The 127,125-nt window shown below is 44.8% G+C and overlaps 1 protein-coding gene, 1 non-coding gene and 3 pseudogenes across 2 annotated transcripts; 4 read left to right on the plus strand and 1 right to left on the minus strand.

The window, feature by feature from the left end:
* The first annotated feature begins 2,432 nt into the window (after nt 1-2,432).
* On the plus strand, nt 2,433-64,581 carry GPD1L (glycerol-3-phosphate dehydrogenase 1 like). Its single transcript, XM_008983957.5, has 8 exons — nt 2,433-2,680; nt 22,582-22,759; nt 32,564-32,704; nt 34,203-34,341; nt 42,236-42,348; nt 54,840-55,073; nt 55,505-55,611; nt 61,373-64,581. The coding sequence occupies exons 1-8, from the start codon at nt 2,634-2,636 to the stop codon at nt 61,467-61,469; spliced, it is 1,056 nt and encodes a 351-aa protein (XP_008982205.3). The 5' UTR covers nt 2,433-2,633; the 3' UTR covers nt 61,470-64,581.
* Nucleotides 46,622-47,090, minus strand: LOC128930036 (large ribosomal subunit protein eL29 pseudogene; annotated as a pseudogene).
* Nucleotides 61,580-90,510, plus strand: LOC118148824 (small ribosomal subunit protein uS2B-like; annotated as a pseudogene).
* LOC118149068 (small nucleolar RNA U13) lies at nt 67,597-67,699 on the plus strand. Its single transcript, XR_004736233.1, has one exon. It is a non-coding gene; the product is annotated as a small nucleolar RNA U13 (small nucleolar RNA).
* LOC118148990 (5S ribosomal RNA) lies at nt 73,538-73,656 on the plus strand (annotated as a pseudogene).
* Nucleotides 90,511-127,125: the final 36,615 nt, after the last annotated feature.

The following is a 127,125-nucleotide window of genomic DNA, read 5'->3' on the forward strand; positions in this document are numbered from 1 at the left end:
TCTGTGTCACCATGGTCGGCTAATTTTTAAATTATTTTTGTAGAGATGGGGTCTCCCTACACTGCCCAGGCTGAGAACTGACATTATTTTCTGCTGACCCCAAATTTTTAGACAAAGCTTTGTCTAAAGCACCTTAACCAGTTGTAACTCAGAAAATCTGATTTACCTATGACCTGTGGGCCTCCCCCCACTTTGAGATGTCCTGCTTTTTTAGGTCAAACCAATGTGTAGATCCATGTATTGATTTATGACTTTGCCCGTAACCTCTGTCCCACCTACCTTTATTTTATGTTTTATTTTTGAGACAGGGTCTCTCTCTTTCGTTCAGGCTGGAGTGCAGTGGCACAATTACAGTTCACTGCAACCTCGACCTCTTAGGCTCAAGTAATCCTCTTGTCTCAGCCCATCCCTGATTAGCTGGGACAACCAGCTAATTAAAGTTTTTTGTAGAGACAGGGTCTGTGTTATCCATGTTGGTCTTGAACTCCTGAGCTCAAGCAATCTTCCTGCTCCGGCCTCTCAAAGTGTTGAGATTACAGGTGTGAGCTACCACGCCTGGTCCCCAACTACCTTTAAAAACCCTTACTTGTCAGCCAGCAAGGATGAGCTACCTGATTCTCCTTGCTTGGTACCCTACAGGTAAACACTCTTCTTTCTCCCTCTGCAAACTTTGGTGTGGGTGTTTGGCCTTACCGTTCCAGGTGAAAGGACCCTGGTTCAGTTAGATAACATAAATATTTGTACTGTATGTATACTACCCAAGTACATGACTTCACTATTCAATTTGACAAATGCATTCTGTTACACAAATACAGATTAATAAAGCTGAACGAGTCCATCTTTCCCATTATCCCTGCATGAATCTTTGCATTAGTGCAAATAATTGAGAACAAACCATTGGTGGAGAGATGGAAAGACTGCTTGGCTCACCTACTCCCTTTAAGTATTTCCTTAACTAAATATCATAAGTAACACAAATACATCTTTCATACAATGTAGAGAACAAAGCAAAAATAACAGTTAATTCTCTGAGCATCAAACTAATAGGCCTAAGTATTTTTGTAGCGACTAGAGTATTTGTTTCTTTAGCCAGAATCCACTGATATTTTAGTGGTTTGGTTTCAGTCATGGCTTCCTTTTGCAATCACCTCTTGAACTTTAAAAAACTCTGCTCCAGCCTGGGCAACAGAGCGAGACTGTCTCAAAAAATATAAATAAATAAATATTCTGATGCCTGCATGCCACACTGGGACATTCTGATGTAACTGGTCTGCAATGGAGCCTGGGCATGGGGATTTTTTAAAGCCCTGGTGACTCTAATATGCAGCAGAGTTTGAGAATCCCTTGGTCCTACTCTGACAGTGTCTAGCACAGTGCCTGGCGGAGACCGATGCTCAGAATGAACAAACTGAGGTTCTATTTGTCGAGAAGGAGGAGAGCAGTGTGTCAATCACAAATGCAAACAAACCATAAGCGTCAGTCAGGCCCTGGACAAAGACAGTGGTCAGGCAATTCCTGCCAAGTAAGTGTGTGAGGGTGACACCCACTTAGTGCAAGTTGTTGCTGCTTACCTTTTTTTCCTTTATTTTTATGTATTTATTTTTTTTGAGACAGGCTCTCACTGTCTCTCATTCTGGAGTGCAGTGGCCCTGTCATGGCTCACTGCAGCCTCGACCTCCTGGCACAAGCAACTCTCCTGCCTCAGCCTCCTGAGTAGCTAGGACTACAGGTGTGTGCCACCATGCTTGGCTAATTTTTAAACTTTTTGTGCAGGAGTGCGGGGTGGGGTGGGAGGTGAGGGTGTGGGGGTGAGGAATTTCATTATGTTGCCCAGGCTGGTCTCAAACTCCTGGGCTCAAGCGATCTTCATGCCTTGGTCTCCAAAAGTGCTGGGAATACAGGCGTGAGCCACTGCACCTGGCCAAGTTTCTATCCTGACTAACTAGAAAAGGTGTCATCCTTGAAATGCAGGTACTGTTCAGCCAAATTCCAAAGCCCTCTGAAGGTCCAAGTTCATTAAGTTCAGAGGTGGCAGGCTGAGTCTTGTTTGCGCAAATGAGGCAGAGGATGACAAGGCAGGGTGGGCACTTCGAGCTTTGGCCCAAGTCTGGTCGGCTTGAGAGTCAACCTAGGAGCCTATCTCTGCTCCAAATGGCAGTGTGGCAGCTCTTCCCGCGTAGGGAACAAGCGTGTAGGGGGCACCACGGTGAGCTGGCCGGGTCTGCTCCACCGGTGAGGATAGAGTGCAGCCTCCACCGGGAACCAGGGGCGCGAGTCGCTGCTCAGTGGCCCTGGCCTGCACGTGGCGCGGCGGGAGCAGCTGTCTAGGGGCGCGCAGCGCCAGGGGGTGAGGACTACATGTCCCGACGTGCCTCGGGCAGGGTGGGGCGGCGCCGGAGCCGGGCGGGGAGGCCGGCCAGGGCCAGGCGTGCGCAGTGGTTCTTGGGAGTGGCGGAGCGGGTCCTGCCCGGCTGTCAGCTGTGGCCCCCGGCGCCGGGCGGGGGTGGCCGCGACCATTGGCGGAGAGGCGCACGGGGCGGGGCCGGCCCCAGCCGCTGCGGGCAAGGCTGAGCAGGCGGAGGTGGGCAGCCGGCCAGGGAAGCACGGTCCGGGCGGCTGCATTCGGCCTGGCCATGGCAGCGGCGCCCCTGAAAGTGTGCATCGTGGGCTCGGGGAACTGGTGAGCAGCGGTGGGTTGGAGGCGGGGGCTCCGCCTCCAGGAAGCGCCTCTCCCGGGCGGTGAGGGCTGCGCGCTCCATGCCGCGGCGTGGGCACCCGGCTCTGCGCGCAGGGAGGCGGGGTGGGCGACCTCGCTGCGGGGCTGGACACCGCGCGCCCGAGGAGGCCGCACCGGGGACTCGCTTGGGAGGCGCAGGGCCCGCGTGCGCGCGCGGGACAGCGCGGAGAGAGGGCAGCCTGCGCACGCGGGCACCTGTCTGCGCCCTCGTTACTGAGCGCACCGAAGCCACCTGCTCGCCACGCCCGGGTGTTTTGCACGATATCCTGAGGGCGCACTCCGTTCTCCGTGGTGGATCTCCTGGGTCAAGGAATTGGAAGAGGCTCGAGCATTCTTACTGCAGTTTCGGTGTTGAGGAAACCGAGGCGGAGGGGGCTAAAGGGCTCTTGCTGCCCAAGTCACGGGCGGGGCAGGCTCTGCCCTTCAAGGTGCCCGTCTCGCCCCCGCTTCTGATAGGTCCACTATCTTAGGCGTGTCGTATCAGGAAGAAAATCCAAGTTTCAACAGGCCGCTCCCCCTGAGGCGCTGAGAATTCTTCCTTGCTGAGATGTTTGCGAAGGGTTGCGTCTCCTTGGGGCCTTATTTGACCTGAACATTTTGTAAAGCACTTTAGAAATGTCAGTTCTTCTAGTACCCTTAATCAAATGTACGTCGTGGGTGAATATAGACCTGGGGGTGTGAAGGGGAAAGGAAGCAAAGTGTAGCATGTGGTGTTTCCAAGCCTGTTTTCATTGCTGTACACTCTTTTCGCCACATTGGAGGGACTGGTGGACAATAATTAAGAGTGACAATGCCCTTTCAGTGCTCCTGGTCACCGGTTTTTCTGTGGTGTGACAGGCATCGGAAGTGCTGCAGCAGTTGGTCCTAGGTAGTTGGTCTTAGTTTCTCTCTTTCACGACTTGGCCCAGAAGGTACTTATTGGAAGAAACCTTACCTGGTTCTTCACTTTCCCATCCCAGCAAGGCCAGTAGCCTCTGTCCCCCTCTTTTGCTGGCCTGTATCATGGCATTATAAGGATTTATTTGATTATCTGTTTCCAGCATTTGAGAATGGCATCTACCCTAGTGCCTGGCATATGCCAAGTCAATACTAAGACTCAGTTGCCCAGGCTGGAGAGCAGTGGCGTGATCTTGGCTCACTGTAACCTCCACCTTCCTGAACCAAGAGATTCTTGTGCCTCATCCACCTGAGTAGCTGGGATTACAGGTGTGAGACACTGCACCCCGCCTGAAAACTGATTTTTAAAACCATAATCATATTTGATTGAATAACACATTCACATTGACAACCAAGGCCAGGTACAGTGGCTTATGCCTGTAATCCCAGAACTCTGGGAGGCAGAGGTGGGCCTAGGAGTTTAAGACCAGCATGGGCAACATGGCAAAACCCCGCCTCTACAAAAAATAAAAAATTAGTTGGGCATGGTGGTACATGCCTGTGGTCCCAGCTACTTGGGGGGCTAAGGCAGGAGAATCACCTAAGCCTGGGAGGCAGAGGTTGCAGTGAGCCAAAATCGGATCCACCATTGCCCTCTAGTCTATGAGAAGGGAATGAAACCCTGTCTCAAAAGAACAAAACAAAATTTAAAAATTAAAAAAAAGCAGCAACAGGCCAGGCACAATGGCTCATGCCTGTAATCCCAGCACTTTAGGAGTCTGAGGTGGGCAGATCACAAGGTCAAGAGATCAAGACCATCCTGGTCAACATGACAAAACCCTGTCTCTACTAAAAATACAAAAATTAGCTGGGCATGATGGTACCCGCCTGTAGTCTCAACTACGCAGGAGGCTGAGGGAGGAGAATCACTTGAACCCTGGAGGCAGAGGTTTCAGGGAGCTGAGGTTGTGCCACTGTACTCCAGCCTGGCAACAGAGCAAGACTCCATCTCAAAAAAACAAAACAACCCAAAGAGTGCCAAAGACAGTGAAACATCTCCCGTCCACATTTATTCCCCCTGAATACCTCCTGGAGGAAAACCGGTGTTACTAATTTCCTCTGTCTTTCTGGAGGAAGTCCATGCAAGTGAATGCTTACATATATTCCTTTCCTCTTCTACCCTGCAAATACTAGGGCATTGCTTACTTTTCTGTGAGCTGCATTTTTCAGTCAACAACAATGTTCTACACAACATTTAATGGAGTTGGTACCTTGCTGCTGCTTAGCTTTGCCAGTTTTAATCTCAAGGTCACTTGAGTGCAATACCAGCTTCCCTATTGGCCATGCCATTCGAAAGGCACCCATTTAGCACATGATTTTTTAACATTAGTTTTCTATTCTGTGGCATTCCACAGATAACAACCCCTCTTCCTAATTTACAAGGTGCAGGACAAGTAGCGCAGCTCTGCCATGCTGGATCTGCAGCAAGAATAGTGAAGTGAACCTCCTGCCCCCTCTGCTGGGATTTGGCTGCCTGCCCTTGGCTTCTTCATTCTAATGTACTTGACTGTTTCCTTGGCCCACTCCAGCCCAGGGAAATGGAGAAGAACTTGGCCAGTGACACTGAAGCAGAGCAATTGAGAAATGGTTTTGGCTGGCTTCCTGGCTTCATTAATTATGGGATCAGACGGGAACAGTTATTGGCTTCTCTGCCACTGCCTTGGGTACAGAGATACTCCAGTCCTAGAGAGAGGATCACGACCTCTCCAGAGGGATTCAGGAACTCAGGAACTGAAAATAACATGGAGAAGCCGCAGAGGGGTGTTCAGCTCTGGTCGGTAGATGTTTGAGTATTGCCCGGTGTAGATACTGTGGTCTAACCAGGGATGTAGGCACAGCTGGACACGGTCCCTGCCCTTGAACAACTTACCTTCAGGAACACGATCAGTAAGGGGTGGAAAGTAAGACCAAAGGAAATGCCAAGTGGAATGGAGTAACTGCTCTGTTGCATTTTAAATTGTGTTTCTTTTCTTTTTTTTTTTTTTTTTTTGAGACAGAGGCTTACTCTTGTTGCCCAGGCTGGAGTGCAATGGCGCCATCTCGGCTCACTGCAACCTCCACCTCCTCCTGGGTTCAAGCGATTCTCCTGCCTCAGTCTCCTGAGTAGCTGGGATTACAGGCGCCTTGCCACCACACCAGGCTAATCTTCTTTGTATTTTAGTAGAGACAGAGTTTCACCACGTTGGCCAGGCTCGTCTCAAACTCCTGACCTCAGGTGAGCCACCCACCTCGGCCTCCCAAAGTGCTGGGACTGCATGCGTGAGCTACCACCCCGGCCTTAAATTTTGTTTTTTAAAGTGTGGTCCAAAGACTACCCATGTCAGAATTAACACTGAAACTAGACTTACTTAATCACATCTCCTGAGAATGAGACTTTTATTTTTTTCTGAAGGAACTTTAGCCTTTTGCCAATTTTAATATGGATCACCAAGAGGTAAACCTACCCTTTCAGATCTGGTTCTTACTTCAGGAATGTCAAGTTGCTTAAGCAATATTTATACTTGGAACTTTAAGGCAGTTTAGCCTGCTTGTATAAATAATAGTATTTGTCACATATAAGCTTATAGCTAAAAGGTAGCCAGAACTGTCACATGGAGAGCCTCTCCCAAGTCAACCGTCATCAGTTACAATACAGTTACCAGAATATTAAATCTAGCTGGCTTGCCAGGGAGCTTCAGCCGGAAGAACCTGGGCAGGAAAGTAAACGTGTTGTATAACATGCCCTCGTCCTGTCCTTTGGTGAACCTCATTTTTCTCTATACAGATCAGAGAGAGGGGGCCAGAGGAGGGGCCCTCATGCATCCAGCTGAGCCTTGCTGCGCTGCCCATTGCCTGGGGTGCAGGGAGGGACTTCCTAACCTGCATGACTTTTCCTGGCCTTGTGACTTTGACTTGGAAAAACAATAAAAGCTTTTTAGATTCCTTCAAAGATGAAACAGAGTTTCTTTTCTTTCTTTTCTTTTTGTTGTTGTTGTTGTTGAGATAAGAGTCAGCTCTGTCACCCAGGCTGGATTGCAATGTGCCATTTTAGCTCAGTGCAACCTCCATATCCTGGGTTTAAGTGATTCTCATGCCTCACCCTCCTGAGTAGCTGGGATTACAGGTGGGCACCACCACTCCTGGGTAATGTTTGTATTTTTAGTAGAGACAGGGTTTTGCCATGTTGGGCAGGCTGGTCTTGAACTCCTGGCATCAAGTGATCTGCCTGCCTCGGCCTCCCAAAGTGCTGGGATTACAGGCATATGTTGAGAAATGTTACGTTTGTGAATATATATGTTGAGAAATGTTAATTTTATGAATATTGATGAATACTGAGTGTATGATAGACTACATTGTTTGCTAGGAAGAATGATGGCAAGACAAACCTAGCTGACTGCCTCCCCCAAGTAGAAAACTACTTGGGGTTTTCCAAAGTGGCAGGACAATGTATAAATATCATACACCAGATAAAACAATTCTTTGAGATAGCTGACCCTGCCCCCATAGCTCCCTCGTGGAGAATACCTTTTGGCTTGTTTGTATTACTAGTGGTAAGCGGACAGTAGCTGCCTACTTGGTATGTTTTTGTGTTATGAGAAAATACAGAACACCTGTTTGTTAATCACCTGTTCAGAGAGAATAAATATGTGGATCAGAATCTGCTCAGGACCTTCAGCCTGGAATGCTGTCAGCCCTGAGGCTATCAGTTCGGAAGGCTGCTGGCCCTCTGGCTAGACCCACTTTGCTGTTTTATCTGGGTGTCCGCTTCTCATCTTCTTCAGCGCCGCCTGGGCGGGGGTCTCTCTGGCAGAGCTGGTACTCGGTAGGCTTGAGCCACCGTGCCTGGCCCAAAGTTTCTTTCTTTTAACCAACACTTTGGGTAGATCACCCAGACAGTTGAAAATACAGTTCTAGCGTTAAAACTTCAGGACTGTATTGACAGACAAACCTCTGCGATGGGAAGCATACATCTAGAAACACATCCTAAATTTCCTTTGGAGGCGGGGTAGTACAGTGGTATAAGAAAGAGCTTGGGAATCTGACTGCCTAGGTTTCTGCCTGGGTCCCCTACTTGGCAGCTCTGAGGCCTTGGGAAAAGTGCTTCTCTCTAAGAATCATATATTGGTACCTGCTGTCTGGGATCATGGTAAGGATTAAGTGAAATGTTCTGGGACAGTGCATGGTGACTGGCACGCAATAAATGACAGTTGCTGTTATTAGTTTCATCATCGTTGATCAGAGCTGTCATTAAGTCACAAAATGGACTGGATTGGGGTTTGACCAAGGGGTAGAGAGGCAGAAGATGGGAGAGAAGGCAGGAGAAGAGCAGAGTGGCTGATAGGCAGCTGGAGGAGTGTCCTTGGGAGTTGTCTGTCTCTTCCCCTTGTTTTCTTTTTTTTTTGAGACGGAGTTTCGCTCTTGTTACCCAGGCTGGAGTGCAATGGTGCGATCTTGGCTCACCGCAACCTCCGCCTCCTGGGCTCAGGTAATTCTCCTGCCTCAGCCTCCTGAGTAGCTGGGATTACAGGCACGCGCCACCATGCCCAGCTAATTTTTTTTGTATTTTTAGTAGAGACGGGGTTTCACCATGTTGACCAGGATGGTCTCGATCTCTTGACCTCATGATCCACCCGCCTCAGCCTCCCAAAGTGCTGGGATTACAGGTGTGAGCCACCGCGCCCGGCCTCTTCCCCTTGTTTTCACATCACCCCACAGCCTGACGTTTGCTCTGAGACTGAAGGTCAGGGAGAGCTTTGGCCCACTTTGCAATGATGACCGAAGCTGGACCTGTGACTCTGTCTTTTTTTGTTGTTGTTGTTCTGCTGGAACCGGCTGGGTGCAGGATCCTGGATGTTCGTCTGCCCTGGGCTCCCTTTTGTCTGTGCTACTCAGTTTCTGTTGTGATGCTCACCACACAGAGAGCTCAGAGGCAATTTGAGTGACTAAAAGTTAGCTCCTTTATAGTCAGAAATAATCCTTCCCTGAGGACAGGTGCTCTGTCACACTTCTGCCTTGGAAGTTGGAGTGCGAGTTGATAGGATGGACTGGAGGTGAACTGGGAAGAGAGTCAGAGTTCCCTCATGGACTAAGATGAGAAAGTTTGTACAGTTTTTTTAAAAGTAATATTTAATCACCTGCTTCCTTCATCTCCCCTACCTGCTCGGTATACAAATCATGAGCGTGGCCGGGTGCAGTGGCTCATGCCTGTAATCTCAACACTTTGGGAGGCTGAGGTGGAAGAATCATTTGAGCCCCTTAGTTTGAGTGAAGCCTGAGAAACAGAGCAAGACCCTGTCTCTAAATGTTAAAAACGTAGAAATTTAATAAAATATAAATAAAATAAAAATCATGGCCAGGCACAGCGGCTCATACCTGTAATCCCAACACTTTGGGAGGCTGAGGCAGGTAGATTTCTTGAACCTAGGAGCCTGAGACCAGCCTAGACAACATAGTGAGACCCTATTTCTACAAAATATACAGAAATTAGCTGGGCATGAAGGCATGCACCTGTAGTCCCACCCACTTGGGACGCTAAGGCAGGAGAATCCTTTGAGCCCAGGAGGCAAAGGTTGCAGTGAGCCAAGACGGTGCCTTTGCACTCCAGCCTGGGAACAAGAGTGAGAGTCCAACTCAAAACAAATAAATGAAACATAATTTAAAATGTAACAGAGCAGTTGCTCCATTCCACTTGGCATTTCTTCAAAAAATAGTAATAATATAATAATGACTACTATTCTAGGATGAGTTGAGCGCTCTTGGTTTCTTAACTTAACCTTTCATTTCTTAACCCTCACCTCTTCCATCATTCTTCCATTCCACATCCTCTCTCCCTTAGGAGGGATAAGTACAATAATGGATCATTTTCTGTGTGTCAGGTACATGTGTTATTTATTTAAACAGTATAACAGGCCTGTGGGGTACTACTGTCATCCCTATGTTAGATGATGTGACTAAGATTTGGAGAAAACTTGCTTAGATCAACAGTTAATAAGGTGGACTAGAAACCCAGATCCTTTTAACCCCAAAGAGTATGTTTCTGTAAATTCTTACCATTTTCAGTGTGAAACATACTTTACATGAGGACAAACACCATTTTCAAAAAATGTTGAATATTCTCCCAACAGAAGTCCAATTTTATATTCCCCTTCTGAGAAATAAAAGAAACAAGGCCTTAAAAATCATCTTACTCAGTTTCCCATCAAAGTAGTCATCCCTTCTCCTGTAGATATGACAGATGATTATAGTTTACTATTTTCAAGGCAATTGATCTTAAAATTAATTAGCAGATTGTTAGAAAAATCTTACCTTTTTTTCTTCTTTGTATATGAAGAAAAATCTTAGAAAAATCTAAGCTGAAGATCTCTCACCTCCAACTTTTACCTATTAATCCAAGAGCAGCACCTGGGTGCACCTACTCAGAATCTAAGCCATGTCCTTTTGGTTAGAAAAGTTACATGTCTCCTAAATCTTGTCTCTGGCAGGCCAAGTAGCATCCCCAAGTCTCCCAGTGGTTGCAGGTGGACAGTGGTTTCTGGGGTCCTCACCATCTGTGTCACCCTTCTCATTTTCCTTTCCTCCTCCCCAGCTTGGTGATGTTAGGAACTAAGCTCATTGTGCCGGAAGTGAACTGGGCTCCCGTGAGGCTATACTGGTGACGCTTTGTAGTTATTCTGCTTTCAGGTTCAGTCTCTTCCGCAGTTGGAGGAGAACTGAATCAGTCATCTCTCGCTGCCTAACAGTCTACTCGCAAGCTTACTGGCTTCAGACAGCGATCATTTATTAGCTCATGATTCTGGGGTTCAGCAACTTGGGCTGACTAACCTAGGCAGATTTTCCGCTCATCAAGCCTGGGCTAACTCATATGGCTGTGGTTGGCTGCTGGGTCGGTTGGACACTCACACCCCACCTTTTTGTTGTTGTTGGCTTTTGAAGGTCTCACTCTGTCGCCCATGCTGGAGTGCAGTGGTGTGATCACAACTCATTGTAGCCTCAGCCTCCCAGGCTCAAGCAATCCTTCCACCTTAGCTTTCCAAGGAGCTGGGACTAGAGGTGCACACCACCATGCCTGGCTAATTTTCCAATTTCTTCATAGAGGTGGGGTCTTGCTATGTTGCCCAGGCTAATTTTGAATACCTGGGCTCGAGTGGTCCTCCTGCCTTGGCCTCCCAAAGTACTACGATTACAGGCATGGGTCACTGCGGCCAGCCTGGCTGGGACTCTCTGCCCTAGAGGACCTCCTTCACGTCTGGCAGTGGGCAGGCTTCAGCCAGCACGGCAGGAGTGACCAGCCCACATGTGTCTCATCCTTCAGCAGGCTAGCTCAGACTTCTCCATGTGGTGGTTGGGTTGTAACAAGAGTAAGAGAAGGCAAGCCTTCATGAGCTTAATAGGCACTCTTCGAGCTGTAGCACAGATGAGGCCAGATGCTTTTCTAGTCCATGTGTTCAGGAGATTCAATTTCCTAAATCTGTGGCTTTAAATTTTTTGACTTGCAACTAGCCGACATACAGTTTTATATTATGATGGAGGATGCTTCATATTCAAGCAGAGACAAATATTTCACAGTAGCAAATGTTGCTGTGGGTGATTAACTGTGATCTCTTCTCCTTGTAATTATTCTGTACCTGCATAATCTTCAGTTTGAGAAACACTGTTCTAGATAGTAAAACAGGCTCTCCTTATCATCACAGTCAGAGTGGTTCTGCGGATGTACATGTATATCCTAAGAAAACGATATCCTCAGCATTTGAATTTTCTCTACCTGGTTTTTCCAGTGCTGAAGAAAGGAAGTGGTTTTCATGGGTCATAGGCAATCAAGAACCAAAGGATTTGTGTTTCTCCAGTCCTGGAGGAGACCTCTAACCTGATAACCCTAACACTGGCTATCTGGACAGAAATAGTCCCAAGATGAAATCAGTAATTCATGTAGCTACCTCCCCTTGTTGGAAATGGCTTCAAGCATCTAAACCCCTTTTGTGTAGGTTGAACTTTTTTTTTTTTTTTTTTTTTGAGATGGAGTCTGTCACCCAGGCTGGAGTGCAGTGACGCTATCTCAGATCATTGCAACCTCCACCTCCCAGGTTCATGTGATTCTCCTGCCTGAGCCTACCAAGTAGCTGGGACTACAGGTGTGTGCCACCACACCTGGGTAATTTTTTATATTTTTAGTAGAGATGGAATTTCACCATGTTAGCCAGAATGATCTTGACCTCCTGACCTTGTGATCTGCCCACCTCGGCCTCCCAAAGTGCTGGGATTACAGGCATGAGCCACTGCGCGGCTGAACTTTTATAACTTGGGTTTCTTGAGTGGATCCACCTAGTGATGGGAAGTGCCTTTTAGAGACTCTGCTCCATGGTTCTCTGCTGTGTGGGTTGTCTGCTGCGATTCTACATGTGCAAATACTTTGACAACTGTAAAATGTTATATAAATGTTAGAAATGATTATGGATAAATTTTCATTATCACATATAACTAAGTGATCGTGCATTCACATTTGCCTTGGACTGTGGTTTATACTTGTCCCAGTCTAATTTCAGAGCATTCTCAAAAGGATCTTATTTTAAACAATAAATCTTATGGTAACCTGCTAAACTGAACTCTGTTTAAGTAACATGATTCTGATCCTTACCAGGACCAGCAATGAGGGCGGATAGATTTCATCTCAAGCGCTGACTCTAGTTGATTGATGGTGGCTGCCTAGAGTTCTGTGTTAAGAAAGGTTCTGGGGAGGAGAGTAGCTTTGGCAGGAAAGGGTGCTGTGACCTATGATAGCAAGCTGGGGTAGGGATTGGGGCGGGGACTGACAGCATCGAGCTTGGACTGATTTACTGCTACCAATTTTACTGCTACTCAGATTTAAATTGACCACAACTTGGACTAGTTACTTCTACCAAGGTAGAACCCATCCGTGAGGCCTTGCCTGGCACAGCCAGCTCACGCTCGGCTTTGGCCCACAGCTGCACAAATGTTACATTCAGTAGTAAGGACTCTCCCTGTTGACCCCTGAAGCACTTTATGTGTCACCTCTGTTAATCCTTACAGTACAAAGTACTGTATGGTCATCATCCTTACTCTATAATGAGTCTGAGCCTACAGAAGTTGTGTAATATGTTCTAAGTTACACAGATACTATGCAGTGGAGTGGTTGAAGTTCTCTGCCTTCCTGCCCACTTGAAATGTGGCTACTGGGACTAAATTTAAATGTTAACTAATTAAAATGTAAACACTATGTGTAGCTACGTATGCAGCGGGGCTCTCCATCCTTATTTTCTCCTTGCTTTTTCATTTAACTGTGTCTTGAAGCCCTCTCCATATCTATACTTAATAATGTCTTCGTTATTTTTTATACCTGTATAATATTCCTGGGTATAGATAGGCTTTTGTTTAATCAGTTGCCCCTTGATGGATATTCTAAGAGTTCTGCAGCGAATAGCCTTACACTCAGCCATCTGCATATATGTTGGGAGAAGCCACAACTATTAACAATACAGGAGAAATAGTTTAGTCATGATTTCTTGCTTCATATTTCACTTTGTAATAAGCAAAGAAGATGGAGAGTGACATTCCAGCTGTAGAGGGCCTAGAAATATGAGCAGAAAGGCGGTTTGTTTGTTGTGGATTACCTAGCATGTCTAGTGTAGGGCTCAGGTTTGAAAGCTGAGATTTTGCGTCATTGAGACTCTGGTGGATGTTTGCAGGTGGTTTGCAGTGGTTCTCCTTACCCAGGAATGAGGGCAGGAGTGTATAGTCTTCAGTTACTGTGTCAACAGAGACCACATGCCAGTGGCTGTCAGAATGTGCACTACCCGGTTCTTTCCATTATCCATAGATGGGGCTGCAGAATGCGTTTATCTAAAAAGTTTGGACTAGGATGTAGAATATGCTTGTTTGAAGCACCATGGATGACAGTTTGGTTCTCTGCCATCCTTGCTTAAGAGCGGTGGTCTTTAAAGGCAATTTGAGACTGTGACTGAGGCGTTCTCCAGGACCCTGTGGGTGTTCTCCTGAGTGCCCAGGTAGGTTCTCCTGCTACCTGTGCCTTTGATTCTGATCTGAATTAATCACTGGCTCTTCCTCCATTCCCTCAGATGAACATTGTTCCCAGGGTATGTGGGGTTTGATAGCACAGCTGGCCCGGTGGTGGATAGCCATTTTACAACAGCTGATAGAGGTGTGTTCTGTCCCAAACTGCTCATAGTTGGCTGCTCTGAAAACATATTGAAATAAGTATCGACGAAAATGAGACTTCAGGGGCATCTGTGGATTTCAGTTACCTCCATAGTTTCTATTTTCTGCTTGGCTAACAGGCCTTGGGACTTGCTGAAACTTGTCTGCCTTGGATTTGGGGTCTGTTAAAATCTCTAAATGGGAATGATTTATTATCAGAATAAAAAAATAAAGTAATACAGGTCTGTTTGGGAAAATTTGGAAGATAGGCAAGTATGAAGAACACAATAATATTTGCTTGTAACCTTACCAACAAGAAAGTGATGTATTCATGCAAGAGATGTTTCTTGTGCATCTACTATATCAATACGTCAATTTCAACATGCACGTGACTCTCTTGGGGATTGTGTTACAGAGCAGATTCTGATTCAGCAGGTCTGGGGTGGGGCCTGAGGTTTGGCATTTCCAACTAGTTCCCGGGGATGTTTTCACTGCTGGTCCACAAAGTACACTTTTAATAGGATCTGACCACAGGCTGGGTCTTATGCTAGTTCTTGTGTGTTTTCTTGCAATCATTTTTAAATGTATTTGGGTTTTTTTAAATTGTGAGAAAACACACATAACATAAAATTTACCATCTTAACCATTTTTTAAGCATACAGTGTAGTAGGGTTAAGAATATTCACCTTGTTTGTATTGAAAACAGTGAAAATGTTGACAAGAATTTGATCTCCAGAATTCATCTTGCAAACCTGAAACTCTATATTCATTAAGCAACAGTTCCTCAATCCACTCTTTCCCCAGCCCCTGGAAATCACACTTTCTGCTTTCTGTCTCTATGAATTTGACTACTCTAGGTACTTCATATAAGTAGAATTCTACATTATTTATCCTTCTGTGTCTGGCTTATTTCAATTAGCATAGTGTCCTCAAGCTTCATCCATGTTGTAACGTGTTAGAATTTCTTTTTTAAGGCTGGATAATATCCCTTTGTATGTGTAGACCGCATTTTGCTTGTTCATTCATCAGCTGATACGGTTGCTTCTACCTTTTGACAATTGTGAACAGTGCCGCTGTGAACATGGGTGTACAAATACTTCTTTGAGACTCTGCTTTCAATTATTGGGGTATTTACCCAGAAACAGAATTGCTTGATCATATGTTACCTCTATTTTTAATTTTTTGAGGAACTGCATTTGGTTTTCCACAGTGGCTGCAGTATTTTACAATTCTACCAACAGTGTAACATGGGTCCCGATTTCTCTGCATCCTGTCAACACTTATTATTTTCTGTGTTTTTGATAGTAGCCATCTAAGTGGATCTGAGGTGGCATTATTTATTAATTGCACACTTGCAATCATATGATATGTACAATTTTGCAACCTATTTTTTGTTAAATGTGACATTCTATCATAAGTGTTTTCCTGTGCAGTCTGAATTTTGATAGAAAGCCTTTTCAGTCTCCTTCCCCTTTTAAGTGAAGTTGTTCATATTGATCTTTTTTCCTCTGTGGCTTCTTTCTTTGATTTTAAGTTTAGAAAGCTTCCCTACGTAGAGATCAAATAAACATTCACTAAGTTGAATCTATTTTTAAAATACTTCATTTTTTACATTTGCATCTAATACTCTGGCATTTGATTGTTCTTTAAAAGCCTTTTGACTACAAAGAATTACATAAAATGTTAACAGTGGTTCTCCCTGGGTGGCGAGATTATTCATAATTATTTTTTCATGTATTGCTTTTATGAGTGAAAAAGTACATGTTGTTTAAACCACGAAGGACTACGCTCTTGCCCATAGAACGAGCCCGGGGCAGCTCTGGAAGAGATGGGGGCATGGAATGTGGAGAATCTAGCTGACGGCGGATTCTTCCTGGACCTCAGCTTCCTCATGGTAACAAGAAGGATGGACTGTAGGGTCCTTTCTGGCCTCAAAGACATTCTGTCAGGTTTAGGTCCAACTTGATAGTGTCGACCTAAAATAATCAAAAAGGTCAGAATCTAGTTTAAAGAGTTTGATTAAGTGCAAAGGTTAAAAGTGAGCCTGCCCAGAAAGCATAGATTCCAAAAACAGAAGTCAGTATTCCCAAGTGTAGAAATTTGAGATTGTTCAGACAGACAAAGTTGAGGGAAGTTTAACAGGATTTCAGGATGCTTCTCCGTAAGGCTTCATGCGTGGTTACAGTGATCTGATTAGGCAAGGTGGTCTTTTGGAATGGTGGGGGAGGTATATTTAACATTCCACACTGCAGATGTAACTGACCGTCATTGGGTCTCGGACTGAGCTCTCTGGTCTGAGTTAGGTACAGACACTAAAGGAGGCCGTTAATCTACAACAAAGATCAGTGATTAGAAATGGCATTTACAATGAGGAAGTCGAGAACAGTGGGGAAGAGAGTGAAGCATAATTGCAAGCATGCAAGTTAGACGTGATCCAGTCTCCAAGGCCTAACTTCCTCCTTGGCATAATAAATTTAGGGGTCCTGAAATTTTTATTTTTATTTAAAAACAGGTGGCCATTCCTTGGCTGAAGTAGTACATTCCCAGCCTAATTAAATACTACACCATTTTAGAAAGCAGCGAGAAGGCTGTGGACAGAGTGAATGCCAAAGGGTTAGGTGGGGTGGTGGTGGGGGGGTGAGGGCATTGCCTGGTTGGGGCGGTAGAGCAGAAGGCTTTCAAGGGATAATATGGGTAAGGTATTTGAAATAGTGCCCGACACCTGGTAGGCACCAAATCAGTGCTGTTTTTGCCCACCCTGTCCCTTCCTTGCCTCTTGACCCCATCATGCCACCTTCTCCACCTTCCCTCCCTTCTCTCTCTCTCCTCCCTTAGTCTCCCTGATCCTCTCCACTTCTCTTGCACTGTCTCCTCTTCTCTCCTTCCCTTAACCTCTCTCCTCTCCCTCCTTTTCCCTCCTACCTGGAAGTGTTGGTTCTAGATAAAATCTGTGCCTTTTGTTGATCATAGCTTGCCACCTGCTGTGACTGAGCTTTGCCCCAGGGGCCTTCCTGCTGCCTGGAAGGTACCCAGTCTCCTCCCCAGGTAAGGCCCACTAAGCCTCGGAGCTCCGCCCTGGCTATGCTTTCTCCCAGCGTTCCCTAACATCATCGCTAGGTGTCGCTGTGTTGCCTGTTTGACCACTTTGGTCGCTTGGTACAGACATATTTTGTGTACTTGTTGAAACAATATCAATCTCCGTTTACCAGTCTCCAAGCTCCATGAGGATGGGGACTTGTCTGGTTTTCTTCCCTTGTATCCCCTGCACCCAGCATGGTGTCTGAAATTAATGGGTGCTCAATAAATATGTTCAATAAAAAGATTCTAACCTACACCAGGGCAAATATAAATTAGCAAGAAGTGCAGGCTTTGGGGACACTCTGATTTAGGTTTGAACTGCTGACTGTAGATGGAAGCATGACTTAGGTAATTCATTTATGCTCTTTGGGCCTTAATTTCATCATCTGTAAAATGGGAATAATGTGCACCTCTCTTGTGAGCTGTAATAAGGATTAAATGAGATCTTCTATCAAATACCCATCTACTCAATTTCCTTCTAAATTTCATTTGCATGGCATTACAGGACTTGTGAATTAGTGTATATTTCAAGGCCTAAGACTTAAGATAATTCATGATTTCATGGGTAATGGAATTTTATACATCTACATAAAGACCTAGCACTGGCCATCAGTAGACCCGAATCCTGCAAGTTCTGCCTTAGCTAGTTATTGACATTTGCTCCAGGGGCCTTCTTTCTGCCTGGAAGGCTCTCCAACCTCCACCCCAGGTAAGACCCACCCGGGGACCATACCTGGTTGTAGGATGCAAGGTGAACATGACTGAGTCTCATGCGCGTTAATCTGCAAGGCGAAGAGTTTGAGTAGGGTTAAATGCATCACGCAGGCGGCACCCTTACGGCTTTGGCTCTATCTGCTGCATGGCTGTAGTATTATTTGTTTGCTATTCTTTCTTCAAAAGCTTATTTATTTATGTTTTGGAGACGGGGTTGTGCGCCATCACCCGGGCTGAAATGCAGTGGCATGATCATGGCTCGGTGCAGTCTTGACCTCCTGAGCTCAACCGATCCTCTTGCTTCAGCCTCCTGAGTAACTAGGACTACAGGTACAGCCACCGTGCCCAGCTAATTTTTTATTTTTTGTAGAGACAGGATCTCACTATGTTCCACAAGCTGGTCTCAAACTCTTGGGCTCCAGAAATGCTCCCTTCTCAGCTTCCCAGTGTGCTGAGATTACAGGTGGAAACCACTCTGTCCAGCCTGAATGTTTTACCCTAAAAGACAACTTCATATCACTATAGTAAATATCACAAGTAGAAGGTAACAACAACAAAACCCAGTAGAACGAAAACAAGACAGTGTTATAAAATTCTTGCCAGATGTTACTACCTGCCAAGGCTCAGAGTCTGAGGCCTCTTCACAGTTTGTGTAGAAGGGAAATTAGCGCATGCCGGAGAGATGGTAGCCACTTAATGGCACTGCAGTGAGACATTCTGCACTAGCTCAGGACCATGAGGGTTGAAGAGGGCATGAGTGATTCAGTGTCGTTTGCTTTCGTGTGTATCCCTGGTACCCACTTCTCACTTCGGGAAGCACTGGATTTGATCATAGACCTGGAAGGAACTTCACCTGCCATCATTTTGTAGATGGATGAGCTGAGCCAGGTGTGGAGGTGACTGCTCATGCCCTTGACCCAGCCATGTGGAGGCCTGTGCCCTCGATTCTCAACACAGGAGTTGAAAGACAGGCAGATAGATATGCAGGAGGTGAAAAATAGGTAAGTACGTAGGTAGATAGACATAGATATGTGGGAGAAAGAAAGAGAGAGAGAGACAGACAGACAGACAGAGGCCTGTGCCTGACTATGCTTGTGTAGCGTCACGGAAACCAGCCGAGACAGGGAGAGTGCCAGCAGCGTGGCCGCAGGACCCCAGCCATGACCTGTTCACATGCAAACCACCTTTGTGTACTGTAGTCAGTACTTTTATTTTAAGCTCAGTTCTAATATATCTGTGCATGTTTTTGGACTGGCCTTCTGCTGGCCAGTCACATTTCTTCAGAACAGAGTATGTCACTTATAAGTAGACTCTGGTCCCTTCAAAACCCTCCGGCTCCTCCGGAACACTTTTCTTGCTCTGTTTGATCCACAAGCAAAATGAGGCTGCACCTTCACATTGGTCAGAAGAGGTAACACTTGGGACAAATGCGTCTAGAAGCACAAAGGGGTTTGGGGTGCAGGTTATACTTTTTGAGTTTTCATAAACTACACAGATATAAGTGGACAACAGAGAAAATGTTGAGTTCAACCTGGAGATTGGGCCAGGCGCAGTGACTCATGCCTGCAATCCTAGCACTTTGGGAGGCTCAGGTGGGAGGATCGCTTGAGCCCAGGAGTTCAAGACTAGCCCAGGAGTTCAAGACAAGGCAACATAGATTTTGTCTCTACAAATTTTTCTTTTAATTACCTGGGCGTGGTGGCACACACCTGTAGTTCAGCTGCTCAAGAGGCCAAGGAAGGACAATTCCCTTGAGTCTGGGTGGTCAAGGCTACAGTGAGTGGTGATTGTACCAGTGCACTTCAGTCTGGGGGACAGAGCAGGACCCTGTCTCAAACAAACAGAGAGAGTATACTAAAGGGGTTAAAACAAAATGAAATACAGTGTTTTAAGTCCTGGTCCTCCTCCTCTTGACTCCCTGCCACCCTTAACCAAACAAAAATTATTGTATAAATTATATATAGAGAACAAAACTAGGCCTTAAGGTGTTAGAATTGTTTTGTTCCTCTCCATCTGTGGACTTAATTCCACAGTCCTTCCTTCAACACTGAACATCTACTCCAGCCCCCAGTCCCGCCCACCGCATTGCCAATCCCTTGGCCAAGCAGCTTGGCCAAGAATTAATTGGAGTTACCTCTAGTTGTGTCAAAGATGCTGTATTTATGCATCTATCAGCAGCCCACTCTCCCCGAGACTCAGCTGCTTAAAATAACAAGCATTTATGATTGCATATGAGTCTGTGGGTCAGTTGGGTGGTTCTTGGCCTGGTCGGGCTCACTCATGTGTCTGCAGTTAGCTGAATACTGGATGAAAAGCACTGTTGCGTCTGCTCTTCCCAGCCCTGATTTGCGAAGCCTGCTGTGCTTCTCAGCGGGGTTTGGTCTTCCTGAGCACCTTCCCTGTGTCTTCTCCCTGCACCCTGGGTGGGGCTGTCTGTCACGATTCTCTCAATGGAAGGTTGAGGCTGGGAGACTTGTCATGGATCATATGGATTGCAGGTGAGTCCTTTGTGTTGCAGTGCACTGCAGTGTACCCTTCTAACCACAGCTGCTTCGGCTTTCCTCCACCTCTTACCACACACAGCGTCGGGAATGCCTTCTAGCTGTTCATCTCTCTGAGTGGGTGGTAAGCTTTTGAGAGCAAAGAACACATTGCCTTTCCCCTGCTTTATCACCAGCATTATGAACAGTAGGTGTTCAGTAAATATTTGATGACTGAGATAAATGAGTGAATGGAATGTATTGATGAAACCAGGAATGAGGCAGAATGAGGTCTTGACCCCTCAAGAGTAAAATAACTGGAATTTCCCTTATTAATTTTTATCCTGTCACTTTAAGCCCTATTGAATCCAAAAGGATGTACGGACATGGTCTGGAGGGCCTAGTTCTTAACAGTCCCAATGTTTGCCTAAATTTTCCTAACGCTAGCCAGGTGTGGTGGCACGTGCCTGCAGTCCCAGCTACTCAGGAGGATGAGGTGGAAGAAGCACCTGAGCCCGGGGTAGGGGGTCGCGGCTGCAGTGAGTTGTGATTGTGCCACTGCTCTCCAGCCTGGGTGACAGAGTGAGATCCTATATTTATTTATTTATGTATGTATAAATAAATATACATGTATATACATATATATTTATTTATTTAATATATATGCATGTATATTTATTTATTTATATTCCCAATTCATTGCAGCAGATACTACAGGTTTGCCTGTGGTTGCAAATGTTTGACTTCCCCAAAAGGCAGCTGTAAATTGGAAAGCAAGTGTATTCCAGTAATCATGGGGAGGGATTCCTGGTTCTGGTTTATTTTTCCACTTGGTTTACCAGACTTAGATTCCTGATGTCTCACAGCCCACCGTCAGTTGATGCTCAGTCCCCCAGAACCACACTTGTTCTCTGTGACCTTGAGAAAGTTACTTGATGCCAGGGAACACTGTGAACCACAGCCTGTATCTCCCTGTGAGTACGTGAGCAGCTGTTTCCAAGATTAGAATAGAGGTGGTAGGGATGGTGGGAGATTCCTGGCCTCCTTTCTACAAAGTGTCAGTAGGAGAATTGGATTAATGGGTATTTATCTCATAACCTGTCCTGCTGGCATAGAATAAGAATTGTACAGGTACAGCTGCATAGCCTTGATATCTACAGCTATTCTTTTGTGAGGGAGGAGGGTATTGGAATTCTAATCATTGCGCAGAGCAGTGGCTCTCAGCCCCAGCTGCACATCAAGTCACCAGGGAGCTTTAAAATGTACAGATGCCTGTTCCCATCACAGAAGTGTCAGTTTCATTGGCCTGGGGTGTGGTCTGGGACTCAGGATTTTTAAATCTCCCAGGTAACTCGTTTGCAGCCAAAGTTGAGCACATTTATTTAGTTTATCCATTCTCTCTCAGGAAAAGGACGATAAGAATCTGTTAGAATTATTTGAATTTTGTGGTTGTTAGAGCATATAGGTCTATGTGCTGAATAGCAGATTCACCAGGGGATGAAGATAAATGTCTCCAACATGTTCTGCTTCAGCTTGGCTGCCCCACCTTTCGTTATCACCCGCTACTCTGTCTCATCAAACTGTCTTGAGAATAATTGTGAGAAAAAGTAGCAAATGCGCTAACACTTGAATTTGCAAGATGCTCTTTACTGCATTCTCTCATTTGCTCCTCACACCAGGAAGTCATCTAAGAAACAAGCTTTATCTCAGTTGAAAGTCCAGAGGGGGAAGCTGACAGGCTCAGCTAAGATCAAGTGCCCACCCTGGCTCCATCAACGGCTCCTGTGAGATGGACATAGGTGCCTGGTCTGACCTCCTCTGCTGCAGCGACCACAGGCAGACCCTCACTTCTGTCGGGAGGACTGATATTAACAAGTCAGGGTTATTCTCGTCCCTTGTAGGAAAGCCTATGGGAGACTGAGCCGTCACTAGAGCGTGTTTGCTGAATAGAGATGCAGAGAAAAGGAGCTTGGGGGCCAGAGGCCAGCTTGGTTGCAGGGAGGCGGGAGTGCAAACTATTCAGCAGCTGGGCCCTGTGCTCTCCCTTTGCTCCTCTCCTGGCATCCACTCAGGTTCTTGTCTTTCCTTTGTGATTCTACCTTGCACCTGTTGCAGTTCATCAAGACACAGTTTATTTTACCATAGCTGCATCTCAATGTCCTTTGAAGACTTTCTAGGGTCCTTTTCATGCTTTCGGGTAGATTTCTCTTCTGCCTATGATGCTGTCGATAGGTTGATTCTTGCAAGTTTCCAGGGGTAGTGCTTTTTGACCTTACACCAAATTCTGGCACTTCCCTAGTCACAGGCAGTGGTATTCCAAGTGAAAACAACTGTTTGAAATGGCTTGGGGCTGATACACATCACATCAGGAGTAAGCTCAGTGTTTGAATCAGAATCAAAACACAAGTCTTCTGAATTTTAATTACATGCTTTTTGTCTTCTGCCCAAGTGACTGGACTTTTTTCTTTTCCACGGTTTCTTTTGTAGGGGTTCAGCTGTTGCAAAAATAATTGGTAATAATGTCAAGAAACTTCAGAAGTTTGCCTCCACAGTCAAGATGTGGGTCTTTGAAGAAACAGTTAACGGCAGAAAACTGACAGACATCATAAATAATGACCACGAAAATGTAAAATATCTTCCTGGACATAAGCTGCCAGAAAATGTGGTAAGACTTTGGGGTGAAATGTACATTGGTTCATTCTGCAGGTTATGCTTGGCTGAGCAGCAGCTGGGACTTGGACCCGGGAAAGCTGCTTCCCTTTCCCCAGTTCCTTTCCACTACCAGTTGGCTGGTTGGGTTTGGTTTTCCTGACTCCGAAAATGGTTTTCCTGTTAATTTGCTAAGGATGCCTTAACAAAGTGCCAGACTGGGTGCCTTAAACAAGAGAAATGTATCTTTTATAATTCTGGAGGTTTTGAGTGTAAGATCAAGGTGTCGATAGGGTTGATTTCTTCTGAGGCCTCTCTCCTTGGCTTGTAGATAGCATTTCTGTATTTTCATATGGTCTTCCCTGTGATCCTGTCTCTGTCATAATCCCCTCTTATAAAGAGCAGTGGTGTTGGATAAAGACCCACCCCAATGACATATTAAGTTAATTACCTGTTTAAAGACACCATTTCTAGATATAGTCACATTCTGAGGTACAGCCCATAACAGGCTTCCTCCTGGGCAAAGTGCCAGCCAGGTGTGGAGCTAACAAACTTGCCTTAGGGTGTTCATGCTCCCCAAGTAGCTCCTGATGTACCCTCTCCAAGTGCATGAGATCAGCTCGCCAGGACAGCTAATGCACTGGTCTGTCATTAAAATCAGGGTCAAGGCCTAAATTACAGAAGGAGATAGAAGAAAATGGGAAAAGGTAAGACTGACAGTTTAAATTCAAGCTTAGTAGGTCTGGGAGAGAAAAATACAGGTTATTGCCTGACCTCCTTCTATTGACTTGTGGGGGAAGAAAGAAATGGGCTTGGGGAGTGAAAAGGGTGTTCCCTGCTGCTTGTCTGAGTGGAATTTATGAACCTTTTCTGTTATCAGAGTCACCCCTTTGTGGCTTTCTATCATAATCTCTTTGAAAACCAGACAGTTGTGGCTGTCTGATTCCTATGGTTAACCCAGGAAGTTTACCTCCTTTTTTATTGAAATACCCTTTACTGCATATGTTCACTCACCAAACCTTATGAGCACGCACCATGCATGCAAAGCACAGCGTTGAGTGCTGGGGACAGAAAGAGGAATAAGACAGTGTTGCTTTCCTCAGGGAACTGAGCAGGGGAGACCGATCTCTAAATCAATAAATGTGGGGAAGTTTTAGTTACAGTATTTGTTAGCATCAAGCCCTGTGCTAAGCAATACATACAGTCTCATTTAATGTCTTCAATAACCCTCTTAGGTTGATACTACTGGTTTTCCTATTAGGATGATGATTTTGATTACATAGTGGAGGAAACCAAGACCCAGAGAGGCTAATGAACTTGTCCAGGGTCACACAGCTAAGGGTGATGTTTCAGATCGATTCCTGGTGGACTCATCCCTGAGCATGCTGAATCTGTTGCCTTCCAGACAAGGATGACTTTCTCCTCTGGACTAGAGTGAGCCAGCATTTCCCTACAGTTAGTCTTGGAGCAGTTGGTGGGGGCGGAAGAATGTTTAGAGTTGTGAGCTTAGAAGTTAAGTTGTACAAATATGCTGGAGAGAATAAAAGAGGCAGCTGTTTCCACCAAAATGGAAAGGCCTCTGGGGTCATCTCTAATCCGTTCTTGGGGCAGATCATTCTTTTGAGCTTTGCTTTTCTCATTTTTATCAGAATTGGTTGCCCTTTCCCTTGGGTAAACTACATGCCTCATTGTTAAATTCCTCCCACGATGCCTGGCGCCAGTCCCTTGTGTACCTGTCTGTCTGCCTCCACCTGCCCCCAGTGTGTGACCTTGCTTTCTGCTTCTTCATTCACCCCCAGTCCCTAACACAGTGCTTCTACAGTGAATACTGGAGGAATGTTGGGGGAAGTGAATCTGCTGAGTGGTTCTGTGAAGGTGGAGCCTGTGCTGTGAACAGGGAGAGTGGGAGGGAAGGAATCCATATAGAGGAGTCGAGGGAGCTTGGCCCCCACACGACTGACTCCACCACCCACCCCTGGTCACCAGGTGTGGACAGAGGCAGGAGAGAAGGGAGGAAAAATTCACTCCCAGAACCCTGCTGATGTCTATTAGAGCTCTTGAACTTATTTCTCGTGTTTAAGTGGAATTTTTGACCAATGTGTCCCCAGTCCCTCACCCTCCAGCCTCAGGTAACCACCTAAAAGGCCAGTTTTTAATTATTGTTTTTCTTTCCAGTTTAATCAGGAGAGGTTTGTTGCATTTCCATCAACACTAGCTCCCTGTTTATGCTGTCAGTTGATGTGCTGACTTCAAACTGAGCCTTTTCAGCGAGAGGCTCCCAAACTGCTGCCCACCTGACCCTTTCCCAGGTCCACTGTCATCACGTGGCCATTCCCACATAGGAGCCTTCTGTTACAGTGACTTCACCATGTCATTGCCTGCTCACTAAAAGCTGAGCCCATCTGAGTTTGCAGTTTCCCTTGAGATCTGAATAAAAAGAATGCTCATAATTTTCTGTAGTCTGGGTACAGTGGCTCACACCTGTAATCCCAGCTCTTTGGTAGGCTCAGGTGGGCGGCTCATTTGAGGTCGGGAGTTCAAGACCAGCCTGGCCAACATGGCAAAACCTTGTCTCTATTGAAAATACAAAAATTAGCCGGGCATGGTGGCACGCACCTGTAGTCCCAGCTATACTCGGGAGGCTAAGGTAGAATTGCTTAAACCCAGGAGACAGAGGTTGCAGTGAGCTAAGATTGCACCACTGCACTCCAGCCTGGGCAACAGCAAGACTCCATCTCAAAAAAAAAAATGCTCACTATTTTCTGTAATTGCAAAATTGATTGTTGATTCTGTTTTCTAGCTCTATTTCCGGAGTCTGTGTTTGGAGCTTATCGAGGTAGAGGGCTCTTTTACTTCCCTGTTCCAGCTTCAGCCAGCCTGGGGGTAACCAGGATTTAGATTTCAGCGCCCCCATGAAATACAGTTGCCATCGCCTCTCATCTTCTGCCTGCTTTTTAAAAAACTGCTTCACCGAGATACAATCCACAGACCATACAATTCAGTGGCTTTTTAAATATATTTACATAGCTGTGCAGCCATCACCATAGTAAATTTCAACACATTTTCATCACCTTGAAATCTTGTACTCTTTCTTAGTCACCTCCTGTTTTCCCCAATTGTCCTACAGCCCTGCATAACCACTAATCTACTTGCTATCTCTGTAATTTACCTATTCTCAATAGTTCATATAAATTGCATCTTAAGTTTTTGGTCTTCTGTGACTGGCTTCTTTCACTCCCTTTAATGTTGTCAGGCTTCATCCATGTTGGCACACATATTCGTTTCTTTTTATGGCTGGATACTATCCTGTTGTATAGATGTCCCACATTTTCTTTACCCATTCATCTGCGTGCGGTCATTGGAGTTGCTTCCACTCTTTGGGTATTATGAATAATACCTTTATGTACAATGCGAACCTTTATATACAACATTTTGTATGAACATATGTTCTCAGTTCTTTCGTGTGTATACCTATGAGTGGCTATACCTTTTTTTTTTGAGACGGAGTCTTGCCCTGTTGCCCAGGCTGAAATGCAATGGTGTGATCTCAGCTCACTGCAATCTCCACCTCCTGGGTTCCAGCGATTCTCCTGCCTCAGCCTCACGGGTAGCTGGGGCTACAGGTGCATGCCACCGGCTAATTTTGAATTTTTAGTAGAGATGGGGTTTCACCATGTTGGCCAGGCTGATCTTAAACTTGTGACCTCAGGTGATCCATCCACCTTGGCCTCCCAAAGGGATTATAGGTGTGAGCCACATTCCCAGCCCGATATAATTTTTGAGGAACTGCCAGACTGTTTTACAAAGTGGCTGTACCATTTTGCATTCCTATCAACAGTGTATAAAGGTTCCATTTTCTTCACCAGCACTTGCTGTTATCTGACTTTTTAATCCCAGTGGGAATCTAATTCATGATTTGCTTTTCAATTGCCTGATGGCTAACCAGTTGAGCATCTTGTGCTTATTGTCATTTGTATATCTTTGGAGAAATGTGTATTTAAATCCTTTGTCCATTTAAAAAATGGATTGTCTTTTTATTATTGAGTAATACAAATTCTTTATATAGTCTAGATTCAGGTCTCCTTTCTCCACAAGTGTTTTCTCATGTTCTGTGGGTTTTCTTTTTACTTGCTTTATGCTATCCTTTGAAGCACAGACGTTTTTAATGATGAAGTCCAGTGTTTACCTTTTGACTCTCCCACGAAGTCTTTGATTATAGTTTCTTGCATAGGTCTGTATTCACTAATGTCTCCTCAGCACCTGGAATAGTGCCTGGCATTATTTGTGGTCTGAATAAATGCCAAGGATAGTAGAAGTGGTGAGGAAGAACAAACCAGGGTGAAGAGTTTTGTTTCAGTGCTTTAGGTGGTATCACATGGGAAATAAGGTTAGGTCAAGACTTTTAAAAAATTAAGCATTTACATTTGGGTACTAGGGGTGAGGTAATATCTATTAATATTTGCTGAAAGCATTCTTAAAATTAAAATATTAGTTTAGTGGGAATCCTCAGTATTAACTCCTCCCTGGGTTTAACTCTTTGATTTCATTAGATGAGTAGTTTTCCCTGGTGATCTTCAAATTTTAGTATTCTTCAGATCGCTGGAAGAGCTTCCCAGGGATCTGTGGGCCCGCTCCTATAGTTTCTGATTCAGTAGGTTTCAGGTGAGGTCCCCGTATGTACATTTCTCACAAGTTCCCAGGTAGTGGGGATGCAGCTGGTTCAGGAGCCATGCTTTGGGAATCATGGGTGTACATAATAAATTGATATTATTGGTGGTGTACTGGGGAATCCAGGCGGTGGATAGCTGTTTTTCCAGAAGCAGCCTCACTTACCAACAGTGGCATGTTTACATAAGCATCATCAGATAGGGTCATGTTTCTGCACGTAGAGCCAAGTGAATTTCACCTAAGATCTTGGCTGAAAGTGAGATGAGAAGAACAGAGGGGGATTACAATATTTTTGAGTCTCTGCTACATCCCAGGTCCCACACTGCTATGTGTTTTACTCCTGGTGTTGTGTTGAATCTGAGTGCACATCCCCCAGAGAATGTAGGTGAGGTGCCACGGCGTCCGGTTAGCTGACTGGCAGTAGAGCTTGGCCATGATGCTTTGCACACCCACAGCACCTGGACCATTGTTAAACCACGCCATTCTCGTTAGGTACCAGAATTGTTTCAGCATGCAGAGTCATACAGACTTGAGGTAGAAATAACTGTAGTGGTCCTAAGAGATTAGATAAAAATGAGAACAGCCCTGGTACCTTTTATTTGGCTTATCCTTGTTTATCTGTCATTACTATGATGTTGGTATAAAATGGTGTGTGGCAAGATTCATGGATTTTAGGGGGAAAAGTCTTCATTTGAATGACAGGAAAATTGTTATAATACTATATTAAAAAGATATAAAAGTGTTACTTTAATTCTATAAATATACTTTTAAATATTTCTGTAAGCTCAAAAAGGCCTTGGAAGGAATGCACCAAAATATTAGTAGTGATTATTTCTGGTGCCGGGAGGAGCAGTTCTTATCTTCCTACTTAGATGTTTGTTCTTCAGATTTGATCCAGTGAGCCTATTTATAGTCATGAATGAATGGAGAAAGCATTTTAATCCTAGCTGATTTTAAAGAGCATAAAATAGCATCTTTGGAAGGTGAGGAGGTCAGTCGCTGTTGATGGGAGGGAGGTCTTTTTCTTGCCCACTCTGATGACTGCAGATAGCACGTTGCTAATAGGTAAAAGCTCATTAAGCACACACTGTCGACAGTGATAGTGGGACCCAGAAGGAATGGAAGAACCTTCAGGCTTGCCCACACGGATTTCACCCGCTTTGTTTCCAATGATTTTTATTTATTATTATGCTTTTATTAACTTGGACCGAGAGCACTGGGCTCCTGAAAGTCTGGGCATGAAACAAACCAGCCCTGATGCCTTCGTTCTGAGTTGTTTGTCCTACTTGCCTGTTGTTCAGAGTTGTGCTTCCCGCATATTTCAGGATCTGGGATGGTGGACACCCTCAGAAAGATTTTTGGCAGGAGGCTCACAAAATCAGTTGCCATTTCCAAAGCAGCGTCCTGATTATTTTCAGAGCAGAAAATCGGGTAGGGGCTTAGCAAAAGGTTTTATTCTAAAAGAAGAGATTCACATGATCTCATCAGCTGATGAGAACTTGTTCTGATACTATGTAAGAGGAGTCATTTTCCATGAATGGACCATGCACACCATAAAAATACAGCTCACATTGTACACATTGCTTCTGCGGGTTAAACCCTAAGTATTCCACCAAGGAGAATAAGCCCTAGTCACATTGTCCTAGAGACCATCACATTCCCTACCACCTGCAGCTTCCTTTTTTTTGAGATGGCTGGGGTGCAGTGGCATGATCTCAACTCACTGCCACCTCCCCCTCTTGGGTTCAAGTGGTTCTTATGCCTCAGCCTCCTAAGTAGCTGGAATTATAGGTGTGTACCATCATGCCTGGCTAATTTTTACATTTTTAGTAGAGATGAGATTTCGCCATGTTAGCCAGGCTGGTCTCAAACTCTTGGCCTCAAGCAATCACCCACCTCAGCCTCCCAAAGTGCTGGGATTATTACAGGCATGAGCATGGCACCTGGCCTGCGTCGGGAAGTTAATGGAATAGAATCAGAAAATGCTTTGTTGGAGGGGGTGGAGTCACCATGTTTGAGAGGAATAATGTAGCAGGTGGATTTCTGGTAATAAATCTTTGCCACTTGTGACTGCCCAGCCTAGATTACCAATCTGGAGAAGCCCTTCCAAAGAGGAAAATAGGCAAATAGGCCTTCCTTGCCTTTAGGTCTGCCACTAGCGAGGGAGAAGTGCTGAGCTTTGGGTTTTGATCTGCTGTAGGGGGAATGACTCTAGGTTGTCATTCAAATCAGCTTAAAGCTAAATGTTTTGGCTCAGGTAACTAAAAATCCAGGTAGGGCTAGCTTCAGGCGCAGCCTGAACCAGCAGCTTACACATTAAGAGGGCCTGTTTTTCCCTCTGTTCCTCTGCTTTGCCATCCACAAAGCTGGCTTCATCCACATGGGAGCCCCGTGGTGTAGATTCTCCCCTCACATTTGTAAGCATGGATGCGGTAGTTCCAGACCTCACAGCAGCATCCCACACTGTTCAGAGACCCGTGGCTGCTCCTGAAGGACAAGGAAGCATGTGTTTCCCAGAAGACATCTGCTGGTTTCTTTTTGGCTCCGACTATTTAATGTGCCTTTAGCCTGAACAAGTGAGGAACCGTCCCTGGAATGGGGTAGGGCCAATTCCACCCAAATGTCTTGGTTAAAATGGGGAAGTGGTAGCTTTTGAAGGGAAGTTTAGGGACACTTCCGCTAGAAAGAAGGGGAATGGAGGCTGGGCAAAAAAGGGTAGAACACCTCCGCACCTTCTGGAGGGATAAGGGAATGAAACTTCAGATTTTCTCGGTGGAATCCTCTGTGTGAGGGAGTAACTCTTAGCACAGGTATTAGTCAAGGTGACAGACCAAGATATTGCAAGAGACGTAATAATGTGACAGAGGACAAGAGACTTGTCTTCCTCTCACACAGAAGTACTCTAGTGCTTTGCTTTATGCTATTATTCTTGGTCCCGTGTTTGTTTGTTTGTTTCCTGCACCATCCCCTAGGCCTTGTGTCCCTCGCTGGGGTCAAGGCTGAGTTGCAAGGTTTTCAGCTCATGGAAAGGGGGAAGAGAAAGTGTGGAAGAGGCAACCCACTGTCTCGACGCCTCTGGGCTGTCAGTGGCACCTACTTCTCCGTCTCACCTCCAGTGATGAGAACTTGGTCCCTGGCCATTTGTAGCTGCAAGGACTGCTGGGAAACACAGTCCATGGCTAGATGACCAGTGACCAGCTTTCAAGTCTGTGATTACAGAGAAGTGGAGAAGGAACTTTGGCTGGGAGTTGGTAGTCTCCATCACAGCCCCCAAACCAAATTTCCTCAGAGGCTTTCCCGTTCTGAATGATGGTCCTATGACAGACATGGTTTCCTCAGAGAAGAATCTTCATCCAAGGCCTTTCATTTTGGGAACCAGCAATGCTTAATGGGGACTGTATCAGTAGGTAAGTTTAAGTACATATGATAGAAAACCTAAAATAACAGTGGTCTAAGCAAGGTCAGTGCCTGTCCATTTCTCCCTCAGGTAAAGAGGTTTGTGGTTGGTGCAGCATCACGGTGGCAGAGACTTGCTTGATTCCACTGTTCTGCCATCTCAGCAGGTGTTGTTGCTGTCCTCCTCCTGGTCCAAGGTGACTCTGAATTCCAGCCATGCCTTCACATTCCCACTGGCAAAAGGAGTGAGAAAGTCCTTCCAGGACATTTTCTAGAAGTCACAGGCAGGACTTCCATGTATGCTCCCTTGATCAGAACGTAGTCACATGGTACACCTAAGCCGCAAGGAGCGCTGGGAAATACAGCCGGCATTCAGGAGCCCACCTCGAAACTAGAGGTTCTAATGCCGAGGAAGAAGGCAGAGCAGATACTAGGTGCAGCGAGCAGCCTCTGCCAGAGACCGTGTGCCCTGGAGTCCTCATGGCCTGCCCTCACTTCTGCCATGTTAAACTAATCTTCACCCTTAAGGAAAGAAATCGTCATAACAGCTGACATGTGTTGAGTGTGTATCAAGTGCCAGGCAGTTTTCTGTATCATTTACTCCTCACGTCGGCACTCTCAAAGGAGAGATTAGTGTGGGATCATTTACTGAGGGGCCACGGGGTTGAGGGAACCAACAGGGGTTGGTGAAGTGCTCAGAGATTAGCAACAGCAGGAAGCCATTCCCACCCCTGAAAGGCTCAGGGAAAGAACATGTCACCAGCCTGAAGTGGGCTTAGCGACATGGCCTTAGAGAGAGGCTGCCTGGCAGCAGGAGCAGCTGTAGGATGAAGCCAAGCCGGAACTACTGTGAGCCTGGGCAGAAGAGGCCCGAGGAGACTGATAAGTACCCTCGACCTGTCTCTCCTCCCTTCTTTTCATCTCCTGACAGTGCCTCCCATTGGCTGAAGCCCACTGGAAGCCAGAGAACAAGGGAGCCTGGGAAACAGTTTAGAGAAAGCAGCCTCCTGGAAACAGAGTGGGGCAGAGAAGAGCAAAAAATGGATGGTGGGCTGGCGAGGTGGGAGAGCAACAGAGAGCAACCCACGCAGTGTTGTTAGGGATGCCTTTTGCAGGTAAGGCAGTCAGGGAGTGGAGAGGATAAATCACCTGCCCAGCTGAGACAGAGGCAGAACCCTCTGCTTCAGACCCCATAAGGAATAAGGAAGGCAAAGCAAACACACTTGCCTTCCTTGTCTATCTGTGCAATGCTCTGCACATAGTAGGCCTCTGGTAAATGGTCCGTGAGTGGAGCCGTGTGGACAGGCATTGTTTGAATGGCCCGTGAGTGGAGCCGTGTGGACAGACATTGTTTGAATGGTCCGTGAATGGAGCCGTGTGGACAGGCATTGTTTGAATGGTCCGTGAGTGGAGCCGCGTGGACAGGCATGGTTTGAATGGTCCGTGAGTGGAGCCGCGTGGACAGGCATTGTTTGAATGGTCCGTGAGTGGAGCCGCGTGGACAGGCATGGTTTGAATGGTCCGTGAGTGGAGCCGCGTGGACAGGCATTGTTTGAATGGTCCGTGAGTGGAGCCGCGTGGACAGGCATGGTTTGAATGGTCTGTGAGTGGAGCCGCGTGGACAGGCATGGTTTGAATGGTCCGTGAGTGGAGCTGCGTGGACAGGCATTGTTTGAATGGTCCGTGAGTGGAGCCGTGTGGACAGGCATGGTTTGACGTGGGAGGAGAAACGGTCTTCCCTGCCTTTTGGTTGCAGGTCGCCATCTCAGATCTCAGCGAGGCTGTGGAGGGTGCAGACCTGCTGGTGTTTGTCATTCCCCACCAGTTCATTCACAGAATCTGTGACGAGCTCACCGGAAGAGTGCCCGAGAAGGCCCTGGGAATCACCCTCATCAAGGTAACTCGAGTACATGCTACCCAGGGCTAGACGTTGGTTACCAGGAAAGTTCATTTTTTCATGCTTTCATGTGCTTGAGATTTGGAGCTGAAGGTGGGAAGTTTTTCATTCGTGTTTTTAAAGATGCCCGAAAGATCATAAAAAATAAGACTAGTTTAGCTCAGATTTAGAGCGGGCTGCTGCTTTCCGTTGCAGCAAACTAGCAGCAGCCGTGATGTGCGGAGCAGTGCCGCCCCTTCCAGTCCACTCTGGGGGCTCAGCCTGTCATCTGGAAACCACCAGCAGTTTGAATTAGCTGGGAAATTAATAACCATTAGTGCCCGTTCCTGGATATATACCCTAAAGCCTGTATTTTTAACCAGGAACCACCTCCAAAGGTCCACAGATTGAATGCAGGAAGTTCATGCACTTAAATGTGGAGGAAAAAAATCCTTGCATTCTAATTCATTTTAACCTCTAAGTGAAATGAGCATTTTCTTCATTTATGAAGGCAGGTCACAGCCAAAGTTTCAGTAACAGTATTAGCAGGATTGGAGACCTTGTTTTCAATAGGAGTCACAGGGCTCTCATCTCACTTTATACCTTCCTCAGATATCTCAAGGTATCGTTTATGCTTGTCACTACTTGGAAATTGTGGTAATTATTAGACCTGCCATGACATCTTTTTCTAATTGCATTAATACAGTGCATATATTACTTTATCATACATTTGTTTTTTAAACAAATTTCAATATAATTGGATTCCTGGGCTATTTTAGGTATTTTGTTTTATGCATATGAAATTCTGAGAATGAGTCCATAAACGTCACCAGACTACCAGGGGTAAGACCCATGTCGTTTAAAAGATTAAGAACTCCCGAGAGAGGCTGTCCCAGAGCATTTACAGGTGAATGTTCCTGAAGGCAAAGCAGAGCAACCCAAGTGTCATCAGCAAGAGAGTAGACAAATGAAATGTGAACTGTTTATTTTGGGATTCTATGCAGTACGTGAACAGAAACAAACCGGAAGGTTCACGCAGCCACATGAGTGAATTCTAAAGTGATAATGTGCAAGACAGCACATCACAGGTGAATGGCGCAATTCTGTTTATAGACTTGAAATACCAGGGATAATAACATAGAACATTCTTTAGGGACCATCCGATGTGGTAAAATAATCAAGAAAAGCAAGGGAGCAATGCGTACGGCATTCAGGACAGTGGTTCACCCTGGAGAGCTGGGGTAGGAGGAGGATGATCTGAGAGGAGACACACAGGGGACTTCAGTCATGTCACTCACGTTCTATTTCTTAACGTGAGTGATGATCACGTTTATTTTCTTTGTTTTATTCTTCCTTAAGCTGTACATACGCAGTATACACACTTACTCTTGTAAGTAGGAGATATTTTTCAAGTTGTGTCGCCATGGGATATCTGAATCTGGATTACTTATGAAGTCGCGATCCCATGCCTCTTTGATTTGGCGATTTGTTTTCTCCTAACTTCTCGACATGCTTGTAGGGCATAGACGAGGGCCCCGAGGGGCTGAAACTCATTTCTGACATCATCCGCGAGAAGATGGGCATTGACATCAGTGTGCTGATGGGAGCCAACATTGCCAACGAGGTGGCTGCGGAGAAGTTCTGTGAGACCACCATTGGTAAGTGCTGCCTGGGAGGGCCCCAGGAGTCTGGACGTTTGCTGTTTGAACATGTTCATGTTCCATTTCTGATATTTTCTGTAATAGATTCTTCCCTGTCCCTCTTAACATTCCTAAGTGGGCATTCAGTGGAGTGGGGGTCTTATGTAAGGAGGCTGTTTTGTGGGACTGAAGAGTTTTAACAACCTCCAGAATGAATATAAATGAACATGGCCAAGGAGACCATTCTGACTTGCTGTGATGCAGTAATCAGTTATCAAGGTTAAATATAAAAGTGCAAGGTTACTTGTACCAAGGAACAGGTGGCTACATCCATGGTAGGGGTCTCCTGGCCTTAGAAACCCAAATTTGTTGTTTCTTACAGATGCTAGTATCTGGATCCTCATTGATTCCAATGAGATCTAAAAATTGGTTGGAATGATCCCCACTTTCAGGTGAATAATAAGACTCAGAGAGTAAATCACCTGCCTCAAGATCACACACTACTGTAGAAGCCAGGAACAAATGTGGGTCTTATGTTTCCTGGAACAGTAAGCCTTTTCTACTCTTACACAGTATAGATTAGATACATTATTCTCAGATTCACGTAATGGAAATTTTCATTTCTTTTTTGTTTTTGTTTTTTTTTTTTTGAGACGGAGTTTCGTTCTTGTTACCCAGGCTGGAGTGCAATGGCACGATCTCGGCTCACTGCAACCTCCGCCTCCTGGGTTCAGGCAATTCTCCTGCCTCAGCCTCCTGAGTAGCTGGGATTACAGGCACGTGCCACCATACCCAGCTAATTTTTTGTATTTTTAGTAGGGACGGGGTTTCACCATGTTGACCAGGATGGTCTCGATCTGTTGACCTCGTGATCCACCCGCCTCGGCCTCCCAAAGTGCTGGGATTACAGGTGTGAGCCACCGCGCCCGGCCTGGAAATTTTCATTTCTTTTAAAAGGGGCTTTGAGAATTCTCAAGTGTCCGTGTACTATATTAAAGGATGCTTTGTTTGAAGAGTCATATTACTGTATTTTCAGATGCTTTGCAAAAGTTTATCTACCACCGCAGAACTTACTTTCACCCTTGCCAAACCTGCAAGCAGCATGAATCATGTCTCCTTGGCAGCTCTGTAAGAGGAAGCTCTGAGAGATGTCAGGCTCTCTTGCGTGAGACGAATGCGCAGGAAAATGCTTTGGATTCTTATACCTGCCTATCGATAGGGCTTTTAGGGTTTTTTGGAATGTTCTACTTAATTTTTATTTTTAATTATGGAGGTATTTTACATGATTATTGTGGAGGATAGAGATAATCAAAAGAAAGCCATTTAAAAATTTCGACAATTTTGTTATCCTTGTTTCTATTTGTACAAACGATTATGCTTGTAGTAAATCATATACTGTTTAATAATTGCTTTATTTGCTGAATATGTCCTTTCAAAGTCTATTAACATACTGTATATCCTCACAACTGCACAGCATTCCATCAACAATTCCATATATTTGGACACAAAACTTTTTTTGAAATGTAATATTTTTTGGAGAAGAGAGGTATCACAAATAATAGAAAGAAGAAAAGAATAACATGTGATATCACCTGCCCAAGTTGTCATTTACAAGGGTGATACAGACACAGGTTTAAAAAAAAATTCAAGGCTGGGCAGGGTGGCTCATGCCTGTAATCCCAGCACTTTGGGAGGCCTAGGAGGGCGGATCATGAGGTCAGGAGTTAGAGATCAGCCTGGCCAACATGGTGAAACTCCGTCTCTAATAAAAATACAAAAATTAGCTGGGCGTGGTGGTGTGTGCCTGTATTTCCAGCTACTTGGTAGGCTGAGGCAGGAAAATCGTTTGAACCAGGGAGGCGGAGGTTGCAGTGAGCCGAGATTGCGCCACTGCATTCCAGCTTGGGCAACAAGAGTGAAACTCTGTCTCAAAAAAAAAAAAAATTCAAGCACCATGAGAAGGTGGAAAAGTAGAACTAAGATTGTAATTTCCTACCCATTTCCCTCTTCTCAGAAGGAATCACTGTTAGCAGTTTCTTTTTTGTTTTTTATAATTTCAACTTTTATTTTAGATTCAGGGGGTACATGTGCAGGCTTGTACATGGGTATACTGCATGATGTTGAGGTCTGGGTGATGACTAATCCCGTCACCCAAGTAGTGAGCAGAGAACCAAATAGGTTGTTTTTAAACCCCTCTAGGAGTCCCCAGTATCTGTTGTTGCCATCTTTATGTTCATAAGTACTCAATGTTTAGCTCTCACTTGTAAGTGAGAACATGCAGTATTTGGTTTTCTGTTCCGGTGTTAACATGCTTAGGATAGTGACTTCCAGCTGTATCCCTGCTACAAAGGACACGATTGCCTTCTTTTTTAATGGCTTTGACTGTTAGCAGTTTCTAAATATTCTTCTGGAAAACATTTGTGTATATATGTATGTTAGTATTTACATATATGAATGTGTCTTATTCTTTTACAGTTAATTTTTTAATTCATCTGCAGATTAAATGTAGCCTGTGAAATTGTTATGTAATTACTTATATTTTTCCAAAAAGATTATTAACTAGTTTCTCCCAGCTCAATCCTGTTTGCCAATAATCCTTTCCCTGTTCATTCTGTAAGGCTAAGTCTTCATCTCCAGTCCCTGATCCAATCCTGGCTAGGACTCTAGCCCTGTTTGTTATAAGAAAGTTTCCAGTTGGGTTCATTAGGCTTTTTTGGTTTGAAAAGACAAAAAACACACAGTTACATTTCTTTCCCTCTGGCATTTCTTTACCCAGTGCTTCTATGCCTTCTCTGTGGGTTGGACTGTGGTAGGCACTGATGACCTGAATTAAATTAAGTAAAGCATTTCTGGGTGGAGTGGCTCACACCTGTAATACCAGCTACTCACGAGGCTAAAGCTGAGGATCTTGTGAGGCCGAGTTTGAAACCAGCCTGGACAATGTAGCTGGGAGTTTCCAAAAAGGAAAAAAAAAATTTTTTTTGATTAGCCTGTTGTGGTAGTACATACCTGCAGTCCCAGCTACTCAAGAGACTGCTGTGGGAGGATCACTTTCAGCCTAAGAGCTCGACAGAGGCTGCAGTGGCTCTGATCACGCCACTGCACTCCAGCCTGGGTAACAGCAAGACTCTTTAAAAAAAAAAAAAAAATTAAGTGAAACATTGAAAGTGAGCTAGAACATGAAGTTGTTTTATGTAACCTGAATTAATTAATTTTTAGAAGTAGGGTCTTGTTTGAATTCCTGGCCTCCTGGGGTCCTCCTGCCTTAGCCTGACAAAGTACCGGGATTGCAGATGCAAGCCACTGTGCCTGGCCTCTAACCTGAATTTACTCATGAGAAAATATCAAACAAGCCCAAGGAAGGGACGTGTTACAAAACAACAGGCCTATGACAGTTCTGACTCTTCAAAAAAGTCAGTGTCATGAAAGACAATGAAAGGCTAAAGGAGTGTCCCAGATTAAAGAGGACTAAAGAGATATTAGCAAGCCAGGCGTGGTGACTCACACCTATTATCTCAACACTTTGGGAGGTCAAGGTGGGAGGATTGCTTGAGTCCAGGAGTTTGAGGCCAGCCTGGGCAACATAATGAGATTCCGTCCCTACAAAAAATATGAAGATTAGCCAGGTGTGAAGGCGTGTGCCTCTAATCCCAGCACTTTGGGAGGCTGAGGTGGGTGGATCACCTGAAGTCAGGAGTTCGAGACCAGCCTGGCCAACATGACGAACGAAACCTCATCTTTACTAAAAATACAGCAAATGAGCCGGGTGTGGTGGCACACGCCTATAGTCCCAGCTACTCGAGAGGCTGAGGTGAGAGAATTGCTTCAGTGTGGGAGGTGGAGGCTGCAGTGAGCAGTGATTGCACCACCGCACTCCAGCCTGGGTGACAGAGCAAGACCCTGTCTCAAAAAATAAAAATAAAAGATGAGACATGAACACTAAGTGCAGTGTGGGATCCTGGACTGGGCAGGGAGGGCTGCTGTGGAAGGCAACGCAGAGGTGATTGGGGAGATTTGAGTGTGGATTGTGTGTTAGATAATATTATATAAACATTACATTTTCTGTATTTGATCATTGCAGTGTGGTTACCCAGACATCCTTTGTTCATGGCATAGGGACCATTTTAAATTATGGTAGGTTTGGGAATCGTGGCCCACTTGAGTCTTCTGTGGAGGAACTAGAAACGGCAGTTTCAGGCTTCAAAATCCTATCATGGTGAACTACAGTGCCCTCTTGTGGTGAGGTCTCCCTTCATTCTTGGGGCATACCACTGACTGAGGCTTTTATTTTGTCACTTCACAAATATTTTTCAGATCGTCTTATGTATCAGGCATGGTGCCAAATGTCTAGAATACATAAGCTCCTTGTGGAACTGCTAAGCACACAAACACATATGGAATCACAAACTAAAATAAGGATTTTGAAAGAGTTTTATTAAATAGGTTAATTGCCTCTAAAACTTGGTGTGACAGAGATTTTCCTGGCCTTGGTTTACACTGACTTTTGGGCAGCCTTGCCACATGGCTGTCTGGCATTACCTGTTCTGTATAGACGGCCTGAGTCCCTGCTTGCATGCCACTGTTTGTGACTAGGTTTTTTGTTGTTGGTGGTGGTGTTTTTGAGACAGAATCTCACACTGTTGCCCAGGCTGGAGTGCGGTGGCGTGATCTCAGCTCACTGCAACCTTTGCCTCCCAGGCTCAAATGATTCTAAGGCCTCAGCCTCTGGAGTAGCTGGGAACACACACACACGCACACACACACACACACACACCACCACCACCAACACACCTGGCTAATTTTTGTATTTTTTGTAGAGACAGGATTTCGCTATGCTGACCAGGCTGGTCTCGAACTACTGACCTCAAGCAATCCACCCACTTCAGCCTCCCAAAGTGCTGGGATTATAGGCATGAGCCACCACGTTGGCCTCTGACTGGTTTGATATTAAAAATAAAGTTAATGGACCTGGTGCAGTGGTTCATGCCTGTAATCCCAGCACTTGAGAATGCCAAGGCAGGTAGATTGCTTGAGTCAGGAGTTTGAGACCAACCTAACCAACATGGCAAAACCCATCTCTATTAAAAATACAAACATTAGCTGGGCATGGTGGTGTGTGCCTGTAGCCCCAGCTACTCAGGAGGCTGAGGCAGGAGAATTGCTTGAGGCTGGGAGGTGGAGGTTGCAGTGAGCTGAGATAGTGCCACTGCACTGCAGCCTGGGCAAGACAGCAAGGCTCTGTCTCATAAACAAATAAAGTTAATGCCTCTTGTCTATGATTTAAGATAATAAATTTTATTTTATTTATTTATTTTTAATTTCATTTTTATTTCTTTTTTTTTTTTTAAGACAGGGTTTCACCATATTGGTCAGGCTGGTCTTAAACTCCCGACCTCTGGTGATCCACCTGCCTTGGCCTCCAAAGTGCTTGGATTACAGGCATGAGCCACTGTGCCCAGCCTAAGATAATAAATTTTAAAAGGTACCTTTGAGAAAACATGAGATTTTTGTAAGTCAGGCTCACTTCTTGGATGGACACTGTGTTATTTGCAGCCACAGAGGAACCCATAGACCCTACTTTGTATCTATGGCAAGCCAAGAGTGTGCCTTCCTCTGCCCAGTCCTCAGTTTGCTCACCAGCAACCCAAGCTTCCAGCCGCAGACGGCTGCCTTTAAATGACTCGAGGGAATGGCTGGTCTGCAGAGTTCAGGGGCATCCCTTCACTTTGGAGGCACTGAGCAGTGGGAGGAGAGACACGGTGAGCCTGTAATATGATGTAGGGGCCAGGAGCTGGTTTACCCAACCCAGATGATGCAATAGCCTTGCACATAGTCACCGAGACAGCCTGGTGGACTGTTTAAAAAGGAAGAGAACAGTTTGCACAAACTGACATAGTTCTAATGTTTGGAAAAGGGGAACTCAGCTAAATGACAGAACAGTAATGCTACAGAACAGACAATGTGTTCCTAAGTATTGGGTGTAGATACTGTGTTTTATCATGAAACTTCAGAAAACAAAAATAGAGAGAGCAGTATTATGAACCTCACATTCCCGTCACCTGTATTGAGAAATGATTAACTCCTGGCCAGTCTCATTTCATCCACTCCCCACCTTCGCTCAACCTTCAGATGGCCTGGATTATTTTAACATTGTGTCACTTCTTGGTATAATTTTAATTGTTGACAATCACGCTTCTTTGTCAACAATTTTAATTGTTGACAATCCTGCCCAGGCTAGAGTGCAGTGGTGTGATCTCCGCTCACTGCAACCTCCGCCGCCCAGGTTCAAGCTATTCTCCTGCCTTAGGTTCCCAAGTAGCTGGGACTACAGGTGTGTGCCACCACCTGTAGTGGGTGCACAGAACCCACTACATGATCCACCCACCTCCATCTCCCGAAGTGCTGGTATTACAGGCATGAGCCACCGTGCCCAGCTGACAATCATGCTTTTTTTGTGCTTTCGAAATGTACAGCCTCTAATTCTGATGTATGTTTGGTTTTTGCTTGTTTTATCCTCTCTCTTCCCATCCCCTAGAGGCGGCATAGGATAGAGACTCAGAGCATGGGCCCTGGCGGCCGGAGCAGTGTATGGGTTAGAATTTGGGCTCTCCTCCTACCAGCTGTTTGACCATGGGCTTTTCTGGGACTCTGTTTCTCTGTCTGAACATGGAGAAAATCATAAGGGTGCAAATGTCAGCTGACTCCATCATTATTACATGGAATCTTTGAGTGCTTACCGCTGAAAGACTGTTTTCACATAGGATTCTCATTTAGCTGTACTGTAGTATTCCACTTCCAGTGAAGCGGAAGCTGAAGGAGGTTATATCAGAGGTTTTCACACTTGTCTACCTCTTAGAATCGCCTGGGGCGTTTCAAAAATGATTGATGCCTGCTCCACTCCAGAGATTGTAATTTAATTGGTCTGAGATGAGGCATGGGCTTTGGTGTTTGTAAAGATCTCTGATGATTGTTCTGTGCAGAAGACAGGCTTGGGAACAGCTGGTTTCCCACCTCGAGGCAGGCAGAGCCCAAGTGCTATAGTATTCAGTGTGCCTTCTGCTATCTCTGTGTGGTGACATGATTTGGGAGCCAGGACTTGGCTAGTAAACCTTTTGATTCTGATTTTCAGTTTCTCTGGAGCTGGGTAGGGTGGATTTGATGAGCCTCACCCTGAACACCACCAGCCACAGCAGATTTCACATCAGGCTTTGTGTATAAGACTTTATCTTTGTTTGTTTTTATATTTTAATCAGAGGTTTCCAAAACAAAAAAAAACTATGATAAACATGTCAAAACTACTGAACATCCTCACATCCCAGGCACTATCCCAAAGGAGGGGAATATAGTGGCAGCAAAAACAAGTAGGCTGACAGCATTTCCATCTTCTGAAATTCAGAGAAAGCAGATGATGAAACCACATATATGTTATGTTATGTTCCCAATTTTGAGAAAAACCTTTTTTTTTTTTTTTTTTTTGAGACAGAGTCTCACTGTGTCACCTACGCTGGAGTGCAGTGACACGATCTCGGCTCACTGTAACCTCCACCTCCAGGTTTTTTTAGTAGAGATGGGGTTTCATCACCTTGGCCAGGCTGGTCTTCTGACCTCCAGTGATTCACCTGCCTCAGCCTCCCAAAGTGCTGGAATTACAGACTTGAACCATCATGTCTAGCCAAGAAAAACTTTAGAGTCACATTCAGTCAGTCAAAAATGTATGTCAAATTGTAATAATGATCACCTCTATTGGAAAAAGGATATTTACTTATTTCTGCTCCTATGTATTTTCTAAACATCCCATCGTGAACATATGTTACTTTTATAGTAAGCAGAAAGTTATTTTAAAGTGTATTAGGTGTGAAAATTAAGATTAGAGACTGCTATTTATATATTGTTTTGTTTAACCTTTTGACAGGCAGCAAAGTCATGGAGAATGGTCTCCTCTTCAAAGAACTTCTGCAGACTCCAAATTTTCGAATTACTGTGGTTGATGATGCAGACACTGTTGAACTCTGTGGTGCTCTTAAGGTAAAATCAGCCTGGTGATGGCTACTGCAGGGGAGGAGTTCTCAAGCAAGGCCAATGTTAGCATCGTTGAGTCTAATGCTCAAGAATGGGCCCTGTGTTCTGTGCACCCCCATCAGCGAAGAATAGTGAATCGAGAGCCTTGTTTATAACTTCCTGTTTTGCTGCAGCCTTTCCTGGGTAGTTCAGTTCCTCTCTTACTCGTGGCTTGCTTCTACTTGTAAATATGGGGGAATTGTGATGTTTTGGTCTTTGGGAAGTTGGCGGCATTGGTATTTGGAAAGCATGGGATTTCCTTGATGGTAGGTTTCACCCAGGAGCAAATGATTCTATTCATTCATGTTTTTCTCCTACACTGCATTCTGAGCAGGAAGAGGACCCTGTTCCCTCTGAATTATGCTACTCTACTAGTTTGGCTGGTTGGCTTTTTTCTAAGGAAAAAAGATAATCTGCTGCTGGTAGAGGTTTTTCTAAGAATAGTTTTGTCTCTGCCCTCTAGAGGGAGAAGATCTGATTAAAGAAGCGCCCTTCATTGGCTAGTGGCCTGCGAAGTGATTCACCTGCCTCAGCCTCCCAAAGCGCCGGGAGCTCCCCACACCTGGGCCCCTGACTTGTTGGCTTCTGGCTTTTGAAGCCTTAGGCACTGTCCCTCTCTCTGCCAGGACCTGGGGAACAGCCAGCAGGGAGTCGTGCTGCAGCAGTTACCTGCTCCTTCCCCCTCACAATCCAAGTTGCCTTCAAGTCACTACCATCTACAAAAAAGAGTGGGGGGAATAGGGGAAAGAAAAAGTTCTCAATGTGAATGCTCCTTTTGAGCCACTTCTGAGTCATCTCTTTTGCAGCAAAAAGCCACTCTTCAGAAATCTGAGCACCTAGGGAGGGGGTTAGGCAATCCACCAGTCATGTCTTTACTGGGTGGGAGTTGCAAAGGTAGAAAGAATGCCTGTCTGTGCTTTCTCCTTCATTGTCTACCTTTTTTTCTAGTTAGAAGTTAAATCCACTTTCTAGAATTAACATTGTGTATATATGTATGGCCACGATATACAGTGAGCATTTTAAAAAATTAAAGCCAATAAAAGGCTTGGGCTCCTGGGAAGCACACATGCATGTTTTGTGGGGCATTCTTTGCATTAGCATTGCATTACATGCAGGTCCACTTATCCATGTAAGACGCTGGCTTTGGTTGCTTTGTTTATTTTTGTTGGTTGAGATTTTTATGTGTTTTTAATAGTCCTTCATTAAACTAATTACCACTCAACAGCAGGGGCATCATGAATGCCTTATTGCTCAGGGCCGGTCTGAGCTGCTCCAAAGCTATTTTTAAGTGACTGGATGTTTTTGGTGTTCTTGGAGAAGCTGTGAAACCCTGCCCAGAACAAAGAGTGTTGGGTGAGAAGAAGGAGTCTAGATTGAGGTGAGGGCTTTGGAAAAGCTTCTGCTAATAGGAGCCCATGCTGGTCTTGTGTCTGAACTTAGAATGGCTTTCATTTTTGCAGGCAGGAAGACGGTAAGTGGATGTGCTTCCTACCTTGATGGAAAGTGATTCATAGGGGATGCAGGGAGGTGGGGCATCCTCCCTTCAACTTCCCACCCAATCTTTTAAAACGAGATCAGTTACCGTCATTTCTGTCGGCTTGCATCAGAGCTGAGATTTTTGAAAATGGAGAAACAGGCACTTTTAGCAGTTATTAAATCCAACCATTGTCCTGTACAGATAAGGAAACTGAGATCCAAAAAAGCAAGTGACTTTAGGGCAGCAAATACGGGCACAGTCGGAGCGCAAACTCGAATTTTAAGACTCTTAGCCCGGTTTCTTTGGTTACTATGTACAACTTGACTTTTCTGGTTAGTAACCAGGCAGCGTAAATAAAAGGAAGCTCTCTCTCATCAGAGCCTGCCAGAGCAAGGACACATGGCCATATGTTGCTTTCATTACAGAAATAACAGTGATGGGTTTTCCCCCCGACTGTAACAGTCATATTCCTCGTTTTTACACAACAGAAAGGTTTAAAGAAGGAAGTAAAAATCAAATCCCTAACCATCCTATACCCTGAAATAACCTCAATTCATGTTTGTTGTAAACCCTTCCAGTGTTTTTAGTGTGTACATATGTGTTTGGCTCCTTTTGAAAACAAAAACTAGATCTTACTGTTTGAGCAGTTTGATTTTGCGTGAGTGTGTGTGTGAGTGTGTGAGTGTGTGTGTGAGTGTGTGAGTGTGTGTGAGTGTGTGAGTGAGTGTGTGAGTGTGTGTGTGTTTTGTTTGTTTTTGAGACAAGGTCTCGCTCTGTTGCCCAGACTAAGTGCAGTGGCACAATCATGGCTCATTTCGGCCTCAACCTCCCAAGCTCAAGCTATCCTTCCACCTCTGCCTCCTGAGTAGCTGGGACTACAGGCACATGCCACCATGCCCGACTAATTTTGTTTGTTTTTTGTAGAGCTGGGATCTCACTGTGTTGTCCAGGATGGTCTTGAACTAGGGGGCTCAAGCGGTCTTCCCACCTCGGCCTCCCAAGGTGCTGAGATACAGGCATGACCCACCACGTCCAGCCATTGATGTGTTTCACCTTTTTTACATTAACAATCTTTAGTAATATTCTCCATACTAGCCAAATTACAAAATGTACATTATCTTTCTGTACTCAAAAATGTAGAGCGTTTGGCTTACTAGGAAAACATCTCTCTACAAGGATAAAATAGAAAATTCAAAGGATTTATGCATGGTCATTTGTATCAGTGCCTCTTACTACCTTCAGAATGTCTTTCATGACCTCTTAGCTGTATTAATCTCTTAGTAAGGATATCTTCTTTTTTAAAAATCAACTTTAAGTGTAATTCATGTAACTAGGCTGGGCACGGTGGCTCACACCTGTAATCCCAGCACTTTGGGAGGCTGAGGTGGGTGGGTCACTTGAGGCCAGGAGTTTTAGACCAGCCTAGCCAACAGGGCGAAACCCCCTCTCCACTAAAAAATATAAAAATTAGCCAGGTGTGGTGGTGCATGCCTGTAATCCCAGCTACTCAGGAGGCTGAGGCGGGAGAATCGCTTGAACCTGGGAGGCAGTGGCTGCAGTGAGCCAAGATCGCACCACTGCACTCCAGCCTGGGTGACAGAGTGAGACTCTGTCTCCGATTAAAAAAAAAAAATCAAAAAGCGTAATTCATGTAATCGAACTGCAGCTATTTAAAGTATGTGATACCGTAGGTTTTGAGAGTTGTGTGCGTGCACTCGTGAAAACCACTTCCACAGTACACAACGTTTCCACTATCCCCAGACAACTCCGCATGTCCCTTTGAGATCCTCATCACCCCAGCCTCCAGTCGGACAGCCACTGATCTGCTTTTAGATGCTATCATTTGCATTTTGTAGGATTGTTATAAGCGGAATTGTACAGTATGTACTATTTTGTGTCTAGCTTCTTTGATCAGAGGTATATTTTTGTTTGCTTTAATGTAAATTTTAAGAGGTGTTTCATACAGAAAAGTACAAAAATCATAAGTATATAGTTTAATTTATGTTATCTTTTTTTCCCCTCTCTGAGAGGGGTCTTGTGTTCTGGGCGCAAGCTGTTCTCCTGCCTTAGCCTCGCTAGTAGCTGGGATTATAGGTACACACCACAGTGCCTGATTTATGTTGTTGCTCTGTGTGTTTTTAAATAGTCCAGCGGTCTTTTTTTTTTTTAACCACTTTTTTTTTTTTTTTTGAGACAGTCTCTCCCAGGCTAGACTGCAGTGGTGTGATCTCAACTTGCTGCAATCTCTGCCTCCCGGGTTCAAGGAATTCTCATGCCTCAGCCTCCCAAGTAGCTGACAACTGTATACCACCACACTCAGTTGATTTTTGTATTTTTGGTAGAGACGGGGTTTCACCATGTTGGCCAGGCTGGTCTCAAACTCCTGGCTTCAAGTGATCCACCTGCCTTGGCTTCCCAAAGTGCTAGGGTTACGTGCGTGAGCCACCACACCTGGCCTATTTTTTACACCTATTATGCATGAATTAATAGGGAATAAGTCCCAACAGCTCAGGCTCCTTCCCATTGGTTCCCACAAAGTGTGCTTCCCTGGGTGGAGCAGACTGGTGCTTCAAGTCTAATCCAGGTACCTTTCTCTTTGGCTTCCTCCTCCTCCTTCTTCTTCTTCTTTTTTTTTTTTTTTTTTACAAATCCTGCCTCAGGTTTATTTGTACAAATATCACAGGAGGACTCCGGCCCCATGCAGATGGCAGCCTGGGGGGGTTGTACCAATCCTTCTGTCCTCACATTGGCAGGCAGAGATAGCTACTCTGAAGCCTTTGTAGGGGCCTGGGCACTTTTGGAAGCCTGAACTGGAACTGAAGCTGGAGCTGCAGCCTGGACCGTGGGTTGGTGCCTTGGCCTTGGCCTTTGGCTGGCACAGCCTGAGCCCCGTGGCAATGCAGGTACAAGCACGCTTCCCAAGCTTGGGGTGGGCACTGTAGGCAAGTCGACGGAGCTTGCGGCTGACACCTTTTGGAGTCTTGGGCTTAACGTCCTTGAGCTTTATGAGGGCCTTGATGGCCTCGGCACCTGCACTCATGGCCTTGGCGTTGTTGAGCCGCATCTTCTTTTGGCCCTTCTTGCTGTGCTTCTTGGCAAAGCGCATGTTCCTCAGGAACTTGACGTCCACCTGCTTAAGATATTTATATCTTTGTGATCAGGGTTTCCTGATACAATTTCTGTGCCATTTTCAAGACTGGTTGTGTATGGTGTGGTTCTTGGACTTGGCCATGTTTGCACCTTAAGCTGCAGCTCCCGAGGCACCTAGAACTGGAAGCTTTGGCCTCCTTGTTTTTCTGATCATTTTCCTTCATGTGTTTCAGGAAGCTATCTCAGCTCTTCACTTAGTATGCTCCATATACCCATTGACAAGAATCTTACCCTTAACTTGTTTACAACCACGCCAGCAGCATGCTGGTGACACTGTAGACTCTTCAGTTTCACGTGGTAACACCTTTGGGGCATTCCTTTGTAAACAGTGCCCATTCCCTTGATGTCTACGATAGTACCTTTTTTTTTTTTTTTTTTTTTTTTTTTAACTTTTTTTAAGCTTATTTATTTATTTTTTGGTTTTTTTGAGACAGGGTCTCTCTCTGTTGCCCAGGCTGGAGTACATTGGCACTATCTCAGCTCACTACAACCTCCACCTCCTGGGCTCAAGTGATCCTCCTGCCTCAGCCTCCTGAGTAGCTGGGACTATAGGTGCTTGCCACCATGCTCAGCTAATTTTTGTATTTTTTGTAGAGACAGAGTTTCACCATGTTGCCCAGTTTGATCTCAGACTCCTGGACTCAAGTGATCCACCGGCCTTGGCCTCCCAAATGGCTGGGATCACAGACCTGAGCCACCACGCCCTGCCAATATCACCTTCCTTATAGATTCGCATATATGAGGCCAAAAGAGCAACTTTGTGTTTTCCAAAAGACCTAGAGAGCACATGTCGGGTACTTCCCTTTCCCTTTTGTTTTCGTCATTTTGGTAAATTACTGGAAGATGACAATTCTGGCCAAAAGGCTATTATTTTTAATAGATTCTTTATCAGGATTAAGTTTCATTAACAGGGACCCAAAACAATACAGATTGAATATCTCTTATCCAAAATACTTGTGACCAGAGGTGTTTCAGATTTTTTCGATTTTGGAATATTTGCATTATACTTACCAGATCATCATCCCTATTTGGAAATCCAAGACGCTCCAGTGTCGGTTCCTTCGAGCATCATGTTGGTGCTTTAGAAGGTTCAGATTTTGGAGCATTTTGGATTTTCAGATTAGGAATGCTCAACCTGTCCTGGCTGAACAAGGTAGAAGTTTCTTTCTCATGTAAAATCCAAAATATATATATGACAATTCACTTCCACAGAATTTGCAGAGACGCAGGCTTCTTCCAGCTCACTTGGATGCCTTAGCTCATTTTGTGCTGCTGTAACCGAACACCTGAGACTGGGTAATTTATAATGAACAGAAATTTGTTGGCTCATACAGTTCTGGAGGCTGGGAAATCCAGCACTTCTGGTGTCTCATGAGGGCATGGTCTGTTCCAAGTGGCACCTTGCATCCTGCTGGAAGGGAGAAGCGCTGACCCTCACACAGCAGAGGAGTGGAGGAGCCAAACAGAGAGCCACTCCCAGAGTCCTTTTTCTAATATGCCATTTATTAAGGCTGAATGTGCTCGACCAAAACACTTCTTGTTAGGCCCACCTCCCAGCATGCCACAGTGGTCACTGAATTTCAACATGGGTTCTGGAGAGGGCAAACACTGACTAGCATAGAGTAGCATAGGGCATGACCCAGGTCTTCATGTTCTATGCGGGTGACCAGAGCAGCATCTACCTTCCAGGTACAATGTCACATCTACCTTCCAGGCAGCAAGGTTAAAAAAGGAAGAAAGAATGACAAAAAAGGACAAAGGGCACGTGGCAGCTATCTTTCAAGGAAGGTTCTGGAAAATCAACCTTGTGACTTGGCTTCATCTTACTGGATACACTAGGTGTGACCATAACTAGCTACGAGGGAGACTGGAAAATCATTTGGGGGATGTTTTTTCTGGATAGCTCTATGCTTGCATTAAAATAAGACACTGTTATGGGGGGATGTTTTTTCTGGATAGCTCTATGCTTGCATTAAAATAAGACACTGTTATGAGGGGGATGTTTTTTCTGGATCGCCCTATGCTTGCATTAAAATAAGACACTGTTATGGGGGGATGTTTTTTCTGGATCGCCCTATGCTTGCATTAAAATAAGAGACTGCTGCTGTAGAAAGGAAGAGCAGATCAGGGGTAACCCAGCAGCCTGTGGTACAGGCTGGCGGTATTCCTCTGTGGGGCTGTTCTACAGCACTCATTGCTGGGCATGTAGGTTTGACCCGGGCTTTGGCTGTGATAAACATGCCAGGATGCCCTCCCTTGGGTCTCCTCTGTAGTCAGGGCCGCTGCTCGCCCAAAAGCACCTTTATGTGAGTGAGAGCAAGCCCGCATAGTCTGACATGCTAGCCACTAGCCATATGTATTATTTACATTTACATTCAAATGAATTACATTTCTTAAAAACCAAAAAGTCAGTTTCAGAGTCACAGCAGCTACATTTTAAAGACTTAGTGGCCATGTGTGGCTAATGGCTACTGTATTCGATAGAGCATAGAAAACATTTCTTATTGAAGAAACTTCAATTGGACAACGCTGCTCCAGCTAAGGCAGCTTCGTATTGGTGCGACCGGCTTGGTGGGCCAAGTGTGGGCTTGCCTCAGCCTTCTTCGACATCTCAGCCAGGCCGCCTTAGACAGGGGCCAGCTGCAGACAGTACGTGGCACCTTGCTTTGGTAATCCCAAACAGACAGCCTCCTCTTAGCAGCTAGCCTCAGGAGGAGTTGGATGGATTGCTGGAACAGGAGAAAAGAGGAGTACTGACTGACTTGGGTTTCAGGCAGGCAGTTCTTGCTAGGCGGTGAGAACAAACGTTTGTGTAACCTGCAGGTAGCATGGGCTGGTTCTCCTGTTTTTTATTCTTTTCGTGGGAAGGTAGAAATGGGAGAGGAATTGAGCCCCATCCAACCCACCCCTATTCAGAACTGGAACGAGTGCTCTCGGGAGTGGATGACTGCCTCTGAGTGTTGTCATCACCCAGGAGATGGGGAAGGGCTACACATGTCTGTCTTCTGAAAATTATGGTATTTTTAGCTCCAAAAGAGTTTAAAGCAGATTTAAATGCACAGTGGATAATGATAACTTTCACATCTGAGCGATCTCAGAGGACATCTGCTCGATGCTATTCAAACACGCTCTGACTGGCTCAGTATGGTTGTTTTTCTTTTGACAGTGATAAGTGGTGAAGGGAGAGAATGAGGATTTTGAGATCTGTCATAAGGCGATTAAACTGGGTTGCAGCCCAGGGTCCTCTTAGAAAAGAGGAGTTGACCCTGCAATAGGTCTCCTACCCACCCCCATCCCGGTGGGGAAGTTAAATGTCTAGTAGAAGCTTTGAGGTTGTCTCAACCCATGTGTCCTGCAGTGAAGGGGCCACCGAGGAGCTGCGAGGGAGCCCTCAGTCATCGTCATCTGCTCACCCTGGTTCCTCATACGACTTTTCTGAGTACAGCAACACAGAAGCGCTGCTTCGGAGCTCAGGGCCTGTCCATACAATCTGGCGTGGATGGTTTCGGTGGCAGAAAGCTGCTAAATCTTCCCTGTTGGGTGGGGTCAGCTCTTCCTGTTAGAAAGTTCTCATCTGGGCTCTGCGGTGGCCTCTCTGTGCCTTTCACTCACTGGCCCTAGAGCAGCACAGTGTGGCGTCATCTCCTTGAGCAAGTGCCTTACTCTGTGTGCCTCAGTTTCCTTTCATGTTCCCATGATTATAGGATCTGCCTTGTGGCAATGTTGTGAGTTTAAATGAGGCAATAATATATGAAGCTCTCAGAACAGTTTGTTAAGGTTAGCTATTACAATCTATTTCTTATTACGCTTCATCTCTGAAGCTAGATATTTTTTTTTTTTTTGAGACAGGCCCACTCTCACCCAGGCTGGAGTACAGTGGCATGATCTCAGCTTACTGTAACATCTGCCTCCTGGGGTCAAATCCTTCCACCTAAGCCTCCCAAGTAGCTGGGACGAAAGGTACATGCCACCATGCCTGGCTAATTTTGTGTATTTTTGGTAGAAACAGGGTTTCACTATGTTGCCCAGACTAGTCTCAATTGAACTCCTGAGCTCAAGCAATCCACCCGCCCCAGCCTCCCAAAGTGCTGGGATTATGCCCAGCCTAAGCAACCCTTTTTACCTCCTAAGCCTTGGTGAAGGCCAGGAAGGCACTCTGCTTTAACATCCAATGGCAAAGGGTCAGGCAGGCCTTTTTGACTGAGGGTGGAGGAAGGGCAAATTTCCCACACTGAAGCAGCAAGTCACAGGGGCAGAGTGCGCTGCAGAGCCAGGCACCAGGAGTGCATCCTGACTCCTTCGCTCACCAGTGAGGTGTTTGCACAAGCCACTAAGCCTCCCTGAGCCTCTGTTGTGCCAGCTGAGAGATAGGAGGATAGGTACATGCTTCAGAGTCATGGGGATGACGATGAGGCAGTGTGTGTAACTAGCCTGGGCTGGCTGAAGGCACGTAATAAGTAAATGCCTCCCCTCCTCTATTTACAGGAGCCCCTTGTTGAACAGGAGTCCACGTTCTCTCCCACTCAGCCCATAGACATTTCCTGGGGTTGGTTTCTCACATAACAGTCTCAGAATGGTTCATGTTGTGATGGAGGGGAACATGGGAACACAGTCCGGGGGGCATCAGAGAGCAATTTCAGGAAGCTGCCCAGTTGGCCCACAGTCTAAGCCTCGCCACATTGCATAGCAACTTCAATAAAACCATTTGGCCAGCTCAGCCAAGGGCTGGCCTCTGGGCTTCGGCAGCCAGTCCCCCTGCATGTCCCCAGGTGTCAACCTGTTGCCCATTGCAGGCCCCAGTTGTACCAGCTTCCCTGAAAGAATGTCAGTCCCAGAAGGGCCTTGAAAACTCCTGTGCAGGCCTTGGATTTTATGTCAGAGGTGAAGGTGGCCTGAGAGGTGCAGTGATGGGCCCCAGGCCACACTGTATGATGCAGAGGCTCTCCGATGTCAGTGCCGTGTACCACTTCTGTCTCCCTGTAGCCTCCTTAGTCTGGCTGCTATGCCAGGAAGGGGATCCAGGCCTAGGTGGGCTCAGCCCGGGTGTTCTTATGGTCCCTGCTCTTAGCCTCTGCATAGCACTCATCCTAAAAGGCCTGGGTGTCCCATCCTGACTTGGCAGCTCACCCCTCCTAGGAGCAAAGCTGCAGAACCAGATCTCACCGACCCCCAGCATCTCTCCAGGCTTCTTTCACAAGGCCTCTCCCTTGCCTCTCCCCTGATGCTGCCTGATGCTGAGAGTGTGTAAAGCCAAGAATTGCCCCTTCCACAATCCCTGTGTGTGGAAGTTTGAGGTGATTGCTGTCTGAGAACTGATGAAACCTAAGTTCACATAGCCTGTGTGGTAGGAAGAGGCTGAGAAACTTCTGCAGGTTCAGGCAAGTTGGTACCTTACGAAGACATGCATATGGTCAGCCTGTCAGTTCCTAGGACCCAGTTCCTCATCAGCTCTGCCTGCATCCTTTTTAGAGAAGTTTTTGACTTTTTCCTTTCTGTGTCAGCTGCAATGAGAGGCATAGCAGCAACCCCAATAAGCTCTCCCATTATTGCTAAGGAAGAGAAGACACGGGGGGCCCTTCCCATCCCCATCCTTTATTCTCTAGCCCTCTTCATTCCGTGTTACCTCATGGGAGAGGGCAAGAGGGGGCTCTGTTCTGTGGGTCTGTAGGGAGAAGACGGAAACTTCAGGAGGCCCAGTCGGTTGTTTTTTCATGTGAAATAGCTTTGTGCCTCGGTCCCCTGGTGAGAAGTAGCTGTATCTAGATGACCAAGTCTGTTTGTCCCGGTGAGCCCAGCCATATCAATGCTATGTTTCATGTGTTTTATCAAAAACTGCCTGCATACTAGAGAAGGCGTTTTTATTCCCCAGCTCTTTCTGTTTTTGACCTGATCCCTCACATTTTATAGGCCTTATGTTTTAAGAAAAGTTATTCTTTCACTAGTAAAACTTGGTTTTATTAAAATACACTCAGGTTAACTCATTTTCCAAACTAGCTTTATGTTTTAAAATCTCACAAGGCTCCCCGTGTAGTCACCAGGTATTACTGGAATTGCTAGTGTGGTTAGACAGTTGCATATTTGCTTGTTTTTTTTTTTGCATTGAGTGTTCTTGGTGAAGAAGGAGCAAAGTACAAGGGGCCAGGAACCCAGGGCTCAACTGAAGTTCCAACTAAGAGTTGCCACCTGTGCAGCTATACAGATGTTACTTGTCATAGATGGTAATCTGACTTTTACTTATTGAGGCCCAGCTCAGATGTCACCTCCTCTATGTGGCCTTCCCTGCTTTTCAGCACACTCTTTCCTCTGCCCTTTGTTGTGCTTTGTTGTGTCTCTTTTCCCAGCCAGATTGTCAGCTCCTTGAGGACAAGCTCTGTGTCTGACTCTCATCTTTACAGCTTTCCCCTGGGAGCATCTTCAGCCCCTGCATCCCCCCCGCTCCCGCCCTAGCCCCTGCAATCCCTGTGTCCCTCTAGAGCTGAGTGGAGTTCTTCCTACACAGTGCATGCTCAGTGCATACCTGTTGAAATGGAATTTCAGATTCTCAATGCCTTTTACAGAAGATCACGTTCTGAGGGTTACAGTTATTTGTACACGTTTTATTTTTCCCGTAAGGTCGGGGGGGCAAACATTTTCCCTCCAGTCAGATAGAAGAGACCTTGTGGACCATCATCCAGTCTCTGTTGCAGCTACTCAAATCTGCACACACAGACGGTACGTAAATGAACGGGTATGGCTGGGTTCGCATAAAACGTTATTTACACAACAGGCAGTTGGCCTCGATTGCCAGCCCCGACACCAGATTATCGGCTTCTGAAAAGGCAGGCTCTGTGTCTCATTTGCCTTGTGTCTAGCAGAGGCCATGCAAAGAGTGAGTGCTCTGTAAATACTCATTTGGGGATTATTAAATGAAACAAAAGGCTGGAATTTGAGCTGAACACATACAGGCCTCGTGACCCAGTGTTTCACCTCCTAGATCATACCCAACAGGAGTGCCTGCACGTAGCCACCAGGGACATGTGCCAGGGTGTCCATGGCAGCACTGTCTGTCTTGGCCCCAAACTGGAAACTACCCCAGTGCCAGTTGACAGAAGACAGTTAAACAAGTTGATTGCAGCGTATTCACAAAATGGAGTACTGTGCAGGAACGAAAATAAATGTGCTAGATGTAAAAACACGGATGGATCTCACAAACACGATGTCGAATTAAGACAAGCTACACATAAAAGAGTACACATTGTATGACTGTATTCACAACAAGTTTAAAGGCAGGTAAAACAAATCCGTGCTGTGAGAAGTGAGGCGAGTGGTTACCTTTGGTGGGGGAGGTGGCTGGAAGGGGGGACTGGGGGCTTCCGGAAGCCCTGGCTGGGTTCTTTTCCTTGATCAGTGTGCTGGCTGCGGGGGGGTGTGCAGTTTGTAAACATTCTTCAATCTGTGCACTTAGGATTTGTGTACTTTTCTGTATGAATGCTGAAGTCGCACAAAGCATTACATTTGAAACAAAAGAAAACAGAAAGTGGTTTGTCCAAATATTGTTTAACCGAAGACTACTATCGCCATTCTAATTTTCTGGCCAATGCTCTTCCGCTGCTGCCCCCTACTGACCCCAGATATGGGCTCTTTGTCCTAGAAAGGGGAATTTGGAAGCCTCGTCTTTCCTTTCATCATCTCTTTCACCCAGGTGTACAAGAGCAGAACCTGGCATTGATCATTTTGAGGATGGAGCCAGTGTTTCTGGTCTGTCCCTGCCTCGGCATCCCCCACCGCCCCTGGCATCCATAGCCACAGTGGGTGCCGTAACAGCATCTGCGCTCTGTGGTCTTCTTTGCAGAACATCGTAGCTGTGGGAGCTGGCTTTTGCGACGGTCTCCGCTGTGGAGACAACACCAAAGCTGCCGTCATCCGCCTGGGACTCATGGAAATGATTGCTTTCGCCAGGATCTTCTGCAAGGGCCAGGTGTCCACAGCCACCTTCCTAGAGAGCTGCGGGGTGGCCGACCTGATCACCACCTGCTACGGAGGGCGGAACCGCAGGGTGGCCGAGGCCTTCGCCAGAACTGGGAAGGTAGTCCCTCCCCTGCCCTCCCGGACCCCTCCTTCCTCACTCTCGGGGTGAGCTGCAGCCCGGCGGAGATTCGCGCCAGCACCTGTTTGCTCGGATTGTTCTGTTTGCCTGGCTGCTTTCACTTGAGTCTTCGGTTCTTTGTGTCTTTATCTTTCCTTGGCTTGCAGCAGGGTATTGAGGCTCTTCTCTCCACTCTGCTCTTGAAATAAGTGATGCCAGGCCAGGCATGGCTGGTGCCTAACTGCCACTGCTTTAGAAGGCCGAGGTGGGAGAATTGCTTTAGGCCAGAAGTTCAAGGCCAGCCTGTACAACATAGCGAGACCCCATCTCTACAAAACAAAGAAAAGAAAGAACTTAAAAATTAAACAAGTCAATGATCCTTTAGTCTTTACCATTGCTTTTTTTTTTTTTAATAATCCTTTGTTTTTAAGACCATTGAAGAGTTGGAGAAGGAGATACTGAACGGGCAGAAGCTCCAAGGACCTCAGACTTCTGCCGAAGTGTATCGCATCCTCAAACAGAAGGGACTAGTGGACAAGTAAGTCTCTCGGTCACCCATGAAACCAGATAAACATCCATTGTTCCTGTTCCCAGGACTTCCAGCCCCATGGAGATGAGCTAGACTATGTAACAAGTGCACTTAGAACTTTTCTGGATGAGTTCAGTCCTTTGTGTGATGAGAAGCATCCACCTATCCCAAAAACAAATATTTACACAAAAGCAGGCTCAACGTGAATGAAAGGAGCTCAATTCTGTAAGTCATGTTATAAAATCTGAAGCTTAGGATTCTAGTTTGTCCTGTGGGGTGTTTGGTAAAATCTACATATCATACATTCTAAAATTTATAAAAATGATTTATTGTTTTATTGTTTTTGTTTTATTAAAAAATATGGGCCAGGCGCGATGGCTCACGCCTATAATCCCAGCACTTTGGGAGGCCGAGGCGGGTGGATCACGAGGTCAAGAGATCGAGACCATCCCGGTTAACATGGTGAAACCCCGTCTCTACTAAAAATACAAAAATTAGCTGGGCACGGTGGCGCACGCCTGTAGTCCCAACTACTCGGGAGGCTGAGGCAGGAGAGTTGCCTGAACCCAGGAGGCAGAGGTTGCGGTGAGCCGAGATCACGCCATTGCACTCCAGCCTGGGTAACAAGAGCGAAACTCCATCTCAAAAAAAATAAAAAATATGGTCATGTAATTAAAATGTCAAACAAGTCAGAAAAAAAGGAAGGACAAGGTAGCCCAACATTGTACTGTTAGACAGGAGCTCTGTTAAGGTTCGATGCCCAGCCTTCCAATCTCTTCACTGGGTGGGTAGATGCGGGCATGGGATGGGATGGGATGGAATGGAGTGGGATGGGATGGGATGGGATGGGGTGGGATGGGCTGGGGTGGGGTGGGGTGGGGTGGGATGGGCTGGGGTGGGGTGGGGTGGGGTGGGATGGGATGGGATGGATGGGATGAAGGGATAGATGGATGGATGGATGATGGATGGAGGGATGATAGATGGAGGGATGATGGATGAAGGGATGGAATGGATGGAGGGATGATGGATGGAGGGATGATAGATGGAGGGATGATGGATGAAGGGATGGAATGGATGGAGGGATGATGGATGGAGGGATGATGGATGGAGGGATGGTGGATGGGTGCTGGGTAGATGAGTGAGTGGATGGGTGGGGTGGGTGAATGGATGGATAGATGGGTGGGTGCATCCATCCTCCATTGCCCTTCCAGGCCAGTTGTGTGCTAAAGGTGGGCTTGAGTCAGTTTATTTGCCACCTGATTTAGAGAGTGAGCCCTGTAGTGCCACACAGCTTCCCAGCCTCTCTTGAGGCCACTCCCCGGCCCTACCTGTTCCACAGCACTTTCTCTTGCCAATTTACTGAGCATGATTGTGGGTGACCATAATCATGATGCCAACTACACCACTGTATAAAATGCTTATGCAGCACGTGTGTGTACTCTGCACTCTCCCGTGATACACTCTGGGGGAGGGGAGGTCTGGTTGCCCAGGACTGAGGGAGCTGAGCAGCTGGACTGACATGCTGATTATGGCTAATTCAGAGCAGGAGCTCTCCAAGCTGGGAGGAGGGTCGTGGATGCCTTGCTATTATCTCTGGTTGCAGCTCCTTTATCCTGGGTCTGTCAGTTCAGGTATCTGCTGGTCTTAGTCATGCATCTTTACCTCCCTCTGCACCCAACACCCCTCCGCCTTTTACCCAGAACAAATTAATCAGCCATGGAGTTTCTTACTGAAAGTTAAAAATGAAGGTGGATGGAGCATTCGCCTTCCCTCTTTAATTTGCATTTTATTTTTCTGAAATGGCTTTTAAAACCAGCCAGGCAGAGATGGAAGCTCACAAACAGGCTGCCAGAGGAGAACTACCTTTAAATAGTGACTGAAAGGAAAACGCCTCTGACGTGTGTGGTTTTCCTCACCTACTTAGCAGCAGACACTGATATGTTTATGGGTGGCTGGACTACTTTAATGACCACTGAGCATTTATCAAGAAATTTTCTTAGTCTAAAAAAAAATACACACACACACGCAGACACACACACACCTTGGCTGCTTGGTGAGACTCTTCCAACCAGAATTTTCAAGTAGCACCTGTGTGCTACCAAGAGGCGCCTTGATAGGATTCTGTGGATGGACAGGTTGGCTGTGCATTGGCCTGTTAGCTCCAGGGGGACATGGATTGGAACAGTGATTCTGGGGTCAATAGCTGCCTGCTTTCAAAAGCAGGTGTAATCAAGCAGGCAAATCTCTGCTCCAGGCAGACATCTCTCCTTGGTCATGTCCCATTTCATTTCTGATTAGAAATTGAACAGGCTGGGCCGGGCACAGTGGCTCATGCCTGTAATCCCAGCACTTTGGGAGGCTGAGGCGGGTGGATCACCCGAGGTTGGGAGTTCAAGACCAGCCTGACCAACATGGTGAAATGCCATCTCTGAAAAAAAAAAAAGAAAAAGAAATTGAACAGGCTGCACCTGTGCTTAATGACATCGCTGCTGGGTTGGAGACAGCAGTGCCCTTCTCCTGGCTGGAGTGTAGAATCCCCTGGGACTTCGCCTGTTCCTTGCACCATCCGCCTCCCGAAGGCAGAAGCCTGCTGTTCTCCTTTTGCACCGCCTCTTTGATTCCTTTTTTCTTTTTCATTCTGGCCACCACTACTCCAGTCTTCCTCTGTTTCCTCCTCCCCTCCCTTCTCTTCTCCACTGCTATAGAGAAAAATAGCAGGAGGGCAGCATTCAAGGCTGCCCTGTAGCTTATGAGCCATGTGGTCTTGGGCAAGTCACGTATTTAGCTGTTCTGTGCCCGTGTTCTTATCCACAAAATTCAGATGGTAGATCGGATGATCGCCGTGATCCCTACTAGCTTGAACATTTACATTCAGAGACCTCCTGCTCTTATGGAGTGAAGCACACGGTCCTTGTGGGGGGCAGCCCCCTCAATCTAGTACCCATGTAACTTCCTGCAGCACATCCGCTTACTCCCGATGGTACCTTCTTTTCTTGAAAGGAACTTTTCTTTGCTTCCTTCTCAGACTCTCATTTTACCTTAATTACCTTTTCAAAGGCCCTGTTACATTCCTAGATACTAGGGGTTAGGACCTAAGCGTATGAATTGGGAAGAGGGCACCATTCAGCCCATACACACTGTTAGAAGCTCCTGGGTCTCCCTCTGTCACCCAGGCTGGAGTGCAATGGTGGAATCTCAGCACTGCAACCTCCGCCTTCCAGGTTCGAGAGATTCTTGTACCTCAGCCTCCCCAGTAGCTGGGATTATAGGCACATGCCCACATGCCCAGCTAATTTTGTATTTTTAGTAGAGGCTGGTTTTTGCCATGTTGCCCAGGCTAGTAGTCTCAAACTCCTGAACTCAAGCAGTCTTCCCACCTTGGCCTCCTGAAGTGCTTCCTTTCATCTCTAACTTTATTTAGAGAGCTTTCCAAACTGGCCTTTTAGCATTTTGTATAATAGAAAATAATATTTAGATGGGCAGTGTAGCCTAATGGTTGAACATTGGCTTCAGAGTCCAAAACTGTGATTCAGTTTGCTCATATATAGAATGGGGACAATATTTTCGACCTCATGGGGTGATTGTGAGGATTAAACAAGTTACTTGTCGGCAGAAATTTTCCCTCCCCATCCTTCATGTCTCCTGTTAACATCCCACCCACGGAATGCACTTTGGAAATGCTAGTTTTAAAAGTTAGGAGTGCTTTCAGCTGCAAGAGCAACACTCGGTTATAACAGGGGGTATGGAGGGGGACGTTATTAAAGTGTTGGCCCACGGCTCTGGCTCTGTATTAGAATCTCAGTGATCCCGTTGGCCTTCCCTTGAACCTCAAGATAGCTGCAGCAGCTGCAGGCATCACGTTCACTTTTACACTCAGCGAGGAAACAAGAGTGGTCTGGGGTAACAGATTTTTCCTCTGGTGCCTCTGAAGGAGAGAAATGTTCAGCAGACACAGTGTGTCTTGCTGGCTCAGACTGTGTTACTTGGCTAATTCTAGATGAAAGAAAGGCTAGAAAGGTGAGTAGGCTCTTCCCAACCTTGGGAAAGGGAGAAGCAGGTTGAAAATGGCTTTAGTTGGCCAGTCATCTGCTACCACACTGCTGTGGGGACATGCACATTGTTCTTGTTTCAGGAACAGGGAAACAGCATGGAGGGACAAAGAAACGGGCTGAATTTTCTAGGCTTTCAATCCCACCCACAGGAATTTCTTCAGCAAATCCTCACTGAGCACCTGCCTCTTGCTCTGCTTGTGCCAGGCATTGAGGATACAGTAGTGAAAAACACAGACTTGGTCCCAGTCCTCATGGAGCTTTCTTGGTCCAGGACACGCTGACCATCTTGTGGCTGCTGTTCTCAGCTGTCGTTACTACACACCCACCATTTGCTAAGTATATACTGTACACTCCACACGTAAGTCATTGAATACTTGCAGAAAGGCCGTGGATCCAGTCCTGTTTTACAGATGAGTAGACAGGGTCAGAAGGATTGTGAAACTTGCCAGAGTTAGTAGGCTGTAGAGTCAGATTTCATTAGGTCTACCTGACGCCAAAAAAGAACAAAATATCCCAAACCTTAAAAAAACCACAGTAAAACAAAACAACCCTACAATGATAGGCTCTCATAAAGACAGTGATCTGTCAGTACTATTTGTTCTTTTTTTTTTTTTGGAGACATAGTCTCACTCTGTCGCCCAGGCTGGAGTACAGCGGCCCGATCTCAGCTTACTGCAGAACTCCGCCTCCCAGGTTCAAGCCATTCTCCGGCCTCAGCCTCCCAAGTAGCTGGGATTACAGGCATGAGCCACCACACCTAGCTAATTTTTGTATTTTTTTAGTAGGGACGGGTTTCACCATGCTTGCCAGGCTGGTGTTAAACTCCTGACCTCAGGTGATCCGACAGCCTCGGCCTCCCAAAGTGCTGGGATTACAGGCATGAGCCACCACACCCAGCCTGTTCTTCTTAAATTAAATTATCATTATAAGATTCTGTCCAGCGAATTTTCAGGATTGCCTTTCAAGACTCTGTTGATTCTGCCAAGCTCGCTTTGAGCTCTGAGTGTGTACTTGAACGCCTGCTGAAATTAGTTATTTATTTAGTGATTTCTGCCACTAAAAGAAAAACAATCACTAAGCAGCTGTGCTGTTTTCTTACAATGGATGATTAGCCCACCCCTTTGTACCCTCCTCCATTCCAGACTTTCACTCATATGTGTGTTCACCTCTTGGAAGAAAAGGTAAGATAGACCAAGCTTCCAGCATGAGTGCTATGCCGATTGTGGGCCCTCACTTGGATTCTAGTGGGAGCGTTCCAGCCTGCATTATTTATGGTGATGTGTGGACTGCCTCATCATCATCGTGAGATGATTCCTTTTGGAGAAGGGAGAGCAATGCCTCCTTGCAATTGAAAATTTATTTTTACAACTTTTATAATAATGACAGAATTTAGACTCATCCAAGATTTGACCTGGAATCGGAGCCACAACTCTTTCTGTAAATGACAGCAGTTTGCCCCGGCAGGATGACCATGTGACTTGTTTGTGGACAATGCACTCCAAATCTAATTAGACAGAGCATGGTCCAGGTTGCACCAGGATCTGACAGCCACAGCACAGAGGCTCTCTGCAGACCAGACAGTAAAGAATGTGGAAAGGGGTCACTGTGTTTCCCAGAGTCGCCTGCTAACCTGCAGTCTGTCAGGACAGAAAACCTAATTTATTCTCTGAGGCAAATCCAGTGCCTAACCTTCTCTTGTCACATTTCTTCCCACCTAGGTTTCCATTGTTCACTGCAGTCTATCAGATCTGCTACGAAGGCAGACCAGTTCAAGAGATGTTGTCTTGTCTTCAGAGCCATCCAGAGCATATATAAAGTGAATCGTGCAACGTGCTGGGGAAAGCTCTGCCTTTCTGATCCATCTTTCGGGTTCACGTGGAAACCAGGACTTGGCAGCATGACGTTTGCTTGACTGTAACCTCATCATGGCTATGTATGAATTTTTACAGGTTCGTTTTTGAATTGTGAGAGGCAGTTCATTGGCACAGATGTCCTGGGCAGCAGCTAAACACACACACACAAACGTGTGAATGGCAGTTTCTTCGAGTGTTTCTATGAGCCAAAATTCAATGTCTTTTTTTCAAAATTGTTTATGAAATTTCCACACAATGGTAGCTTATAAACTTGGAATGATCTCAGCTACATTGTTTTAGGTGTAATACATATGGATTTGAGTGGGGGATTTCTTTTTTCTCATTCTTTTAATGTTGAATTTTAACCAGCATTAACATGGTAGACTGGATGAGTGAGTGTGTTCAAAGATCAATATATTTAACTTTTAAACACTATCTCAAAGCCAGCCTAATTAACTACTTTGATTGTGGGCTGACCTTTGTTTTTTAACAATCAGGCTTTTTTTTTTTTGAGACAGTTTCACTTTTGTTACCCAGGCTGGAGTGCAATGGCATGATCTCGGCTCACCGCAACCTCCGCCTCCTGGGTTCAGGCAATTCTTCTGCCTCAGCCTCCCGAGTAGCTGGGATTACAGGCACACGCCACCATGCCCAGCTAATTTTTTTGTATTTTTATTAGAGACGGGGTTTCACCACATTGACCAGGATGGTCTTGATCTCTTGACCTTGTGATCCACCCGCCTCGGCCTCCCAAAGTGCTGGGATTACAGGCATGAGCCACCGCGCCTGGCCCACAATCAGGTATTTTTAATTAGATAGTCCACTTTCATGTTTCCCCCTCACTACAGTTGTCTGCATTTTTAGCCTCTTTTCTCTTCATTAGTTGTCAGAATGTGCCTTCATAAAGGTTCAGCAGTGACAGAAGACAGAGAACTCATCTATGGTTTTCCTGCTGTGCCTGGCACATTCTTCTGATTAGCAGACACTTGTATGAGGCTTTTGGCTGGTTAGTACTCTTTTTGTAAACATTTCTCTTAAGCATCACAGATCCTCTGCGGGGGCTGGAGGCTACTGTTACTCCTCTTGTTAGAGGCCATCACTCTTCCTGGTCACCCAGTGAGCAGGGACAGAACCAGGAGTCAAGTACAACGCCAAGGTACATGACCCTCCAAGAATTCACTGGGCTGATTTGACCCCTGACTAATTGGTTGTGGCAAATGCCATGTGCAGCCTTTCCTGGGGCCGCAGGGGGGCTTCCTGCAGCTGAGATCTGTGCAGGCCATCCTCAACGGACGCCTCTCCAAGCGTGGTTCTCGGTTCAACAGCATCAGCTTCACTTGGTGGGTTGGTGGCAGGCGCTGAGGGGCGGGGGAGGGGGGCGGCAGAAATGCAGATTCCCAGGTCCCACCCTGGACCTCTGAAGGGGTATGACATCTGTGCTTTGGATACGCACTACAGTTGGAGAACCACGAGAGAAAATCTGCTTTAACTTGGCATTCCTCTAACCGCATCCCCTGGGACACGAGCCCCCGGGACAGTCCCGCAAGATCCAGTGGTTATTCCAAGTGCTCCCCGGAAAGGTCCAGTGAGTTTGGGAAGTACCATGTCTGTACACCGCTTGAAGGTGTAGAATGTATGTTCATACGTCAGTGGAACCCATTTTTCTAACCTAGCAAGACCCAAACACATTACACTGAAGAGAGATTTTGGTGAGGAAACTTGCTGGAGTTTTCAGGGAACGCTGTTCTAGGCTTAGGTGACCTTAGGATGACTCAAGTAGACCCTTCACTCCTTGCGAGAAATTAGGATGAATAACTACCTGTGGAATTGTCGGTTCCGGACTTTGACAGTTCAGGCCTGCGTGAATCTGATGGAGCTTTAAGGTGACACTGTTGTACAAGATGCCAACTTTGCTGAAACGCACATTACCTGGAATAAGTGCTTTAATTGTAGAATTAGGATGGGACTGATGTACTGTTTTCAATGAGATTGGCTTCAGAATAGCATTACCGTACTTTATATAGCACTTGACATGTGTTAAAGGAACATATGAATGTAATTTATAAATTCCTGGAATTTCAGTTACTTTGTGAGATTTGGGCCTGTCCCTCAACCCCGGCTTAGGATTTTTTTTTTCTATACCTTGAAATGATTATAAAATAGATTTTCGTGGGCATTTTAACTCTATCCAGACCATTTTTGGAGCATTTTAAAGCCCCATACACAGAAGTACACGAAAGCACACGAAACGCTGCCAGTGTCAGTTTTAGCACCACCGTTAACCCACTTTGCTTGTCTCATGAAAAATCTTTTTTAAAGTTTGTACATAGGTAACAAAAAGTTACTTTTAAAGATACATAAAGGGCTGTAAGCTAACTGTGGTGTCTATTAAGCAGCATAATGAGATGTGAGGAGGTGGGACTTTGCCTGTTGGGCGTATTTTCATCTGCATTCAGCTTCTTACTCTGGGTTTGTATTCGTGCTATTTCTTTACAAATTCCCTTGTAATTACCACTCTGAAATCTGCTGACCGTGTCTCCTGAACATGCTTAGCATATTCTGCACCTTATGGAAAGAGGCAAATTGTATAAGTTTCTGCTGTACTAACTGTAGATATTTATTACTCTGTGAGTCATCTATTTTTATAACCACCCGTGGTCCACTGTTCATCTTAAATCAGATTTCTTACGAAGTATGGTAACAGGGAGGGAGACACCTAGATTAGAAGCTCAATTTGTACTACTACAGCCAACCTGTGAATGTAAAAACTACACTGTTGCCTTGCTGTGATCCACCCTTCTACAATGTGGAACAAACATCTGAGTGAAATCCACCCTAGAAGATGGAGTCATACCGAACTTGTGGTTTTTCATTTAACTCAACTATAACATGGCCCCATGGCATCCGCACCGGGAGGGCGTCGTGGTGGGGTGCCGCTGTGCATGGGGGACTTTAGTTTTTCCACTAGTTCTTATCTGCTAGCCTTTTACATATGTGTGTTCTGTATTCATTTACAGACTGGAGGTGGATGTATAATTTTAAAGCTTGGTTTAATAAATATTTAACCCCCTAAACTTGCACCATGGATCCTGTTCTTCTTTTTTATCAGCTTGGGTAAACGTTTTATTTGTCAACTCTTTCTTTTTTCCTGAACTGTGTTTCCTTACCAGTATCAAAGACAGTTTTCAACAGAAGGGCTTCGTTTCTAATCCCAGGCCTTCAGTGCATCTGTTTTTATTGTTTACTGATATTTTTACATAATTGCAGTTTAGGATGGAGACCTTCTAGTGAATTTGAAATCCTCTTCTCCTGACTCCATGTATACCTTTTTTTTTTTTTTGAGACGGAGTTTCACTCTTGTCACCCAGGCTGGAGTGCAATGGGGCGATCTCGGCTCACCGCAACCTCTGCCTCCTGGGTTCAGGCAATTCTCCTGCCTCAGCTTCCCGAGTAGCTGGGATTACAGGCACGCATCACCAAGCCCAGCTAATTTTTTTGTATTTTTTTTTTTTTTTAGTAGAGACAGGGTTTCACCATGTTGACCAGGATGGTCTCGATCACTTGACCTTGTGATCCACCCTCCTTGGCCTCCCAAAGTGCTGGGATTCTAGGCGTGAGCCACCGCGCCCGGCCCCATGTATGCCTTTAAAAGCTGGGAAAATATAACTAGTGCTGATCTCATAAAAATATGAGGGAAATTCCGAGGATCCTGAAACAAATAGGGGACTGACTGGCAGAGTCGAAGGGATTGAGTTGTGAAGCTTATGCTACACCAGAGCCCACCAAAGTCTGTGTCATCGAGGAAATAAATGAGCTAAGAAAACCCAGGTCTAGGCACAAACAAGGAAGCTGAGGCCCATGTGGAGTAAAACATTTTGTTACGTTTGCCACAGAGCCTAGCTGTGTCACCCAGGCTGGAGTGCCATGGTGGCACATGTCTGTGGTCCCAGCTACTCAGGGGGCTGAGGTGGGAGGATCACCTGAGCCCAGGAAGGTTGAGGCTGCAGTGAGCAGAGATCACGCCACTGCACTCCAGTCTAGGAGACAGAGTGAGACCCTGTCTTGAAAAGGTAAATAAAATAATTGCAAAATAATTCATTAGGAGTGAAAGCCAACATATTTTTAAAAACGGGGTTAGAACCTTAGGATTTTAGATAATTTGAGTAATACAAAATACGATAGATACTTTTTAAAAAATTATTTGAAATCCTTTATAGAGATGGGGTCTTACTATGTTGACCAGGCTGGACTGCAGTGGTATGATCATAGTTCACTACAGCCTCCAACTCCTGGGCCCAGGTGATCCTCCTGCCTCAGCCTCTCAAGTAGCTAGGACTCCAGGGGCATGGAACCACACCCAGATTTTTTTTTTAAGTAGAGATGGAGTCTTGCTATGTTGTCCAGCCTGGTCTCAAACTCCTGCCCTCAAGCAGTCCTCCTGCCTTGGCCTCCCAAAGCCCTGGGACTACAAGCAAGAAGCCTGGCCAGATGCTTTGAAAGACATTTAAAAAAATAAATAAAGACATAAAAGAAAGATTAAAAAATAAATACTATGGGAGAAATTTAAAAAAGAACCCAGGCAGGCACATTTGAAAAGGAACCTATTCGAACATTTAGGAATGAATATAATCATTTGAATTTTAAAAATAGGCAAATAGAAAGATTAAAGAGTAGATTTGACAGTGCTGCAGATGGAATTGGCAAGCTGGAAAATAGATCTGAGGATATTAAAGTAGCAAAGAGCCAGGCGTGGTGGCTCACACTTGTAATCCCAGCACTCTGGGAGGCTAAGGCAGGCAGATCACAAGGTCAGGAGTTCAAGACCAACCTAGGCAGCATGGTGAAACCCCATTTCTACTAAAAATATAAAAAATTAGCCAGGCATGGTGGCACACACCTGTAGTCCCAGCTACTTGGGAGGCTGAGGCAGGAGAATTGCTTGAACCTGGCAGGTGGAGGTTGCAGTGAGCTGAGATCATACCACTGCATTCCAGCCTGGGTGACAGAGCGAGACTCCATCTCAAAAAAATAAAGTAGCAGAGAAAATATTTGCGAATTTAAAGGGTAAGTGAAAGAATAAAACTTGAACATAAATCTGTTAGGAGTTACAGAAGAGAGAAAAGGGAGGCAATTTTTGAAGAAAAGACTGAGATTTGTCCTGAATTAATTATGTGCATTCAATTTTATGTTATTCTCCATAATGTATTTTCATTAAAATTTAATCACGTGGTCTTTATAACTTTTTTATGACTGCATATAACTAAGTTGATGGTGAACTTTTTTTAAGGAAATAAACTTTATGAAGACTCTATGCATAATCTAATTTACTGAAGCTACGATTGATTCACATTACTGAAGCCAGCGATGTTGCCTTTGGTAGGGATGGGAGGCAGCAGGCACAGATCTGTGGGGAGACTTGTAGCTCTGGCTTAAGCATTTAATATCCACATTGTTCAGTCAAGTCCGCTCACTGCTCTTTGAAGTTCATCTTTCTCATTGGCAAGTGGGAAAAATATCAGTGCAGCCTGCCTCATAGAATTGCCATAAAGGTCCGTAAAGACCAGGAAATCAACATAATAAAGGAGAAAAATGAAATCATCATGGCAGTAGCTGCTTGTGGCAGAAACAATGCCAGGTATTCACTAAATTATTTCTCCCACTCTCTCTCCTTCCTTCCTTCCTTCCTTCCTTCCTTCCTTCCTTCTTATACACAGTTAAATTACATTTCCCAGACTCCCCAACAGTTAGGTGGCATCACATGATTGAGTTCTAGCCAATGACAGAGGGAGAGAAAAATACCACTTTCAGGTGTTATGTTCTGTCTGATTATTATTTCTTCTGTGTGTGCTGGTTGGATGTCAATTTCCAGGATGTTCTGGAAGCCATACATTGAAGATGATGGACCCTTTTTCAGCCAGGATTCTACAAGACAATGTGGAGAAAGTCCCCCTCCCCCAATCTTGGTCCACATTGGTCTGTGATTGATACGTACAAAAATTATTTTATTATGCCACTGAGACACGGGGGTTACTCGTTATGGCAGCCAGCATAACTTCACTTCATACATTGCTAAAAAGATGTTTGAGGAGATCCTTTTGTGATTCATAAGTGTGATGATTGAGTTTTCATGCTCATGTGTGAGATGTGCCCCCCCAAACCTGTCACAGCATCTGCTCATTATCAAATATGAAAAAAGTGTGTTTCAGGAGTTAAAATGGAACTTGCAGAGCCGGGCGCAGTGGCTCATGCCTGTAATCCCAGCACTTTGGGAGGCTGAGGCAGGTGGATCACAAGGTTAAGAGATTGAGACTATACTGAAACCCCCCTCTAAAAAAAAAAAAAATATATATATATATGTAATAAAAATGGAACTTGCAGAAACATCTAGAGATGAGGGAAATTTCCATCCCTCGGTCACTACAGCATCAAGTGTCTGTTTTGCCATCATTTGTTTGGACACAGGAGGCTAGATAGGAGCGTGGGTGTGCTGTGGGTGTGTCTGACTCTCCCCTCCCCAGGATAACTCTGTCTAAATCCAAATTTGTATATCCAATCATCCTTCTTTCTCCCTTTTTTTTTTTTTGAGATGGAGTCTTGCTCTGTCACCCAGGCTGGAGTGCAGTGGCACAATATTGGCTCACTACAACCTCCGCCTCCCAGGTTCAAGTGATTCTCCTGCCTCAGCCTCCTGAGTAGGTAGGACTACAGGCGTGTGCCACCACACCTGGCTAATTTTTAAATTTTTAGTAGAGACAGGGTTCACCGTGTTGGCCAGGCTGGTCTCAAACTCCTGACCTCAGATCTGCCCGCCCCAGCCTCCCAAAGTGCTGGGATTACAGGCATGAGCCACTGTGCCCAGCCTTGCCGTCCTTTCTCTAGGACTAATGCCATCAAGTTCCAGCACTTATAACACATGCTTCCTTAACATCAGAGAAGGCTTCACCAGGTGATGATGTCCTTAAGATGTCTTCCTCATTTCAAAAGCTTTAAGTTCGAAATGTCACTAAATCTTAGATAAGGCCACGTGCTACTTGTAAAGCCTGGAGGAATGGTTCTTCAGCTCCCCCTCAAAGACTGAGGAATTAAACTTCTCTGAATTGTACACATTGTGAGTGAAATTGAGCCATTGGAAAATATTTTCCTGTTGAACCCAGTGCACTGTCATTTGTCAAATTGGTGTTGACTTGTGACAAATGGAAATGCTTTTATGCTATGATGGAAGTGTTATTTGCATTTTTCATTACTGGTCTTATTTTTAAAATAATTTTTCCATAGATAACACAGTCACTTGGTTCAAAAATAAAGCCCATTTTCCAAGTAGTTATTGGTTTTTAACATAAGAATTTCATTTCATACACATAAGCAAAATATATATACTCTTATTCCCTTCCCCATTCCTCTACACAAAACTGAGCTTACCAGACACATTGTTCCACATCTTGCTTTTTTCACTTAACATGACATCTTGACGGTCTTTTATATCAGTTATTTTTAACAACTGCATGTTTAACTTTTTATTTTGAAACAATTACGGATTCATAGTAAATTTCAAAGGTACCCTCTACCCAATTTTTCCCTAATATATTAACACCTAGTTAAAATAACAGTAGCAAACACCTTCAGCACCATTTCTTCCTTCCTTTCTTTCTTTCTTTTTTTGTAATATGAAAGAAAGAAAGAGAAAGAGAAAGGGGAGAGAGAGAACAGGAGTCTTGCTCCATTGCCCAGGCTGGAATGCAATCTAAGAATAAGTATTAAAAACCTTTTTTTTTTTTGAGACGGAGTTTCGCTCTTGTTACCCAGGCTGGAGTGCAATGGCGCGATCTCAGCTCACCACAAGCTCCGCCTCCTGGGTTCAGGCAATTCTCCTGCCTCAGTTTCCTGAGTAGCTGGGATTACAGGCACGCGCCACCGTGCCCAGCTAATTTTTTGTATTTTTAATAGAGACGGGGTTTCACCATGTTGACCAGGATGGTCTCATCTCTTGACCTCGTGATCCACCCGCCTCGGCCTCCCAAAGTGCTGGGATTACAGGCTTGAGCCACCGCGCCCGGCCTAAAAACCTCTTTTATGCCGATAATTGTGCTTAACAGCGGAGATAGGAAGGAATAAAGATGGAAAATAAACAGCCAACCAATATTTCATTTAAGTCTGTGAAATGTGCAAATGCTGAAGAGTGATTCGCTTCCATTTATGTGGTCACTTTCAAAATACGCGTAATGTGATATTGAAAAAAATGTATGTTCTGTGGACCTGGGGTGAAGATTCTATAAATATTCACTGAGTTTACTTGTTCCAGGTCTGAGTTCAAATCATAAATGTTTCTTCAAGAAAGAAACCTTTCTTTCTTTTTAGTCAGGTTTCCCTCTGTTGCCAGGCTGGAGTACAGTGGCTTTATCCTGGCACACGGCAGCCTCCAGCTCCTGGGCTGAAGCATTCCTCCTGCCTCAGCCTCTTCCAGTAGATGGGACTTCAGGCATGAGCCACCACACCCAGCTAATTTTTTAATATTTAGTAAAACCAGGGTCTTACCATGTTACCAAGGCTGATCTTGAACTCCTGGCCTCAAGTGATTCTCCTGTCTTGGCCTCCCAAAGTGCTGGGATTGTAGGCATGAGCCACCATGCCTGGCCCACTTTTAGCACTGTTCTAAGTGCTTTGCATATATGAACTTATTATTAAAAATGTACCGCCCCCATATACAGTTGGGGAAAGGAAAGCACAAAGAGGCTAAAGAATGTGTCCAAATAACAGAGATAGTAATTAATGAGGCCGGGTTTTGGACTTGGGCAATTTGGCTTAAAAGTCTGAGTTCTTAACTCTTAGATAAGACTGCGTTAACTCCTTTGAGTAATGGGTGCTCATAGCTAAGCAGAAGCAAACAATGATTTGAAGGGTGAAAGTGTCATCACTCTTCATTCTTTTGCAAACTTTCCTAAATGTACTGTGTTCATGCGTGCGATGTATTTTAAGACAATATTGGTTTTTTTTGTTTGTTTGTTTTTGTTTTGTTTTTAAATAAAGATGGGGTTTCACCATGCTGATCAGGCTGGTCTTGAACTCCCGACCTCAGGTGATCCACCCGCCTTGGCCTCCAAAGTGCTTGGATTACAGGCGTGAGCCACTGGACCCAGCCAAGACAATACTGTTTTAAAACTTTTTTGATAGTTTTAATATTGAACTTTCCATATCAGTATAATCTCCTACATGGTTCCATACTGCATCATTTTCTGTGACTTCCCCTTAGTTTATTACAGATGAATACTTGTTATAATAATTGGTGCAGGAAACATTCTTGCACTTGGATTCCTGCTGATTTATATGACTGAATCAGCATAGATGCTGGAAGTGGAATGCTGGCTCAAAGGTATGTGTGCTCTGTGTTTTAAGAGACACTGCCAAATCCCTCTTCAAAAGGATGGCTGCAATGTATGCTTCTGACCTCACCTTCTGTTCCTGATTACCTCTAGAACCTCTATTAGGGAATTCTTCATAACAACCAGAGACCTACATTGAACTGTCAAGTCTCAGAATGTGAGATTTTGTACTTATCAATAATGTGTCTCTCCTACCAGTTTCACTGTAAAAAATAAAAAATTGTGTTATTCAGTACTACAGTTGTGTTACAGCAGCCATCTTACCATAATTGTAATCGTTGGTACTGAAAGTTTTTTTTTTTTTTTTTTTGAGACGGAGTCTTGTTCTGTCACCCAGGCTGGAATGCAGTGGTGCAATTTCAGCTCACTGCAACCTCCACCTCCTGGGTTTTAGAAATTCTCCTGCCTCAGCCTCCCAAGCAGCTGAGATTACAAGCACCCGCCACCACGCCTGGCTAGTTTTTTGTATTTTTAGTAGAGACTGGGTTTCACCATGTTGTCCAGGCTAGTTTTGAACTCCTGACCTCAGGTGATCCAGCCGCCTCAGCCTCGCAAAGTGTTGGGATTATGGGCATGAGCTACAGCACCCAGCCTTGAAAGGCTTTTTTTGAGTCACAGAAAGGTTCATGTAAATGAGATGTTTTTAGGGAATGTTAAAACAAGAAATATTATTATTAGTAGTATTTTAATCACAAATTTACTATTTAGGCAAAACCTCCTCAGGCCTTTGTCAAAACAAGATGAAATGAGGGTAAGATGCTTTTCTGGGACAGTTCCAGATTCCAATTAACTATGACCCTTGCCCACTAGAGGTCACTCTTGCGACTAACTTTTCCCTAGGCATTTGGTGTCCTGTGAAAGACATTATGCTTACGGCATTTTAGTCAAGTTTTTAGAAAGACACATATTTCTTACCAACTAAGCTGAGTTTGCACTAGGAAGTTACCCAGTGTCAAGGTTTCATTTTGACTCTTTAACGCAAAACAGATCACATTGTTTTTGTTCTAATAAAACTTTATTTACAAATATAGACAGTGGGCCAGATTTGGCTTGAAGTCTATCAATCCCTAGGTTAGCAGACAAATTTTTTAAACAAAAATAATAGAGTCAATGCAGTCTTTCTCTGCAAGGGAAACAGCCTGGGAAATAGAGGTTTGGAGCAAAACGTGAGTCCCCAGAATACAAAGGATATCAATGAAGAGATGCATAGGGCCAGGAATGGAGCCAGGGGCATGGAGCTTCCACACCAGCGTCCAGGGACCTCCATGTGTTCAGCTATCCGGAAACTCCCAGACCACAAATTTTTACATATAGCAGCTTTACTTGCACTGCTGGCCTGTGTCCACTTAGATGTCTGGGGGGATTTTGGTCTCTTTCCCTTCCTTAACGTGGGAGATCCACTTACAAACATCTTTATTAAATGTCTCTTTTCTTCTCTCTCTCATTCTGACACTGACATTCTGACACAAGCAAAAACACTTGCTTCCTGCTTTTTGCTTTTATTCCAGGGACACATCTGGGAAAGACCTTTAAAGGCAGCAGTTTCAGCAAGGAGAGTGGTAGGAAAGAAAAAACCTCTTTGCATCTTAATCTTCCTTCTGGTTTTCATGTCTGTTATCTTTGGCGATAGCATAATTTTCACTAGGATGCTGTGTAATCATGAAGCTAATGAAATTTAAGCTTCAAGACCCCTACTTTTGTAAATCTTTTTTTTTTTTTTAATGGAGACAGTTTGGCTCTGTCACCAGGCTGGAGTGCAGTGGTGCGATCTTGGCTCACTGCAACCTCCACCCCCCTAGTTCAAGCAATTCTTCTGCCTCAGCCTCCTGAGTAGCTGGAACTACAGGTGTGCACCACCACAACCAGCTAATTTTTGTAGTTTTAGTAGAGACAGGGTTTCACCATGTTGGCCAGGATGGTCTTGATCTCTTAACCTTGTGATCTGCCCGCCTTGGCCTCCCAAAGTGCTGGGATTACAGGTGTGAGTGTAAATCCTTTCTAAGGCTCTGTACCAAACTTTGTTTTCATATATTTTTATTTTTATGAAAGTGATGTCCCCTGAAAACTCTAGTTTCAGGACTGTGGAGTCAGGTGGGGATTCAAATTTGAGACCCGTGTGAACTTGGGGAACTTACTTCCCCCTACGCCTTAATTTTCTTGTCTGTAAATAGTATCTTTTATCTCGAGTGTCTTGAGAAGTCAGAAAACATGTAATTTGATTTTCCCAGTTCCCTGAACATATAGGGGACTTCGTGATGGGAAGAACCCAGAGAGAAAATGACAAATCCGTATTTGGATTGGATGGCTTGGGGCCTTCTTAGGGAGATGTCCACGAAGCAAGTGAACACTCTGGACTACAGATCAAAAGGGGATGAGGAGCAGAGATGTGGCACGAGGCCAGGGTCCGGGCAGCGACTGAAGCCAGAGCTGGGTGAAGGAAGTATCTGTGGGGCAGGAAGGAAGAAGTGGGAGTCTCAGCCCAGCACAGTGTCCAAGGTGAGGCCTGAACTTCAGAAGTTCACATTTCATTTCTTGTGGGTAATTTCTAAGTCTCGCACCCCATTCCTCAGGACTTATTCATGGCCCTGTTCTCATTGATCTGCAGTCCTAAGTGTGACAACCATTCGGAGTCCGTTTAAAATTAATTATTGCAGTCTACTGCCATGCCACCCTGAACGCGCCCGATCTCGTCTGATCTCGGAAGCTAAGCAGCGTCGGGCCTGGTTAGTATTTGGATGGGAGGCCGTCTGGGAATACCGGGTGCCGTAGGCTATTTTAATATTTTTTAAAAATAAAATAATATAAAATTAAAAAATAATAATTATTGCAATACCCAGAGTAATCACTTGAGGGCAGCACTGCGCAAGGGTTATTTAACCAACATCGTTGATTCAGCAGATATTTACTGAGGGCATGTCATGTGCTAAGCAAGGTTGTAACTAGGGTCAAGGAAAGCTTTCCCGAGGAAGTGACCTTGACCCACGTAGCAGGGTGGAATTAAATAGGGAAGGAAGAGGTGTCCCTAGTAAAGGGAGCAGCATGTGTGAAGGCTCTGTGATGGCAGAGAGCCTGGGAGTGAGGGAAGAAGGGACAGGGTAGTAGAGGCTGGGGAAGGAGTGGGATGTGGAGGCAGATCGGGGTTAGAGGTCAGTTTCTAGAGTTATTAACATTTCATGAGCGGTTACCACGTGTCAGGCCCTTTCCTATAACTTATTTCAAGGAAGGTGGTAGTAGTCCCACTTTACAAAGACATAGAGGCATGGCTATCACCGGTCTTTCTTCAAGGCACCTCTCCTTCCCAGAACACCCTTGTCTCCACTGGACACTAAGTCCTACCTTTTCTTCAACACATGGTTCAATCGTGTCTACAAGTTGAGTATCTCACTGACCTTTTTGTGCACATGTCCGATCCTGGCGACTGGGCAGTTCTCCCTAAGCCAGAGGTTCTGCTGATAACCTGTGTTCTCAGTAGCTAGCCCAGAGATGACCACTAGGGGGTGCTCTGTTCCAGTTGGTTCCTATCTGGAAATAGGCACCTACATGGTAGATCAAATGACACGGTGACGTGGTAGATCTTGGCTCTACTTCACCCCTCCCTGAATCCATGCATTTGGCCATCAGACTTTACAGATAGAGTATATTTCCCAGGCCCTCAAATCTGGGCTTGGTCTTGTGACTTGCTTTGCCAATGCACTGTGGCAGAGTGATGGTGAGCCAGGTGCAAGCAATATATATATTTATCAACTTGACTTTCTCCTATACTTTTGCTCTATTTAGTCTCATTTTTAAGGAGATAAAATATAAATCATATTTTAAATATTTTTATTGCATACAATAGCTCAATTCATTTATTTTTATCTGCTGTCTTACTTTCCATTATATGAATAAATCCCATTCTAGTTATCCATTTCCCTGTGGATGGGATTTAGGCTGTTTGAAGGTTTTTTTACTAGTAAAGAACAAAATGGAAAATATTTTCGTGCATGCCTCTTGTGTACCTAAGTGAGACTTTCTCATGGATATACACCAGCAAGTCATGGGCTACTCACATCTTCAAATTTACTAAAATACTACTAAATTGCTTTTCAAAGACTTTGGACCAATCTGTATTTCTCACATTTGGCATTGCCTGCTGTTGCCATACTAATTTGCGTAGGTTTTTGCCTATCTGATGGGTCTGAAATGGTATCTGGTTGATATTTTAATGTTCATTTCCCCGATTTCCAAAGATGCTGAGTTTCTTTCCTTGTGCTCACTGGCCTCCCAGTTTCCTTTGTGAGTCGGCTGTGCAGATCCTCTGGCTATTTGCCTGTTGGGTCCCTTTTCTTCTTTTATTTTTTTTGAGTTGACTTGCTCCTGAAAATCTGTTTTTACATAATCTTAGTATTTTATATTATACATAAAATGTATATCTGTATATCACACAAAGATAATATATAAAGACTATAATATAGTATATGCAATAATTTAAAATCTATATTCTTTGTATATTTGATTGCTTATATGCGCTGCAAAGATCTTCCAGTATTTTTTAACAGTTTCATTGAGATATAATTTATATATCATTCAATTCAACCATTGAAAGTGTGCAATGTGTTTTTGTTACAATTTTAGAACGTTTTCACAAACTTAAAAAAAAAACCCACACCTTTTAGCTGTCATTACCCTATTCCCTTACCCCCATCCTAAGCAACCACTAACCTATAAATTTGTCTATAAATTTGCCTGTTCTGGACATTTCATATAAATGTCATATAATATGTGGTCTCTTGTGACTGGCTCCTTTCACCTAAGTTTTCAAGGTTTATCCACGTCATAGTATATGTCAGAACTCCATGTTTTTAAATGACCAAATAATATTTAATTTTAGGAATATGCTAATTTTGTTTTCCCATTCATCAGTTGAAGCAATGTTTACTGAAAAATGTAACTGAAATCAAAAACTGTTTTTAATAGCATCTGATTTATACTCATCTGATCTGCTTGCTTACCCTTGACCTCCCCTCACACATAAAAAAAAGTTTTTAGGGTTTTTGTTTCTTTTTCTACCATGATGATGAAAAGGTTTCCAACTGGCTTTCAACAATATTTCATTGGCGAGAATCCTCCGTTCCAGTCCAATCCCCACAATTAAAGAGGTAGGCCTGGAGACCCTCGTTGTCCTGTGTGGCCCGGGATCAGGAGCATCAGCCTCACCTGAAGCTGGTTAGAAATGCAGACCGCAGTCTCCCAGACCTGCCTGGATTAGACTCTGAGGCTGAAGGAGATCCCCAGGTGAGTCCTGTGCCCATTTGGCTTAACACGCTCGGCTTGGTCCACTCCTTCTTACCTGGGTCCGTGTTGAAATCACCTGGAAGCCTTTGAAAACAATGCTAAGGACTGGCCTGCCTTTCCGAGATTCTGATTTCACTGCTGCAGGGTGGGTCCCAAACTTTGAGCGGCTCCAGAGCTCCCGGGGGTTCCAGTGAACAGCCGGACCTGATGCAGGTATCTTTGAGGAGCAATCCCAACTTTTTTCTGTAAACCACTTTCATTTAGGGATGTTTAGTCTACGTGCTTTAAGCCATCAAATTTGCAATTCTGCTCAGCAAACTGAATGGTTCTCAGTGAGGGAGCTGCAGGCCCCTTTTAAAAGGGATTGGAGTTTGATGGCCAGTTACACCTTGAGTGGGTGTTCGAAGCTCTGTTGACAAAGATAGTTTGTGTTTCTAAGAAAACACAGCTGAATCCCTGTGAAGAGGAGGTTGCCAAGGACGTGCTGGTTTTTCTTGGTTCATTTTCAGTTCCCTGTTTACAAATCTGCTCTGCAAATTTGGAATGGCTACTACTTTAAGCAGCGTTTACCCAAAAATGACTTCTTCCTTACTGCTGCCAACAGAGTAAATACAATACGAACGGACATCTTGGGTAGACACCAGGATGTCTCCTTTTAAATAAACCCCTTATCTTTGGTAAAGAAGCTGTGGCAGCAACCCGCCGCCAGATCTCTTTTCCCCTCTTCTCATCCCTCTGAGCATTTCATTGAACGCATGTGTCTCTTGTTCTCTGTCCTGTCACTGGGCTTCCAAAGCAGTCACCACGGTGAGTCTCACAGGTCGGGGTGGGGAGTTCAGCCTCCACCCTTCGTTTCCACAAACAGCTTTGCCACCTTATTGGGGGGTTGTCTACGTTTCCTTGTCGTTTACAACCCTGCCCCACTTCTGTCCCAGATAGTGGCCCAGCAATGCCCCAGATTGAGGCCACTTTCCTCAGAGTTAAAGGAAACGGGGAGGGCTGCGTGGTGTTGGTGCTGCCCATCCTGCTATTATCCAGCTCACAGATATGTGTGAGTGCTCTGGACTTTCTGGCTACGGCCTTTTCAGCCCCTCAGAGATTGTGTCACCTTGACTTACTGAAGGGAGTGACCACATGAGAATCAAAGGCCCCGGGGTTCCTGAAATCCACACCAGGCAGGGCACATACAGGTGTCGAATCGCTTCTTGGGTTCTCTCCATAGGCAGCTAAATGACTACACCGTTAACTTGATCTGTTTCCCTCGTACTGGGCCAGGGAACCCTGCTTTATTTTCCAGATACCTAGTGCTAATTCTGTGTTTGTGACACTTTCCTAATTCCAAATCTGGGATCTTTTTCTACTACTTAAGGGAGATTCCTTAGAGGTTTTGAATTTGGTAAAGAGTTCTCACACCTGGGCAATCTAAGGTGTGAGTCTTAGTTTGAGAGAGGCCAGGTCTCCTTTGACCCAGCAAGTCAGAGCTCTTTCCTGCGCGGGGAGGTCTGTGCCAGCAGAAGCCAGCATGGCTTGCTGAGCAGTATGGTACCTTGGGCCATGGACAATTACTTCCCGTTTTGGTCTTCACTGAAGACTTTTGCTTCGTCTGCTGGTACACTGCCTTTCTGATCACATTACAGGTCTGCACCTGCACATGTGTGTGTTCTTTGTAAATAACAGCCTGTTCTGTTCTTTCAGCCAGCACTTGCCTTTTTTATTTTTTAAACTGGTTTCATTCTTCTAAATTAGAACTCCAATAAATAATCGAGCAATCTGGCCCGAGGTCCCTGCCTCCTGGAGGTGGGAGTACGCACACAATCTTGACTGGCAATTTCCACAGAGGGCGTTGAGCCATTTGCGACGAGATTTCTTTTTCCTTCAGAACAATCGATCACAACTTCTGAGAGGCCTCTGATGTCCTCTGCAGACTCCAGCGTGCATGTTCCTGTGTGTGCTCTACTGACAAGGATTTGATGCAAACATCGTTTCTTTCAACTTTAGTACATGTATCTGCAGAAGAATCTGTGTTCTTGTCGGTTCACGGAGCTGACTTCTTCGTTGGTTTCCATGACAGAGCTTTCTGAAACAACAGGCTGGGGTGTGTGTGTGTGTGTAGAGGGGGAGAGAGAGGAATAGAGAGAGAAAGAGAAACAGCGCCCCATGGATTGGTTTCCTTTGATCATTATCCCTAGGTTTCCAAGTGTGTCTGTCTCTCCGCTGCCTCTGTACTCTCATGCTTCTCTTCTACTCGCTTTTCTTTTTTCTTCTTTTTTCAAGACAGTCTCACTCTGTCACCCAGGCTGGAATACAGTGGTGCGATCTCAGCTCACTGCAACCTCTGCCTCCCAGGTCCAAGTCGTTCTTGTGCCTCAGCCTCCCAAGTAGCTGGGATTACAGGCACGCGCCGCCATGCCCAGCTATTTTTGTGTGTGTGCTTTTAGTAGAGACAGGGTTTCACCATGTTGGTCAGGCTGGTCTGGAACTCCTGATGTCAGGTGATCCGCCAGCCTCAGCTTCCCAAAGTGCTGGGATTACAGGCGTGAGTCACCACGCCCAATCTTCTCCCTTTTCTTTCTCTGTCCCCCTCTTGCTACTTTTCTTCATTCCCAACCAGTCACATCCAGTTTTACCCACTTTAGCACAGAACATTATATATGATTCTAAATTCATTAAACTTAAGAAGTTTTACTGTTATTAAATATCAGCAGAATAGAATGATTTCTTTTTCATCTTAAAGAAAAGAAAGGGTGGTAATTAAAATGTTTTCTTTTTTCTCTTGACTTTTGGATACCATATATATGGTTTTTATGTCAAAATTTCAATCACCCTGTGTGGTCCCATTTTTTTTTTTCATTTTGTATTAAATCAAGAGCATTTCCCATAATATTAAATATCCTTAGGAAATATATTTAACTATGTAGAATTTGATGGCATTTTTAGTGTTTTGCTTTAATTTGGGGATACACAATGTAATTACATGCATTGGTTTATTGCTAGTGGTAGAATTACAAGACTTGAAGGTTAGATTTTCAAAGTTTTTAACAAATATGACCCAACTGCCCACCAGCCACATATGAGTGCCCAGCTTAGTGCCCATCCATCTGGCATTGAGCAATATCTTGGAAGAATACGACTTTGCTCATTTAATAGGTGAAAGTGGTATCTTCATATTTCAATTTGCCTTTAATTATCAGTAAGTTGAAGATTTGGAGATAACAGCATTTAGAAAAGGAAAAAGTTTACTTGCAAGAAATGCGGGGGCCTCAGAAGGAACTGCTCATCAGATAAAAAACATGGCAGGTCATTAACACCAAACACCGCAAAATTACCAAGGTTACTGAACTTATAGTTGGTGTGTTTACGGCAGAAAACCAGCAATTTTCTTACAGGGTTATCATTTCTACAAAGACTAGGGTGGTCTTCAGACAGCAGTTTTGCAAAAGTCTGGGATGAAGTCGTTTGCATTAAGTAGTCAGCAGCTTACAGGAAATGCTCAGGAGTTCATTTATTTGGGGGGCTAGAATTAGAGAGGGTTCAAAACATTTGTTTTCCTCTGACCATGGGACTTAACGGAGGCAAGGGATCAGTTTTGCTTCCACAAGACTTTTCAGGTGTAGACTGGATTGTAAATTTCTTCTTGTATAACCACATGTGTCTTTTGCCCCATTTAATTTTACTGGGGCTTACCTTTTGCTTATTGAATTTTATTTGCTATATATTAAAACTCTATTGCCATATAATGTAAAAAAAATTCAGTGTCCTTTGCTTTTTGGTTTATATTTTTTGTCATAACTCTTGCATCTTTATGTAGTCAAATTCTTCTTCAATTAGTTTCCTTATAATTTCTGCTTTGGCACCAGACTTAGAAAGTCTTTTTCAGCCAGGTGCAGTGGCTTATGCCTGTAATCACAGCACTTTGGGAGTCCGAGGTGGGTGGATCACTTGAGGTCAGGAGTTCGAGACCACCTGGCCACCATGGTGAAACCTCATCTCTACTAAAATTACAAAAATTAGCTGGGCGTGGTGGTGCACATCTGTAATTTCAGCTACTCAGGAGGCTGAGGCAGGAGAATCCCTTGAACCCTGGAGGCAGAGGCTGGAGTGAGCCAAGATTGCACTACTGCATTCCAGCCTGGGTGGCAGAGCGAGACACCATCTCAAGAAAAGAAAGAGAGAGAGAGAGAGAGAGAGAGAGAGAGAGAGAGAGAGAGAGAGGAGGGAGGGAGGGAGGGAGGGAGGGAGGGAGGGAGAAAGAAAGAGAAGGTCTTTTTCAGCTTTTTTTATATCATTTATAGGCAGCCCATAAAATGGGAAAAATATTTGCAAATCATATAACTGATAATGGATTGATATCTAGACTATGCAAAGAATTCCCACAACTCAATAATGACAAAAACAATTGAAAAACTGACAAAAGCCTTAAATAGGCATTTCTCCAAAGATATGCAGTGGCAATAAGCACAGGAAAAGATGCCCAACTTCACTAATCATCAGAGAAATGCAAACCCAAACCACGAAGAGACACCACTTCACACTCATTAGGAAGGTTATTTTAATATGTAATTAATAACAAGAATTCGGATGTGGGAAAATTGGAACTGCTTTGCATGGTTGGTGGGAACGTAAAATGGTGCAGCCACGCCAGGCACGGTGGCTCACACCTGTAATCCCAGCACTTTGGGAGGCCAAGGCAGTTGGATCACCTGAGGTCGGGAGTTCGAGATCAGCCCAACCAACATGGAGAAACCCCATCTCTAATAAAAATACAAAATTAGCTGGGCGTGGTGGCACATGCCTGTAGTCTCAGCTACTGGAGAGCCTGAGACAGGAGAATCACTTGAACCCAGGAGGCAGAGGTTGTGGTGAGCCAAGGTCGGGCCATTTCACTCCAGCCTGGGTAACAAGAGCAAAACTCTGTCTCAAAAAAAAAAAAAAAAGTGCAGCCATGATGGAAAATAGTATAGTGGTTCCTCAAAGAGTTAAAAATAGAATTACCATATGATGTAGTAGTTCCACTTCTGGGTATCTACCCAAAAGAATTAAAAGCAAGGACTCAGATATTTGTATGCCAACATTCACAGTAATGTTAATCACAATAGCCAAAGAGTAGCAGGAATCCAAGTGTCCACTGACAGATGAATGGATAAACAAAATGTGGTCTATACATACAATCTTTTTTTTTTTTTTGGACTAATCTTTTTTTTTTTTTTTTTTTTGAGACAGAGTCTAGTTCTTTCACCCAGGCTGGAGTGCAGTGCCCTGATCTCAGCTCACTGCAACCTCCGCCTCCCAGGTTTAAGCAGTTCTCCTGCCTCAGGATCCCAAGTAACTGAAATTACAGGCACGCACCACCACACCCGGCTAATTGTTGTATTTTTAGTAGAGACAGCGTTTCACCATGTTGTCCAGGCTAGTCTCAAATGTCTGACCTCATGATCCACCCACCTCAGCCTCCCAAAGTGCTGAGATTACAGGTGTGAGCCACTGAGCCCAGCCCATACATTGGACTATTCTTTAACCTTAAAAGAAATTCCGACACCTGCTATCACATAGATGAACTTTGGAGACATTATGTTAAGTGAGTTAAGTCAGATACAAAAGCACAAATACCATATAACTCCACTTATATGGGGTACATAGAGTAGCCAAATTCATGGAGACCTAAAGTACAGTGGTGGTTCCTGGGACATGAGGGAGGGGAGAATGGGGAGTTGTTTAATGAGCGCAGTTTCATTCTAGGAAGATGAAAAAGTTCTGGAGGTAAATGGCAATTATTGCTATGTAACAGTGTTAATGTGCTTAATGCCACTGAACTATACACTTAAAAATGGTTAAAATGGTAAGTTTTATGTGTATTTTATCACATTTAAAAGATATTTTGCTTATATTTTCTCTTAGTACTTTATAATTGCATTGTGTGCTTTTCAGAACCATTCTGGCTGTGAAAGTATCAGCAGGCTGGGCGCAGTGGCTCACGCCTGTAATCTCAGCACTTTGGGAGGCCAAGGTGGGTGGATCATGAGGTAAAGAGATCGAGACCATCCTGGCCAACATGGTGAAACTCCATCTCTACTAAAAAAATGCAAAAATTAACTGGGCGTGGTGGCACGTGCCTGTAGTCCCAGCTACTTGGGAGGCTGAGGCAGGAGAATTGCTTTAACCTGGGAGGCAGAAGTTGCAGTGAGCTGAGATCGCACCACTGCACTCCAGCCTGGTACCTGGTGACAGAGCAAGACTCTGTCTCAAAAAAAAAAAAAAAAGAAAGCATCAGCAATTCCTATCCACACTTCAAGTTTACCCATTGGTGGTGGGAGGTTGGTGGTTTGGTGCCTGGTGAAAACTAAACCAAAACTGGGTTAGAAATGAGGACAGACCGGCCAGGCATGGTGGCTCATGCCTGTAATCCCAGCACTTTGGGAGCCTGAGGTGGGAGGATCACTGGAGGCCAGGAGTTCGAGACCAGTCTGGCCAACATGGTGAAACCCCGTCTCTAGTAAAAATACAAAAATTAACTGGGTGTGGTGGCCCACGCACCTGTAATCTCAACTACCCAGGATGCTGAGGCAGGAGAATTGCTTGAGTCTGGGAGGCAGAGGTTGCAGTGAGCCAAGATTTCACCACTGCACTCCAGCCCGGCCAACAGAGCAAGACTCTTTCTCCAAAAAAAAAAAAAAATGAGGACAGACCTTGAGAGATGGAGTCAGGAGTGCTCGTCAGGCTCTTTTAATGATAAGGAACATGGATTTTCTTAGGCTACCTGTCCCACTTACCATCACTGTATAACAAACTACCCCAAAATTTTGTTAAGCAAAACCTTTTCATTATATGTCACAAATTCTGTGAGCCAGGAATGTGGGCACAGCTCAAGCTGGGCAATTCTGCTCATGCTGGCTGAGGTCACTCAGCAGGACTCAGCTGATGAATGGGCTGGACCAGAGGGTCCGAGACTGCCTCACCCACCTGCCTGGTGCCTTAGTAGGGATGATGGGATGGATGGCTGCACTCAGCTGGACGAGACCTGTAGGCTGGAGAATCTACACATGACCAATTCAGATGATCGTCTCAGGGCAGCTGAATTTCCTACATGACAGTTCAGGTACCCTTGAGAAAGCATCCGAAGACAGGCACATGGACGCCGCATGGTTTTGTTGTTGTTGTTGTTGTTGTTGTTGTATTGAGACGGAGTTTCGCTCTTGTTACCCAGGCTGGAGTGCAATGGCGCGATCTCGGCTCACCGCAACCTCCACCTCCTGGGTTCAGGCAATTCTCCTTCGTCAGCCTCCTGCGTAGCTGGGATTACAGGCCCTCGCCACCATGCCCAGCTAATTTTTTGTATTTTTAGTAGAGACGAGGTTTCACCATGTTGACCAGGATGGTCTCGATCACTTGACCTTGTGATCCACCTGCCTCGCCCTCCCAAAGTGCTGGGATTACAGGCGTGAGCCACCGCACCCGGCCCCGCATGGTTTTTCTGACCTAGCCCTCGAAGCCACATGGTGCTACTTCCACTGCATTCTGTTGACTACAGTGTATGTCAGCTCAGCTTCAAGGCAGCAGGAATTATCTGGACCTCCTGATGGAGGAGTGGCAAGGTCACACTGAGGAGAGCATGTGGGGTGGAGATGGTGCTGCAGCCATCTTTCAAAAATAGACTCTCCGCCAGGCGCAGTGGCTCACGCCTGTAATCCCAGCACTTTGGGAGGCCGAGGCGGGTGGATCACGAGGTCAAGAGATCGAGACCATCCTGGTCAACATGGTGAAACCCCGTCTCTACTAAAAATACAAAAATTAGCTGGGCACGGTGGCGTGTGCCTGTAATCTCAGCTACTCAGGAGGCTGAGGCAGGAGAATTGCCTGAACCCAGGAGGCGGAGGTTGCGGTGAGCCGAGATCGCGCCATTGCACTCCAGCCTGGGTAACGAGAGCGAAACTCCGTCTCAAAAAAAAAAGAATCTCCTCCACTGCTAAGAAAAAGAGGATTTATCATAAAAATACAAGAGACTAGAATTAGGAAAAGCCTGGAATGGAGCAGCTACTCTGTCTCTGACCTCTGTATGTCTGCTTTGCCCTCTCTGTACTCAGTGCTCTTGGTCTTGTTCCATTTCCCTCAGCCTCTGCTCCTCCCCAACACACTGGCCTTTCTCAAGCTTCCCCAAATGTGTTTGTTCAGATTCCGGAGAGAGGCTCTGACGGGCTCATCTCATCTGTCTCAGCAACACATGGTCCAATCAAATGGAGGAGCTGGCACAGGCTGGGAGTAAAGGGAAAGAGGAGCTGGGCGGCTCTCAGGTCACCCTGCACTGATTCTCACACCTGGCTGCACATTCAGATCACCTGCGCAGCTTTAAAAACATGCCCATGACCCTGGTCCCACCCTCGGAGATTCTGGTTCAATGGATTTGGGGTTAGAGACTAAGCATGCATATTGTTTTAGACGCATGGTACCCACGCTTCTCCTGAAACCAGGGAAGTCTGCTGCTAGCTGTGATGACCGGGGAATAGCCAGCAGGTGTGGACAGCAAGCTAACCCAGAGAGGATCATTTACCAGACAGGGAAAGAAAAACAGGCTTTTCTTGTTTTTGAGCATGGGTTGTTGCTTTTGTTGTTTTTGTCACAAATCTCAAAGAATTTTTGAGCTCAAAGAGACCTTAGAGACAATCTAATATAACACATTCATTTGCAGGTATGGAATAAAGCGACCAATCCATCCTGGTTTAGCTGGGACTGCCCCAACTTTAGCACTGAAAGTCCTGCCACATCCCAAGGAAATCCCCCAGTCCCAGGCAAACCGAAGAGGCTATACCTTCTATAGAAACCACAAACCCATTAGCAGTTACTCCTTGTCCTCTCTGCCCTCAGCTGGCAACTATTTATCTACTTCCTGTCTCTACTGATTTGCATATTCTGGAAAGTTCATATAAATGGAATCCCACAATGTGTGGCCTTTTGTATCTGGCTTCTCTCACTTAGCATGTTGTTCATTCATGAAGTAACAGGTTCACATACATCATTTCTCTTTATGGCTGAATAATACTCCCTTATATGGCTTTACCACCTTCATCTGTTGATGGACATTTGGGTCATTCCACTTTTGGGCTAGTATGGATAATCGCTCCTGTGAACATCTGTATGCAGGTTTTGGGTGGACATAGGTCTTTCATTTTCTTGGGTATACACTAAGAGTGGAATTGCTGGGTCATATGGTAACTATGTTTAACATTTTGAAGAACCGCCAGACTTTATTAAAGTCTCTGTATCATTTTATGTTTGCACCAGCACAAATATGAAGGTTCTAATTCCTCCATAGCCTCACCAGCACCTATTATTATCTACCTTTTGATTCTAGCTGTCCTAGTAGGTGTGAAGTAGTATCTCATTGTGCTTTAGATTTGCACCTCCCTGATGATTAATAATGTTGAATATCTTTTCATGTGCTTATTGGCCATTTGTGTATCTTTTTAGAGATATGTGTATTCAGATCCTTTGCTCATTTAAAAACTGGGTTATTTATCTTTTTATTACTGAGTTGTAAGAGTTCTTACATATTCTAGATATAAGTCCCTTGTCAGATACATGATTTACAAATATTTTGTTCTGTTCAGTGGTTTTCTTTTCATTTTCTGGAAGGTATCCTTGAAGCACAATAGTTTTTAATTTTGATGAAGTCCTATTTATCTGTTTGTCTACTTTTTCTTTTCCTTTTTTTTTTTTTTTTTTGAGATGGAATTTCGCTCTTGTCACCCAGGCTGGAGTGCAATGGTGCGATCTCGGCTCACCACAACCTCTGCCTCCTGGGTTCAGGCAATTCTCCTGCCTCAGCCTCCTGAGTAGCTGGGATTACAGGCACGCGCCACCATGCCCAGCTAATTTTTTGTATTTTTAGTAGAGATGGGGTTTCACCATGTTGACCAGGATGGTCTCGATCTCTTGACCTCATGATCCACCGGCCTCGGCCTCCCAAAGTGCTGGTATTACAGGCTTGAACCACCGCACCCGGCCCTTATCTACTTTTTTTGTTGCTTGTGCTGTTGGTAAGAAACCATTGCCTAATCCAAGATCATGAAGATTAAAGCCTATGCATTCTTTTGAGAGTTTTATAGTTTAACTCTCACATTTATTTAGGTATTTGCTCCATTTTGATGAAGTTTTGTATATGGCATGAAACAGGAGTTCAATTTCAATCTTTTGCATATGGCTATCCAGTTGTTTCACTATCATTTATTGAAGAAAATTTCTTCTCCACTGAATGGTCTTGGCACCCTTTAGAAAACAAGTTGACCATAGACGTATACATTTCTGTCAGGACTCTCAGTTCTATTCCATTGACCTATGTATCTATCCTTACACCAATACCATACTGTCTGGATTACTATAGATCTGTAGTATTTGAAATAGAGGAATGTGAGTCCTCCAACTTAATTCTTCCTTTTTAAGATGGTTGTGGTTATTCTGGATACCTTGAATTTCCATATATATATATATTTTTTTTTTTTTAGTTTTTCTCATTACTGTTGGATTTATTTTATTTTTAATTAATTTTTAATTGACAAATAAAAATAGTATCTATTTATCATGTATTACATGTTTTGAAATACATATACATTATAAAATGGCTAAATTGAGCTAATTAGCAAATTTATATGATTTTCAAGATCAGTTTGTTGATTTCTACAAAAAAAATCCAGGTGAGATTTTGATAAGGACTCATTGAAACTACAGATCCACGCTAGGGAGTGCTGCCCTCTGAACAATATGAAGTCTTTCAATTCATGGGCACGGGGTGTCTTTTCATCCGTTTAGGTCTTCATTAATTCCTTTCAGCAGTGTTTTGTAATTTGAGTGGACTAGTCTTACACTTCTTATGTTAGACTTATTCCCAAGTATGTTACTCTTTTTGATACTATTATAAACAGAAATTTTAGATTAATTTCATTTTCAGATTGTTTACTGCTGGCATATAGAAATACAATTGATTTTCTATCCTTGCTGAACTTGCTTATTAGTGCTAGTAATTTTTAGTGGATACTTCATAATTATATAAGACTTATATCTGCCAATAGATGACATAGAGTTTATTTCTTCCTTTCAGATCTAGATGCCTTTTATTTAATTTTCTTTCCTAATTACTTTGTCAGTTAGTTGAATGTTGAGTAGAAGTGGTGAGCACATTCTTTTATTTATTTATTTTTTTTGAGACAGAGTCTTGCTCTGTCACCAGGCTGGAGTGCAGTGATGCGATCTTGGCTCACTGCAACCTCTGCCTCCTGGGTTCAAACAATTCTCCTGCCTCAGCCTCCCACAGTAGCTAGGACTACAGGTGTGTGCCACCATGCCCAGCTAAGTTTTGTATTTTTAGTAGAGGTGGGGTTTCACCATGTTGGCCTGGATGGTCTTCATCTCTTGACCTCATGATCTGCCTGTCTCAGACTCCCAAAGTGCTGGGATTGCAGGCGTGAGCCACTGCGCCTGGCCAAGCATAGATATTCTTATCTTGTTCCTGATTTTAGAAAGAAAGCATTTGTCTTCCACCATTATCTATGAGTTTTCTTTTTGTAGATGCCCTTTATCAGGTTTAAGAAATTGCCTTCTAGTCGTAGTTGAACGTTTTTGTCATGAAAGTATATTCAGTTTTGTCAAATGCTTTTCCTGTGTCTGCTGAGATGACCATGTGGCTTTTTTCAATTTCTCTATTTATGTGGTATATTACATGATTTATTTTCATGGATTGCCAGCCTTATATTCCTGGGATAAATTCCACTCGGTCATGGTGTATAATTCTTCTATTTCACTGGTATTTTGTTAAGGGATTTTGACTATATTTGTAAGGGATATTGAGCTGCAGTTTTATTGAGTTGTCTCTGTTTGGTGTCAGGGATAATACTGGCATCATAGAATAACTTGGGAAATATTTCGCCCTCTAATATTTTTTGAAAGAGTTTGTTAAAAACTTGGTATTCATTCTTTTTCAAATGTTTGATAGAACTCACCAAGTAAAGCCGTCTACGTCTGGGCCTTTCTTTGTAAGTAGTTATTTGATTACTAATTGAATCTCTTTTCTTGCTGTAATTCTCTTCATAGCATTCATCTTGAATGCTTACACAATAGTGTGTCAGGTACAGTGCTAGTTCTTACATTTCTTTCGGGAGGTTTGGACACTAAGAAAAGGGAAAGGGGCTAGATTCATTCATTTATGTAGGGGTTCCTTTTTTTTTTTTGAGACAGAGTTTCACTCTTGTTACCCAGGCTGGAGTGCAATGGTGCGATCTCGGCTCACTGCAACCTCTGCCTCCTGGATTCAGGCAATTCTCCTGCCTCAGCCTCCTGAGTAGCTGGGATTACAGGCACACGCCACCGTGCCCAGCTAATTTTTTGTATTTTTAGTAGAGACGGGGTTTCACCATGTTGACCAGGATGGTCTCGATTTCTTGACCTCATGATCCACCCGCCTCGGCCTCCCAAAGTGCTGGGATTACAGGCGTGAACCACTGCACCTGGCCCTTTGTGGGGGTTCTTTCAAAATACTTATCAAGTACCCCTGGTTGTGTTCTATGTTCGGCCCTGAAGCTACTAAGACAAACAAGACAGCCACAGGAACCACCCTTAGGACCAGGGAGTGAACATGCTGATTTCAGATCAGAGTCTGGGTGGCCAGCCGCTGAGTGTGAGAGGAGACCCATCAGTTCTCACTGGTGTTGGAGTCCTTCTTTGCTCCAAACAAACTATGATGCCTGAGTCCTCTGGTACTTTGTAGGTTATAAAATGCTTTCACTTATAAAATCTCATTGCAATTCATCCTTACAGGCAATCAGCAAAGTTCATTACCCCTCTTTGCAAAAGATGACAAAACCAATGTTCAGAGAAGGTCAATATGAATCCAAACTTGTAGAAAGTACTCACCCCATGTAAGGCCCTAGGAGATGTAGAAATGACAAGGTTCTTGCCTTCAAGGAGCTGTGAGTCTGAGACAGAAAGAGACAGGAAGTCAGACAGACATAACAATCTATGTTGGTCATTTCACAGGGTGCAATGAGGGCAGAGAGGACGGGGTTTACAAATGGTTTCGCCGTGAATGTGACCCTTAAAATGTGTCTAGGAGCAACCTGGACATTACACCAGGAAATAACAAAAGTCATTCAGAACTCGGATGACCACATGTCCTAGTTTCCCCAGAATAATACGTTTGCTTCTGTTGTCACAGTTTAAGTATCAGTAGCCCCCTTTTTTCCTCTCAAAAATACAGGTTTGATCTATGCCTGGTTTCAAAGCATTTCCCTAAAAAATTGTTGTAATTATAAAGGAAACAATAGTAACTTTAGAGTAGAGAAATCTGGCAGATGCTTAATCCAGGAACCAAGATTAATATCTTCACAGATGGTGCCAGTGGGCATCAAGTGCCTCCTGTTAAGATGTGTTGAGAGCTTTCCATGCCACCACAGAGGGGTCCAGACTGTGCTGTTCTGGAAACTTTCCCAGGGTCTGGAGTCCTCAATGCCCTGCAAATGAAGGAGGAGGATGTCCTCAAGTTCCTGGCAGCAGGAAGCCACTCAGGTGGCACCAACCTTGTCTTCCAAATGGAATAATACATCCATAGAATGAAAAGTGATGGCATCTACATCAGAAATCTGAAGAGGACCCGGGAGAAGCTCCTGCTGGCAGCTCGTGCCATTGTTGCCATTGAAAACCCTGCTGATGTCAGTGTTCTATCCTCCAGGAATACTGGCCAGAGGGCCATGTTGAGTTTGCTGCTCCACTGGAGCCACTCCAATTGCTGCCACTTCACTCCTGGAACCTTCACCAACCAGATCCAGGCAGCCTTCTGGGAGCCACGGTTTCTTATGGTTACCGACCCAGGGCGGACTACCAGCCTCTCATGGAGGCGTCTTAAGTTAACCTACCTACCGTTGCTCTGTGTAACACAGATTCTCCTCTGCGCTATGTGGACATTGCCATCCCATGCAACAACAAGGGAGCTCACTCAATGGATTTGATGTGGTGGATGCTGGCTCGAGAAGTTCTTTGCATGCGTGGCACCATTTCCCATGAACACCCGTGGGAGGTCATGCTTGGTCTCTACTTCTACAGAGATCCTGAAGAGATTGAAAAAGAAGAGCAGGCTGCTGCTGAAAATCCTGTGAGCAAGAAGGAATTTCAGGGTGAATGGACTGCTCCGGCTCCTGAGTTCACTGCTACTCAGCCTGAGGTTGCCGACTGGTCTGAGGCGTGCAGGTGCCCTCTGTGCCTGTCCAGCAGTTCCCTGCTGAAGACTGGAGCACCCAGCCTGCCATGGAAGACTGGTCTGCAACTCCCACTGCGCAGGTCACTGAATGGGTAGGAGCAACCACTGAATGGTCTTAAGCTATTCTTCACAGGCTCTTAAGCAACATGGAAATAAGGTTGATGGAAACTAAACATTAGTTTCTAAAACCCAACTGTTTCTTTAAAAAAATTTTTTTTAATGTGCTGAGAAGGGCCAGGTGCGGTGGCTCACACCTGTAATCCCAGTACTTTGGGAGGCTAAGGTGGGCAAGTGGGCAGATCACCTGAGGTCAGGAGTTCAAGACCAGCCTGGCTAACATGGTAAAGCCCCATCTCTACTAAAAATACAAAATTAGCTGGCTGTGGTGGCATGCACCTGTAATCCCAGCTACTAAGGAGGTTGAACAGGAGAATCACTTGAACCTGGGAGGTGGAGGTTGCACTACAGCCTGGGCGACAGAGGGAGATTCCATCTTAAAAAAAAAAAAAGCGCTGAGAAGGACACAGCAGCACTTCTGTGATATTGCTGCCAGAAACATCTAAACTGAATCTGATGCCTAAGAAATATCAGACAAACCCCAACTAAGGGACATTCCACACAACAATTGAGCCACAAAGCATGTGAAGGTCATGAGAGACGAGAAAGACTAAGGAGCCATTCGAGATTGAAGGAGACTAAAGAGAAATGACACCTAAATGCAACGTATGATACAAGATTATATCCTGAATGGAAAAAGAGCGCATTAGCAGGCCATGTGAAATCTGAATACTGCAGATTTAGGAAATACACATCAAAGTATTTAGAGTTTTTTTTAAGTGCCACAGTCTGGATGATAAATGGTGATCATTTATCATCAAGAAAGACTGTGGCCTCCCTTTCCACAACCCAGTCAGAACCTAGCCCTCTCCACTCCCAGGCTGTGGGCCTGTCACCATCAACCCCTCAGATGGCCACTCAACTCCTCACCACTCAGGACCTTCAGATGGACCAGGGGCTGGTGTGAAAGAATTTCCAGATGGCTTGTTCTCCAAGCTGACAAAACCAAATAAATCCGCTCCCACACACAACGGCGCACAAGGGGTCCGTAAACTTCTTGGAAGACATAAAGGAGTTTTAATTTTGATAATAAAATAAATCTGTCCCTGTAACAGCAAGATTATAAACAATGTTTGGTTTCAGAATTTTACCAGGAGCTTCATGCTGCAAAACTCCTGGGCCGCCAGGGGTGTGCCCTTGAGGAATGCCCACACAACAGAGGCATACATACCTCAGCCCCGTGACAGAGCCTGGGTCAGCACAGGCAGGAGCTGTGTTTATTTCCCTGTCTTACTTACCCTCATAAATCAGAGGCCTGCTTGATATGGCTCCAACTTCTGCTCTGTGAAGCCTCTGGAACCGGAACTTGCTCCAGGGTTGTGAGAAGACCATTACCTCCCTGCAGGACCAGAAGCTTCGAGCCAGTGGCCAGACACCCCATTGTCTGGGATTATCTGAGTTCAGTCCATAGGGTTGTTTTCCTGTTGTTACTTGATTCTCTCAACAATGAGCATAAAAATAGAATCTTCCTGACTAGCCCAGGGTTTTTAAATTACCAACAAAATGGTGCAGCAGATGTCTTTTTTGACCTTAGATCATTTTTTAAAGGCTATCCTCTTTGACACAACCAAAGGTAAATTGAACATTGCATTCAAAGAACTTGGTTTTCCTTTCTTCGGAGTAAGGGATTAGTGGGCATATGGTAATTTGTACAACCCTCCAAACGACAGGTAACGAAATGCCAGAACCCTTTGGAAAAAAGCGATCAATTGATTTGGAGAATAGTAAATGTGACTTTAGAAAAGCAGATTTTAAAAATTTCAAAGAAAAGTACATATTCATTCATTCAAGTATTCATTTTTTGACAAATAACTGCATATTCATGGGGTACATAGAGATGTTTCAATACATTGAATGTACAATGATCAGATCAGGGTAACTAGCATATCCATCAGCCCAAACAGTATCATTCCTTTGTGTTGGGATCATTCAGTGTCCTCCTTCTAGCCATCTAGCCATTTGAAACTGTATATTATTGGGTTTTGTTGTGGGGGGCGGGGTTGTTTGTTTTCTTTTCTCTTTTTTTTTTTTTTTGAGACGGAGTTGCGCTCTTGTTACCCAGGCTGGAGTGCAATGGCGCAATCTCGGCTCACTGCAACCTCCACCTCCTGGGTTCAGGCAATTCTCCTGCCTCAGCCTCCTGAGTAGCTGGGATTACAGGCACGTGCCACCGTGCCCAGCTAATTTTTTGTATTTTTAATAGAGACGGGGTTTCACCATGTTGACCAGGATGGTCTCGATCTCTTGACCTCGTGATCCACCCGCCTCAGCCTCCCAAAGTGCTGGGATTATAGGCTTGAGCCACCATGCCCGAGATGTTTCAATACATTGATTGTACAATGATCAGATCAGGGTAACTAGCATATCCATCAGCTCAAACAGTATCATTCCTTTGTATTGGGATCATTCACTATCCTTCTAGCCATCTAGCCATTTGAAACTGTATATTATTGGGTTTTGTTGTGGGGGACGGGGGCAGGGGTTGTTTGTTTTCTTTTCTCTTTTTTTTTTGAGACAGAGTCTCACTCTGTTGCCCAGGCTATAGTGCAATCTCAGCTCACTGCAGCCTCTGCCACCCTGATTCAAGCAATTCTTGCATCTCAGCCTCCTGAGCAGTTGGCATTACAGTCCTACACCACCGCACCAGGCTAATTTTTGTATTTTTACTAGAGATGGGGTTTCACCATATTGGCCAGGCTGGTCTTGAACTCCTGACCTCACGTGATCCGCCTGCCTCGGCCTCCTAAAGTGCTGGGATTTTAGGCATGAGCCACTGCACCTGGCCTATAATGTATTATTGCTAATTGTAGTCATTCTTCACTGGTACAGAACATTAGAACTTACTCTTCCTCTCTAGCTGCTCATTCAAGGATTTTACTAACACTCTTTGAACTAGTGTGGTATTCCACAGGGTACTGTTTATTGCTCTGCCCTTCACATTTTGAAAAAAATCAACTACTAATTTAAAAGCAAAAACCTTAAAATCCATGCTTATCAACTTTGTGGATGATCCGAAACTCAGAGAAATGGCAAATAGAAGAGATGGCATAATCAACGCTTAAATGATTTCAACAGATCAGAATCCTGAGGTGTAGCCAACGTGATAAAAGGGAAATGACAGCTGTATTTAAGCATAAAGTAAATACAGCTGCACAGGCACGAGATGACAGATGCCTGGCACTGTCCCAGTTTGTCTGACACACGGTTTGTTATGGAAATCAAATAAGATAATACAGTTTCAGGCAGCATGAATGGGACGAAAGGGTGGTGGTCAGGAAAAATAAAAGCAGCACCTGGCACTCTGCATGCCCAGCTCCCCAACACCTGGCACCCTGTATGCCCAGCTCCCCAACACCTGGCACTCTGCATGCCCAGCTCCCCAACACCTGGCACCCTGTATGCCCAGCTCCCCAACACCTGGCACTCTGCATGCCCACCTCCCCAACACCTGGCACTCTGCATGCCCAGCTCCCCAACACCTGGCACCCTGTATGCCCAGCTCCTTCGAGATACGTCACACTCCATAAGGCAGGAATTGCATCTGTCCTGTGCTCTTCAAGATCTCTGGATGACAAGCAGTGCCTGACCCTCATATAGGTGTTCAATGCCTAGTTGATGAAGGAATGAAGAAATACCATATTTGGTACAGGCACTCCCTTTTCAGAAGGAACATTTAAAATGAAGATCCATCTTGAGGAGGACAGTCGGGATGGTGTGGGGTTTGGGTTCTGGGTATGACCAACTTAGGCAACCGAAAGTTTGGGCTGAACATGTGTGATGAACCTGATAACTATCTTAAAACATCCAGAGGGTGGTCATGGGAGGACGCAGAATTGTGCTTCTTGGCCCAGAGCCCAGAAATGCACTCCGGTGTGAGAGAGGGGCAGGTCTGGCTTTAATGTAATACCCTTCTCACAGTGAGGAGTGTTGGAGTTGGAAGATGGACAGCCTCTTCCAGCAGTGTGTTCTCTCCCACCCACATGTTCCAGCAGCACCTGATGACTTTGAGGGGATCCTGTTGAGTGAGGAATTTTATGTCCCCCGGAATTATGTTTCTTGGGTTTCCCCAATTATATTAAAAAATAGGAAGAAAACAAAAAACATCATCTATAATCCATTTCCAAGGAAACCGCTGAAGTTGAAAATAAAACTATCAAGAAATATGTTGGCCAGGGGTGGTGGCTCTCGCCTATAATCTCAGCACGTTAGGAGACAGAGACGGGCAGATCACTTGAGGTCAGGAGTTTGAGACCAGCCTGGCCAACATGGTGAAACCCCATCTCTATTAAAAATACAAAAATTAGCCAGGCATGGTAGTACATGTCTGTAATCCCAGCTACTTGGGAGGCTGAGGCAGGAGAATTGCTTAAACCCAGAGGTGGAGCCAAAATTGTGTCACTGCACTCCAGCCTGGGAAATAGAGTCACACTCAGAAAGAAAGAAAAGAAGGAAAGAAAGAAAGAAAGAGAAAAAGAAAGAGGGAGGGAGGAAGGGAGAGAGGGAGAGAAGGGAGGAAAAGAGAGAAAAAGAAAGAAAAAAGGAGGGAGGAAGAGAGAGAGGGAGGAAAGGAAGGGAGGAAAAGAAAAAAGAAAGAAAAGAAAAGAGAAGAAAGAAAGAGAAAGATTGATTTAAAACATTATTTTATTTTTATTTATTGGTTTTTTGGAGATGGGATCTCACTTATTGCCTAGTCTGGCCTTAAATTCCTAGACTCAAGGGATTCTTCCCCACCCCCCAACCCCCACTTCAGCCTCCAGTGTAGCTGGGACTACAGGCATGTGCCACTGTGCCTGGCTTTTAAAATCTTACGTTAAATTCTGCTTGTTGAAGCTTAAATCAGTAGTGAAAATAAAGGCTATCATTTCTTAGCTGGATCCAGTTTACAAAAGGCCTTGAACATCTGACCTCCCAAAATCTAGATTTTATTCATGCGTTCTCAAGCAGTTCTTGTTTTTAGGGCAATGCTGGCATTCAGAATCTGAAGGGCTCCATTGTTAATTAGCTAGATTAACCATTCTGCAATAGATATGCACTTCAAATATCATGTTATACATGATCAAAAACATACAGTGATATCTTTCCATTTAAATAATAATTTCAAACAAAACAAAATCTGAAGTGTTCAACCAAAGAAATTGTTCTGAGAAATATATGTGGGTTGACTGCCACCATCAGGGACCATAAAACTTACAACTTTACACCTTCTCAGAGCAGAAACTTCCAAGAAGAAATTGATCCCATTTATTGCTAAACCTGCCGGTTTTGTTTCTTTAAACGTAAATCTCCACAACTTCCACCTGAACCTCTAGCTACACTGGGAGAATTGGGTATATAAAGTAATTCAAGTCCTCCCTTGGGATGGCAGGCTGGGAGCCCATTTATCCATGCAGCCACATTCTTTGCCGCCCAGTGGAGGGGAGGGAAGAGCAGTCCTTAAGAGCAATCCCTCCAAGACAGCATGTCTTAAGGTCAGGGGCAGATGTCTTGCCTATGGTGGACAGCTATTGATTTGTCGGCTCAGGGTAGCACCCCTCCCCTCTTCTGGTCTACTCCTCGCCCTCATCCTGTCCTCACCCTCTTGCTTAGAGCCATCTGCTTTCAGATCTCACACCCCAGGCCACAGGGGGAGGTAGGGCCCCAACCCCAAATAAACCAACATTATTCAATCTCTTACCACAGCAATTAGAACAAAGATGCAACCCAAACTGGGCCAAAAGCAAGAAGGGCATCCCTCTCAGATGGTGGAGCAGAAGCTCGGAACCTGAGAATTACTGATGCCTGTGTCTTCAATGTCTAACAGAAGCTCACCCAAGGGAAGAAAGGTAATACCTGTGTGGCAGATTGTGCTTCCAAACGATGGCCACAGTAATATTTTCCATCACATGTATTTTTCCAGAACCTGACCACGCCCGAACAAGAGGTAGAGTCTATAGCTGTCCCCATCCTTGAAAAAACTGGGTGGGCCTTTGTGACTGCCTCCATCAGTAAAGAAGGGCAGAAGTGATATTTTCTGACTTCTGAGCCCAGCCCACAGAAGCAACCCAGCTTCCTCCTGGCTCTCTCCAGGGATGGCTCGCACTTGGAACCTGGCTCTGCTGCTGTGAGAAGCCACATGGAGAGACCCACCTAGAGAGACTCTTCTAGCCTCAGCTTCGGCTGATCATCTAGTTGAGAGTACCAACTTGACAGACAGACTGAGCCATCTTAGAAGCAGATTCTCCATCCCTCAGTTGAGGCCTGCAGCTGACACCACATGGAACACAGATGAGCCTTTCCTTCCCCACCAAATCCTGTCCAAATTGCAGTCATGAGCATCATAACGTGGGGCTGCAAAATTCAATATAACATGATCTGCCCTCAAAGGATGAACTTTAAAGAGATAAACAGGCAGCTGACTTGGCATGGCTGGCTCACCCCAGCAGTGCTTTTCCTAGAGCTGTCCTGGGGACAGACCTAGGTGTTACCTGGCTGCCTCGTTTCAGGAAGCAGTATTGAGTCAGGAGCAGGTACGCAGATCTCAGATCCAAAGGGAGCCACGTTTAAATCTCAATGTCAATCACTTATTTTTTTTACAGAGATTGTGCAATTTACATCTCAGTTTCTCTGATTATTAAATAGCAATGTCTTAGGCTGAATTTCTCAGAAAGAGACCCTGAGACTAGGATTCATACAAAAGTAATATGTCAGGAACTATTCCCAGGAGGCAGGAAGGGAAGGGGGTCAAGCTAAAGTGTTCTATCAAGCCAGGTCGCATAGAGGGAAGTTTTGGTTGAGTTCTACAAGAGATAAGGGCTCCTGGGGGAAGGAGGTGTGTAAACTGCCAGGTATCTGCAACTAGGCAGCTGGAGAACCATTCTAGGACAAAGAAACCAGAGACTCAGGTGCTGGCTGGGAGCCTGTGTGCAGGGAAATGGAAAAGGCATCCACGGGGACAGGGAGCACAAACAGCACCAGCCAGGGGGTGACAGCACGCTCCACCTTGTATGTCGTTATGTCGCTGTGCCTGGCTCCTGGTCACTGTTTAAGAAGGAGGAGGGAGTGAAAAAGAGGAAGAGGAGGAGAAGGAGAGGAAGGGGAAGGAGAGGATAATAGAGGCGGAAAGGGAAGAGGAGGAGGGGGAAGAGGAGGAGGAGTTCTCCTTGGGAGGGCTAATAACCCAGTGGGCTGTCACTCTGAAAGGGACAAAACGGAACTGGCTACGCTCAGACTCGCTTCTTTACATTTTGTGACCAAAACACAAACCTAAGATTAAACAACCCGGGCTAAGTCGAGCATCCTCTCCCCTCCAGACCTAATGAGAACATATCTTGCACTGTAGAGAAAGAATCTGGAGAGTGCCCGGCTCAGTATGGGTCACACAGAGCAGAAGAATTTGCTCACAGAGTCGCAGCACACTGGCAGTCACATTGGTAGAGCAGTGGGTGCCTGGACTGGCCAGTGGACAGCCTGGTACTAGTGAGAAGAAGGATCGAAGGAGGGGACAGAACTGTAAGACAGCTGGGAGTTGCAAGAATGGCTTTCCTACAGGGTGTGGTCCCGTAATTCTTTTTTTTTTTTTGACACAGAGTCTCGCTCTGTCACCAGGTGCCAGGCTGGCACAATCTCGTCTCACTGCAACCTCCGCCTCCCAGGTTCAAGCAATTCTCCTGCCTCAGCCTCCCGAGTAGCTGGGACTACAGGCACACTCCATGATGCCCAGCTAATGTTTGTATTTTTTTAGTAGAGATGGGGTTTCACCAAGTTGGCCAGGATGGTCTCGATCTCTTGACCTCGTGATCTGCCCACCTCGGCCTCCCAAAGTGCTGGGATTACAGGCGTGAACCACCGTGCCTGGCCGGTGCAGTAATTCTTACTGTAACAAACCAGGCCAAACTTAGTAGCTTCAAACAACAACCATTATATCACTCTCGTGGATTCTATAGGTCCGGGAATCGGGAAGGACTTCCTGTGGCTGGCTTGCCTCTGCTGCACTATGTCGGAGGCCTTGACTTGGGAAGACCTGTCTCAACGGCTGGGGGGTGGAACCAACTAAACACTCACTCACTCACACGCATGGTGATTGATTCTGGCTGTTGGTTGGGACTACAGCTGGGCCTTTTGGACATAAGACTTGCATGTGGCCACTTAGGCTTCCTGAAAGCGCGGTTCCAAGAGCAATTGTCCCAAGAGAGCCAGGCAGAAGCTGTTTTGTTTTCATGATCTAACCTTGGAAGCCGCATAGTATAGATCCAACATAGTCATGTGCTCACCCAAATTTCAGGGGAAGAAAAATAGATCCAGATTCACAATGGGAAGAGTTTTAATATCATGTTGTAAGAAGAGAATGTAGGAGGATATGGGAGTTTTCAGAGAAAAACAATCTGCTATAGGCAACATAACCCCGAAGGAAAAAGGGTTATCAGTTTGAGTAATTTGGGGAGAAGTCATTATACATTAGCATGTGAAAGCCTTGGAGTGTCCAACAGTAAGTTAGTCTTCCCACTTTGCCTGGCACGGCATATCTCCATTGTTTTCTATTTCATCCTAGTACATAGAACACTCTAGCTGACACCCGCCTAGACGAAGCTCACCCCTTCAGGAAATCCTTAACCTAACTCCAAATTTGAGTAAGATCAGGCAACAGCTGTCATCCTTTCCTCCAAAACAGTCCCCGATGAATTGGACAGAGCTGTGTTCTTGAAAAAACACAATTTATTGCTTCTCAGCTCTGAATGCAACCTTCTATATGCTCTGGGATCAACCTAGAATTCTTTTAAGCATTTCTTCTTGAAGTGGAGCATGATGTTCATTAAACTTCTCTGTACAGGGTGCTGGAGGACCCTGCGGGAGGAAGAGACTCTCCTGTCGTTTCCCGAGGGAACCAGGGGTCAGTTCTGTGGGTCCCAGGACTTTCAGTAGAGCCTGCCCCAGCCCAGAACACAGTCCCTCTGTGACATTGCAGCCTCAATGCAATGTCATTGAGGTGACAGCCTTTCCATGGCCCTCTTGTCATGGAAACCAAAGCTCCGGTGCAGCCCGTGTGCTCTGGGGGGCTCCTGTCCCGGTGCGGACTCCCACTGCCCACCCAGGCCCAGCTCCCAGGCTGCACTCTGGAAGGTGGCCTTTTGCTTTCCAGCAGCTTCAGACCAGCTCTTGGCCAGCAGAACTGGGAAACCACTCTGCTGCCCGACGGGCTCAACCACACCTTCTCCAGTGAGATGTGAACCTCTTTCAAGTTTGTGCTTCCTTTAGTCCTCTCCCTCAACCCTAGGGCACCATACAGAGTTTTCTTATATCTGATTGTTACTCTTTTAGCATGGTTAATAATTCTTTATCTAAAACCTCCTCTACTTCACCTATGCAGTGGTTCTTTCTCCTGAATGGACCCATACTGTGAAACTCATGATATTACAGATCATTTATCCAAAGCAAAACATCAAGAAAGAGTAGTCAGGGTAATCATTTCTGCTTAAGGGTGAAAAAAAAAAAAGTAATTGTAAATTTCAAATAATATAAGGCTCTCATGTCAGCAATTTATGTCAGGTGCTGGAGTGCCTCCCCCATCCCCCCCCTTTTTTTTTTGAGACAGCATCTTGCTTGTTACCCAGGCTAGAGCACAGTGACACGATCATGGCTCACTGCAACCTTGACCTCCCGCAGCTCAGACAGGTGTGTGCCACCACGCCCAGCTAATTTTTAAATTTTTTAGTAGAGACAAGGTCTCCCTACAGGTTACTCAGGCTGTCCTCAAATTCCTGGGCTCAAGCAATCCTCCCACCTTGGACTCCCAAAGTGCTCGGATTCCAGGCATCAGCCGTCCCACCTGACCTTAAGTGCTTTCAATGGCAAATAGTTATTTTTAAAATGATCTGCTATAGCCTGGGGTCACCCTTTAAGTCATAAGTCTGAAAATGGATAAATCCAAATCACATAAGAAATAGAGTGGATTAGTTAAGAATGTGTGTGTTTCATGTGATCAAAATCAAAACAAAATCAACCTCCCTAAAAAACCTCAAATTGCTTGAACAAGAAATGGACTACATTGGCTTACATAACCACAACACCCAAAGGCAGTGCTGGCCTCAGAATCCATGTGATCCCAGACCCAAATGACGTCTCTATGGGTGACTTTTTTTTCTTTGCTTTTAGATTTCTTCTCAAACTATACCAGCTGCTCTCTCTCCAGCAGCATCAGGCTCTCCCCTTGCGTGGCAGCAAGATACCCCCAGAAAACACCTTCCTGTCTCACTAGTTCTGATTGGGATATATTCCCTTTGCTGAACCAGTCAAGTGGCCAAGACGGTGACTTAGGACAGTCGGGGTCAGCTTTAGAATCAGTCCCATCCAAACCACATGGCTGAGAATGAGGAAAGAGTGGTTTCCCAAAGGAAATTCAGAGTAATGTCTTAACGGCAGAGTAGAGGCTAAGCAGCTTTTTAAAATGACAAATATGGCCTGGTGTGGTGGCTCACTCCTGTAATCTCAGTACTCTGGGAGGCAAAGGAAGGTGAATCACTTGAGGTCAGGAGTTTGAGACCAGCCTGGCCAACATGGCAAAACCCTGTCTCTACTACAAAGACAAAAGTTCAGTAGAGCATGGTGGCGTGTGAGTATAATCCCAGTTACTTGGAAGGCTGAAGCACAATAATCGCTTCAACCTGGGAGGTGGAGGTTGCTGTGAGCCCAGGTCCTGCCGCTGCACTCCAGCCTGGACAGAGCAAGACTCTACATAGATAGATAGAGAGATAGACAGATACAGATAGATGTATACATAGATAGACAATTCATCTGCAGAAAGGATTCTAAATGTGAAAGTAACACAAAACAGAAGGATCGGCCAGGCACGGTGGCTCACACCTGTAATCCCAGCACTTTGGGAGGCCGAGATGGGTGGATCACGAGGTCAGGAGTTCAAGACCAGCCTGGCCAACAGGGTGAAACCCCACCTCTAAAAGAAAAAAACAAAAAACAAAAAACAGAAGGATCATGTTCCTTAGGGTAAAGAATTTGTGCCTTCTGCTTACCTTCCAGGACTTTGGAGAAATAAGTCCATCTTAAGGGAGAAAGTAGTACAATAATAATATAAGAAAAGCACTTCAGAATGCCAGCCTTCCCAAATCCTAGGAATCTGACCTATTAGCATTTTTAAATACATGTGAAAAAGTTCATCATTCACAAGGCCACCCCTAGCCTAGTTGGTGCCTTTGTGCAAAAATGCAATCCTGACCCGAGACGCTTTACTGACAACTACCAAAAAATCGGCATATTTATCCAGATCTACAATGTCTACAATATGAATGGTGCCTCCACAGAGGGCGGCACCACAGGTACAGCCGTACTCAGAACACCAGCGCGTTCATTCCAATGGCTCAAAACGCAAAGGCAGCTGAGTAGTGTGTCTCCTTCCCATCTCTGCTTTCCTTGACCAGAGGCAGTGTTCCAAGATAATTTGAGCTTCCCAGGGTGTTTCCTTATTCTACTTTACCTCTTGGGTTTCGAGAATACCAGGAGAAGAAAAAAGGGTATCAGAGATAAGTTCCCGTCAGATAAACTGGCTTTCTTCCCAGCCGCAGGCGAGTGATGATAAACTGGCTTTCTCCCCAGCTACAGGCCAGTGATGACTCATTTTTCTAACTGCACATCCATGGGCACGTTGAGAATGTGTTTCTGCTAGTAACCCTAGAGCACAGCTCCTTTTATCTACTTAAAATATTTATGATCTCTGATTACCATAGTGGTTGTTAATAGACATTAATATGCAGGACATTCTCCTAAACTGCAGTGTAAATACCATTCTTCCTTGATTCTGTACATGATAAAATTCCCATACAGAAATTACTACCTGCTCCCATGAAATTCAGAAATTCTTATCACTACTGTTGCCACCAAATGTCCACTGGTTTTCAGACTTAAATTCCACATGAATGACTATCTCACTCCTTTAAGACACTCCTGATAAAAGTGACCTTTCTAAAGTGATATAATCATGTCATTCTTCTGCATAAATGTTCCAAAGTTTTCCTACTTTAAGCATAAATTAATAACTCTTAGCACAGTATGCAATGGCCTTCACCAAAGCATAATTTTGAAAACTGAGGCTGGGCACAGTGGCTCATGCCGGTAATCTTAGCACTTTGGGAGGCCTAGGCAGGTGGATCATGAGGTCAAGAGATCGAGATCAATTAGCCAGGTGTGGTGGCAGGTGCCTGTAATCCCAGCTATTTGGAAGGCTGAGGCAAGAGAATTGCTTGAACCCAGGAGGCAGAGGTTGCAGTGAGCCAAGATTGCATCACTGCACTCCAGCCTGGGTGACAGAGACTCCTTTCAACAAAACGAAAGAAAACTGAAAAAAATTAGACTTTTACACAAATATAGAACAAAAAGGTTAAAATTTATTGAATTCATTAATTAGTGAGAGAACCAATCAGAAAATAGAGCTGGAATGCTTGAGGAACTAGGATTTATATGGTCCTTTAAAAAAACGTTGGAATACATTTCCTAGGTTAGACATAAAGCTGGTTAATATCCTACAAAGCGATATAATTATAACCTTTGGGATTATTTTTCTACCAGACAGAAATTATTTACATCTCTGTTAGATACAAATCTACTAATTTACATGGAACTTCACAAAGTCTGAGTCCTTAATTAATATTAAGTAGTAAAATCTGCTGGCACTGTGGCTCACACCTGCAATCCCAGCACTTTGGGAGGCCAAGGGGAGGGGATCACTTGAGGCCAGGAATTTGAGACTAGCCTGGCCAACATGGTGAAACCCTGTCTCCACTAAAAATATGAAAATTACCCAGGCATGGTGGCACATGCCTGTAATTCCAGCTACTCAAGAGGTTGAGGCACGAGAATCACTTGAACCCGGGAGGCAAAGTTTGCAGTGAGCCAAGATTGTACCACTGCACTCCAGCCTGAGTGACAAAGTGAGACTCTGTCTCAAAAAACAAAAAGACTGGGCGTGGTGGCTCACGCCTGTCATCCCAACACTTTGGGAGGCTGAGGCAAGCAGATAGTCTGAGGTCAGGAGTTCGAAACCAGCCCGGCCAACATGGCAAAACCCAGTCTCTACTAAAAATACAAAAAAATTAGCAGAATGTGGTGGTGGGTGCCTGTAATCCCAGCTACTCAGGAGGGTGAGGCAAGAGAACACTTGAACCCGGGAGGTGGAGGTTTCAGTGTGCTGAGATCTTGCCACTGCACCCCAGCCTGGGTGACAGAATGGGATTCTGCCTCAAAAAAAAAAAGATAGCGAAATCTCACAATGGTACATTCGCCTAGAGAAATAGCCCTTGGGTAGGCCTTTTACTCAGAACTTCAGTGTGGCATTGAAGTCATATGCAGTCATCTTCACTTGGTTTTATTCTAATTTTTCTCTAAAACAGTCTGCGTCATCCAACCCTTGTGCACTTTGCCAAACTCATTTCCTGCCACTTCTTAGATTCTTCAGGAAAACGCCTTGGGGTGTGATGCCCAGAACAGGTAATGCTCACTCATGCCTTTTTTTCTTTTGCACAGGCTGTTCCTCCTTCCTAAACACCCTTCCTCTCTCTGCCACACTCCAGTCCTTTCTCCTCTTGGTTAACTTGGCTAATATTTGGTTAACTCCCGAAGGGCAACTTTAAACTCAACCAAGGTATCACCTAATCTGAGGCTTTTCTGACTATTCCTCTGCCTCCTTCCATCCCTCTCCACTTTCTATCTCCCCCAGCCGCTGACTCCATTCAGTACGTCTCCTATGTTTCTGTGTTCCTTTACAATCACAACAATGATGACATGTGCTGAGCTGTCTGCATGTTCTGGGTACTGTGTTAAGTGCTTTACTTAGATGACTTGCTTTTCTCTTTTGTTTCTTTCTTTGTTTTTGGTCTTTTTTTTGGAATTTTTCTTCCATATTTAAAATTTTTTTATTTTTGGAGACAGGCGCTCACTCTGTTGTCCAAGCTGGAGTTCAGTAGCATAATCATAGCTCACTACAGCCTCAAACTCCTGGGCTCAAGTGATCCTCCTGCCTCAACCTCCCAAGTAGCTAAGAGTACAGGTTTACAGGCATGTGCCCCCATGCCTAGCTTATTATTATTATTATTATTATTATTGTGTAGACAAGGGGCTGGGAGTGGGGGGGCAGTGTCTCACTATATTGCTAAGGCTGGTCTCGAACTTCTGGCCTCAAGTAATCCTCCCACATTGCCCCACAAAGTGCTGGATTACAGATGTGACCCACCATACCTGGCCAGATGATTTCATTTAAGCCACAAAACATACCCATGAAGCAGGTACTATTAATCATCTTTACCGGTGAGGAAATTGAAGCATAGAGTGCTTAAGGAGTAGAGCCAAAGTCACACAGCTGATTGGCAGTGACATGATTTTAAACCCAGGCAATCTGACTCCAGAGTCATGCACTCACTTATCCTGAACTAGAAATAGCGGCTGCTTGTTGCTACACAGGTCAGACTATGAGCTCTTAAGGGAAAGTTTTTCTTGTATATATCCCCAGAGTTTGGCATTGAGCAGGAGGGTTGTTAATTACACGTAGGCTGAAAGCAAAGGCTATTGTTGTTGGTAAAACCTTATTATCTTCCCTGGTAGAATGCAACTCAGTTCCCAAAGTGCTAACACTCAGAGGCCCTTTTCCTGTACAATGTCTACTTGACGAACTTCTTCCCAGGAGTATATGGGAAAATACGATGGAATTAAACTGCACCCAGCCCACCTGGAAATGCAGTTATTCTATGGCTGAGGCAAAAGGCTCTGCAAAATATATGGCAGGACAGTAAAGTGTATCACTTCATTACAAACTGGAGTCAAATATATGCCATTGAAAATGTTTCCAAAGTTATACTAGATGAGCAATTCTCTTTTTATAAGCTACAAAGACAGACAAAACTGATCTATGTTGATAGAGATCAGGATAGTGGCGACCCCAGGGCAGGAGTAACCAGAAGGGGACACAAGGGGGCTCCTGGGGTGCTGGAAATGTGTTGGTACTTGACTTGGTTATCATCACACAGGTATGTTTAACTTGGGAACACTCATCAAGGTGTACGCTGTGAAATATGCACTTTTTATATGTATATTATACTTCAATTTTCACAAGTTAATTATATTATGTAGAGGGAGAACTGGAGCAAGTATATGCACTTTTCATAGAATTTTCTTAAAAATACATGCAAAGAGTTTGCAAGGAGATTAGACCTGGAGTCACTAATTCCAATACCCTCAGGGCAGACACAGTGAAAGTGAGAGGTGGACCCCGCCAGGCCGGGAAACACCTGTCTGCAGTGGGAAGCCACTGCTCAGCTTGCTTTATATTGAGACTCAAATTGTTGCCTTGTTGGAATGTAGGCACGGCCACTCAGCCCTTTCAACTCATCGGTGAAGCAAGAGAACCCACGATTTGGAATCTCCAACTTTTTAAATATTGGCAACCAACTTTTTAGAACATTTAAACACTATCCTGCCCAGATGAAATGCATCCGTGAGCCAACTCCTGCCTGTAGACTCTGGTTTATGACAGCAAGCTGAGAAAAAGCGGTACAAGGAGCTGGTCTTTAACTCTGCTGTATAGTCAAGATTCTCTAGAGGAACTAGACTAATAGGATAAATGTATATATGAAGGGGAGTTTATTAGGAGAATTGACTTACATGATCACAAGGTAAAGTCCCACATTAGGCCATCTGCAAGCTGAGGAGCAAGGAAGCCAGTCCGAGTCCCAGAACCTCAAAAGTGGGGAAGTCGACAGTGCCGCCTTCAGTCTGCGGCCAAAGGCCTGAGAATCCCTGGCAAACCGCTGGCATAGGTCCAAGAGTCCAAAAGCTGAGAACTTGGAGTCAGATGCTTGAGGGCAGGCACAGGAGAAAGAGGGAACCCAGATGACTCAGCAAGTCTGCCCTTTCCATCCCTGCTTTTAGGCTGGCAGCTAATAAGAATGGTGCCCACCCAGATTTCAGGGTGGGTCTGCCTCTCCCAGTCCACTGACTCAAATGTTAATCTCCTGGCCAGGCACGGTGGTTCACACTTGTAATCCCAGCACTTAGGGAGGCCAAGTTGGGTGAATTGCCTGAGCTCAGGAGTTTGAGACAAGCCTGGGCAACAAGGTGAAACTCCGTCTCTACTAAAATACACACACAAAAAAAATAGCCAGGTGTGGCGGTATGCACCTGTAATCCCAGCTACTCGGAAGGCTGAGGAAGAGTTGCTTGAACCTGGGAGGCAGAGGTCGCAGTGAGCTGAGATTGTGCCACTGCACTTCAGCCTGGGCAACAGAGTGAGACTGTGTCTCCAAAAAAAAACCAACCTAACAAACAAAAATGTTAATCTCCTTTTGCAACCCTCACTGACACACCCAGGAACAATACTTCAATCCAATCGAGTTGACACTCAATATTAACCATCACAAGTCCACTCCTTGTCAACTTGAACCTTATGCATTTCCTGAAATCATATATAATCTCCAAATAAAGAATAATAAGGTTGTCTAACATAATACAGCTGTGTCTCGTACAACCGGAAAGCGCACTAATCCTTAACCTGAACGTTTTTACATAAAGTTAACACTTAAATGCTGATACGAAGTCAAAAAAATCATATGTCACATGATAAAGGAAAAAGAAAGGAAATAAAGATATTTTCTTAGTACAAGTGTACACATGCACAAACATATGCTTAATAAAATAAGGAGGAAATATTCACAATTACAGTCCTTGTTTCTGCAGCTGGTCACGTGGTCGTAGCTGGTATTGATGGCTACCTTCTCCTACCACCCCTTCTGTATTCCCTTTGCCATCAGCAAGCACCTCAGCAGGTTGTGGCTTTTTTCTCTGTTGGAGTGACCCAAACCTTCATTCCTGAAGGATCTGGGCCATTTGTGGTCCTGCCTGGATTGGGCTATTGTAGTAGGTTCTCATTGGCCTTAATCACAGGGCATGACAATACTAAGAGACACCCTAACGACCTCCTGTACTCCATGCCTACTCTTCCTTACCTCCACTGTGGATTAGTAGACTGATTTCATCATGATGGTCCAGGTCCATCACCCCAGCCACCACTGTAACTCCCTTCTTAGCCTGTTGACTTAAAGGAAGGAGGAGCCCAAAGTGATCAGGTGGCAATCTTCCAGTTTAATGGAATCATTGCTGTGTGTCCTGGTGGCAGCATTCCTCCCTCTGGAACTAGGACCTCTAGGCCAGCAGAATGTAATGTCACAGGAATATCTATTTTGCAGTAAACGTTGTCTAACTCTCAGAGCAGGCCTAATGGCTAAATGCTATCTGTTCACAATATCTCACAGTGAAGTCATTAGCGGGGACAGTGACCCTCCCCTAAGATAACATGTGACACTCTGTCTCTGATAGAATTCTCGCTGAGAGCTGCGGTGGTGTAGGAGGTGTGGTTGCTGCTCCACCCAGATCGGCTTGCCTGGCTGGTACAACCATTCCCTAGCTGCTGCTTACTTTTGGCTGCTAATGGGTCACACTCCCCACCTTGTCCAGAGAACTGCCCTCAGAACACCTTGTTCAGAGATGCATACCCCCAACATGAGAAGGTGTGGCACCTGAAGCCATTGACACATTGATAGAGGGATATGTAAGCCCAGGCTCTTACCCCAAGGTGGGAAAACCCCCTCTCCAGGGTTCCCCATGAGATCAGACTGAGGCCAGACTTGGGCTGAACCTACATCTTCACTTAGTGTCAATCCCCAGCCCTATTCTACATTCTTCAGTCCCTTCCAGGTTTTCTCCAAGATCACAACCTCAATAAATCACTTGCACAAAAGCATCCCCATCTCAGACTCTGCTTCTAGGGAACCCAACCTAAAACAAATGTGGCATAGGAGGAAGAATTACTGGAAGAACCTTGTCTGAGACTGAGCCTTTACCAGCCAAGTTAAGTTATTTACTAGCCAAGTTAAGTTAATCCTAGTTATTTCACTTCTTTGGGCCCCACTCTTTTTATGGGTTCATTAAACCAATGTATATTGGGCTAATCATGTGGCCTATTGAAAGGATGGTTAAGGAGATGCCATAAATATAAATGTGGAAGCCCAGTGCAAGCTATATAGCTCTAAACTGTGAGGGCGGCTTTGTAGGCGCACTCCCACATCCCATTACAGAACTCGATGCCACCCACCCAGAGGTTCATGTGCCTTTTCTCCTCTACTGTAAGCTCCTAGAGGTCAGGGAAGACTGTATTCTCTTCCACCCTAGGAATCATTACATTTCTTTAAACCTAAAATGTCATCAACCGTAAGATATATCGTTATTTTGGGTACAATTAATAAAAGGGAGAAAAACCCTGTCAACTAAACTGTGAGACAACGACTCCTTATCACTTAGAATTTTTATTTTGTACTTCTTGAATGATCTCTTTTGGATTTCTTTTAAACATTTTTTTCTACCATCTTATTTTGAAAATTTTCAATCATACAAAAAAGTTGAAATTTTACACCCAATGATCCACCATCTTAAGGTTTCTAAATTAATTTTGTATATGGTGTGAGGTAGAGAGCAAATTATTTTTTTTATCAGAATTGATTGTTCTGGCAACATCCACTGAAAGATTTTTATTTCCCTATTGGATTACTTTGGCCTTTTTAATAAACTTGTGTATACATATTTTTATATCTTCCTCTTGTGAATATATAAATGGTAATATATTTTAAAATGCATATGTAATGTATAGATTGTATGTGTATCATATTGTCCTCTAAGACATCAAGAGTATCACCTACATTCAGGGTCTCCTAAGAGAGTGCTCCATTCTTCCCTCCAGGACTTTTTTCGCAATGCTTTGACACGCATTTTGTGAGTCTTAATGTGGATATTTTTTAGATTTTTCTGAGTTAATAGAAGGTTTTTAGACAATAACCAGGACTCATATTCCTTCTTCAGATGCTTCTTAAATGGTTTGTTGACAGATATAATTTGAGTGTGGCTTCCCATAAAACATGTGTTGGAAACTTAATCCCCATGCGACAGTACTGGGAGGCAGGGCCTAATATGAGGTGCTTAGGTCATGAGGGCTCTGCTCTCAAGAATGGATTAAAGCCAGTTCTAAAAGGGCTCGAGGCTATGAGTGTTATCCACTCTCTCCTTCTCACCTTCTCTTTGCCCCTCCTCCCAGGGGATGATGCAGAAGAAGCCCCTCACTAGATGCTGGCCTCTTGATTTTGAACTTCCCAGCCCCTGGAACCATGAAATGATAAACTTTTATTTTTTATTTTATTTATTGTTTGATACGGCGTCTCCTTCTGTCGTCCAGGCTGGAGTATAGCGGCATGATCTCAGCTCACTGCAGCCTCTGCCTCCCAGGTTGAAGTGATTCTCCTGCCTCAGCCTCCTGAGTAGCTGGAATCAGAGGTGCCCACCACCATGCCCAGCTAATTTTTGTATTTTTAGTAGAGATGGGGTTTCACCATGTTGTCCAGGATGGTCTTGAACTCCTGACCTCAGGTGATCCGCCTGCCTTGGCCTCCCAAAGTGCTGGGATTACAGGAGGGAGCCACTGTGCCTGGTCTAAACTTACCTTCATTATAAATTACCCAGTCTCAGGTATTCTGTTATAGCTGTACAAAATGGGCCAAGACTGACCAAAACATTAAAGGAATTCTAACAATTAGCAGACGTGTAGGCAGTGACAGCTACTATCTGGCCAATAGTGCTTGAACATTTTCTTCTTGTTTCCCTTTTTTTTCTTTTTTTGAGACAGAGTCTCACTCTGTGGCCCAGGCTGGAGGGCCATGGTGCCATCTCAGCTCACTGCAACCTCCACCTCCCAGGTTCAAGTGATTCTCCCGCCTCAGCCTCCTGAGTATTTGGGATTACAGGCACCTGCCATCATGCCCAGCTAAAGTTTTGTATTTTAGTAGACAAGGTTTTGCCATTTTGGCAAGGCTGGTCTCAGATTCCTGACCTTGTGATCTGCCTGCCTCGGCCTCCCAAAGCGCTGGGATTACAGGAGGGAGCCACCACCACCAGCTCAATAGTGCTTTGAAGGCACCATTAGCTGCTTCTCTATTTTTGAGAGGTCAACATGTTGGAGGAAAAAGCCTAATCTAGGATTGTATATATCCAGTGTGACCTTCAGTAAATAAATCAATTTATTTATTTATCTTACAGATTTGTTTGACTTGCTATTGTCCTCCGCTTCATAGTTCTGGTTTATGAAATACACTGTTATTATGTTTGCCAAGCCTAAAACCACCTGCTTAATAACGATGAAACCGCATTTTGAGAATACTCTTATTACTGTGTTATTTGTTTTCTGTGATTTTGCTAAATGCAACCTCAACAGTGAAGGGAATGTGGTACCAAATGAAGGTGCCAAAACAGATTAAAACACACAGGTTTTGAGGAACTAACGTGGGTGAGGCCTTGAAGGCAAGTTTTTAAGTTACAACTGAAATATACTGGTGCCATCACTCTTACGACTGTTACACATGAGCTGATAGCTGTTTGCTGCATTGCTCCAAAGTACGTACAATGTATCTATGATGTACTATGAAGTATCTAGTACTTTAAGAAAAATTTATTTTCAACTGTTTATTTTCATTACCACTAAATATAAATGTGTTTGGGCCATCAATATCATTTGTGACTCAAAATTCTATTTATTCAAACTAGGAGGGTATAGAGTTTAAAACAATATTGTCCATCAAAGCCCATTAAATGTTATGTTGTTGACATCTATCCCGGCCTGTGACCTGCTATCTTGTTACTTTCACTAATTAAAGTTGTTAATACGTCCTTCTACTATATAAAAACCTTGTAGAAAAAATTTCATGTGGATATAAAGAATTCAAAGGGCCTCTTGTCATATGTATAGCAGGATTTTCCCCAAATGACTCAGTGTTTCAAAAAAGAAGTGAGAGGCTGGGCACGGTGGCTCACACCTGTAATCCCAGCGCTTTGGGACGTCGAGATAGTGGATCACCTGAGGTCAGGAGTTCGAGACCAGTCTGGCCAACATGGTGACACTCCATCTCTACTAACAAAAAAAAGAAAAAGAAAAAGAAGTGAGAAAACAAACGAAAACACTCTTTCCTGGCTTGGCTAGTAGACTACAGTTATATCAGGTGTAACCATTGGGGGAAGCTGGCTTCAGGGTTCCAAGGACCTCTTGGTACTGTGTTTGCAACTTCTGTTCTTTAGAATTAAATATAAACAAATGCTCTTTTGGATCATTGGATTTTAGGGTTATAACTGGGAAGTGATTTATACTCCATTAACAAGAAGAGTGACGTTGACCTCCAGAAAAAGTATATTTGCATTGATGTATGTGTGTATCTGTGTGTGCGTGTGTACAAAGCACATTTACTTAGAATTTTTTCAATTTTTTTTTTCGAGACAAGTCTCTCTGTCACCCCAGCTAGAGTACAGTCGTGTGATCACAGTTCACTGCAGCCTCGGCCTTCCAGGCTCAAGCGATCCTCCCACCTCAGCCTTCCAAGTAGTTGGGATTACAGGTACATGCCACCACATCCAGCTAATTTTATTTTATTTTTGGTAGAGATGGAGTTTCACCATGTTGCCCAGGCTGGTCTTGAACTCCTAGCCTCAAACCATCCGCCTACCTTGCGATCATGTAGTTCACTTTAATTTAGGAGTAGAGTAGTAGAAATAGTAGTTTTGATTCATAAATTTATTCCTATGCTGAAATATTCCCAAAACATAAATATGTTTTGGATCCTACCTTTAGATTCAAAAGTGCCGGGATTACAGATATAAGCCACCACACCTAACCTGGTTTTTTTTATTTTATTTTTTTTACAGCTTACTTTGTCACCCAAGCTGGAGTGCAGTGGTCCAGTCACGGCTTATGCTAGTCTCCTGGGCTCAGCTGATGCTCCTACCTCAGCCTCCCAAGGCTAGGATTATAGGCACACATTACCATGCCCAGCTAATTTTTGTAGAAATGGGGTCTCCCTGTGTTAACCAGGTTGGTCTCAAACTCCTGGCCTGAAGCCTTCTTGGCCCCCCCAAAGTGGTAGGGATACAGGTGTGAGCCACCACACCTGGCTAAAAACTTTTTAAAATCTTGCTTAAATTAAAAAATAAAATTATTATTGCTTCTGGAGAGAAGAATAGAAAACAATTTTCATTTCTTGCATTTTTTTAATTGTAAGGCAATGAGTTGTTACAGCTTTCACAATTTGGTGGTAAAAAGTACTCACAGTCAGGCCGGGCGCGGTCGCTCACACCTGTAATTCCAGCACTTTGGGAGGCCGAGGCGGGTGGATCACAAGGTCAAGAGATCGAGACCATCCTGGTCAACATGGTGAAACCCCGTCTCTACTAAAAATACAAAAAATTAGCCGGGCATGGTGGCACGTGCCTGTAATCCCAGCTACTCAGGAGGCTGAGGCAGGAGAATTGCCTGAACCCAGGAGGCGGAGGTTGCGGTGAGCCGAGATCGCGCCATTGCACTCCAGCCTGGGTAACAAGAGCGAAACTCCGTCTCAAAAAAAAAAGTACTCACAGTTGACATTGCCTTAAGCAGCTGTAAGATTCAAATTATCCAATGACAATTTTCCTAAATATGCTTTGTTATCAGAAGGAAATCTTATGCCCTTTTCAGAGGTACTGATATTTATGTTTCGGGAACAATTTCAGCATAGGAATAAATTCATGAATCAAAACTACTATTTCTACTACTCTACTCCTAAATAAAAGCGAACTACGTGATATTAAAACTGAATCTTAATGTGCATTTCCCTAAGGATTCTAGACCTTTTCCAAAAGGATTAGATAGTTGTTATAATTCTGTAAACTATCATTTTTATGTTTGCAAGATTAAAACATATTATTCTTGCCAGGGGCAAGTCAGGCACTATAAATAATTTTATCTTGTTAGCATGTGATATCACTATAAATACAGAAAGATTTTAATACTTGTTGACTGCAAGGGTGATTTCATTTTCCAAACTTTGGTTTTGGAGTGGCAGACCCTGTTCAGTAAGAAAATTTTGAAACCATTGCTGTATGTGGAACACTGCCAGGCTTTGGGTGATACTTACCTCCTCCTTTGTTTTCCTGGGCCTCCTATCTTCTTAGAACTCTGTCACTCAATCAGAGGGATTTCAAGTCAATTCATTTTTTTTTCTTTCAGTCATTACTAGTGGCCAACTGTGATTAGCTAATAGGCTCAAGCACAATACAGTAACTAGAATGAAATAATTAAGACTCAATAAAAAAAACTCTCAATGGGAAATACCAATCCTTTGGTGACTGGCTGTTAGTCCTTAGTAAACATTTCCAGGGTATGTACCATGCGTCAGATTCTGTTCTTGGCACTGAGGACAGACACAAAGATAAAGAGAAAAGAAAGGGTGGCCGGGCATGTGGCTCACGTCTGTAATCCCAGCACTTTGGGAGGCTGAGGCGGGTGGATTGCTTGAGGTCAGGAGTTCAAGACCAGCCTGGCCAACATGGTGAAACCCCATCTCTATTAAAAAAGAAAAGAAAAGAAAAGAAAAGGCTCCCTTCCTCAGGGAACCCACAACGTCAGTATGGAGATGCCACAACTTGGTGTGACCTGTGCTATAATTAGAGCCACCAGGCAACTGTCCCTGAGGCAGGGCAGTTTTAAGAGTCAGAGGAGAAACTATTGATATGACAGTTGGAAAGACATGTATGTACATGCAGACTGTCACTGGCTCTAGTGAAAGTTTATAAAACATCTTATAGGAACTAAAAGGAAGGAGCTAGCTGAAAAAACAAGTGAAATAAAAATCACCATCCATTTCAATCCCCTCGTACTTTTAAAGCTAGGCTTTTAAAAATAATGTGAGTTAAATTATTTCACTTTGGAAGAAGCTTTATTCAAATGGCCATATATAAAAGGCACTCTTAAAAGCAAGGTGGCCTAGTGTAATTTTTGAAAGTTGTATGGACATTTGGGTACACGGAGAAGGTTAAAGACAATTTTTTCCTGGAATAAGTCTGTCATAGATATATTCATTTAATATCAAAAGTTAATAAACCAGCTCTAATGGAGTATTTATTTGAAAGCTTCCATCCAAAGCTTTCCCTTTTTACCCATTGCCATTCCCAGCACTGTTTAAAATTTCGATTCTAGCCACCACAGATAATTATATATGCTTGTCTGGCATGAGGAATAAATTAATTTTGCATGTAATTACCCACCACAGGCGATTTTATTTTATACTTTTTCCCCCAGAACGGCAATAAATGGCACTAGATATATATGAAACCATACCTTGCTATGGTTTAAAATGTCTAACTGTTTTTAGCTTACTCACTTAGGTACTTCTAGTCCACAAAAGCACAGGTTTTTCTAGAGGGACTTGTAACCATGTAAAATAAATTTTCTGTGTGTGTCTTTAATGGCTGTGCTTGTTGACAAATTGGTTTGTTTTCCCAAGTCAGCTGCACAGGGTCAGGCAGGCTGCACACATTCTGTGTATATAGGCATTCAGAGGGGGCAAAGTCTTGTTTGCCATCCAAACAGTCCATTCCACTGGGTCAGACTGGAAATGACATTTGCATGTGTGCAGCAGATACCTGAGCAGTCAGCACATTGTGAAAAAACATCTGGACACACATTACTTGGTATTTGGACAAATATGGGTCATTGCTTGCCTGTAGGGAAAGGAGTACTAGGCTTAGGTCCTAGTACTAGGACTTGCCTGTAGGGAAAGGAGTACTGGGCTTAGGTCCTAGTACTAGGACTTGCCTGTAGGGAAAGGAGTACTGGGTTTAGGTCCTAGTACTAGGACTTGCCTGTAGGGAAAGGAGTACTGGGTTTAGGTCCTAGTACTAGGACTTGCCTGTAGGGAAAGGAGTACTGGGTTTAGGTCCTAGTACTAGGACTTGCCTGTAGGGAAAGGAGTACTGGGTTTAGGTCCTAGTACTAGGACTTGCCTGTAGGGAAAGGAGTACTGGGTTTAGGTCCTAGTACTAGGACTTGCCTGTGGGGAAAGGAGTACTGGGCTTAGATCCTAGTACTAGGACTTCCCTGTAGGGAAAGGAGTACTGGGCTTAGGTCCTAGCTTTGAGCATTCATCTATCGGGTTGTTCTTCTATCTGTGAATCGAAGGTCTGGGGTTCCACATTCTCTAAGCCTCCTCCCTACCAAAAGAATCCTAGCCCATAGCCTTGAGATAATGCATCATTGGGAGCAGCTGATGCAACCCATTTTTGTTTCATATAAGCTTTCAGGCTTAACAAGATAGAACAACCATGATGACAATGTGCCAAAAGGGACAGCAAGAGGTGACCAAGCAGAAAATGCTGTCATCCCTATTTGAATACACAGGGCTCTGCCGATAGCCTGTGAGTCTACCATGGCTGGCTTTCTTTTTTTCAGATGGAGTCTCGCTCTGTCGCCCAGGCTAGAGTACAATGGTGCAATCTTGGCTCACTGCAACCTCCACCTCCTATGTTCAATTGATTCCCTGCCTCAGCCTCCTGAGTAGCTGGCATTACAGGTGAGTGCCACCACGCTCGCTAATTTTTTTTGTAATTTTAGTAAGACAGGTTTTCACCATGTTAGCCAGGATGGTCTTGATCTCCTGACCTCATCAGGAGAATTTCCAGGTAAGGAATTCAAGGCACAGAGAGGTTAAGTGCATTACTGATGGCCACACAGCTAGAAATGGCAGAACTGGTATTCAAAGCTTCAGAATCTGTGCTTCTGGCCGCGCCGCAGCCTCCTAGATAAGGCTCACAGAGATTCAGTGAAAAGTCAACTTTCTTCATGCCTGAAATCAGCCCAAATTTCTCTTGCATTAGCGTATGCTCTACAGTTTGTTTTTGTTTGTTTAAGACAGAGTCTCACTTTGTCTTAAACAGGTTGGAGTGCAGTGGTACGATCTCAGCTCACTGCAACCTCTGCCTCCAGGGTTCAAGTAATTCTCATGCCTCAGCCACCCAAGTAGCTGGGATTACAGGTGCACGCCACCATGCCCGGCTAAATGTGTTTTTAGTAGAAATGGTGTTTTGCCATGTTGCCTGGGCTGGTCTTGAACTTCTAAGCTCAAGTGATCCACCCTCCTCTGCCTCCCAAGGTGCTGGGATTACAGGCATGAGCTACCATGCCTGGCCAGTAATACACTTCTTAGATACCACAAATATTGCCTGCTTACTAGCATGGGAAGCAAATGCTTCTCAGCTGAGTCTTCATTAGAACCCAGACTTAGCTGAAACATAAGAGAAAAGGAAGAACTGAGCTGAAGTCACATTGAAAACCCAGTTGAAAAAAGGAAAAAAAAAAATAGATGTCTTTTCATTCAAAAGATGATGATTTCTGGGGTTCAGAAGGAGTTACCATAATCACTCTCTCTCCTCACCTCCTGAGGCCATAGCCCAGCCCCAGGCCAGCCTAGTGAGAGAATCTTTCCCCCAATGAAGCCACTTGACATAAGTGCAATTTTTAAAGAGATTCAAATGTATTTTGGTCATATTCCACTTCCTCCACTGCCACTGCCAGCACACATACACACACACAAACACACACATACATACACACATGCATACACACATACACATACACACAAACACACATACACACACAAACGCACACACAAACGCACACACACATACACATGCATACACACATACACATACATACATACACACAAACGCACACACAAACACACATACACAAACACACACATACACATGCATACACACATACACACAAACACGCACACACACATACACACGTACACACACACACACACATCTTGTCATAATACCAAGGAACTTGGATTCAAATACATATTCATAAGGAGAATGACTGGGCCATCCCGCCAGAAACTGGCATCCATTTCCTCATATCCTCGGGAAAGGGACTTAACTTATTGGAACCCCGTTGCTCCTGTAGATCTCCCCTCTGTGCTTTCCCATCCTGCTCTGGGTACCAGACTTCCCTCTTTGGCCAATGGGGAGCCTCAGCAGGAAACTGAAGCTCAGGGAGTTTATTCTTCCAACCTCCTCCTTGCAAGAGTGGCTGCTTCAGCTTCTGTAAGGCAGTACCTCTTAGCTGTGCCACCACACAGCCTCTCTGTGTCCTCTTCCCTCCAGGCCTAGGAGCAAGAACAGCTCCCAGCTGGCACTAACCCTGGGCCGCTGCATGCCCCCCCACCTCCGTCCTGTGTGGTTTTCCAACCTTTCCATAACTTCCCAAATAGTTCCTTTATTAAACCCTTCTCAAATCACTCAATCTGAGCGTACCATCGGTGGCCGGGAGGGTCCCTGACTGATACGGTATCTTAATAACGAGGATGTTGGGACAATTAGGGAGAAAGGAAATTTGGAAAATTGTTTTCTCTACAGACAGCTAAAGTGAGCCAGCTGGGCTTTCACTAAGGAGAGGGAAAAGGGGGGGTCGTGGCACATCTGCCACAGCCCCTCCCCTGAGGCCTGTTTCCCAAGGGCACCATCACTAAGTCCCCAAGCCTGCAGATGTAACACACCTGAGACAGGTGACGAGCAGGGCCTCCAGGAGAGGCATTCATGCTAGACACAAAGCTGCTTAAAGCGATCCTTCCTGAAAACCGACGGTGTTCATTCTTAAAGAGCTCTCCAAGATCACAGCCTTGAGTGTCTGAATGTCACTAAGAACAACAGTAGAAGTTATTCCTTGGGTATTTACTATGCCAGACACAAGTCTCTTAACTTATCCAATGCTCACAAATACCCAGTTAGACAGTGGGTACTATTATTACATCCCCATTTTTCAGACAAGGGATCTAAGTGTGTAAGTAGCATGTGCTAGGTAAAAAAAGGCCTCCTGACTGGGGCCACAGACATGCTTTTCTCCGCTCTGACTTATGGCTCAGGACTCCTTTCTGGGTCCTGCTCCCGACCCACTGTGCCTGGGCCCATAAACAGCAGGAGCTTTTGTTTGGGGCTCCCTGGACTGAGACTACTCCTGACCCCCCCATCCCTACACACCCACCTCCCCACCCGGTGGCTTCGACAGGGGAAATGGGACGGGGGCCATCATCCCCCCTCTGCCTCCTACTTTGCTGTTGCCAAGCATGAGTAAAGGCTCTGTTCTTCACACACACACACACACACACACAACCACCATTCTATTGTGCCACGACCCCCGCCTTTTCCCTCTCCTAGTGGCTGTTCTGGTTATCTGCTGCTGTGTACTAAAGCACTCCAAAACTTGCTCATGTAAAACAACCACCATTCTATTGTGCTTAGGGATGCTAATGATCAGGAATTCAGACCAGGGCACCACAGCACTGACTGGTCTTTGCTCTATAATGCCTGGCTATCAGCTGGGAAGGCTTGAGTAGCTGGTGGCTAAAATAATCTGATGGCATTCTCATTCACATGTCTGGCACTTGGGCTGAGATGAATTGACCACTGGGCTTCACTAGGACAGCCAACCGGAGTGTCTGCATGTGGCCTCTTCATGTGGCTTGGGCTTCCTCACAGCATGGAGGCCCTCAGAGTGGTTAGACTTCCTATGTCGTAGCTCAGGGCTTCACGAGTAAGTATTCCAGTGAATAAGGTAAGAGCAGCATCTCATTTTATGATCTGGCTGAAGTCACATAGTATCACCTCCACCCACATTCAAGGCTACAATACACATGACAAGACATACACTTCACATCTTGATGGGAAGAGGGTCAAAGAATTTGCAGCCGTGTTTTTAAATCATCAGAGTGAAACACAAATTTGACCCTAGTCAATGCTTCAGTTTAACCACCATTTCATTGGGAATGACCTAAAAATATATAATCCAGCACCTGAAATTTGTATAGTTTTTTTACACTTTACAAATCAGTTGCTTGATTTGTGAAACTTTTGCTGGCATTTCTGTCCCTGTTGTACTGTTCAGGAAACTGAAGCAGCTCTGAGACTTCAGTAACTTGCCTAAAGCCATGTAGCTGGTAATTTGGACCTCCTGACCCCAAGTCTAGGGCTCTCTCCTGTAAACACTGGTCTGGCCTATAGCAAGTAGCTTGGGATGTGATTCAGAGGCTTCTGTTAAACCACTTTTCAAAAACATCTCTCCTAACAAAGTTTGATCCCTTTGGGTTTGGAAGAAATCACTGCTTTTGGCAGTGTGCAAATAGCTCAAGGTGAGTATAAACAGTTACCTGTCTTCCCTCCATACGGTATGACTTAGGGCAAAATCCTGCTGGGAAACAGAAGGGGCTTAAGTGGCAAGGACAAAAAGGTCAAGGGAGAGGAAATGCCACCACTGAAAGACCTACTATGAACCTGCAGCTATGCCAGGTGCTTTAATTCCCTCATTTCATATAACACTTCTAAAGACACGACACTATTATCTCCCATCCCATATGCTCTTGTACAATCTGATGTTGTCACTCGTCCAATGAGAGCTGGGTTCTAATTTCCATACTCTTGAGTCTGGGCTGGCCTTAGAACTCATTTGCAACTGAAAGGATGTGAAGAAAACGATGCCATCTGACTTTTCAGGCTGGGTCAGAAAGGGCCGTAGAGCTTCTACATGGTTCTCTTGGGATGCTAACCCAGATGCCATGTAAAAAATCAACTAAGGGCTGGGCACAGTGGCTCAGGCCTGTAATCCCAGCACTTTGGGAGGCTGAGGCAAGTGGATCACCTGAGGTCAGGAGTTCAAGACCAGCCTGACCAACATGGTGAAACCTGGTCTCGACTGAAAATATAAAATTAGCTGGGTATAGGGGGTGCATGTCTGTAATCTCAAGCTACTCGGGAGGCTGAGGCAGGGGAATCACTTGAACCCAGGAAGTGGAGGTTGCAGTGAGCCGAGATTGCACCATTACACTCCAGCCTGGGCAACAAGAGTGAAACTCCATCTCAAAAAAAAAAAAAAGAAGTCAACTAAGATTGTCATCCCAAATAGATCACATGTAGGTGTCCCACTCAACTGTCCCAGCCTTCCAGTCATCTCCACCAAGGTGCCAGACATGGCTGACACCATCTTGGATTCTCCTGGCCAATCCATCCACCAGCTGTGCAACCTCAGCTGACACCACAAGGATCAGATGAATGACCCAGCCAAGTCCTGCTCCAATTCCTGACCCACAGGATCTGTGAGATATAATCAAATGGTGGTTGTCTTATGTCATTACCTTTTGGGGTAGTTTGTCATGCAGCAAGAGTAATGGAACAGACACCTTCATTTCCTGTAATCTTCACGATAATCATTATCATTTCCAGATTCGGAAACCAGGGGAGAAGAAGTGAAATAATTTGCCTAGCACTGGCCAGCTGACAGCTAGGGCTATAGCCTGGATCTTTCTGAGCGGCAATCTCTGCTGCTTTTACTGACACACGCTCCTTGTAGGTGAGAGAGAACCTGGATGAAAAGTCTGCGGAATGCTAAGGAGGAGCAACGTCTCTCTCAGGCTTTTGTCTGGGTCAGGCTGTCCCCAAGGTAATTAACTATGAAAACAAACACCTCTCCCACAGGTAGTAGAGCTGGGCTCCAGCAGCCGCCACCATGGCTTCAGCTTCAGCTTCAGAAAGGTCTTGGGAAAAAACTGTTTGTTGTCTCTCTGGGGTTCACAAAAGACAGGAAGCAGCTGGAAAAAAAGAGATGTTTGTCACCAGTTGTGAAATCTCTCTGGGACAGTGATTAAAGTCCCCTTTACTGCCTGCCCAGAGACTGATTTCCCATCTCAGGTAATTCCCTTCATCCTGGTGTTCAGACCAAAAACTTCAGAGTCATTATCAGTCCTTTCTTTCACAACCCCATCCAATCCACCAACAAATCCTGCTGACTCTATCTCGAAAATATAACCAGGAGGTAACCACTTCTGACCTCCTCCCCTGTGACCACCAATAACAAGCCACCATCAGTGCTTAGCTGGATTCCTGCGGTCACCTCCTCACTGGTCTCCCTGCTTCCTGGCCCCGTGCAGGCTGCCACTGCTGAGAGACCCTTCCTGGCCATCCCCGATAAACAGCACAGACCTCCGTTACCCTTTCCTCCTTACTGAGCTGTGTCTTTCTACATGGCACTTATCTTCATTGATGATTTATTTTGTCTCCCCCTTTGTATGGAAGGGATTTTGTTTTTTCTGTTTTTGTTTTTGTTTTTTTTTACTGCCTTATCCTCAGCACCTAGCACCGTGTTTAGTGTGTAATAGGCATACAATAGTTATCAAATGTCATTGAATGAAGTGAGTCACACACTTCCTCAAAAATCTGATGAAAGCAGAGAACTTTTGCTCAAATACGTGGATGGGCATTGTTTTACAGACAATTTCTGGAGGTCCCCATATTTCCAGTATCCATGCAGGTTAAGAGCCTCTGCTTTAGAGTGCTAGTTTCGAAAGGCAGAAGTCTGAGCTCTGAATTCTAGAGAGTTGCGTGTCAATCTCCAGTTAGACTCGAGTCAGGTCACTAGTTATTTAGATTATTCTTACATCCACTCAACCAACGTTTGTTCAGTGTCAGCTGTGTGACAAGCTCTGTGCTAAGCCCCTGTGCTAGGGGAACAGAGGTATCTGTTCTTAAGGCCCTTAGATCAGAAGAAACATCACCAGGTAAACACGTAACTCTAATAAGATCACTTTAAAACTAGAGTGCTGTGCATCATTCAATGAAGGCCTAAGGGATGCCATGACTAACTTTTCTTAGGTGGCCTAGGAAAAACCCACAGAGAAGGACAGGCTTGAATTGGGTCTTGAAGCATGAGTAGGAGTTTGTCTGGCAGACACCAGGGAGAAAGGGCAAGACAGGCAAAGGGCTGGCAAACACCATGGCATCCACAAGGGGAAATCCACACATTTAGTCTAAAAATTCAACTTCAACAAACCTGTCTTAGTTTAGACTACCCCTAGAAGCAGACCGGCGTCAAGGCTTTGAGCATTAAGTAGTTTATTTGGGGATCTGAAGGGAATATGGGAAAAGAATTGTGAAGTAAGAAGAAGAGAAGGCAGCCAATAGGAAGGGCATTGATCAGTTACTCACAGACACCGGGCACCAGGCGGTTAACCCCTGGGGAAGCTCTGGGAACTGATGTACAACACGTGACTCAGAATTATCTCACTCCAGGATAACGAGGCTGGGGCATGTGGACCTGACTCCTGAGTGCTGAGAGTTACTGTTGAGGGCTGGGCTGCGTCTCCATTTTTCTATCTTCCCCCAGCATGGCTTGGTCCTCAGACCAGCTTCCTTCATACTAATCCCTATGGTAAAGGGAGGTGGAGCTGGGGGTGAGATCAAACTCATTCTTCCATGATGGCCCCTGTAGTGGAGAGGTTGATAGATGTTGGGGAAGCAATCTCAATGGCTCTCAAATCCCTGTTTTCATACATGAACTCATCTTTCAACTTCAAGATGTGGTTTAGGAGACTCAGGAATGGTGGCATGTGTTCATAGTTTCAGGTGGCTGCTTGTTTGATTTGGTGGCTCCCTAGATTTGGGGAGATGACCAAGGTCCTGTTTTGTTCAGTCTTCTATATCTGACTCTCATATTTCACCAGTCACTGCTTGCTGAAAGGCCTCCTACTCCCACAGATTTCAGTTCTCTGGTTTCGAGTTTCAACATCTCCTTTAATCAATATTAGGAAACGTGATTCTCATTACCCAAGAACATAAAAAGAAAGGAGTGAGGGAGATTGAGAGGTGACATTGAAAAGCCCTAAACTGGGGTGATGATTGACATTCGAGGAGAGAGCACAGACCCTTGCCTGGGAGGCTAATTTTGAGAATAACAAAGCAAAGGGGTCCCCTCCCTCAGTGAAAGCTGCCTTGACATGAAAGGACAATTGTTCTGCAGTAGCTTTCGATTATTTCCCTCTGATGTTATCTGTACAAAGAAAACCTGAGCCTGCTTTGACCAGTTCTGCAGAGCTTTTTAGCTTAGCTGCTCACAGCAGGGGCAAAGCACAAATTGAGCAGCCCAGAAGGCTGAGACCTTAAGCAAAATGGAAAACTTCCCCAGATTGAGTCATTGAATCAATAACAAACAGCATTCTGTGCTGTGGACACCAAGGTGAGCATCAGGAAGCCTAATATTTATTCTTTCCTTTCCCTGCCTTCAAAAAGTGGCTGGAAGAGAGAAAAGTCCAGGCTGACATCTAGGGGTGTGGTTCTAGAGACAGAAGGGGTAGAGAAACATTCATAAAGGTTTTCCAATCAATTCTTACAAAGATTCAGATAGAATCTTTAGGGCTGTATTTCTGCCTGGAGCTATTTACTTTAAACCTAAATCAAATAGCACAATAGGATAACTGCTTTCTTGGAATTCCCTCTCCTAACAGACAGGAGATTTTCAGGACTGACTCTTTAATTTGGGGGCAGACAGAGAAGTGGAGTGGAGTGTGTGGGAAGGGAAGACCCTTGAGGCCATGGTTCTTAAATTTTGCTGCCTTTTACAATCACCTAGTAAGCTCTTAAAAAGCTCAATTCTGCTGGGGCGCAGTGTGAGCGCAGTGGCTCACACCTGTAATCCTAGCACTTTGGGAGGCTGAGTCCGGCGGATCACTTGAGGTCAGGGGTTTGAAACCAACCTGATCCACATGGTGAAACCCCGTCTCTACTAAAAATACAAAAAAAGTAGCTGGGTGTGGTGGTGGGTGCCTGTAATCCCAGCTACTTGGGAGGCTGAGGCAGGAGAATCACTTGAACCCGAAAGGCAGAGGTTGCAGTGAGCTGAGATCACACCATCACACTCAAACCTGGGCAACAGAGCAAGACTCTGTCTCAAAAATAAAAGAAAAAAGAAACCTCAATTCCCAGACTATAGTTCAGCTCAATTAAATCAGAATCCCTGGAGGTGGGATCTGGCCCCAAATGACTCCAATGTGCAACCAAGTTTGAGAATGAGGGTCTCAAGGTGGCACCTCTCAAATCTAATGTGCACACAAAGCGCCTGGGGATTTTGTCAAAATGCAGATTCTAGTTTGGCAGGTCAGGGGTGGGGCGTGAGGTTCTGCATTTCTAATAAGCTCCCAGGTGATGATGATGCCAGTGGTCTGTGGACCACTCTTCAATTTCTTTAACACCTGAAGGGAATTGAGCCACTAACGAGTCACAGAACAAAGCAAACCGCTTTTCAGAACACAGAGCTCACCTTTTTGAGAGGATTCCTCTGTACTGTGAAAATACATTGCAAACATCTTACCATGGCCTACAAATCATCACCTGGTCAACTTCTGACAAAGCACCAAAAACTCATAGTCTCTGGGGTAGAGCTTGAACTTTGGTAGATTTTTAAGATTCCCCAGAAGATGCTGATGTGCAGATAGATTTGAGAGCCCTGTCCTAAGTCCTTGTAACAATGTCCTAAGTCTTTGGCTCCTGAAGTTTCTATGGGAACAGCCCTTTCCCCAAATCTCCATAGCTATATTCTCACTGGGCATTGTTGTTTGGATGAAGGGCAGGCAGTGGGCTTAAGTTACAGCATTGTTCACCATTCCCTGGGAAATTAGGTGTGAGACCCAGCTTGATCTGGCTATTCCTGTGTATTAGTCCATTTTCACGCTGCTGATAAAGACATACCTGAGACTGGGCAATTTACAAAAGAAAGAGGTTTAATGGGGCTTACACTTCCACATGGCTGGGGAAGCCTCACAATCATGGTGGAAGGCAAGGAGGAGCGAATCACATCTTACATGGATGGCAGCAAGTCAAGAGAGAGCTTGTGCCAGGAAACTCCCATTTTTAAAACTAGTAGATCTCATGAGATTCATTCACTATCTCAAGAATAGCACAGGGAAGACCCACCTCCATAATTCAATCACCTCCTGCTGGATTCCTCCCATGACACGTGGGAATTGAGGGAGTCACAATTCAAGATGAGATTTGGGTGGGTTTGCAGCCAAACCACATCATCCTGTTAACCCAGGAAATGTGTAGTAGGGAGCAGCTGGCCACATTTACCCCTGAGTAGACTGGTAACAGGGAAAGCTGCTCTCCCACAGGAAACTAGAGAAGAAAAACAGTGGGACTTGGGACTTGGGGCTTGGGGCTGGGTGGTGGGGAGGTTTCCAGGTCTCCTACCTTAAGGTTATTCATGGCAGAGTATGCAAGAATCTTGGTAACTACCACCTTTGTCTCTGAAAGAGGGTCAGTTTCCAGGCTGAGGGACTTCATGCAACTGTCCCTGAAGCCTAGAAGACCTAATGTGACCCACAAACCTACAATACTCAAACCTTTTAGGAAAGATCCCTAAAAATCAGCTTAAACACAGATTGTCTGTCTCATAGCAACATCCCACGCCTTTAAAATTCATGAAAAATGAGCAGATATTTTGCAAGATTCAAGAATAAGGGCTTTTGGGGTCTCAAACTCATTCTGTTTGTAGAGGAATCATCAGTCTTTAATTTCTGCAGCTGCAACTTCTAAATCTAGGCTCTCTGTTGACTTTGGACGTGTAATTGCATGTCTTGCCTGTTTTGTCATCTATAAAATGGAACTAAGAGTACCAATCTGATCAGATTGCTTTGAAGAATTTAAAAAAGGGTTATGAATCATGATATAGCCGTGGAAATGTCTCTTATGAATGAGTCACCATCTCCAGGAGGCATTGCTATACAATAGTGAAAAAGAGGCCTTGGGCGAAGATTTATTAAAATCCTGGCCTATTCAACTATCTAATTATGTGATCTTAGATGAATTGCCACCCTGGGCCTCAGATTCCTCATTGCAGATACTGGCTAATGATGCCTATTTTGCAGAACTTTTCTAGGAGTTGAATGAGATAATATATGAAGACAGCAGGTATACAGTAGGTGCTCAAAGATATGTTTCCCTTCCCTCTGTGACCTAGATTAGTTAGCATATGCCTCTTGTTACAGTACAGCTGTGATAAAAGACTACCTTTCCTCTCCAAATAACAATGGCTAAAATCAGTTAAACATTTATTTCTTTCTCATGCAACAATCTGAACATTGGGAATCAAGAGTGATGGATAGTTCTGTGGCTCTGGGAACCCAGGCTATTAACTTTCTTTCCTTTTTTGGAGAGACAGGGTCTCATGCTGTCATTCAGGCTGGAGTGCAATGGCATGATCATAGCTCACAGCAGCCTTGAACTCCTAGGCTCAGGCAATCCTCCTGCATCAGCCTCCCAAGTAGCTAGGACTATGTGGTCAGGCCATCACACCTGGCTAATTTGTTTATTTATTTTTATGTAGAGATAGAGTCTCCCCATATTGCCCAGGCTGGCCTTGGCCTCAAGTGATCCTCCTGCCTCAGCTTCCCAAAGCTGAGGATTACAGGCCACTGCACCCCGCTCAACTCAGACTCTTTTTATCTTGCTGTTCTGCCAACTTCGGTATGGAGCATCCATCTTGCAGTTTAAGATGGTGATTTTTTGCTAGGAGGAAAGAGCGAAGGGGCAACGGACGACAATCGTCTCCTCTTTGAGGGCATGGCCTAGACATTCTGCTTCCATCCATTGGGCTAAATGTGTTAGTTGCAAATTCAGCAGCCCCATTTTTGAGATGAAACCCCAGCTCTACTACTCACTATCTGTGTGGCCTTGGCCAAGTCACTTAACGTATCTGTGCTCCTGTTTTTAAATATTTCATGAAGTGATTGTGAAAAGTACATCTAAAGCACTTAGGATAGTTACTCAACACATATAAGAGTGTACACTATTATTGTTTTTATTTGTGTGGCCACCTGGCCACACCTAACTGTGAGGGAGACTGGGAAATATCTTTAATCAAGTGGCTG

The sequence above is a fragment of the Callithrix jacchus genome, chromosome 17 (assembly GCF_049354715.1).
Source record: "Callithrix jacchus isolate 240 chromosome 17, calJac240_pri, whole genome shotgun sequence".
NCBI classification, from domain to species: domain Eukaryota; kingdom Metazoa; phylum Chordata; class Mammalia; order Primates; family Cebidae; genus Callithrix; species Callithrix jacchus.

Bases quoted from the DNA above. Each gene is read 5' to 3' on its own strand.
- GPD1L (XM_008983957.5), top strand. From the start codon at position 2,634: ATGGCAGCGGCGCCCCTGAAAGTGTGCATCGTGGGCTCGGGGAACTG. The intron at 2,681-22,581 runs GTGAGCAGCGGT...TTTCTTTTGTAG, and splicing joins ATCGTGGGCTCGGGGAACTG to GGGTTCAGCTGTTGCAAAAA. The intron at 34,342-42,235 runs GTAAGTGCTGCC...ACCTTTTGACAG, and splicing joins GTTCTGTGAGACCACCATTG to GCAGCAAAGTCATGGAGAAT.